This window comes from Centroberyx affinis, unplaced genomic scaffold (genome assembly GCF_046629955.1).
Source record: "Centroberyx affinis isolate AG114_WGS23_722 - 3 ecotype Tasmania unplaced genomic scaffold, CSIRO-AGI_Caff_v1 ptg004433l_1, whole genome shotgun sequence".
Lineage (NCBI taxonomy): Eukaryota > Metazoa > Chordata > Actinopteri > Beryciformes > Berycidae > Centroberyx > Centroberyx affinis.
Genome location: NW_027282107.1, coordinates 1478 through 142642, shown reverse-complemented (window position 1 = coordinate 142642; position 141165 = coordinate 1478). Strand labels below are relative to the sequence as shown.

The window sequence follows — 141165 nt, the reverse complement described above, 5'->3', positions numbered from 1 at the left end:
GGAGCGTGTTTTCAGACAGCACACTAACTTTTTAACTGAGAGAGATGAGTGGCGACTCGGTAGATTTTGTTTTTTTTATTGGACCTCTGCCACCAACTTCTTCAGAGAGGAGCTGCAGATGGATAGCTTGTTGATTAGTGTAGCTTTTGCAATATTTTGATGCGCTAGGCTTAGAGAAATGTATTCAAATTATAATTATTTATGACAACAGGAGGCAAGTGGTTGGTCTGGGTCTGTCCTCCACCTGTTGCAGCAATATCCCTCTTGTTGATTAATTCTTTTTTTTTTTTTTTTTGGCTTCAGCCATTGATCTGCATATAAAAGAGTTTATTTTTATTTCAGTCAGGTCAACACACATATTGGTATTGATACGTTTATAAATGGTTATGACATAGCAATAATTGGTTTGGTTTTGGTGGAATAGATCTGCTTTTATGGCTTGCTGCTGTATGCATTAGACCTCAGTCAGGGAGAACAAACCCCCCCCCCCATATAGAACATAGAAGCAGATCTAAGCAGCAGGAGGTGGGGAGGAGGTGGGTGAACAAAAGCAGCGAGACTCATGACAGCAGACGACAGCGGCAGAGTGGCAGTCTGCAGGCGAGCGAGACAGAGAGTGAGTAAGTGTCATTTAAAAAGGTTCGACATTAGGGTGTGTGGATGTTGATTGGTTCACTTGTAAAGGCGCGCTGCTGAGTTAGTCCAATCGGCTTGTCTTTCCTGCCTGAGCTTGTGTTGCTCATTAATCTGCCGCTGAGTGTTCCAGAAAGTACTTTGTGGTGTGCCACCGTTACCAAAAATTCAATTTCTACATCAGACAAATTCTTCCTCCTGCTTTCTTTGTCTGAGCCATGTTCAGCATAGAGGAGACATCAATGACATTTCCTGCAGCATTTAAAGGAAAGGTTGTTACCATATATGATCAATTGGGGGCGTGTATTTATGTTAATGAGCTGTGCACTAGCATCATGGTGGTGTAGAAAGTGTGGTATTTATCAAGGCAGATTACTTACAGGTGTGCATGTTTGAGAAAACATTTTTGTACGTATGAACATTCTAAATTTTAGAACCTTTTCTATGCAGTGCTGATAAATGAGGGCCCAGAGCTCGCCTCCTTGAACAGGAGGAGGTGGAGAAAAAACAGACTGATGGAGGGTGAGGAATGAGGATGCCTTTGATTATTGATCTAGAAAATTGGGCCAGGACTGGTCATGAGACATTGAGCATTCACATCCATTTCCAATTCGGCTATGCGGGTGGGCTGGGTAAGTTTGATTTTGTTTTGTGAGCCTCCCACTTCAGACAGTAGAAGATGGCAGATGATGCAGAGTGCAAATACTGAAACCGTCATCATTTGACATTGAGAGAAAATGTGAACATTGGTGCTGCCACTACTTTGAGATATGGCTGTTAGAGAAAAAAAAAAGCATTTGAAATAATGTTGATTTATGATGTGTGTTTCAGAGGAATTTCCTGTTAGAATAAAAGTATAGTAGGCGTTTCAAAAACTAGTGCTACCAGGAATCATTAATTGATGACTCCCAATGATAAGGGTTTCCATGTAGTCTACTTGTGAAAATGTACACAGATTTTCAACCTCATTAAATGCTGATATGACACTAACACATACACACACTCGTGCACACATGCATGACCACACATACACACACAAACTATGTCACCTTCTGTCCCATTAGCAGCTAATTAAGATGTGAGTGATCTCCTTGGGGGAAGTGTTCTACTTAACTGCCTTTCCACCAGCTCCTAGTCCCACATTAATCTCACTCCCCAAGGGAACATGGATATCGATTTGCTTTTCCCGTGGCATCAATCTCACTTGGAGGTGATGAACACGATTAAAGTGAGATGAGCATCACATCCAGGAAAAGATGTGTTAATGTTTGTGTGTGTGTGTGTGTGTGTGTGTGTGTAATTGTGGTGATGATTACCTCTAATACATGTTTTCACTCCAAATATGTAATCTATGACAGAGAAGCTTCCTCATGGGACTTTGACTCTTGATTTTATTAGAAATTATTTATTATGCAACCTTGTGTGTTTGATTAATGATTCAAATTTCTCAACAATTAAGTGTTCAATCATTTTTCTCAAGCTTCTTACAGTTAAATGATCTGGTTACATGTTCATGTGTTTTCTTGGTGATTTGTCAGAAGCTAATTAATGCAGGTGTTGCTAATGACTTGATTAGTTGGCCTCTAACGATGTGTCTGATTAGTTAAGAGAGTCAGTGCCTTTTTGCACAATGCCAGCCAACTGAATTTTTCAAGGTTTTGATTTATTTTAAAGGTCCCATATCATGTAAAAGAGCCTCTCTGATTATAAAGGAGTTGGATGGTCTATCTAAACATGGTGAAAGTATCAAAACGCCAGGTAGCCAACTAAATCCACACAATCCAAAAGCGAGCCTTTAAACGAGCCGTTTGGACTTCCGTAACTTTGTGGCGTCACAAAGGTTCGCTCATTATCATTTTTGAAGAAATAATAGACTAACAAAGTGTTTTTTTCAAAGTGGTTGAGCGGTTGTCATTGTTTATTACTGGAGAGTTTTCCCTACCTGTAGCTGCCGGGCCGCCGGTGTCTCACGTTTCACTCTTGAAACGGTTAGCCAATCAGAACAGAGGATCGTTAATATTAATGAGCCTTAAAGGTACAGCAACAGAAACAGTAAGGCTCAGAGAGATGCTGGAAAATGAACTTGTAAAAATGGATTGAGAGTGTTTTTGGTACATGACACCACACACACAGCTTTGAATGGACCTCAAGACATAAAATGCAACACTGGAAAGTGTAGAATATAGGACCTTTAAGGTCTTCTTCTAAGGTCTTCTTTCTTTTAATAATTTTATATGATGCATTATCTAGAGTCTGCCTGCCTGTTTATCCTTGGGCTAGTTAGTTCAATAGTGTGTGTGTGCACATGTATCTGCATTTCAAAATATGTGCAAATACTAGTTTATAGTCTAGAGAGTCATGGATGAGTTAGACATTTTCTGTTAAAGAAAGACAGGAAATATGTTGTATTTGATGACTTTCAGGCCAGGGAAAGGACTTTTCTAGACCTGCTTCTCTCCTTGAAATTCTTCCAATTCCAACCTGGGTTTTGCCAACAGCACAGCACTTAGCCAGCTCTTCTTAGAGTCTCTAATGATATTCTGATGCATGACGACCAGTTGAATGTTCCATTCTAGTGCTGTTCGATCTTAGCGCTGCTTTTGACACCATCGACCACACCATCTTGGTTAATAGGCTCCGACAATGGGTTGGGGTGTCTGGATCTGCACTTGACTGGTTCTCATCCTATCTGTCAAATAGGAAGTTCACTGTATATCTTGGAAATTGTACATCCTCACCTGCTCCAGTGACATGCGATGTGCCCCAGGAGTCAATCCTTGGACCCATTCTGTTCTCTCTATGCTTCCCCTGGGCCACATAATCAGTTTGGCTGTATCTTTTATCACTGCTATGCTGATGACACCCAGCTTTATGTGTCTTTGAAGCCCAATGGCACGGGTAATCTAGTCACTCTACACAAATGTCTGCCTGCAATAAAAGACACAATTTTCTTCAACTAAACTCTGGCAAAACTGAGGTCCTGGCTTTTGGTCCACATCCCTTGTCAGACAAAATTAGACAGTGCCTTGGTCCATCATGTTGCCTTCAATACTTTAACACCTTGTATAGTTGTCTCAGCCAAAATTCTATCGACTGGTTTTATTTAGTACATAATTCGGCTGCAAGACTTCTGCCAAACACTCATCGATCCCTGATTTCTCCCATTTTGGCCTCCTTACATTGGCTTCCAGTTAAATTTAGGATCAGTTTCAAAGTTCTTCTCATCACCTACAAGGCTTTACACGGTCTGGCTCCATTATACATTTCTGAACTCTTGACTCCTCACTAGCTAGACCACTTAGGTCTTCAGCCAACAACCTGCTGGCTGTTCCACAGACCAATCTGAAATCCAGAGTTGATTGTGCTTTTTCTGTTGTGTCTCCAAAGATGTCTGCCCCTTCAAGTCAGTTCAGCTAATTCCAATGATTGTTTTAAATGTCACCTAAAAACAAATTTTTATTCTTTGGCTTTTTTTTTAGCCTGACATCTGTCTGTACTGCTCATTCTGTCTGTTTTGTTTGTCTTGTTTTGTTTTACTCTGTCTGCATTGCCCATTTTGTCTTTGGTGTCAGTTTGGTTTGTTCTGTTTCTCTCTGCCAGTATTGCTCATCTTGTCTGTTGTTTTGTTTTATTCTATATGTACTACTCCTTTGTCTCTGTTGTTTTGTTTTTATTCTTTTTTTTTGCTCTTTTGTTTTTGTGAAGCACTTTGAAGCACTTTTAAAAGGTGCTATAAAATAAATAATACTGTATTTACTTACTTTGCATATAATCAAACAGAAGCATTTTGTTAATTTTATTCTTCAAGCTTAAATAAAAAAGCAAGAGATAATTCAAGACCCAGCTCTGTGCCCACTGTATCTCATCAAGGAATAAGGAATGAAAAAAAGACAGTGTGATGATGTGATCAGAGGTTATCTGAGGAGGATTGCGCATTTAGGTTTATCTGTAGAAAGTAACCTTCTCAGTCAAAGCATCATAGGATATGGAGTCAGAGCAGACACAGCAGGGTGCTTTGCCTGATTCATCGTAGCATTACTGTCTCATGCTGGAACTAGATGAATAACAGCTCTGCCTTTCTGGGAGCAGCAGGTTGGCCGGGAGGTAGAGAGGCACAGAGGCTTACCAATAACCAGAGGGTTGCGTGTTTGATCCTGTGCACCCATAAGAAGATTTACTCTGCCTGTGAGCTGGCAATTGGAGAGTTCTGGTGTTGCATCTGTAATACCCATAATCGTTGTCAAAGTCCTTTTGAACAAGACCATGAACGCCACTCCAAGGGTGCTGCACCGAAGGGGCCAAAACCACGGGTGAATTTTGAAGTCAATACGGAAGTGACGGCAGTAGAAATTCCTCTAACGTCCGCTAGAGGCTCCAAAAAGACTCCAAATCCAGCCCAACTCCATGCAAGTCAATGGGACCACAACCCAATTTCTCACTCAAATTATAAAGTCAATCTGTTTTTTCCACAAGAGTTATGGTCTCAGTAGCTAATTTCACTTCTTCTAAAGTGTGTCCTTACGGCGATTTTCAGAATAATAGCGTCATTATCAGGATATAATGGATATAAAAAGGGACAAATCCCAGTTACTCTGTGCAAGTTGGCCAATAAAGTAACCTTCTTCCCCTTCTCTCTTCTATAGAGAAGTTGACAAAGGTCAGTGAGAGTTGACATGAGAAGAGCTCTGTTCTCTCATGTGGTGAACAGTCGTAGTCAAAGTGACTGACAGATAATCAAGACAGCTGAGATGTGACCTGCACAGTCCACATCCTCTCCTCATATTGCTCCTCTTGATACCCCTCTATAATTTACACAATGTAAATTATCTTGCTGAGACTGTATGGTAATGAAGAATATCAATGATAGAGAGAGGATTGCTGCTGTCATTTGACATGTCTGCTTTTGTATCTCAGGGAAACTGAGATGTGTGTATGATTCTGTAATGTGAAGAGAGTTTGTTTTCTTCTGGTGGCACTTTAAGCATGATTACTTACATACAGAACATACAAAAAGACTGTGTACCTATGTGCAAATTGGCTGTGAAAAATGTTCTACACTGGTAGCCCTACATCCACTAATAATGGTGAGAGCCAACCATCCTGCGCTAATTTTGAAAGAGGGGAAAAGAGTGGGAGATATATAAATGGGAAGAAGTAGAGAGTGAAAGGCAGAGGGAGGAAACAAGGACAAGAACATAGTTACTAGAGTAACTGAATGTTAAAGCATAAGGCTGGTGTTTTTTACTGCATTGCTTACCGTCAACAAATCCTATGAAAATAACAAAATCTGATTTGATGTCCTTTGTCCATAGACTTTTGATCATTTGCTTGTGGGTAATGTGGACCACTTGTGATGTAGGAAGCAGTTGGCCATTGGGGGGGACACATTTGACTACTGGGGTCCAGGGGCATGCTCCTCAGGAGGAAATTTTATCCAAAAAACAACTAATTTCTCATTACTCATTTCTAGTAACTTTTAAAAAGGCTATCTGAAAATAAAGAAAGAATGACCCAGGTGCTACGTGACAGATCAGACTTTATGTGTTGGTTACAGCAGGCTTTCAGCCAATCTATGTAGTTTTGCCTGTTTCTCATTAATAATAATACAATAACAATAATAATGTTTCCATCTTTGAATTGCAGTGTTTTATTTTCCTTCCAACTAACTGCACTGATCTTATCTGGTTTCTAGTCATTTATTTTTTGCGGTGCACTGGTCCTTTTTAAGAGCCAAGTGTGTTTTTTCTCAAAGCCCTGCTACAACACTGACAGGCTTTAGCGTGAAAAGATGTTAATTATAAAGTACATACAAAAAGCCAGCATAGTACCTCTTCCATTATGGTAAGATAATGAGGCACACAAAGAAATGTTTCAGACAAGATGCAAGCCATCCAATATAGTGAAGAATTAAGTTTAACTTTAGCTGCAAAACAACTAGGACTAACCTAACTTGCCTTTTTAAAAATCAGCACAGACGAAAATATAGTGCTGTAATAATATCAGAGAAAGATTACATACTTACAAGCATACAGGACACTGAGGCAAATAGACAAAGTATTGTCTTTACATAACTGACGGACAGATGTCTGTGCTTTTTGGAAGCAGTGGCAACAAAGCTATTGACCTTTTGCTGTTGACAGTCATGAAAACAAGCTTTATATAACTTTTTATACATTTATTCCTATCATACCTTTCATTTGCTGCACATCCTCTTTTTTCTTTTCTCTCTCTATCGGCACCTGACCAGTAGTGTTGATTGGACATCTTGCCATTTGAATCAGAATCAGAATCAGAATCAGAATAACGTTTATTGCCAAGTAAGTTTTCACAGTACAAGGAATTTGCTTTGGCATGGAGGTGCATACAATAAACATAAAAATAATAAAATAAAATAAAAATAATAATAATACAATTAAAAATATAATAAAAAATATAATAAGAAATAAGAAATAAAAATATGTACAAATATATATGTGCAATAGTGAATGAAATGTACAGTTTGTACAGGTATGTGCAAAAATTTTACCAAGAATGTGCAAAGGTATGGGGGGGGGGGGATAAGGGACTGTGTCAGTGGGGGTCCCGGGCCTTGTTGATGAGGCCAGCTGCAGACGGGAAGAAACTGTTCTTGTGGCGTGAGGTTTTGGTCCTGATGGACCGCAGCCTCCTACCAGAGGGGAGTGTTTCAAATAGTTTGTGTCCAGGGTGAGAGGGGTCGGCCACAATCTTTCTTGCTCGCCTCAGGGTCCTGGAGGCGTACAGGTCCTGGAGGGAAGGCAGATTGCAGCCAATCACCTTCTCAGCAGAGCGAATGATACGCTGCAGTCTGCCCTTGTCCTTGGCAGTGGCAGCAGCGTACCAGATGGTGATGGAGGAGGTGAGGATGGACTCAATGATGGAGGTGTAGAAGTGCACCATCATCGTCTTCGGCAGGTTGAACTTCCTCAGCTGCCGCAGAAAGTACATCCTCTGCTGCGCTTTTTTGGTGAGGGAGCTGATGTTCAGCTCCCACTTGAGGTCCTGGGTGATGATGGAGCCCAGGAAGCGGAAGGACTCCACAGTGTCGACTGGGGAGTCTCTCAGGGTGATGGGGGTGAGTGGGGCTGGGTTCTTCCTGTAGTCCACAACCATCTCCACTGTCTTCACAGCGTTGAGCTCCAGGTTGTTCAGTCCGCACCAGGACACCAGGCGGTCGATCTCCTGCCTGTAGGCTGACTCATCCCCACCGGAGATGAGCCCAATGAGGGTGGTGTCGTCCGCGAACTTCAGGAGCTTGACAGACTGGTGACTAGAGGTGCAGCTGTTGGTGTACAGGGAGAAGAGTAGAGGGGAAAGAACGCAGCCTTGGGGGGAACCGGTGCTGATGGTCCGGGAGTCAGAGACATGTTTTCCCAGCTTCACGTGCTGCTTTCTGTCCGACAGAAAGTCTGTGATCCACCTGCAGGTGGAGTCAGGCACACTCAGCTGGGAGAGCTTGTCCTGTAGCAGAGCCGGGATGATCGTGTTAAAGGCAGAGCTGAAGTCCACAAACAGGATCCTGGCGTAGGTTCCTGAGGAGTCCAGGTGCTGGAGGATGAAGTGGAGGGCCATGTTTATTGCGTCGTCTACAGACCTGTTGGCTCTGTAGGCGAACTGCAGGGGGTCCAGGATGGGGTCAGTGAAGTTTTTGAGGTGTGACAGCACAAGGCGTTCAAAAGACTTCATCACCACAGAGGTCAGGGCGACGGGTCTGTAGTCATTAAGTCCTGTGGTCCTTGGCTTTTTGGGGACAGGGATGATGGTGGAGGTCTTGAAGCAGGCTGGAACGTGGCATGTCTCCAGTGAGGTGTTGAAAATGTCTGTGAACACCGGAGACAGCTGATCAGCACAGTGCTTCAGGGTGGATGGAGAGACAGAGTCTGGCCCGGCTGCTTTGCGGGGGTTCTGTCTCTTGAAAAGCCTGTTAACGTCCCTGTCCAGGATGGAGAAAGTCGTCACTGTGGTAGGGGGGGAGGGGGGCTCTGAGGTGGGCAGCTGTGGAGAGGTGTCAGGACTGTCCCATTGTCTTTCAAAGCGGCAGTAGAACTCATTCAGGTTGTTGGCCAGGCGCAAGTCGTTAGCAGAGTGGGGGGCTCTAGGTTTGTAGTTGGTGATCTGTCTGAGCCCTTTCCAGACAGAAGCAGAGTCGTTGGCTGAGAACTGGTGTTGGAGTTTCTCAGAGTACAGTCGTTTAGCTTCTCTCACCGCCTTGCTAAACCTGAATTTCCATGAATTTCTTCATTATGATTGACACTTTAACGGCCCTGTGCTCGCTGACTGCTCTGCTCCATCAGATCAAGTGAAGAGGCTCACTCTGCTCATAATATAAATGTATTTATTTTTTCTACACAGTTAATATCATTCCATTGTCGTTTTGCCCACAGAGGCCTGCATCAGAATGTAAGCCATTACATTCTTTACAATCTGCCTTTGCGGGCCAAAACGTCAGTGGAATGCTTTTAATATTGCAGAACAGAACACATAATTACAAGGTATTTAATTAGGGCCAGAGTGACACCCTGGCCCTAAATTCTTCACATGATCTATGCATCTTTGTTTTTGGCTGCAGTTTGGAGCGCTGCCTTGGCTGCTGTCTGCTCCTCACCGATATGAAGCCCTATCAAGACTATTTCTTGTGGCCCACTTTTTTCATACAGAGATACTCTCTTCATTCAACTTAATTCCACATTGCACGAAGTCAAGGGCTTTTCAAAATAAAAGTCCAGCGGTTGATTTTTCAATGCGGAGGCAAAATAACACAATGTCGTGGTTTATTTTTTGAGGGGGACATTTTAATCATCTTTCAATATTGGAGGGGACATGTCCCCCTGTGTGATGTGTGTGAAGTTGCTCTTTTGTGTGAATTTTCTGAATGTCTTTGATGAGATGAGATGAGATGAGATGAGTGTCTCTCTGTGTTGTGCTCTGTTTTTCAGGCAGATTTCACATCTCTCAGATCTGGGTTGACATACCTGGCCACCATACTGGGCCCTGATTTGGCATTTGGAAATCTCTTGATGACCTTCACAGTGTGCCTGTGTAGTGAACATAAAAAAAAGTGGCCATGTGACAACATACAGTACATTTCAATTGTTAGATTTATATCATTATATTTTCATATGAGGGTCATTCTTTCATTTGTGTTTGAAAACAGTGTCTAAGCACTTTCAGTACAGAAGTCTGAAAAACATAATTGCCAGAAAATTGATGGATGTATTTAATTACCTCTTTTTAGATTACACAATAGAAAAAACTGGCAAATTTTTATTTTTAAATATATTTAATAGAGCTTTTAATGTCAGCTGACCATGAAAAAGTGCATGTCCGAAGCCAGATTTTTGCAGTGTAATACCAATTTAACAATATAAACGTACATTTTTGAGAGATTATTTTCAGTCAAAATAAAAGAGAAATACTGAAAATAGTTTACTTATTATCTATCTACTTCATGAATTTATAAATGATAAAAATGTATTATGAAAAAGTGTCCAAAGATTTTATGTCTGTGGTGTGACTCAATAGAAAACGTCCGTTTAAAAATAATCAGGAAGAGCTTTTGAACAACGTCCTGTTTGAAGAAGTAGACATATGTTTTGTGTTTCTGATATTGTAATGTTAAGTTTATTTTGAAAAATGAAATTGTAAAATCTCTGGAGTTGAAAAAAAATAATGAAAATCAGAATAAACATTCAGTTAAAGCAACGGAATTTGTGTCAGTCTTGAGTCACTATTGTCACTATCACTATTGTCACTATTGTCCATCAGCCACTGCGTGAAATGTGGGTGGTCGTTAAACCTCCACGAAAAGACAGCCTGATTTATTTCATATGAGTGTACTTATCACATTCCTGTCAAATATTAATAGGCCTTCCACGCCCCCCACCCATCACTCACATCAAAATTTGTGGTGGACTGGATTCACAATTTGCTGTGTGACTGGGTTAGTGTCCAATAAGTCCAAGCCATCACAAATGAGATACAAAGGTGTCCTTTACTGACCTCCACTTTATTCTTTATTAGGTTCCTCATTACCTTACACCTCAGCAACTGCTAGTCTTCCTCGAGCCAGCAAAAACACAAAGGGAGCTTTGAGATAGCTGATCCATAAACCTGTACATATGAATCACAGAGCAGGGGAAGTTTTATCCTATACTGGAATGTCTGCATAGAGTGGGACATAACATTTTGCCGTCTTTTAACTAAGCTCAGTCATCGGTCTAGGACAGCGGTTCTCAACGTGTGGACCGGGGTCCACCAGGGGTCCTTGAGGGGGTTCCAGGGGGTCCCCGGCAAATTGATGAATCGTTAAACTTCAGCATTATTTAATTTACAAGAAGTGAACACAATTAGAGAATGTGGAAGAATGACTGTTTTGATCAGAGTTTCTCTGTTATCTCTCTACCTACAATACAGACAGTCATGGAATTCTGGACAAAATCATATCTGACAATAAAAATATTCTCAGACAAAATCTCATCAAATGGGGGTCCGTGGCCTTACTAAATTATGGGTCCTTGATATGAAAAAGGAGGTCACCCATGGCTGAATAAGTTTGGGTTGAGTACAGGATGTACAAGAGAGGAGAGTAGAAAGAGTGAGTCATTCTGACAGGTGTAGGCAGGGACCTCCACACTCTGGCCATGGTGGTATTTGTTTCTCAGGGTGTCTGGCACACAACACCATCGCAATCCTAGTGTAGGTTCAGGAAGGATATTCATCTTTGGATGTCATTGGTTTTTGTGTTTTTTACCCATCTATTGGGTAAAGGCTGTATTTTTGCATACATATCTTGCCTAGTGCAGCTTTAAGAGAACATAATAATGCTCCTTTCTCTCTGCATTTTTCACTGTGATGACTGCTTGAGTAAGTTAAGGGTTGCTCAGGATTAACATTCAATTTCTTTAGTAATAACGTCAATGGAAGAGCAGCACATGACCCTAACACGTTTTAATCAGGTTTTAATTATATAATGAGAGTCATATAGCAATCCCATAGGAGCAGCAGCATCTATACAGCCCCCAGCTCCTTCAAGGCCCTGCCCACATCACAGTCCCCATGTAAAGAAGGCATTGTCAGCTTGACTTAATTGGAAACTAAAAATGCATCCTCTGAAGCCTCCCTATCAAACACACACTGAGGGCAAGGCAAATTCTAATCACTACCGACATAATGATTATGATTGATCACCTTCACCCAGGATCATGCATTTTTACTGATTAGAATGGTGCCTTGGAGGATGGCAATGCACCTCTTAATAAGGCATGAACGGTCACTTTATCGTTTACCATTAACCAGATAAGATACTGACTAAGCATTCTTGGCAGACTATGAAAAAGTCTGTGATTGCGTTTTCTGCTGTCAGAGGTCACAGAATCAATCAAAATTCATTATTTTAGCAATTAATTGAGCATTAACTTCACTCTAAAGGAGATGACTGGGCCAAAGTCATGCCAGAAAACACCATACAAATACCATTTATTGTGATCATACCTCATACTTTGATAGAAACAGTAAAAAAAAAACTGGCAGAAGGGAGCAGCAGCTGCAGGAGATAACTACTTGTATTGCAATTTGAAAATTGATTCCTCAAAAATTGACATGCAGCAGCAGCCCGTGTCAGCACTTTTTAAGAGCCGAGAGAAGAATTTTGGCTTGAATTAGATATGCGGATTTTGAGCATAATTCAATTCCACTTACTGTCTGCCTGTGACAAGAATAATAAATTGTAGTATGCCTTAATATACTGTATATATCGTCTCATTACACTCATATCTGACATCATTTGATGGGATGTGATGGAATGCAATATGATGTGTTGCATGCATGGAATAATCTGATCTGGATAGTGCAGCATCATATGATGTGATATAATATGACTTTTCATATGATGTAATACCATGTTGTTTTTTAAAGCTTTGCCTTATCTGAGCATTGTCCACTGTCCGCTGGCTTGTTTGAGACAGTGTGAGGTTTGGTGTTTTAAGCATCGTAATGGAATCTTTCAATTTTAAAGGTCCCATACTTTACACTTTCCAGTGTTTTATTTTATGTCTTGAGGTCCATTCAAAGCTGTGTGTGTGGTGTCATGTACCAAAAACAATCTCAATCCATTTTTACACGTTCATTTTCCAGCATCTCTCTGAGCCTTACCAAGAACAGGCTGTTTCTGTTGCTGTGTCTTTAAGGCTCATTAATATTAACGATCCTCTGTTCTGATTGGCTAACCGTTTCAAGAGTGAAACGTGAGACACTGCAGCCCAGCAGCTACAGGTAGGGAAAACTGTCCGGTAATAAACAATGACAACCGCTCAACCGCTTTGAAAAAAACACTTTGTTAGTCTATTATTTCTTACAAAAATGATAATGAGCGAACCTTTGTGACGCCACAAAGTTACAGAAGTCCAAACGGCTCGTTTAGAGGCTCGCTTTTCTAATATGGACTGTGTGGATTTAGTTGGCGACCGTGCGTTTTGATACTTTCACCATGTTTAGATAGACCATCCAACTCCTTTATAATCAAAGAGGCAAGGGGAATACTGTTTTACATGATCCCATAGGTCCCATACTTTTACACTGGGTATTAAAGCATATTGTTAAATCAGACAAGAGGAAGGCATTTCCGCACTGCCCTCTACATCATCTATGCATAGATGGGCAGCAGAAGGGAGTGCATATAGAGTTCTGCGTTCTGCTCTGTCATCAAATTATGTGAATACTTCACAATTCCCAAAGTTTATGAATTCTGCTTGTCAGTACAGTTTTCTCTCTCTGTTTACAGACTGCACAGTAGACCCCCCCATATCAGCACCTGCCCACCAAATCCCCACACCCCCACCTCTCAGACATTAAATCAAACTGCACGTACTGTACAAAAGCAATTAAGTTCTCATTGCAACCTTGCCAAATTAATAAACCTTGCCAGCATATATAAAGACTGAACTACAGCATAATGAAAATTAATCTGGAGTGAAGTAAATTCTGACTGATGGCAGCAACCTTACAAGTTTCTGTGAGCATTATAGAGCCCGTATATCAAAACAGCTTGGATTGAATATGATCCATAAACACAAGGACATGATCTGAGTGTCAAACTGCCAAGATAATACCCCTTTAGGTTTAGACCATAAAGCCAATAGTGGGTTCAAAGAACAGGTTCTTTGCATTCACTGGACATGGAACATGAAAAGCAAAAGTGTAGACCCACTGGGAGGAGTTGTTGTAATTCTTCTGTTACTTATGGACACAGGAATATTTACATATTCTGCTGTCTAAGAATTGTTATTTTGACTCTTACACTCCTTATTACTAGCGTACTGTAATTGGTGATTCATGAATTTGAACATGTTCTACATTTGCACTCACTGTAAGGCACTCTGGGTATGGATGGAAACTAAATGCTGTAAATGTAATGAAAGGCAACACCAGACTATTAGCGTATTTGCAGATATGACACTGATAAGACAATCTAGTTATGACAATGGGTAGACATTATAGAAACAGTAAAACCATACCAACACCTTGTATATTTAATTTGGACTTGATTCCAAAAGACAAGTCAGGATGAGATCAACTTGCCTTTAGTAATTAATCAAATCTAATGTATCCTTTTCACAGGGTCTATCCTCAAACTGCAATGCAACACTATCACTAGATGTATCTTCTGTTGTTCAGTGCTGCAAAAGATGCTTCCATATCAGATGTTACCTATTAGTATTTAGCAAAAGAATTGAATTTCTTGGTTGTGAATGTGTGAAACTGGGTCTCTTATTCCATATCAAACTAAGGATGATGATGAATTAATCACTGGAAACGGGTATTAACAGTGATTATGACCCATTTTTCAAGCATCATTAAGACATTAAAACATTGAAAATTTTGATCCAGTTTACCTTTATTGAGCTCTGCTCCCACTGAGTTGGCCACTTGTGACTACTACTCTTATTGTGAAACAGCACAATAAGCTATCTTTTTAAAATGTGTCGACATTTCACCTGAATAGTTGTTGTCTTGGCTAAAAATCATGACCATCTTTTCCATTGCATTCCCTTGATCATGAATTGTCAGTTGAGGCTTTCTCAGAAGGTTTGATAACTAAGGAGTCGATATCTTTATATGATAAGCAAGATGCAACTGGGATGTACAAAAAGCCAGAGCATAGTGACGAATGTACTCTGGCCCTTCTCCATCTCCAGTGCCGTTCAGAGGCTGAAAGACAGAAAATCTCCCTTTTGAGTTGCGAGGGATGCGGCAAACAAAGGGAATACGAAATTTCTTCCATTGGCGGCCGCTTTTTTTTTTTTTTTTTTTTTACCTTGAAATGGGAATGAACAAACGTCCTTCTTGATTTTTACAAGGAGGCAGATGAGACATCGGCATCTATCTTTGATTGCATTAGCGGAGCCCTGGAAAAGCTTGGACCGGACATTAATGATGTAAGTGCAGCTCATGATGCATCTGTCAATTATAGTAAAAAATGCTCTGTCTTTCAAAAACTGAAGGATATCCAACCTCTCATGCTGCGACCAAACTGCCACTGTCACGTTTTACACATTGCTGCCAGCGTGAAAACTGAAAACAGTCAATGAATTCTCATGCGGTGCCGAGTGGGTGGAGCAGCTGAAGCATTGCTTTGAATTTGTCAATCGGGACGATCACAAAGTCCTGGCTGTCTCCATGGCTGAGCCTCTTCACAGCGGTCGAGAGGCTCCCGCTCAATTGGCCGGCAATCAAGGCGGACTTCCTGGGAGCCGGTGAGTCAGAGCGCGACAAAGCGATCTGGAAATTCGTGGGAGATGGAGATCAGGAGAACAAGCTCAGCGCGAGGCTCATCTCGCCTGAGTGTTGGATTTACTTTGTTCTGTCTGTCATGGCTCTAATCCAAAAGGGAATTCTCCTTCTTGAGAGAGACAGTATCCAATATCTCATCTTTCACACATATGCATAATATAACCAAAGAGGATCATAATGCACCTTTCTATTTGTAGAACACATGCATGTACATCTGCACAACCTTCATATACATGCTGTAAAACATATATATATACATAAAATATATACACACATATATGCACACTTTCCCCTCTTCCTTTCCCTTCCCTTTACACTCCTCTTCTACTTCCCCGCCAAAGATCTAAGTCAACATAACTGGGTTTTACTTTCTCAATTACATTATTTAAGCTTTCAATCATGAAACATACCTGATAAATTGTATATGCCCGGTCTCCAGATATCCGTTTATGGCTCTCCCTCAGATTTTATGAAGGGAGTCTTACCATCGTGGATAGAATTGCTAAAATGAAAAATTCAATCAGCAGGCCATGATGACATCAGTTATTCTCTGATGAATATCTGCAGGTGTCAAGCTGTTGAAATCCTCTAAAAATGTATGAAAACTAGTCACTCACTCACCTTAAAGCTGCAAAAGTACACAGATCCTTAAACATACATATCTTTATCTCTGTCCTTCCATATTCTGGAAAAGCAGCACAATTCGGAGCAATTTGATTAATCATTCCATTCTATATGATCATCAGTATTGATTTAGAAGCAACTATCTCACAGATACGGCTGTCCTGCAACTGCCTTATGAAATTCATTCTCACAAGAGTTTTTCATCGAGAAAACATGCAGCTTCACAATGGCTTGACTGAACAATTTGTAACTGCATGCAGTGATTTTGGGCCCTCTCTAATTCAGCCAACAGTAATTATAGCTGCAGCATCCTTTTCATTGCTTCCTATTCTTCTTCCTGTTCCAACTTGATCTACAACTGAAGTAAATGCTACTTTTGAAAAAAAAAAAAAATGTCCAGATAGTTCAAACTAAATTAAATACACTTGTAAAAACTCTCTTTCATCAGCCAAATTCTCCTAGAGTCAACAGTTAAGACTGATGAAACTTGTAGCTGCACCCACCTAGTTTGCATGAAAAGGGCATTTGCTCATCAAGATGAATGTTTTACAGAAGAGGTTTGTTAGGTTAGTCGGCTAAATAATGTCTCAACCAAACATGCTATGCATCCTAAACATAAATGGGACCTGATAAAATGTGTGAGGAGAAATACCTTCATCACTCCCCATTGGTTATTGGCTGGAAACTCATCTTTTCAAGATGTTTCTCATGTTACCTTTTCTCACTGAATCATATCTCCTCTCCTCAACTCACTCTACTTGCTCTCAAAAATCCCACCTTCACCTGAGCTTTGATTTCTATTTCTTGTCATAATACTTACATGATTATTGTCTGTTCACAGGAATATTGTCAGGGCACTATGGCTCTCACCTTTGCGATCCTTACTATTTGTTGCTTATTGTTGGTGATCTAGGTATTGAAGCTTATTCTACTGTTGCATTCATTGTAACTCAAAATATAAGAGCATTATCTGAATGTCCAAGATGCAAATATTAATGTAAATGTAAACAGCATCAGCCCAAGAACTGAGCCCACACTACACAAAATGAATAATAAAGCAGAAGGAACATAATCACCAATGGACTCTGACAACTTTCTGTTCATCAGTTTAGATGAGAACCAGTCTGGAAAACTTGCTGCAATCTGCATTCATCGTCAGATCATTAAAAAACGATAGTTACAGATAGTTATAGTGTTTACAAAAACCAGACTGGAATTTTTTAAAATATGGTATTTCTCTTTGAACACATCTAGGCATTACTTTGATACCACATCCTACAATTAGGGATAATTTAGAAAAAGGTTTATTAGTTATTAAGGACTGATGGATCAAGGGAGATTTTTCTCCGGAGAGGCTAAACACTCATAGTCAGAAATGCAACCAGTGGAGAGAATGCTATTCACAATATAGAACAAGCTAGTGGCTATAGCCTCCATATCCTCTTTGAGGAACTTCATTACATAACATCTCATTATATGATACAGTATCCAAAAGGTCATGCAGTGAAATTGATGGTGTCTCAAGAAGTCCAATGGGTCTCATGTATCACTGATGCATATGTATACTGTATATATGTCTTTCCATGCAAAGTTTAGTAGTGATAAAATACACTATACTATATACTATATTTATACCATGGTCTGGTTGAATACTCGATTCTGATTGGCTGCAGGGTGTCCATTAATTCCTGTTATACCATGGTCTGGTTGAATACTTGATTCTGATTGGCTGCAGGGTGTCCATTAAGTAAGGGATCCAAGCGGAGCGGATCCTAGCTGAGCCAAAGGGTTCTATGAGCTGAGTGGACTAGAAATATCTCCTGTTGCCAAGTCGTATCTAAGGGTCGTCCTATTTACTGGAGTAGTGAACAACGTTTCCATTGCATAAGAACCTTATGGGATGGTAATGATTGTTCCAGGTATTAGTCAAACTCTCAGGTGTTACCAGGGAAACTGAGTTATGGCTTGTGAAAAACTGGCTTGTGAAAAAAGGAATTAATGGACTCCGCGGAAGCAACCTGGCCTCCCCGTCTTACATTAATTCCTGATAATGGACAATGGATCTTGAAAAGAATGCCTTATCCCATGTAGGATATGGGATAAGGCAGGGCTGAATATAGGCAGACTGATCCACATAATATGCCAATGCACCTGTCTTCACCACTGTTGGCTTATTCACAGCTGGCTAATTTAGAGGTCATTACTATCTTCAAATACTGATACTATTCAGTGTTAAACACTGTTTCAACAAGCCATGGATTGACCTACATCTTACAATGATATCTATATCGATATCTATTTTAATATTTAAAATGAGAAATTAACCAGCTGGCGAGAGAGAAAAAATTATGTGCTGCCTTATAAGCACTAACTGTTATATAAGATACTGTACATGTATTTTATACAGGTGGTCCAATGCTCCCGCATGCAGTGTTGCTACTTCATTTAGATAACATAACTCAAACCCTCTGTTGAGAACTGGAAGAAATTCAACAACTAAAGCTAAATTACTTTTCAACAATGAATTAAATCCTATAACATTTGCACCATATATTTATGTGTAATGACATGCAATTATTGCTTTGGCACTGTTGGAATACTTGGAGGGAAATTGCATTTAGGGGTCATGCTGTTTTTGGGGACCTTGATAGTGATGGTGTGCTTACTGTAGATGTGTGTTTGCTGATGTGTGTTATTCATTATGCCAATTAATCCATCCAAATAATATCTTGTTTTTGGCATGAATATTATTCAAAATGATCAACGTTTTAGTCAGTGAAATCTTTGGTTGATTAAGTTTGCTGCTATGTTATTTCTATTTTCTTGGCAGAACTGAATGATGCGAATGAAAAGTTGAATGCTAAAAAGGCCATGGAACATTTCAACAACCATTTATGACTAATGGCAGGAGTTAGCCTTCTCTATTATTGTCTACAGAAACAAGCCAGGCTGGCCTCCATCATTAATCCAAATTATGCTGAAATATCTTTGCTAGACTAAGAAAACACCTCTAACCTGACTGAAAAGATGAAATAGACTATAATTCTCTTACATCCTTCATACTCCCAGTGGTATTCCAGTCATAATGTGACCACAAGCCATTACTGATTGCTGTGATGTTTGTTCATGATCAACAACGGAGGCAGATTAAGAGTTATGTCGATATAGCTAGTATAAATCTAAAAAACATAACTCATAATTAGTCTAATACCAAATTAACAATTAACTTGTTTTCTGTATGACATTACAGGTACTCAACATTAAAGGGGAAGCTTACATGGAAAAACCACTGGAGTGAAATTAACACAGGTCTCTGCCATTCTCACACTGAGTACACTTTGACTTTATAATGACTAATAACAGTTTGATCAGGCATATCACTCTCTGTTTTCATAATTGGAGATGCTGCAGTATAGCCTGACAGAACTCGAAACTAATTTCATCAAGTCAACATGAGCTTAACTGCATACTAAATATCTTTGGCGGTGAGCATGGGTGGATAATCTTTTGTAGATGGTGGTGCCAGAAAGTATTACTGACTGCAATCCCCTGTAATGGTATCAATACTGTCCATTTCCCATCCATACTACAATGACTCAAGTGACAGTGGCATTAACTACTGTTATTTGGAAAAAGAATACATTTGCTACATTTCAGTAGTTAGAATAGCCTAGGCATTTTGGCATTTGTTACTTTTTGTTAAGTGATACAATGGTCATTACACCTTTAATATGCCAAGTGTTACGTCAGCGTAGTGATACCTGTGTGGATTAATTTGCACTTGAACAGTAAAGCAACCTAAACTGTGGTTCAACTCATCATTTTATTGCTATTAGTGTAAGAGAAGAAACACAACAACGATCCCTGTGATGATCTTAGAAAATATAGGTATGGGGATTAACTATCTTAATTAGTATAGTGGGCAAAAACTAGTGGAAATGGAACATGATGTTGCAGATTATCTTTAATATTTGTTTCAAACTAATACAATTGCTATGCCTTGATAAATAAGGCATAGTAAAAAAAAAAAAAAAAAAAAGAAAACAACACACAGCACCAGACACTTGGGGCTAGAAACAGTATTCATCTCTTGATGTTAAGCTTGATTTTTCTTAAATATCCTCCAAGTAGTCCATTATATAAAATTGAACATAGTCTAGGCTACTCTAGAAATGGTCAAGCTGCTGACACCCCCTTAAGGTGTAAACCTAGAATTGCCCCTGGTTAAAACCCAAGCTGTTGCCTTCTGAACCCAATTAATTAATGAATTAATTAATCTAATAGTAGTGTAACAGTATAGCTATATAGGTAATATAGATAACATAGTTACTGTATATAGATAGTATAGTTCTATTTTTTTATTCTTTTTTTTTATTTTTTTTTTTTTTATTTCAATTTTTACATGCTACTCGGGTGTTTTTAAATTACACTGCCTGTATTTTGTAATTAATTTTGATTATGTTAAAAAATCAGTAAGAAAACTTGGACAGGAAAAAGGAACAAAACCGGAAACACGTGTGCGCCTACGTCATTTTCAGAGAAAACAACAAAAACAAATCGCCGTCTTGCAACATCTGCTTTGTTGTTTTTCACCCTGTCAAGCCTGTTTACTTTTTAGAAAACCTCGAAATCTTGTTCAGCCTTCGTGTTCATGGTAAAACTGGACATATTCCGTTATTTCAAAGCAAAGACAGGACGCCTGTTGTATTTATACCGCTTTCATCTGGTGCTAGTGTTAGCCCACACTGACGCTAATGTTAACTGAAGTTAGCTAACCGTACGACGGAATTGCCCAAATGTTATCTGATACGTCTACAAGGAAATTAAGTTTTTGCATTTTCCATAGGTACTCCTTATGATCCCGTTGAAGCTGTAGTTTGCCGACAACAGCACGGTGGTTTCGTAGCCATGGCTCAGCAGAGAGGAGTCAACAGTCTGCAGTTCAACCAGGACCAGAGTAAGATGATAACGTGTTAAGCTAACTAAAGCCGTCATGTAAACAGATATGATGTCTTTTGAAACGGTGCTTAGACATAGTTAAATTTCGTAATCGTCGTCATTCCTCTTTTCCTTTCTTCTATCACTTTTCGTCAATCACTAGGTTGCTTCTGTTGTGCTATGGAGACTGGGGTCAGGATCTACAATGTGGAACCTCTGATGGAGAAGGGACACCTGGGTGAGTGGACTTAAAGCCTTGCTGTCAGACTTTCACATGTATGTATATGCTAGCTAAATGTTAAACTCTGCTTGGTGTGTGTGTGTTTCCAGACCATGAGCAGGTGGGCAGTGTGGCCCAGTGCTCCATGCTGCATCGATCCAACCTGTTGGCTGTAGTTGGAGGAGGAGTCAATCCCAAGTTCTCAGAAATATCTGGTGAGTGAGTTAAAACATTTATAATCATCTTCCCGTTCTCCACTTTATGACATATTACATTTCCAGGGTTCTACTGTGTGAGTAAAATGCATGTATGGACTTAAAATAGGCCTATTTATAACACAGTCGTGTCAAATAGTACTATAACGCTATGTGTGAATGCAGCCTTAAGACCGACCAGTCACATGCCAATGAAGAAACGCAACTATTTTGATGAGGCGTGATGTAAAAGTTACTTTGAGTGATGACTGCACATGCCGCCTGAGTTGTCTTTTGAACTTGTCATATAGTAGTAAGCACTCTCGCTCTTAGTAAGCTAGTTTGCCACATGTCGTATACTGCATCGCGGCGACAACGAAGGACAGCTTAGACATAAATCCAACTTAAGATAGCAACATCCTTTGTGGTGTGATGATTGGGCAGAGAGCAGACAGACTCCATTACAAGTGAACTGGCTGCTAGTGTTTGAGTGGCATGATACCTCTCGTACAGACATCTTGAGATTGTGTGAGATTGTTTACGTCAATCTGTTGACTGATGGGAAGACAAACTACAGTTTGGTCTGACAGTAGAGACCGCAGCATTCCCATGAGTGTCTTTAGGCTAATAGTTGATGTAATTAGCTTCATTGTTGCAGTGCAGTATCATAACATATCAAGGAGTAGAGATGCAGGCTGAATTACAAGAACTGCTGGGACAAGGCCCTATGAGTTGAATAACTATCAGAATTTATTCCTAGTGCTTTATGATCTTCTTGACAACATATTTCAGGACTTGAGATAACATTGATAACCAACAACCAAAGGGAAATTGTTTTGTTCACTGTGTATAAAATATTATAAGTTCTCTGATTTGCAGTTTGGAACACCTCTCTGTAGGAGGGGTGTAGGTTTCAAATCTAGTTGTGCTCCTAGATTTTGCTTTTTCCAGATTAGGTGCACCGGTAAAAAGCTTACTGTAGAACCCTGATGTCTCTAATTTCAGTGCTGGTCTGGGATGATGCTCGAGAGGCACGGGATCCCAAGGACAAGCTGGTGCTGGAGTTTACCTTTACCAAGCCTGTTCTAGCTGTCCGTATGAGGCATGACAAGTAAGTGGTGCCACATGCTCCCCTTGCCATATGTATCGGTGCATCCACGTGAAATTATAATTCTTGTTAACGTTTTTGTTTCTTTCAGGATCATCATTGTTTTAAAAAACAGGATCTACGTGTACAGTTTTCCAGAGAACCCTGTCAAACTTTTTGAGTTTGATACCAGAGACAACCCCAAAGGTAGTATATTCACATCTCTTCTTGTGTATTTTTCCACCATGGACTACTGTTCAACTTTTTTGAATAGTGTATATTTAACTCTTCCTTCCAGGACTGTGTGATTTGTGTCCTAGTCTGGAGAAACAGCTGCTTGTCTTTCCCGGCCATAAATGTGGCAGTCTGCAGCTGGTTGTAAGTTACGCAGAAACACATTGTATCAAATCGGAAGTGGTAGTAATGCTTCAAACGACAGGTAATGTTCAAATATATTCTGTCACTTTGTTGTATTCTCAAGGACTTGTCCAACACCAAGCCTGGCACATCATCTGCCCCGTTCACTATCAACGCCCACCAGAGTGAGATAGCCTGCGTGGCGCTGAACCAACCAGGCAGTGTGGCAGCATCGGCCTCCCGCAAAGGAACACTTATCCGCCTGTTTGACACAACAACTAGAGACAAGCTGGTGGAGCTACGCAGGGGAACTGACCCGGCTACTCTATACTGGTGTGTGTGTGTGTGTGTGTATGTCAAAACTCAAAGAAAGGCAAAATTCAAGTATTGAACATTAGTTTAAGCTCTGACAGTCCTGTCTGCTTTGTTTATTCTTTCCAGCATCAACTTCAGCCACGACTCCTCGTTCCTGTGCGCCTCCAGTGACAAGGGCACAGTACACATCTTCGCACTGAAAGACACCAAACTCAACCGACGCTCTGCGTAAGACTAGCCTCTCTTGAAATCCTTTTTTTTTTTCCATGAGCCGTTCTTAAGGATTCTGTTAATGAATCTGCCTTTTTTATCCCTAAAACAACCTTTTCCCTTCCTCCCACAGATTGGCTCGTGTTGGGAAGGTGGGCCCTGTGATCGGTCAGTACGTGGACAGCCAGTGGTCATTGGCCAGCTTCACTGTGCCAGCTGAGTGTGCCTGTATTTGTGCATTCGGGAAGAACACATCCAAGAATGTCAACTCTGTCATTGGTGAGGGGAAGTAGTTAGTCTAAAAGTACATAATATTAGATTTTTCTTAAAATTAGCCATATTCAAGCTTTGGTATTTATCATATGATATTGCACTGTCATCAGTCCCAAGTAGGTGAGGTGGTTGACTGGTGGGCTTGTCATCTGTGTGATATATTCATTAGTGATGTATGTTTTGTGTGACTAAGCTAACCCATTTTATAGTGCTGGCTCGATCAGAGTACTAAAAATACAGTGTTTGCTATCTCAAGTTCCTTTTGACTCAGAGGTTTGTGTAGAATCTTTTTCTCTTTTCCCTTCTGTAGCCATCTGTGTGGATGGGACGTTCCATAAGTACGTGTTCACCCCTGATGGAAACTGCAACCGGGAAGCCTTTGACGTTTACTTGGATATATGCGATGATGATGACTTCTGAGACCAGGTCAAGAAAGAAGAGGCGGGCAAAGTTTATAAAAAAAAAACAATGGAAGGGCAAAGAGGTAAAAATGAGGAAACATGACAAGGACAATTCTGATAAATGAAAATGGCTGAGTTAATGATTATTGTTCCAGTCTGGAGACAGACTAGGAAGGTGGCTATTCAAAGAGAATCAGAAATGTGTATAGGAACACACAGAAGTTTATGCTGGGGCCTGTTTTGTAAAGTGTTTTGTGTTTGTAATCAATTGTATCTATGTAGAAAAGTGGATATAAATACAATTTTCTATTAGCCTACAACTTTTTGTCATCTTGATTCTGAGTGGTAGATGTGTAAATCCCCTTATTAGATGACACAACACATAATGCTACTTTGGGTTAGGGTTAGGGATAGGCTAAATCATTTACTGTAAGTAGAAGAGTTTAATACAGTCAGTTCTGAGTTAATTATACCTTCAGTCAATGCTTCAGGAAAAAAATATCAAGTTCAATTTTGCTGCTATGCTTTTACACCTGAAGGTATCCTTGGGCCCTATAAAACCTTGAACTGAAAGAACAATATAACCGAAGTCGAAAAGATCATCATTTTGACTCATTCTGTAAAATATGTGTGTAATAATGCCACAAATGATCAAAGTCGTGTGCACAGTTTTTTTTTATTCACTACCGTTTCACTGTGAGAGTCATATTATATGAAGCACAGGGAAACTTCTCTTCCGTCAGCTCACTGGGATTCTTTGGGCTGCAGACCGAGGAGAAAACTGCATGTTAATAGTCTCTCAAGGACACAAAGTTACCATCTAGAAAGTGTTTCCATTAAGCCTTCCATCAACAGCATACAGTTTTCCAGTCTCTTAAATGAACTACTGTCTTCAGTGAAAAGCATACGTGATGTGTGTCACCTGGCCCCTTACCTTTCCGGGGACGCGGCTCTTTGCTCTCATCTTGTTGACTTGAGATTCAGCGTTGTCAGCCCGCTCCTCAGCCTCCTCCAAGTCGTGCTGAACCTTCCTACACTTAGTCAAGTAGATATTGGCTTGTTCGTCCTGCAGGACAGAGTGACAGAGCGTCATGATTATTATGGAGAATATAATCAGAATTAAACAAAATGATATACCAATACAACCCATATACGCACCGCTTCCTCAGCCTGCCTCTTGTACGCCTTCACCTTAAGCTGCAGCTTGTCTACAAGATCTTGAAGTCTAGCCATGTTCTTTTTATCCTCCTCATTCTGGGGTAAAGAACATATATTAACAGAGTGGAAATAGCAGTTACGAAAAAATCATCTTCGAAGCAATTATTTTGCAATCAGAACCATTTAAGGACATATACGTTATTAAGTACAAAAGAAAATGCACTGAGAAGCAATTTTCTCAATCACTGAGATAGTGATCAACTTGCTATAGAAAACAGTGAATGCCAATAAGCCTTTTCCTATTTGTTTTGCTGTACGTCAGTTGTTGCCCTTACCTGGTAGGAGAGCTCTTTGATTCTGCGTTCGTACTTGCGGACCCCTTTAATTGCATCTCCCCCTTTCTTCTGCTCTGCTTCTAGCTCCCCTTCCAGCTCATGCACCTGCACAGGAGAGATACAAGTTGAGGCACAAACGCATAACTATCAATGAAAAAGTGAAAGAAAATGAAAGGATTCTTAAAAATATAAGATCTGATCATCCAAGGTAAAATAAAGTGATCAGAGTGACCGGCTGCACAATATACATTGCTCCATGGATATTTTATTTTACCCTAGCTTCCAGTTTCTGGAGCTGTTTCTTGCCACCCTTCATGGCCAGGCTCTCTGCTTCATCCAAACGATGTTGCAGGTCCTTGACTGTGACTTCTAGGTTCCTCTTCATCCTCTCCAGGTGAGCATTAGTGTCCTGTTCCTTCTTCAGCTCCTCAGCCATCATGGCTGCCTGCAACAGTACCAGACAAGTATGTGAGATGTACAGTACATCTCACCAAGTCAAACTGGTGAACTACATATGCATATAATCTGATTGTAACTCATTTACGTGATCTGCTTACATCAGTGATGGCCTTCTTGGCCTTCTCCTCAGCATTTCTGGCCTCCTGGACATAGTCATCCATTTCGCCTTGTATCACCACCAGGTCAGACTCCAACTTTTTCTTGTTATTCAGAAGGCTTGTGTTCTGGACAAGGAAAAGCAATGATATTCGTGTCCTGTGTGTGTGTGTGTGTGTGTGTTTGTTTTTCATGCAGGCCTGCATTTACACTTACTTGGGAATGTAGCAGTCCCACTCTCTCACTGGCATCCCCTAGTTCCTGTTCAGCCACTTTGCGGCCTCTCTCCGTTTGCTCTAGCCCTGCCCTCAGCTCCTCAATCTCAGCCGTCATCAAACCATTCCTCCGCTCCACTATGCCAGCCTGCTCCTTCGTGTCCTCTGATGCACAGATAGCATCATCAAGGTGCAGCTGGGCATCCTAAAAGTTTGGAGGGAAGCATATAAGAAATCCTGGATCGGTTTAATGTATTCACTATGGAGAAGAGTTATTAACCCTCTCTTTTTCCGTTACCTTGAGCTGTCCCTGGACATTCCTCAGCTGCTTCTGGGCCTCAGCAGCTTGCCGGTTGGCATGGTTCAGCTGAACCTCCATCTCATTCAGGTCTCCCTCCATCTTCTTCTTGATTCTCAGGGCATCATTCCTGCTCCTGACTTCAGCATCCAGAGTGCTCTGCATGGATTCAATGATTCTCTGACTGTTCCTCTTGATCTGCACCATCTCCTCCTCCTTCTCTGCCAGCTTCCTGTCAACCTCACTTTTAACCTGGTTCAGCTCCAGCTGGGCACGCAGAATCTTGGATTCTTCATGTTCCAGTGTTCCCTAGATAGAAACCATCAGACATCATTGTACACTTAAAGCAGCACTTACAAGGTAGAATAAAACAAATACAGTTGAGGAGCTAGTTAAATATAGTGCAATTATGTACCTCAGCCTCCTCCAGAGCAGTCTGGATCTCTACTTTTTCTGCCTCTATAGATTTCTTCGCTTTCTCCAGCTCATGGAGGCTCTTGCCACTCTCTCCGATTTGCTCAGTCAGATCAGAGATCTCCTCTGCATTTCAAGAAAATTGTGGAACACAATTAAAAATAAAGCAATGAAGACTAATGTAAATTCTTGGCTGTCATTGAACTCACGTTGCAGGTTCTTGCTCTCTTTCTTTATGGTCTCCAGCTGATCCAGGGCCTCTTCAAAACAGTTCTTCATTTTGAAGAGCTCAGTACTGAGAGATCGAGTTTCCTTCTGCGCTCCTTCCAGCTCAGCCTGACTCTCCTCATACTTCTGCTTCCACTCAGCAAGGATCTAGTTGAATCAATGTGATTTTTGTCAGTGTCTTCAGAGCTGCTTTGAAAAGTCTGAATAAAATCTAGTTATTATTCTGAATAGTTTTAGAGTCATATTCTGATGAGGCTTACTTTATCAAAGTTCCTTTGCTTTTTATCCAGGTTGGCAGCCATGGCATTAGCTCTCTCCAAATCAATCATCAGGTCTTCCACCTACAGTAACATTTACATTCATAGTCACATACCACAATTTACACTCACATTTGCATTTTTTTTTTATCAAACATATTAATATAAATGTGTCTTCCTGTCTATCTATATTCACATTATATTGAACCACAGATAATTGATTATAGGAATAATCTCTAAGAAGAGTAAGGGATATAAGAGACTATGACCTCTCCCTGCAGTCTCTGCTTTGTCTTCTCTAGAGATGCACACTTAGCATTCACTGCCTCAATCTGTTCCTCAGCCTCCTGCAGTCGCTGGGCCAATTTCTTCCTGCAGGACAGAGAAAATGGGTTTTAGCACTTTCTTTTGAGTGAACATGTAAAAAGCCTATGATATCTACAGTAATTACTTGGCATCTTCAAGTTCCTCAGTGCGCTGGATAGCATCAGTCTCATATTTGGTCCTCCACTGGGCCACCTCATTGTTGGCCTTGGACATTCCCCGCTGCAGCTCAGCCTTGGCCTCCTGCTCCTCTTCAAACTGTTCCCTCAGCAGGTCACAGTCATGGCGGGAAGACTGGACACTATGGGCCAGAGCATTCTTAGCCTGATAGAAGAAATAAGACATCAGTGTGTGAAGAATCAAGACAGACAAGGAAACAAAGTATTTACGCTGAAGACACTGATAAATTACCTTGACCTCCTCCTCAATATGCTTCCTCAGTTCATCAACCTGTTGAGTGAAGGCCTGCTTGCCTCTGGTCAGTTGAGACACCAAAGATTCCTTCTCTTCAAGCTGACGACTATACTCACCTAAATGGTATAGATACTCAGTTAAAGCATGAATACTACACTGTCTTGGAGAATTTTAATGTTTCTTTATTTTGTTCCTCTCTATGCCTAATATTGTAGCACTTTTCCAAGGGAGTATGAACATTTTGGTTTGGTCATTGTTTTTTAATTACCATTCTCAGTCATGAGCCTGGCTCTTTGAGCGGTCATGTCATTGATCTGCCGAAGGTTCTCATCATTCGTAGCCTTCAGCTCATTCAACTGGTCCTCCAAAGTGCGGCACATCTTCTCCAGGTTGCTCTGCAAGGAGACATAGTATCAAATACTTCCCTCTTAATCCCAGTGAATTGAGATATGTCATGATTTATTAGCCACGCAGAAATCTATCCCACACCTTGGCCTTGGCCACAGCCTCCATGTTGCTAGAGAGGTCATCAATCTCCATCTTGTACTCGCTTTTCTCCTTCTCAAGCTTTTGCTTGACACGCTGGAGGTTGTCAATCTGCTCACCAAGTTCTGCCACACTGTCAGAGTGCTTCTTTCTCAGGGCTACTGCTGTAGCTTCATGGTGTAAGGTTGATTCCTCCAGATCGCGACGCAGCTTCTGGAACTCAGCCTCACGTTTCTTGTTCATCTCAATCTGAACAGCTGTTGCTCCACCAGCCTCCTCCAGCCTTTCGCTGATCTCGTCAAGTTCCCTGGTAAGATCAGCTCTCTGCTTCTCAACCTTGGCGCGAGCAACGCGTTCAGCCTCAATCTCCTCCTCCAGCTCTTCAGTGTGGGCCTGTAGCAAGGCAAAATATCTCAATTAATGTATGATATCAATATATCTTTATCACTAATAATTGTAAGTAAACAGTAGATAAAGTGGGCCTTGTGAAGAAAAAGTGTTGCCACTGTCAGGAGATTAATATTTTACATAGTCTATTTATGTATTTAATAATTGTATTATACTTCATGTAGAGTGTGCAAATACATTATGGAAATTGTACAGAGACTGCATTGTACCTGGAGTTCCTTGATCTTTTTCTGCAGTTGAACTCCCATAGACTGCTCATCATCTATCTTACTGAACAGCTCGCTGGTCTCAAAGTCTTTCCTGATCAATATCATATGGATAAACAGCAGGCATTAGTTCAACAGATTGAAAGTGAATGTAAGAAATATCAAAAATATAACAGCATTTCCTCTTTCCTACTTCTTGAGTTTGTCGTCAGACTGCTGTTTGTCATTCTCCAGATCCATTATGGACTCCTGGGCCAGTTTCAGATCACCTTCCAGCTTTCTCTTGGCTCTCTCAGTATCCATGCGGACCTTCTTCTCTTGCTCCAGAGAGCCTTCCAGCTAAGAAATAAAAAACCCATATTTAGATAATATTAATTTACAATAGATATATTTACAATAACTACAATATGTAACATTATGCAATGCAGTTTTTTTCAACCCATGAATATACATCAATTTCAGCCTCATGTAATAAACTTAAAATGGAACATCCCATTCATTAGGATGGAGGTAGGAATGTTTCTATTTAGTTCTATTTTCTATTTTGGCTTTACTCACATCATCTACTTGCTGCTCCAGCTTGGTCTTGGCCTTGGTCAGAGAATTGCATTTGTCCTCTTCTGCTTGCAGGTCATCAAGAGTCTGCTGACGCGCCTCTTGGAGGGCTTTCTTTTCCTTAGACAGCTTAGAGATGCTCTCATCCTGAGTTGCCATCTCTTCAGTCAGATTTTTAACCTGAATTCAAGGATAAAAAGGAATTACAATAAATGACAAACATCAGGAGAGTGATAGGAAAGAAGGGGGAGAGAGTAAAAGATGGAGGGAGACAAAAAACATGTGAGAGGGGGTTGATATGCTACAGTTGTAATGGTACGATATGTAACTTTACACCTTATTTTCTGTGGCATGTTTCTCCTTCTCCACTTTAGCCAGGGAGAGCTCCAAGTCATCAATGTCCCTCTTCAGCTCAGAGCATTCATCCTCCAGTTTTCTCTTCTTAGCAGTCAGCTCACCATTGACTTCTTCCTCATCCTCCAGTCTCTCAGTTGCCTCTTTGAGTTTGGCCTCGAGCTGAATTTTGCTCTTAATCAATCCTTCACACCTCTCCTCGGCATCAGTCAGATTTTCTGATTCCTTGGAGAAAAAGAGAAAAAATTGGTGACTGAAATCTCAAGAAAAATAATTACTCAATATTTTTTTGTGTAAATGTGGGGTTGGGTGGGTGGGGAATGAATTAGTGAGTACTCACAGATGCAATTTGGAGCTGGAGTTCATTATTTTCCTGCAGCACTGTCACCAACTTCTCCTCCAGTTCCTTCTTACGCGCTTCTGCCTTGGCCAAGTTTGCTTTGAATTTTTCAAAGTCTTCTTTCATGTTAGACAGCTCCTTCTCAGTCTCAGCACTCTTTAGCATGGGCTTGATCTTGTAGTACACCTTCATCCATGGCCAGTGTTTCACATTCATAAACGACCGGATGTTATACTGGATGGTTATGATAGATTCTCTAAACGGAAGAGAGGAGCAGGGTGAGGATTGCACCTTTTTTTTTTAACAAGATGAAACCAAATACTATTTACAGACAACACATATAATCACCTCTATCAAGATTTAAAAAAGCTGAGACACTATCCTTTACCTCCTTTCCATCATCGTCTCTAACTCCTTCCTCTTGAGGTATCCACGACTCAGAGCCTGAATCATGGACACCAGGGAAGCCAGTCTCTCATCTCTCATCTCCTCTAGCACACCCAGAAGACCAGCCTTAAAGAACACCTGAGAAACCACAACAGTTTGTCAACAACAAAATACAGGAACAATAGAGACAGTAGAGATATCCATCACTGACTCACCTTAGTATGCCCAAATTTGTACTGCTCGTGATCGACATCAATTGACCCAAGTAGCTTCTCAGAAGCCTTCTTGTTGTCAATGAACTGGCCCTCCGGGATGACACTAGCATTCAGTACTTTGTACCTAAATTAAGAGAATGTCAACATAGAGTGAGGTTTTGTTATGATATTTAGGAACTGAACTGTTTAAAGGTCTGGAAATGGTTACAAGTTCAATGGCTGCTTGAAATATTATAATTACATTGACACTGTCCCAATTTTTTATATTGCTCCATGAACAGTCAAAACTTTCTACTGCTTAGCTTACATGGCACATTATGAGCAATTCCAAACTAACACTTATTTATTAAGTTTTGGTTTAAGATAACAACCTTGTTTGTCATTCTCCAGGTCCAGATTGAGCCTTTCATGCATTTACTGTAAAAGGCTTGGATAATAAATTGCAAGAGCGGGAGTTTATTTATTATCCAAGACTTCAGCATTTCTCCAACACACCTGTGCAAGGATCTGGATTCTTTTCTTGTTTTCTAGTTTTTGAAATGCATTTTGTGCATGTGTGTCCATTAGTGAGTGTGTACCTTTGCTTGAAGTCAGCATAAAGAATTCTGCCGGGGAAGCCCTTTGTACAGATCCTGATACCCTCCAGCACGCCATTACACCTCAGCTGGTGGATAACCAGGTGGTTGTCCATCAGACCTGGAGATGAATCAATCAATAAAACAAGCAATTACAAATTGAAAAATAGTTATATACAACCTATAGTTCTTTGGTAGTCTCTATAACCTGGAGTCTTGGACTCGTTGGGGATCAAACAGCGCACAAAGTGAGGGTGGGTACTCCTCAGGTTGGTCATCAGCTTGCCCAGGTTCTCCTATAAGGAGAGGGGGAAGTGAGCAAATAAAAAGGTAGAGAGCCTTTCACAGTTCATATTCAAACTTGCAGGAAGAGTGTCAGTAAACTTACTCTGAACTGAGAGGACACAGTCTGCATGGAACCTCCCTTCTTCTTGCCACCCTTCTTGCTTCCACCAGACTCTGCTCCCAGAAAACAATATAATCTCATTGGATCTCTTGCATTAATAGAAAGGTGGCATTATGTGGATGGATGCTTTTAGTATTTTGACAAGATTTAAGATAGCTTTATTTAATTTGGCAAGGGCTTCCTCAGAGCAGTTTAATATTGAAAATTCCGCTGAGATGGCATAGTTGCTGTTAATTAGTTCATTTGTAATGTAATATAGAGACACCATTAGTCTTTGATTTTACCTTCAGCAGGACCAGCAGCATAGAGATGAGACAACAGTTTACATGAAGACTTCTGGTAGAGCTGCACCACAGATTCATTCAGGGGATCCTTGTTCTTGTCCAACCAGCCTGTGATGGTGTAGTCCACAATGCCAGCATAGTGCACAAGAGAGAAGTGGGCCTCAGCCTTGCCTTTGACAGGCTTGGGTTTCTGGAAGGCATTACTTTTGCCCATATGCTGGTCATAAAGCTTGTTCTTGAAGGTAGTGTCTGAGGCCTTGGGAAACATACACTCTTCTTCAAGGATGGAGAAGATGCCCATTGGCTGACCAAAAACACAAACAGAAACATTCTAGATGTAAGTATGTGAAAGATATGTCCAATAGTACATGTATGTCCAAGTGTTTTAATAGTGGCACTCTTCTTTGTACTGTGATTTAGCAAACACTTTGTGTTCTGGAAACATTGACCCTCCTACTGACTTAACGAATTAATGTTATCCAACATCTGCTACTCGTAAATTGCTAAGATTCTGTCTATTTTACATGTTACTTTGCTCAACCAATGCTCTCAGCCCATCTCAATTGCATACCTTCTCAATAAGCTCAATACAGGAAGCCAAATCCATGCCAAAGTCAATGAACTCCCAGATAATACCCTCCTTCTTGTATTCTTCTTGCTCCAGGACAAACATGTGGTGGTTGAAAAACTGTTGCAGTTTCTCGTTTGTAAAGTTGATGCACAGCTGCTCCATGCTGTTGTACTGTAACAAACGTAAGAAAATTATCACATCTTACAGTATATAGTTTTGATACCATAACCTTTAACAAAGAGAACAGAAACACTCACATTAAAGATCTCAAACCCGGCAATATCAAGCACACCAATGAAGAAGTTTCTTGGCTGCTTAGTGTCCAACATCTGGTTGATACGGATGACCATCCACGAGAACATCCTCTCATAAATGGACTTGGCAAGGGCATTCACTGAGTTGGTCACCTACACAATCATAAAAAAAAACATGATTGCATTGACCACATTTTAAGCATGGATAGGTCTGACCCCTAGCTTCATTGTGGGCCTTTTAGTTCCCTATGAGCTAGAGGCCTTCTGCCTGTCCCTCAGTGTAGACTCAAGACTAAAGGTTAACACACTTTACATCAGGGCCCACAGATGTGGAATGAGCTGCCTGAGGAACTTAGGCTCACAAATTCAGAATCATCTTTTCAATCATTTCTTAAAACACATTTTTGTAGACTTGTTATGTCATTTTAGCCTACTTTTTAAATATTTTAGCTCAATGGGTAGAACATGCCACTAACACTACCAGGATTAGGGGTTGAATTCCCACTGTCTGCCCATGCTACAACTGTATGCACTTATGGTACTGTAAGGTGCTTTGGATAGTGTCCAATAATAGTCTTGTGTTGTTTCGGATTTTAATTCATTTTACATATTTTTAGCCACTTTTTCTTTGAATACTTACCAATTTTATGACCTTGTAATGTATTTAACTATTCTTGTTTATGTCGAGCACCTTGTAAACTTAGGTTAAGTACTATATAAATAAAGTTTATTATTATTATTGTTATTATTAGTAGTAGTAGTAGTAATACTAGTAATATTTCTTATTATTAGTAGTAATGTTATACAAGTGAACAGAGAGATGCTTGTTTGGTGACTGTTGCTGTAAAGTCTCACCTGAGGAACTGTCTGTCCCTTAGTGACAAACTCATTTCCAACCTTCACTCGAGGGTAGCACACACTCTTCAGCATCTCAGCCGAGTTCAGGCCAAGAAGATAAGCAATTTTGTCAGCCACTAGAAAGAAAAAGAATATATAGTTCGTAAAACCATAACCTAAGTTTAGCATGTTTTAGGACCACTTGACCACAAGTTTACTTACCTTCTGTGCCATCAGGCTCTGCCTGCTCCTCACGTTGCTTCTGTTTGAACTTCATGTTGCCATGGTGTATCACAGCTCCTGTTAGCTTATAGATGCTGAGCTTCTCTTCTGAATTAAAGCCCAGGATGTCAATGGCAGTCTGAAAAGGATGTATAGATACTCCACGGTTAATGTGTGAAAATCAGCTATATTTTTTTTTTTATCTGAAAATGGTTGAAAATGTTACATATAACTTGCTGAATGAAGGGAAAATGTTAAATTAAGTAATTAATTTCTCTCGTTTTGAGAAGCATTTAGCTCTCGGAGTGGCTCACATCAGTGGCGACCAGCTCCTCCTTGTCATCGATGCTGGCCACAGTGATCTGACCCTGGCTTATCATGGGGAAATCATAGGGGTTGGTTGTGATGAGAGTCATTTCTGTGGAGGAGAGGAAGAAAAATGCCAATTATATCCAGTTCTCAGCTCAACTTTACAGTGTGTTTCTGAACTGCTGGGAACATGAAATCACAATATACAGTACATCTACACAGTAAACGGTCTAGTAGAGATTATAGAAAAGAGATTTCCATTGAAAAAGGCTATAGGTCCAAGCTTAATCCATGTCAGTGAAATAGACTCAAAATCCAACTGCTGAATTTCATATCATCTCCAGAGTGATGAGTTATAACTGTACCAATCAGCTCAGGCATGTGGTTGGTCATCATCTGGTAGAAGATGTGGTAGCCTCTCTCATCCGGAAGTTGAAAAGTCACTCTGGACTTTTCCAGTAGATCTGAAGGAGGAGACGGACACAGGAAGAGAGGATTCAGGCCCCTATTATAGGAATTCAAATTTTCCTCTATTTATACACATACATGGTTAAAAATGTTTAATGAAAACATTGTTTGAGTGGTTAAATTTAAGTTACTGCATTTTCAATAAGAAGATTCAGACCAGCTCCAGTCAACACGTTACAACTGGACTCGGTCCTGATTGGCTTCCCTCAAAAGAATTACTGAAATCGTTACAATGAGGCCAGTTTGCAGCGTTTGAGCTGGAAAGCCTTCACTCAGCAGGTTCACATCATTGGAATTAGAGGAGCTGCTGTTGTCGGCCAATCAGGGTCCAGTGTCGTGACTGTTCTGCCTGTTAAGGCCGAGTACTCAAATTCATTCCATTTAAAAGAATAGTTCACCCCAAAATGAAAATTCACTTATCTACTCATTCTCATGTCAGTCTAAGCGCTGATGAAGTTTTTATGTCCACATAACACACAGCGAGTTAGCTAGTGCAGCTCAATGTCAGCCTGAAGAGGCCCGGAACCAGTTCTTTAGAGTTCCAAAAAGGGAAAAAAACGGACTCCAAACAGCTTCAGTTTCATTTGATTTGGAGAAGGTTGGAAGTTTTGGCTGACATGAGGGTGAGTAGATAAATGACAAAATTTTAATTTTTGGGTGAATTATTCCTTTAACTAATTCAATACAATTTTTATTTGCAAAACATCATGAAGAATATAGTAGATCTGAAAACCAAATCATGAAAAATGCTAAACCTATAAATCATGACTGCTGGTCTATGGCTGTCAGTCTATCTTCAGCAGAAGAGTTGGTTCAAACATACTTACAAGTCTCAATATCAGCACTGGCCAGTTTGCCGCTGGTGCCAAAGTGAATCCTAATGAATTTACCCTGAGGCAGAAAAAATAGGAAGTTATGAATGTAGAGTACCATGAAGTAAAAAAAAAAAAAATCTGATTGTCCTTTATTCTACTCACAAAGCGAGAGGAGTTATCATTCCTCACTGTCTTTGCATTGCCATAAGACTCAAGCAAAGGGTTAGCAGCAATGATCTGATCCTCCAGAGACCCCTGAGGAAGATATATTTTATTAACACTAATTTACTCTTTTTGTGTTCAAAATCAATAGCATCCCATCGACAATAGTAATAATAAGAAATGAGTAAGTTTAGGAGAAATGGCATCTTATAATATATCAAATATCTGGCTGCAACGCACCTGTATTTTGCCAGGAGTTGACTCTTTCTTCTTCTCACCTCCAGATACTGCAACTGTTGCAAAGTACTGGATTACACGCTTGGTGTTGACAGTCTTTCCTGCACCAGACTCTCCACTAGAGCAACAAAAATAAGAGATGTAGTCTTTTTTTTTCAAACTATCTCACAAATAAACACAATATACCAGACTTTGAATATGAATATGAGGTACTATACAACTTACGTAATCAAGACAGACTGGTTCTCCCTATCTGCAAGCAAAAATACATATTTCTCATCTCTTGTTCATGCCAATGAATTTGTCATCCATCCATCCATCCATCCATCCATCCATCTCGTACCAGTCAGCATGTTCTGATAGGCATTATCAGACACAGAGTAGATGTGGGGAGGAGCCTCCATGCGCTTCTTCCCTCGATAGGCTGAAACCACCTCCTGGTCGTATACGGGAAGCCACTTGTAAGGGTTCACCGTGGCACAGAACAGGCCAGAGTAGGTCTGAATTCAAAGGTTAGAAGATCAGAGTTAAATAAAGGAATTGCCACTGCACTTTTGTACTCGGATGTTAAATGATTCTACAATTTCATGTAATGTTTTTTCATTATTCTCACATAGATCATCCATGCAGCATAACGCTCTTTGAGGTTATAAAGCACAGAAGCTTCATTGAGGTGGGTCATCATGGCCATGTCCTCAATCTTGTCAAACTTGGGGGGGTTCATGTTGGAGACATCATCCTCTGAGACAGTTCTGGTCTGGAATATAGTAAAGTTCAGTTCATATTCACATCCGCCGATGAGCAATAGAATACCCAGAATAAAAATAAACCATCCATACTCTGTGAAATATTCTGATCACAGAGTTTTGAGTTTTCTTAATTAGCACTGACATACCTCCTCACTATCAAGAAGTTTGACAGTAACTTTCCCCCCGTCCTTCTTCACGATGGTGCCCTTGACATACAGCTCCTTGGGATCGACCACAAAGCAAGCCGTCTTGGCATCAAACGGCCTGCACTGAGCATCAATCCTCTCCTTCTCAGGCTTGCGGAGGTACATGGCCGCCTTGCCATATACAGCCATCTCCGCGTCCGTACTCATGGTTGCGCCTCACTGTGAAATATAGAAAACGCATACAGTATATTTCATGTATTGTCTTGGAATTGCCTTCAATTCCTTGATAAAACAGAATATTCTTTGAATGTGTTTTGTCCTTTTGATAGTTCCAAGTTCCATCATGCTAAGGACATTAGGTAAATTCTGTCAAATGGATTAGGCAAAAAAATCTGAAAGGGAAGCTCACCTTGTGTTCCTCTACCAGCTGACTGTGACACTGTAAAACATGGATCTTATATACAAATACAAAAAAAAAAATTATCTATCCATCTACAATGCACATCTATGCCACCATACCCCAGTGTTTATACCAAGTGAATTACCATTCATAGAGCTGAAAGAATAACTACAATCAAACATGTGAAGCTAATACATGCAGAACTTTCTGCTCTTGTCAATCAGTTAAAAGGCAAATTGTCCTAAAACATCAATCCTCATTTGAAGCATTGCTGGAGCTTGTGTTTAATAGGAAGAAGAAAGAGTCTTACCAAAGGAGATGATCTTCTCAGTCCCTGGGATGTGCAGGTCTGCTCTTATATCTGCGTGAGAGTGCACAGCCCAGCAGAAGTTAAATAAGGGGTCAAGAAAGATTGGAAGTGGAGAGAAGTGCCGGTTCAACACCCCCCCCTCCCCGCCCCTCACACACACACACACCGAACACTAAGCTGCTTTTCCGCACCGCTGATCATCTCTGAATCGAATTTCACTGACTTGGCAGTAAAGAAAATGTCATTAATGAAGACAATATTTGGTAAAGACCATTTTGGAATGGTCAAGTAATTATTGCACTGATATTTTCCATTTGAATTTCATTTGACTCAAAATGACTGTGAATGGTTTTCTTTCAGAATATATTAGAGCCTTCTCTAATTTCGTTGTCAAATTTAGTTATTTCAAGGCCAGAGTAAATGATTCATTTTGATTATGTGGCTGATTCATGCAGTCATTGATTGTATCTTATGGCATCAATTAACTGTACATTCTCTCCTCTGCATCCCCCTTACCGTGAAGCTCATGTTTTTACATAGGACAACAAACCATTAGATATTTTGATTACTATAATGAAATTTACAGTAATCACTTAAGATAAGTGAACACTGTAATATACAACATTCAACACTCAAAATGTACAGTATATATTTCAGAGTGTACATAGAGTGTACATTCAATACATTACACTGTTTTACAGTGACAGTAAACCAAATAAACCAAAAATTTAGAAGTGAAAGTAAAACATATTATTTTCGAGCAGAATTTTATTTGGTGGCAAAGTGATACTTTGGGAAATTCAGTATGAGTCTTTATGTCTCAATGTCATTTAAAAAAATCTCAATTTTGTCATTTATTCCTTGTGTCAACATGTCATGTCAACAGCATCATTATTGCCTGCATCTCCGCTCATGTTGTTGACATTAGTAATGGGAGCTGGTACCAAGTAGACGGTGGCTTTTCCTCCAGCACTGATTTATGGTCAGTTGTGGGTTTAGGTCCCAAAGTTCACATTTGACGGAGGGTAAGCTGATCCTAAGTCTGTAGTTAATGACAAGATACTCTCTCTCGGCAAATCATGTCATCGATTGACCTAGATCCGTTTTAGCAGTGGAGCCGCGGAAGAATCTTGATCCAGGCCATCGGGTGATGTAGTATGACACAGCTGCTGTGCCGAGTGTTATGAGCCTCTGGTGTCATGTAGACACGTGTTAGGCTTACCAATCCTTTCCTGACCTTGTCTTAAAATATGTCCTAGTTTACCCAATTTAACTGCTCCGTGATTAAGGCTGAAGGAAATGAACACACACATACACACACACACACATCCGCCATATGTAAACCACAGCCGGGAGCAGTTGTTGCATGGCCACTCACATTTTCAGAACTCATTACCAGCTGTGGACAAATCTGTTTTTTCATGCATACGATAATTATGTGCAAACAAATGTAACACCAACATCAAGTTTGATCCGTTATTATCCGTTTCATTAGCTTGGAGTGATGTTCAAGCTGAGATGCAAGTACAAAGCCAAAATCTGTCCCGCCTCGCTAATTACGCAGCTAAGTCAGCTGTACAAAAGGACATGTGTGAATGTGACGGGTAAGACAGTAATATCAAGCAGTCAGCACCAGAAATGCTAGGAGGTGCACATGAGTAGGCTGTGAGATTGGATGAGATTCTCATGTACTATTTGAAAGTTGATGAGAAGTTAGTGACGATAAGCAACTCATCAAGAGAGAGGTCATACACTCTCTGCACCCATCTTACACTTCTAAACTGTGGGATGGGAAAAGGAGCAGGTAACAATAATTAGAACTCTCTTGATTTCACATTAATTTGTTGTCTTTTACCCATTTATTCCAGTTCAGGGTCACAGGGGGGCTGGAGTCTATCCCAGCATGCATTGGGCAGAAGGCATGAAGCCACCTTAGACCTTTGCCAGTCCGTCACAGGGCTAACACAGATACAAAGACAATCACATTCATACCTACAGGCAATTTAGTCTCCAATCCACCTGAATGAATGTAAAGAATCTAACACAAGGCATGAGTCATAAGGACTGTACCAAATCATATAGGTTAATAATGGATGAAATAATGAATGGTAAAAAAAAAATTGTGCATTTAAATTTGATCAAGTAAGTGTGAATGAGGTAGCCTCTGGAACAGACAACCTTGATGATAAACTGCTTAAGATAGCAGCCAGTCAAGTTCCAGCCTCAATATGTCACATACTTAACAGATGCTTAGCTGCTGGGGTGTGTCCTGGAAGATGGAAGGAGGCAAAAATGATACCCATAATGACACCAAAGCAATTTTCAATGGTCCAAACAGCAGACCTACAAGTATACTCCCAGTGCTTGGTAAATTAATTAAAAAGAATTGTGTTCATGCAAATTCCAAAATATTTTGAGGATAATAGTCTCCTAACTATGTTTCAGCATGCATATAAAAAAGGTCATTCCCACGCGCACTGCTGTGACACAAATGATACAATGATGGTACAAAGAAATGGATAACTGAAAGTTAGTGGGGCTGTGCTGCTAGATTTTAGTGCAGCATTTGATGTAATTGTAATGTAAATGTAACTGAAGGTAGACGTTGATTAATGCCGTGTGCAATGAAATGTAACAACAGTGACTTTCTTTATTTCTCTATGGAGACCAATAAATTGAATCTTGAATCTTGAGCTATAATGGGCAAAGGAATAGCTGTGATAAGAAGGTAATATTGTTTTTTTTATATTGTTTTGGGGTTTTTTTTTTACTGTTTTTTATGTTTTTTCTTGTGGTGACTTTGTTTTTTTAAACATCTGTAATTTTTGTGTTTGTGTGTTTGTCACAAAACTTGTTACCACCTGCAATTTTTTGGTCTGAGGAGTCAAGGCTGTCTTTCCTTGCTCAAAGTGACACGTGAAATTTAGACAGTATTAGATATGATAGTTTCTCTGCGACTATATGTCTTTGCAAATTGATGTAGCAGCCGTAATGCAGTTTTGAAAGCCTTGGTGAGTCTGCTGGCCCACCTTACTGTGTCTGAGATTCTCCTGGGGATTGAACCACACATCTTGGTGTCCGGTGTCTGAGCCTGTTTAACTCACTTGATTCAAATGGAGTTTTAAAGTTCACCTGTTCTTATAGTGCACGCGAGAGCACTTTGGAGTGATATGAAGGACATAGCATGAACAAGTGTTTGCAGTGTTGAAAACCATCACATAAAAAGATGACACATTTGAAGGTGCAATGAAAATGGTTCCAAGTTATGCAAAGAACCTTAATGCCAATTGTAAGAAAACACATGAGGAAGTAAGCAAACATTCACAATTTTGCATAGAGGTCATATCTGCCTTTACTCAACAGGCATTCCACTACAACCCAGTAAAACACAGGGACTTCCATTAACTCTAACAGTAGCAGCCACACATCTGTAAGTGCATTGTTTTGTTTTCAAACAAGTGACTTATACTCTTTGACATTTAAAGATTATCCCACTTAGACAAAAGGCAAGTGCCTGGGCTGCAATTATCCCTGTTCAGAGATAATATTATTCATAAGAGAGAAGCTTGAACCAAACCCTGGGATATGCCAATAGAAATCTTAGTGCAGGCAGATGTGTTACCATCTAATATGACTAATTGGGATTGGACAGCTATGAGCGAAACCAGTTAAAGGCAGTTTAGCAGAGGCCAACACGATTTTCTAAATGAGTGAGGGGTGTGTCAAGATCAACTGTATCAAAATCTGCAGTACAGACAAGGATAATAATTAATTCAGAGCTTTCTAAGAGTTGCTCTGAGCTCTGAAGCCAGACTAGAGAATATATTTGAAAATTAAGAAAGCGAGTAAGCAACTGGGCTGCGGCTGTTTCCAATCATTTTGAAAGGAATGCAAAATTGTAGTAACAAGACCCAAAAAAATGTTTTTCAGAGTTGAAGTTGGGTGTCTTGTATTAGTGGTTTGGTTAAGTCACAATTAAACTATATTTTGAGAGCATCTTGCTGCCTTAAATCCGGTAATAATTAGTAATAAATAGTAATAAAATGGTTTACTATTAAAGTAAAAAGTAATAAATAGCTATTTCAGGTTACACAATACCAAGTGGCAGTATTACCATGGTTGGAGATACTCTTCATAGACTGCTATTGAAAGTTTTGACCATGCAGGATGAATGTTTCCTAACTATCCATCTAACGTTAGCCAACGCAGAGTGCTGCTAGCTAAAGACCTGCTAGCTAAAGCCCACCTGCTGCTAGCCAAAGAGCTGACTGCAATGCAACTGGAGTCTGGACGCTGCTGTTAGTGTCAAGTCGTAATATTTACACTGTCAAAAGTGATGTTATTGTCTAATTTCATTACAAAAGTTAAAATCATTGAAAGTCAAATGACCTGGTCCGGGGATGCCATTTTTACTAGGGTAGGAAGTGTTTACTGGACAGCTGAAGGCACACAAGCGGCACTGGCTGCTACACCTTCTTTGATAATATAATTGATAATACAATAGTTTTGTGGTTGTTTGGTTGCAGTCTGAACATCAATTCAAATACTTTCCGCTGCCAGAGAAGGAGACAAAGCGAGGAAATCAGGGAAATCCCTAATTTAAGCTTAAATGTGATGTATTTCCTGTTGAAACAGGATGTTGGGGCGGGACATAACACAGGGAGGGATCATTCAAAAGTGTAAACCAATGGCATATCTGTTAGGGGAGGGAAAGGCAGTTTTATTCGATGGTTTTATTGGTTGGAATTTTTAGTTACACCTCCTGATAGACAAAGTCACCATTAAAGATTTTCTGTTTTCCAGGAAGTAAAAGTAATGAGATTTTGATATAAACATACAATTGCAAATACAAATACATTTTTGTGGCATAAATTGTCAAACAGGTATTACGGTATGATACTTAGCTAAAAAGTGTGACTTATAAATAAATCTGGAACAATGTCAGTAGAAAGAGAGCTTAGTTAGGGAATACCCTGCATACATCAGTCATTCATCAGAAGTCACTCTTTCAGTCATTTTATGGTGATGGGATCTCATGGGCGCAGGGAGGATTTAAATCTCCTGACCAGCTTGGAGAACTCCCGCAATGTGTCAGACTTTCAGCTGAACAGGTCGGGATGAAGCAGTTGAAGTGATGAGTGCTAAAGGGAAGTGACAGATATTGATTTAGTGAGATTAGCAATCATATTGAAAATCTTGTTTTCCTCAATTAAGTCTACACTAATCAGTGGACTTTTAGCCTCGCAGCATGTCACTTGTGCTCAAGTGGCTTGTTTTGCTTTTTAATTATAACCCTCAAAAACAACGTCAAGGGAGGAAAGGAGTATCCCAGTAGCCCACCTTTCTTTGATTTGCATGGAACAAGGTGTCATGCAAATTAGGATGGGGATGCCTCATTTAAAGGGATGTATTGTAAGATTTAAGCCAGTTATAAGCGAACACTAGGGAATCTACAGTAGCTTGTGATTCGTAATGATTCCGTTAATGAGACAGCCTTAGATGAAAGGGATTTCATTGGGTGTGGTGGGGGTTAATAACACCAGATTTTAGGAATTTATGAGACAGACACTCTCACAATTGGATAACTATGACAGAGAAATGAGCATGAGTTTACTGGTTTGGTGCTAAATAAGATCTGCTGTCCAACAGGCCAACTTGGTTGTCACAAGCTCTCATCTATGTTTTGCATTGCAGATCAGCTCTCTTTCATCTTGGGTGGAGGCCATTTCTTTTTAAGGCGGGCGCGTTCGGACGTTTCTATTTCGGAGAGTCACTGAGTGCTTATTTGTCACCTTTTGCCTTCAGCGGAATCATTTTTTAAAAATGAAAATAGCCACTCCATCTGATTTATTCTCATTTGAGTCACTCCATAGCAGTTCAGGAGGTCCTTTCTGCCTAGAGCGATATTCAGCTGCTCTATAATGTAAAGTCTTTAATTACCACACTCATGCACAGACATATGCATACGTCTGCACACAATTTGTCTGGACAATTTGTTTCTATGTCACTTGTGTTGAGCGTGTGTTTCTACTACTCCTACTTTGTTGTGGGATGACAGCTGAGTTTCCCTCTGGGGTTAATAAAGTATATCTCGTCTCATCTATTCGCATCTCGTCTCATCTTATATGGACACGCTTTGTGGCCACTTCCCATTCTGTGTAGTGCATAAAAACAGCAGGATCCACTCCTGCAATAAAAAAAAAATTACAAGATAAAACAGTATCTACCTCTTTCTTCTCACATTTACAGTGGAAAAGTATTAAAAGACTAAAACAATAGAACAGATTAAATATTTGAAAAGGCAATTAAAAAGAAGCTCTTCCTTCAGTCTTATGGGCAATAAGCGAGGGGTTTCAGCTCCATTTCTCTTACAAGCTCTGTCAGCATTACCAAGTATAATGTTGCTATGTTGAGGAATGAGACCTTGGGACTAAATGGGTATAAATTTGGGTATAAATAGGTATAAATGGGTATAAAATGGGTATAAATTTGGGGTATACGCACAAAAGGGATGCATCTTTCCCTTTCCTTACAATGTTTGGTATTTATGAAAAGCAAAGTAAATGTGAGCACATTCTCTTCACCATGCTTACACGTACTTTGAAGGGGATTTGGGTGTAGCAAGGTGAAGCCGAAAGGCATAAGGAGGCTAATGATAAAAAATGTAGGCTGTACAGTGCATCTTTCCTTTCCACTGTGGGCCTAATTTAGAGAGGTCAGTACAACGTGTTCACAAACAGTTTTAGGATGGTGCTCGGTTGACTTTTGCTAGATAAATAAAGGCTGAAAAATAGAATGTATTTGAGATGTTATTAAACAAAGTGCCGCCCCTTGGTTTTGACATCTCATAACTCGAATCCTCTGTAAAGAACTGTAGGAAATGTAACAATTATGAATAAGCTACTTTCCAACAATAAATTGCTGTCATTATGGTGCATTATGTTTGCATATAATTATGGATCGTGACTCTTTTGGCACTGCTGGACGACAATAGCTTTGGCGGGGAAGTGTATGAAGAGGTCGTAGTTTTTGCAGGTCGTGGATGGGGATCACAGTACATGTGCCAAAGGTGTGCACAAAGTGGTGGGTGGGGGGGGTGGGGGTAAAGTGATAAAAAAAGATAAAGTCATTCTCAAAATGCCTCTTCACTTTCCACAGCCTGGTGCAGTTTCACCTGGACCTGCAGACCACACAGAGAGTCGTGCATTGACTCCTATTGATAGAATAGTGCAACAGGAAGGTGGAAATTTCAGGCCAATGATAGATATTGTGTATAAAATGAGTGACATAATCAAGAAAGATGAATTTCTTTCTCATCTTGTATTGAAACTTAGTTTTTCTTAGTTTCTGGAAAAAGAAAAATGGAAATGCAAAGTATCTTGCTAAACAAATAAACTAGTTAGATAGGTTCAAAGTTGTTTTCATATTGCATTTCATTTTATTCCTGTATTTTTTAGATTGGATTACACATTAAAATCAGTGAGAGGTCAGAAATGCAAGTATATTGCATTTTCTCGATATGAGCGTATATACATGGCACTGCACAAAACTCACCAGAAATGAGTTTTTCATAGCAGACTTTTTGCAGAGCATCATGGCCCCAGAGCCTCCTAGCATTTCGGTGGAAGTGCCCTTTTAAAGATTATTATTTTCATGGCATTTCTGCCTTATTAGACAGTTCGCAATGAAAAGCCACAGGGAAGATGGGGTTGGGGTGGTTCCAGGCTGGATTCAAACTCAGAACACTGCAGTTACATGGCACCGTAGCCAACTGTTGCCCTTTCGCAGAAATCCCCTCCTGCCCCTCTTGGAGTCTGTGCGCGCCACTGCCATGTGCAGTTGAAAACTTCATCACATTCTTACCATGTGACAAGTGTTATCTCATTAGTAATGCCATTGAATGCCTCCAAATATAACCTCTTTTTTTGGAATACATATCTCATCCACAGTAATCATGTGCAGTTGAAAACTTCATCACATTCTTACCATGTGACAAGTGTTATCTCATTAGTAATGCCATTGAATGCCTCCAAATATAACCTCTTTTTTGGAACACATATCTCATCCACAGTAATCAATTTTACAGTCCACAAGGCTTTGGTATAAATCCCTCAGAATGAAAGAGCAAGGTCTTCTGTCTAGACTCACCCTTTTGGACCGACATTTACCAATCACACAGGGAGAAATCCATCCTAGAAGAGGCAGAAGGACCAATTTCACAGACAGTGGCCTCAATAGACCAGAATGCAATGCAGCCACAAGACATGTTGCAGAGGGAGTCCCACTTTTTTTCAACTAACTCTCTCTCTCTTGTCCTTACTGCTGCCGTTCTTATGTCGTTATTGCTATTTCTACTGCTCTCTCCACCTACGCATACAGTATAACCCACATCTGAATGCAACAAGTTCTCGGGTATTGTCTGGAGTATTGTCGGAAGGCGTTCTGGGAAATGTAGGAAATGGGGCGAAATGGGACGCTCTTCTCTGCTGCCCCAGTCTGTGATTTAGATTGATTGAAGATGGGTGTATTTTACATTAAAGTCCTCTAGTTTCCTCTGAATCCACTTAATTTGCTTTTCCTTCCAAGGTATGTAGGTACAATTTGGAGGTGATCACTGTCTATGCTAAGGCTGGGAAACAATGGCCGCTATTGAGGTCCTGGTTTTGACTAGATTGTCCTGGTTTGTCTGTAGGTCAGGTTGGAAGAGTTGACCTGACATTGAATGTCTGGTTAGAACTTGCTTTGACTACATTTTCTGTCTTACACCAACACCACTTCATTTAATAAACATTGTGAAGACATGATGCAGCAGGCTTTTTCCGAGCTAAGTTTCTCAGTGTGGGTGGGTAGTTGTTTTTCTCTCGCAAGCTTAAAGTGTTTAATAGCCTGAGGAGACGGTCTCGGATCAGTATCATTTCACAGTCGGATTGAATTATGTTTTCTGATATGCTACCGTGATGAGATCCTTTTTCGCGGATATATATATGAAATATGTTCAATCCGCTCGCAACCCTGGAGAGGACAAGGTAAGTGGAAGAGTTGCTTGTTGTCGTCTGTTTTTCTGTCTAAGATGGAGCTACGGTAGTGATGAAGCACGTGTCGAGCTCAAGGCCCGCGGGGTGAAGCCAGCCCACCACAAATTCTGGTTCTGGCTTGTGTATGAATCTGGTAATTCATTCTGGCCCCGTCTAATTGTAGCCGCAGTTAGTGGAAAAACAACTCGCTGGCTCAAAACAGCTAAAAAATAGAAGGGGGAAACGGTTTCTGCAGAGGTGCAAAACTGAGTACTTCTTTTATGGATCCCAAACAACAAGATAACCCTTTGTGTCTCATCTGTCATGAGGAAAAGTGCTGCATTGTGTTTGTGTGAGGAAATCACCAGTTTCATGGCGAGCAAGGGGAAAGGCGTAACTGCACTATGAGAACGAAAGGTGGTTCTGCGATTGGACATCATGACAGAGGACACGACATGACATAATGAAATCCTTACAGACAACAATATATTTGCAGGAGAGCCAGACAGAACACAATACATTTTGCTCACCTTCTGCTCATCAAAGCTACTTTGTGCTGATGAGGACACAGGCACAAACTGAAAACACTCAAAGCAGCAGAATTTAGCTAGAGATATGCTAATCTTTATTTATTTTTTTCCTGAATCCATCTGCACTTGTTGTGGACAGCATGCCTGAATATGAACAGATAGAACTGTATGAATTACAATGCAACAGCACGATGAGGGCCAGGTTTACTCTCTTCATCCCAATCAGAATGTCACATAGAAACATGATCAAGAAATTATTTCACTTTAAGATCCACATTTTGTTCTTGGCTAAATGCCACATATGCACCCATGGATCTCCCAGTAGAATGAACAGGAGTAATATGACTTGCCATATTAATTCTATGTAATTGATGAAGGAAGAGGATCTGCTTTCCCTTGCTAAATAAATTGTTCTTTAAATATCAGAATTTAGCAAATTGCAACTACACTGCAACATAATGCTTTTGTTTTTCGAAGGAGGTGAACATTTTTTATTCTATCCAGGAAAAAAAGCCATTTGATACTCTATTGTAGTTGGAGAGCTGCCAAGTTTCATTATAGCACTGACAGTCCTGTAGCTCATGTTAAAATGTAATTTCCTTTTCATTGTGACGTCTTGGCATTATTATCCTGTCAGTTAGACCTACTAGCAGAGAAAGGTGCTTGCCTATACTGAGGTAACTTAATCACAGGAGTGTCACACTTCTTTATGACAAGGACCGCTAAATAGATATTTGGCTGAGCACCCTCATATATAACCAAATAGAGCTGTAAAAAGGAAGTTGTGACTTTTAGTAAAGTGGAATATACAATTTCTTGATAGCAACCAGCTATCAAGAAAGAGAACTTCTACCTATATGCTGCTCTGAAACAAGATTGACCTGGAAATCAGAAAGGCGGGTGGAACATGTGATCACCCAGAGCCATCTGCTGGACTGTCACTGTATCAACATGTCAGCTGTGCTTTGGCTTAAAACAGAAGACCATGAGGTGACTGGACCACTTTAAGAATCCTTTAAAATCAATTACTTGCAGCCTGATTGTTTTCAGATAGCAAGTGGGCAACATTAAAAGGCAGGGTGAATGCTATCCCTAGCCATTAGCCAAGAATTTCATGTGAAATTCTGTCTTTTGTTTTAATATTTACTGTAGATATTATCTGGCCTTTTCTCTGTGCTATAATCTGTACAAGTATGAAAATATTTCCCTTTGCAGAATCAGGCTCCCGTAATGTTTCTCCCATATTAACTCTTTTGGCAATAAAAACAATCTTGTTTTGAGTCTTTGACCTGGAACATCATGTTACCAAACTATATAATAACCTAAAGATTGTTTTCCTCATTCTAGAGATGCAGTGATCATTCAGTGTTTCATTAGGTAATGTTAACAGAACTGAACACTGAAAATGGAGCACATGTGGGATAAGGCATGACTTCAGCTATATACTTGAGAAGTAGGTAACTTTAAGGCCAGTCCACTTACATTGTAGCCGACACTGTAAAAAGTAGATTTTAGCATTTGTCATGCATCAAATCTCTGGCTTTTTGAATTATAGGCCCTGATTTCTTGTCAGCAATCTATGAGTTTTCATCACACTAGGTATTAGGTAGCTGAAAACAACTTAATTTATTTTCATATAATTAACTTTAAAACTACTTTATTTGGAACTGCAGTCCCATTCAATCCAACCAGATATTATTCCGAGGCTGTTTTGTTGCTGATTGTCTGATTTTCTCATTGCAAACTCACCTATTGATATTACTCTGCCATTATCTTAACAATACCAAATAGCACTGTTGTATACACTCGTTTTCACCATCTTGCAAAATAAATAAATGTTTTCTTCATTGAAGTTATGAATGGGTGATCATTTCCCTGGAACATTACAATACTAAGACTGCAAATCATTTTGACCAAACATTTCTGCTTCAAGGTAAATAATAATCCTTCAAAAGTAAAAAGGTTTATTCTTCAATAAAAAACAAAACAAATCGCTGTACAACATGGACACATCAATTATAAGATAAGCTATTTGTCTTAGTTCACCATCCATAAGAGCACCAGTGAAAACCCAAATATATTCTAGCTATCTTTGTGATCTGCCCTTTAGTTCCACTTACACAACCAACCAATCAGATTTCCACATTTAAAACAAACAATAAAACACTCGAGCCTGTACCAAAACCTGTAGACAATCACAATATTGTCTGGGTGTTTACCCCCGTATTTCTTCCAGATGTTACACCTGAGCCCTATATAAGAGGGATCAAGAGAGTCATAACAGAAATGCAATTAAGGGCAAGAGTCCAGGATCTTGATATATCACTGGGGAACAGGAGGACCGAACATCTCCATGGTCTCCACAACCAGGGACAGGTGGTCCAGAAACGACCCCACCGACACGCGGAGAATCCGAGCCTCGTCTGCGCTCCACCTCCTGGAAGACAAAGAGAGAAGAGAGGGGAACGGGAGGTGACGCACATGAACACTTTTGACTCTCAGACAAAGGCTGAAGAAAGTGCGGAGGAGGAACCGTCTCGCTCACACAGACAACGTGCTGCCAGAGACTGTGAGCTGCTTGCTGATGCCGCCTTTCCGCGGCTCTCGGTCCGGCGACAGAGACTGGAGAGCGATGGAGGCCTCCTGAGAAGAGGGGAAGGGAACATCCAGAGAGCTGCAGCATGGTCAAGGAAGCCAGCTATTCCAAGGTATACACATTGACAGAGGTGTGACCAAGTCAACTTTGCTCAGGTCCCAGGTCAGTCTCAAGTCAAGTCCCAAGTCTAAATGTAGATTACCAAGTCAAGTCCGTGTCATTAATGTCAAGTCTCAAGTCTAAATGTAGAACACCAAGTCAAGTCAGAAGAAATCAAGTCCAGTATCAATTTAATATCTTCAAGAAAACTAAATATCTAGGTTGAGGACTTTTCAATGCAATATGGTTTTAATAGGAGAAAAACTTGGTGAGAGCATCATGAGTTTGATTTCTAGAATCAGTTTCAACTTCAATAAATTCAATCATTCCATACAAATTCAGAAAACAGAATTTAAATTCAGTCGTCTGCTGGAACAAATCTCATCACTTTCAATCTGAGTCATTTACACAAACACAAGATCTCAAGTCAAGACTTTAGAAACCTTTTCAAGTCATCAAAGTACAAGTCAGAGTCAAGTCCCAAGTCACCAGAACCCAAGCCAAGTCAAGTCTCAAGTCTTCTCTTCATGCATCAAGTCAAGTCTCAAGCAATTAGAGTCTGACTCGAGTCCAAGTCATGTGACTCGAGTCCCCGCCTCTGCACATTGAAATGAGATTTATCTTTCCATCACCAAAACACACATAATAGCCTATTTACAGTGCTTAAAACGGACAGTAAACACATTGTTTCCTTCCCATCCATAAGTATCCTGACAATTTTTGACAAGTATGTTTCTATCCAAGCTGCCTGCTGCCTGTTAGATCTGCATGTGCTTCCTAGCTGGATCCATGTGTGAAAGTTCAGTTCCATTCTTATAGTTGCTATATGTGAACTGGAGATGCACTGCATTTACACTTTGTTGTTAATGAGTTGGAATGCATCTCTGACCACCTCCGCAGGTGGTTTGGGTGATAGGATCTTCTGTGTTTTGGTAAAATAAAAAATTCAGTCAGCCATATGGTGGAGTGAGAATAAATTAGTACAGATATGCAAAAATGGATTACATAAGACAATGAAAACCATGTAAATGCACTGGAAAAGGCGATGTCTGTTGTGTTAGACTAACTTTCCAAGTATTAACTACTAGCAAAAATATAGAGCTACAGATTTCTAGTAATGCAGATCATTGTTACCATGTGTTATGCTACAGTTTTATTCTTGCAAGAAGAGTCATATATGAACAATAATCTCTCCACAAAGGTACATCACCCATGCATCTGTAAAGGTAAGTGCTGTTAGAACCAGAAGCCAACATTTAAGTTAAGAGTCAGGATATCCTACACCAATGGTTCTCAACGTGGGGTCCGGGGACCACCAGGGGTCCTTGAGGGGGTTCCCAGCAAATTGATGAATTGTTAAACTTCAGCATTATTTCATTTACAAGACGTTAGCACAGTTAGAGTATGTAGAAGAATGACTGTTTTGATCATAGTTTCACTGTTATCTCTCTACCTACAATACAGATAGTCATGGGATTCCGGACAAAATCATATAAATATTCTCAGATTTGGATTTGAGAGACAAAATTTAATCAAATGGGGGTCTGGGGCCCTAATGTGGACTAAATTAGGGTCCTTGGTGTGAAAGAGGTTGAGAATCACTGTCCTACACAAAGAGTCTGAAGCAATAATGATGATTTGGATAGGCTATATTTTCTACTTTAACAATAGTTATATATTAAAGCTAGTACTTCTTCCCCTCACCTGATAATGGGTATGTAATACACTTTACTTTTCAGAAGCGCTGACAAATGACTTGGTGTCCCCAGGTTATATCCTGTGCCAAAATACCCCGCAGTTGCCATCCAATCCCTCGCCTCTCCATGCAGCCTTCACCCACTTAATTCATTTAAATATGCTGAAGATCAACGGTTCACTTAAAACTCACGTCACTTGTTTAATATCCAATAACACAAATGTAATACCGCCAAATTATCGCTCACGAGCTGGAAGAAGCCAGGCAAACACGCAACGGTTAGCAGACTCTAACGTCAGCGAATATGCATAAGAAATGTAAACAGCACTTTGTACAGAAACAAATAGAAATAAACGGTTTTAAATTCATCCTGAGCGGACGTAAAAGGATACAATTCCAGTTTACCCGACTCATGGTTGTTTGCACTGCTGGGCGCCGCCATTACAGCTGTCATTTAAGTACATTAAGTTGCTTTTTTTTTTTAGGAAAGCGCTTTCGCCAAAAGTCAGACCAAGCTGCTGCTGTGTCTTCTTCATCTTGTTGGGTTTTGGCAGAATAGACGCAACGACGGCGCACTGCTGCCCTCTACAGTTCAAACGTTGTGTGAGTGTGTGTGGCATCAGATCTTTCATTTGTCCAACGATTTATACGACAGCGACACCTGCTGGCTAAAGAAGCTGCAAAGTATGACATAACTGACAAAACTGCCTTTGTAACGGAGTGGACTCGTCTGATCTGACTCCTCCCTTGCGAGAAACAACTACAGAAATCATGTAACACATTTTAGAAGGATATTCAAATATCACATGCAAAACTTAAAGTCTCAGCAATATTTTAGGAATATTATAGTGATAAGGTCACTATCAACTCACTGAAGTGAATGATAGGCACACTATACATCTATGGGAATACCATCTGAATGTTACAGCAATACCATAGGAGATTTAAAAAAAAATAAAAAATAAAAAATAAAATAGCAGGTCACTATAAACTCACTAGACTATTGATAACAAATACACTGTAAGTCCCTATAGGACTATTAGTGGGATATCACGAGAATATTATAGTGATGCCTAGGAGATTTAAATTTAAATGCAATAAAGTAGGTTAGGGTCACTGAAGTCACTATTGGGTAGACTACTACAGACACTATAGGTCCATAATGGAATATATTAGAAATATTAATGATTTCTGGCCATTGAAGCACATCTCCACATCACACCCTGCAGTAGTCTAGTCTGTATGTAAAATGTATTCTTTTGTAGTACGGGCTGTCAGACTCAGCTGTGCGCATCCGCTGACTGCGCGTCTCTCCATCCTCCTTTCCGAGCGTCTGTCCTGACGCTTTGGCGCTGGCTGATATGTGGTTTACCGTTTCACAAGATGGTTTGTTTCATCGCGAATACAGAAAATGCACCTTCGTTTCTGAGATCGGCATAATATAGCCTATAATTTTGTTTGTTTCTTACCGCCGAGGTCAGAGAAAATCAGGCGCTAGATCGCTCTATAGTCGGCAACACCAGAGACTAGGATTTCTCTTCCTCAACCGGACCGGGGGATTATTACTTATACTCCAATATTGGCGTTTTGAAAATTGGTACGTTTGACTGAAAAAGTGAGTCTCTCTCTCTCTCTCTCTCTCTCTCTCTCTCTCTCTCTCTCTCTCTCTCTCTCTCAAACTTTGTGTAGCCCACAGGACACGTTTTCTACTGCTGTAACAAGTTCTGTACCCCCCCCCCCCCCCCCCCCCCCCCCCCGTCCCCTCCACCACCCCATGTCATATTTCATATTTTCTCTCCGCACAGCATAAGTGGATGTGCGCCGTGCATGCGCGTGTGCATGGCCGCGTCCAGGAGCATGGGCACCCTGAGGGACCTCCAGCTGGCCCTGCAGTTGAAGATCGAGGAGCTCCGGCAGCGGGATTCCCTCATCGACGAGCTGGAGCTGGAGCTGGACACTAAGGATGACCTCATCAGGCAGCTCCAGGTGGAGCTGGACCGGCATCGCAGCGCCGCGCAGCGCCCGGCCGGCTCCGAGGACACGGCGGATGCAGGTGTGTGCCGATTGCAAAGCGACATGCCTGCCGCTCACACACCTGGAGGAGAGCGCATGCTATCTGACACAGGAGCTAAAACCTTACAACACATGAGAAAAAACAGATTATCTTACTCTACCAACCAGTAATCCCTTAAAATAGCCTTACATTTACATTCATTCAATTCATTCCCTTAATTCATGCAATATCCTCCTTTTTTTATCCAGTTAAGGGAGTTATTAATGGAGGAGACTCCTTTTCTACTGTATAATTTAATGTAAAATTCAGGGAGACAGGAAGTTTCCATTAATAACTCATTAATAACCATGTAAACCATGCATAAAAGGCATGGAAAATCCCTTAATTTCTAGTGTCTCCATGAATCAACCCATAAATCCCTCAAAAACCCATGCTACTAACCTTACTTTATTTAAACTGTTATTTGTAATGGATACTTAATGTTGATGTAATAGGAAATTAAAGATATTTCAGGGAGAAAATTAAGGGGTTTGGTTTTGTGATTCATTAAATGATGCTCCAAAAGCAACCGAGATAGTGAAAAGGTGTTTTTATAAGCAGTGAAGTAAATTAAATGGTAGGTAAATTCAGAGTCGTGATCATCATATGGCAAAAATTCACCAATATAAACAAAACACATTTATATTTTCATAATAGAATTGATTTAAAAGACCCTATAACTCTTATAACGTTAAGTTTGACACTACGAAAACAAACTCCTTAATTTTATCCCTGAAATGTCCTTCATTTCTCATTACATAAACATTAATTATCTACTAAAAATAACAGCTTTAAAAAGGTATGGTTAGTATAGTGGGTTTTTAAAGGATTTATTCATTCATAATTAAGGGATTTTTCATGCCTTCTGTGCAGGTTTACAGGGTTCTTAATGAGTTATTAATGTAAAAGTTCCAGTCTCCCTGAATTTGACATTAAATTAGAAAGTAGGGAATCAAACATTAAGGAGGTTTTGATGGGGTCTCCTCCATAAATAACTCCCTTAGCTCATTTTAAGGGGATTTTGCATGAATTAAGCAGTGATTTCATGTAAATGTAAGGGTACTTTAAGGGATTACTGGTTCAAAAAAGTATCTCAGATTCATGACAGCCTAAAAATGTGGGTGAACACTATTCTGCAAATCAAACTGAAGTGGGGTTACTTGCCACCACATCAGTGCTCATGAGACTGTGTTGACTTGACTGGCACAGGGTGATGTGTATGGATTTGTATGTGGGTCATAAGGTGCAGCGGGGCAGTCTGCAGCAGTACCTGATGAGCCTCAGCGCACCAAGAGACAGGCCATCTCAGCAGAGCCCACAGCACTGGACCCCTCCCAGCTCACAGACGTCACGCTCAACAGCTATAGCAAGACCAAGGAGTGAGTATAGACAACCACACACACACACACACACACACACACACACCACTACGAAACCAAACCCCTTAATTTGATCCCTGAAATGTCCTTCATTTCTCCATTAACCATTAGAAATAACATAGCTTTAAAAAACTAAGGTCAGTATCATGGGTTTTTAAGGGATTTTTTCATGGATTGATTGACAGAGACACTAGAAATTAAGGGATTTTTCATGCCTTACGTGGAAATTAATGGAAAAGTCCCTGTCTCTCTGAATTTTTCATTAATTTAGAAAGTAAGGAGTCAAGATTAAAGGGGTGTTTAAGGAGGTTCTGATGGGTCTCCTTCATTAATAACTCCCATAATTAATTCTAAGGGAATTTCGCATGAATTAAGGGGTGAATTCATGTAAATTAATGAAAATGTAAGGTTATGTTAAGGGATTACTGGTTCGTACAGCACACACACACACATATATTCACATACGCGCGCACACACACACACACACACACATGCACTGATCCTATTGTGTGTAGGTCTAGAGAGCTGATCCAGAGGGCTCTGCTGGAGAATGACTTCATGAAGCATCTGGAACATGGGCAGGTAATGACCACTTCATTCAAGTCTTATTAAAATCTTGACCCCCCTAAAGCTGTTTGTGAGTGCCAGTCTGTTTGCCAACGTGTGTTTGTGTGTCAGATCCTGACCATCATGGACTGCATGCGGCCCACCAGTCTGACCCAGGGCTGCTGTGTCATCCAGGAGGGAGACGACGGCTCCACGGTCTACATTCTGGAGGGTAAGACAGTCACAGAGGGTGAGGCCCTGGTCACACTGCTGAAGGCCAAGGTCTGGGCACGCTGTTGGTCAATCAGGGTCAAGTTCAAATATATATTAGGGCTGTGAATCGATTAAAAACAATCAACTAATTAATCGCACAATTTTCTGTGATTAATCACAATTAATCGTTCTTCTTTTCGTAAGACTGAAGCTTGTAATCATAGTTATTTAAACGTAGAATGACCAAATTTATCATTTAATCGCCAAATTAACTAAGAATCAACACAAACACAATCCTTTTTAATTGAAAACTACAGACCAGTCATTTCCATCAAAACCATCAAAATTCAATTTGAAAGCCAGATTCCTTTATATGCACTAACTGAAATAATAAGTGCCAGCTGAAACTTTCCACCTAAAACTCCATCTTTGTCCGTCTCCATCATTAGCCAGGATGACTTGGCTGGTCAGCCACTACAGGAAGTAAACAAAAAAAGTAGAGATCCTGTACAGACCCACGGCGCCCTCTAGAGGCCCATTAACAAACTGTGGATGGCAGACAGACTACTTGCCTGACTTGACATGCTGCTTCATGCTGCTGTGAGAAAACAAGCACAGATCCTGTACAGGTTACTTAAATACCACAAGGTAATAACGTTTCCTACCGTTAAAGTTTGTAGGGCAGCAGAAGACGAGTTCTCAGGTTACTGTTACTAACACAGGAGAGTTTGGAGCAAATTGTGGAATGTCACATTCGTTTTTCACAGTGGGAGACTGTTGGATTGAGTTCAATGCTGCTGGTCTGCTGTCTGTGCATCTCCAAATAACGAACATGACGTGATGTGACATCAGGTGCATTAGAGATCCATTTAGATCAATTTCTATACATTAACCAACTTTTGATTTTGCCTCTGTATGGGAAACTCTGCCCTCGGCTGCACCATGGAAAAAAACAATACTCCATCAATTGCGTTTTTTAATGCGTTGAACACTTCAAATTAACTAATTAATTAATTTTCACAGCCCTAAAATATATATTTCATTTCATTCGTTTTCAGGTATTTTGTTGGGTCAGCAGGCAAAACCACCTATACCATTGAGTCTTTCATGCCCTCCTACCACAATGCAGAAATGTGATTCACAATCTTTGAAAAAAAAAAAAAGAAGCTATTATTGAAGACATATATCATACCAATAGTTTAGGTGATATCATGGTGAGCTCACTGTCTGGGCAGCTGTATAAACCCAGGTGATAAAACTCTAAAGGAGGCCCTACAGTGTCACCTCACCACACACACACACACACATATGAACAAATGCACAGAAACTCTTTCCTCCATCACTATCATGGAGCTCCACTCCAGTTCAGTCATATGTTCCTGACACCTCCGCTGCTCTCTTCTCACAATCAACTTGTTCTTCACTCGTTTCTCGTTTCCCTCAAGGACAGGCAGTCTGTTCACTTTGACTGGCGCTGCTGCTGTGTTGTCTGCTCCCTCATGACTGTTCAAATAAGAGCTGTTGATCCTCCTGTTATGAATAGACATTGTTCAGAATCATATTTTTTCAGGCTGTAAATAGATGCACAATCATCTCTTTTGAAGAATTAATCTCTCTTGAAGGTATTTGGTTAGGATGGATTTCATTTGTTTGTGTTCCCTTCTCTTTGTGTGCGAATGTGTGTGTGTGTGTGTGTGTGTGTGTGTGTGTGTATGGGCACAGAGGGTATGGTTGAGGTAACGAAAGAAGGAAAGAAACTGTGCACCATAAGTCAAGGGACAGTGTTCGGAGAGTTGGCGATCCTGTACAACTGCACTCGCACGGCAACGGTGACAGGTAAACACACACACACTCACACATATATACACACACACACACACACACACACACACAGGACTTAAGGATCTTTCCTTATCTGCAGATTTATTCAAGGATATTCCCTGAGCGGGGAGATAAGTGGGTTTTGTGCAACTTACTGGAGTTTATGATGAACCTTAAAGAGAGCTTAAGGTATAAAACTAAACTAAGAGGTTTTGTGCTTTTTCACCTTTTCCCTCTGCTCCCCCACTGATTCGGTTAAAGTGCATCTTGGCACTTTGCAATTCTAATCCCTTTATTTTCCTGTGTGACAGCAGTGTTTAGGATGATGGATTGGGGTGAAATATGGTGTCTAATTGATTTCTGTGTGTGTGTGTGTGTGTGTGTGTGTGTCTAAGCATATGCACTTTGATGTACTGGGAGGAAGCCTAGAGCCAGACCATAAAAAAATATGTGTGCTATGTTGTTAGTACATCAGACAAAGTGATTAGAATCCTCACACACATCTTATTTTCTAAAGATTTGTTTATCGCTCTCATTTTTTTTTTTTTTGGCTGTGTGGGGTTGAGAGATTCTGGCAGAACTGCAGAATTCATTTATCTTTAAGGCCACAGGCTCTGAGGTCGCCTTTTCTCCTCTCTGCCTCTTTCAATCAGTGGCCTTCTGTGGTTCAATATCATTCAAGTGTGGGTGAGAGAGAGAGAGAGAGAGAGAGAGAGAGAGAGAGAGAGAGAGAGATAAGGCATGAAGCACTGAAGCAATCGGTCGACCTTTCAAATTGCATGTCTGGGCAATTACAATTAGCGAGTTCGGAGTTCAGAAGTGTGTGTGTGTGTGTGTTTGTTTGTTAAGAAAGAGAAGCAATATAGGCAAGGCTGTTAAATGAATGGAGTTTGAATCAGAGGATGGAGTGAAAAGAAATCAATTTCCTCACGATACTTCTCCATCAGGCTCCTTGTTGTTGGTAGTGAGAGGAGTGGCAGGAGGACAGGGTCAGGAGCATTGTGAAAACATTTTTAGTTAGTACATAAAAAGGTAAAAAAAAAAAAATGAAAGTATTGCGATCCATGAAGTTATTTAAAACAGACTATGCAGGAGGCCACAACTAGCTTTCTGAATGGACACACCAGTAAACTTCAGAACTTGGAAATGATTGAAGAAAATGCTTAAAAAAGGGTTTAAAATATACCTCCTTTGTGTTGAGTCAACATTAATTTGGTGATTTAGTGATTAATTTGGTCATTCTATGTTTAAATATCCAAAAAAGATCAATTAATCACTAATTATTACAGCAAATTGTGCGATTAATTAGTTGTTGTTTTTTTTATTGATTCATAGAGGTAGCTTGTTCAATTTACTGGAAAACCTATAGAAACCAGTCAATGTTTATGTAACAGGTTGCAAAAAGAGTTTTCTGATGGCATTTCAATGGAGGAATATAGCAATTATTTCAGGAACTTTCACACATCGACCATTTACATGAGACAAAGGGCCACAGCCGCGTGTGTGTGTGTGTGTGTGTGTGCGTGTGTGTTGAGAACACGTAGTTATAGCCCTACAAATCATTCAAAAGCATATTGGACATTGTAATAAACACTGTCTCCGTCTGTATTCCTTTGTCCCTCCTCAGCCCTGACTGACATCAAGCTCTGGGCGATTGACAGACAGGGTTTCCAGACCATAATGATGCGGACCGGTCTGATCAAACATTCCCAGTACATGGAGTTCCTCCGCAGGTACACCAACAAACTCATACACGTGCCCATCACTGTACTTTTGTAGGTTCTTGCCATAGTTTAGTGACATTTACACACTATATGACTCTCATGTCTCTTACTCTTACCTCCGCTTCCAGTGTGCCGTCTTTTCAGTCGCTACCTGAGGACATTCTCAGTAAACTGGCTGATGTGTTGGTGGAGGTGACGATTTTCAAACACACACACACACACACACATACACACACACACTGCTTCTTTCACATGCATCCGCACACACACAATCATCACACATACAACCAGTGCATACACTGTAATCAACAGTATGCTTGCATCCATGTCTATCACTGCCAACTGCACTTCCATCTGACAAAAAATAGTAGGGGAGAGCGGGGTAAGGTGAGCCATCCCCTTACGCTCATAAAATGCTTGCAATGCTTTTTTGCAACAAAAAGTGTTTTTTTTACATTCATTGTTTAATGTCTGTTGTCTCAATCCCGATTTAGCTACATTCAAACATATATGCAATAAATGTTGATCTGTTACCTATGGAAGAGGATTAGGGCCACATGTGGAATATTTTATTTGCGTTCTGAGTTTCAAGTCAGAATTCTGAGAATAAAGTCAGAATTCTACGGAAGCGTAATGCATTCACTTAAGAAAAAAAAATTGCCCTGTTTTTCTGAATTAACAAGATAATTATCTCAGAATTCTGAGAAAAGTTTTCATGGAAAATAAAATAATTTGTCTCTGTTTTTCTGAATTAATGAGATATCTCAAAATCCCAAGAGAAGCTCTCATTCCTACTTGAGAACTTGATTTCATGGAAGCAAACATGTCCCGCCTGTTTAGTTTAATCCAGTTTTATTTTGCTTTCGGTTTGAAACATTGGGAGATACTCGTGTCTTTAAGTAATATAGATGGTATTGCGACGGTAGGCTACTCCATGCAGGTGAGAGCTTCTCGCAGGATTTTGAGGTATCTCGTTAATTCAGAAAAACAGAGCAGATTTTTTTTTTCTCAAGTGAATGCATCACGCTTCCGTAGAATTCTGAGTTTAAAGTCAGAATTTGTTTTTGTTCTGTCTCATTTTTCCTTGCTAAGATAACAGTTTGAGTAAAAACTGGCTCATCTTACCCCGCTCCCCCCTCTGCACTCAGACCCATCATTTGTCTTATTCAGTAATCTGAGGTATTTTACACTATTCACACCCATTTTCTCTCCTCTTCCTCAGACTCATTACAGTGAAGGTGATTACATTATCCGTCAGGGGGCCACCGGAGACACATTCTTCATCATCAGTGAAGGACAGGTAAGGAGGAGGGCAGGAGGATGACAGGAGAATGATGAAACGATATTAGGAGATATTGCAGATGAGCGTAATGGCAGATGTGAAGGGAAGAGGAAATACTGTAGGTGATTACAGAGCCGGAAGGTCATATAGTTTCCTTGGTAGCCTTCATCTGTAACGTATAGATTTCACCATAGGCTTAAGTCTACATGGTACATGTCATTACCAAGCAATACAGATGGTGAAATGACTTGTAATTCCTTAATTTAAAAAAAAAATAGAAATTATTAGTAATTGGTAATTGCTTGTATTGATCAAATGTGTTGAACCAGCTTCAAAACACACTTCACACAGAAAAAGATTTCCTCATAACTGGATCTTAATGAAAGGCTTTTGTGCTTCCACTTATCCAATCATTTGAAAATGTAATTATATCCAATGTTGAAGGAGGGAGGAAGCCATTTTTTTTTTTGTAGCTCCCAGTCATGAAAGTCGTGACCTATGACGTCCACAGCAAAGTTATTATAGTTTTGCATTTTTCATTAGTTTTTATTTTTATTTCGTTTTGACTTTTTGTTTTCAATTTCAGTTTAGTTTTAATTAGTTTTTAAAGCGGGTTTGCTAGTTTAGTTTAGTTTTTATTTTTTGAAAATGCTTAGTTTTAGTTTAGTTTTTTTTAGTGTTAGTTTTAGTCTTTTTTGTAATATGGGGTATTTGTCAGGGGTGAGATTAAAAAATTCAAAATACTAGGCTTATGTATGAAATAAATTGACAAAGACGAAAACTAGAGACATTTTCTCTATAATTTTAGTTTATTTTAGTGAGTTTTGTAAACACACAATACAGTTTCAGTTAGTTATTGTTTTATGTAAAGCCTCGTTTTTATTTTTATTTCAGTTAACAAAAAAAAATTTTCACACCTAGTTTTCGTTATTTCGTTAGTTTTCGTTAACGATAATAACCTTGGTCCACAGGTGAAGGTTGCCCAGCAGAAATCAGCCAATGAGGAGCCGGTGTTCCTGACCACTCTCTCCAAAGGGGACTGGTTTGGAGAGCAGGCTCTGAAAGGGTGAAACACACACACACACACACACACACACACACACACACACACACAAATCATATACATCATTCAAGATCAAATCTATCTTTGACTGCTCAGATTGCTGTCACCTCGCCCCAAAAGTTAGACATGAAAAAATTCCTTTCAAGAAATGCTCCACCGATAATGAGTGGCATACAAAGTTTGCTGACTTAGAAAATGTACGCCCAAATGAACGGATTTCACCAATGAACTGATTTCACAGAAGTGCTAACAGGGCACTGGTGGGAGGCGGTGGAATTTCCCTCGGATAGAAAAAAAAATGAGATGAAGTTGATGAAAAGTTCAGAAGTGGAGATAAAGTGCATCCCCAGAGGAGATTCAATTTAACGATCTACACTATTGGATATCAAATGGGCCATACAACATAGGCCAATTCTGTGTTAGGGTGGATATTGTCTTTAAAGCAATCATCCGCTATACAAACTAACTGGATCATTTTCTCTCTCCCTCTCCCTTCAAGTGAGGACGTTCGCACAGCCAGCGTTACGGCTTTGGGAGATGTCACATGTCTGGTCACTGATAGAGAGTAAGTGATTCTCTTTGTTCATCTGAGCAATCTGTGTCATCTGGTGGTGGAGCCTGTGGGTCCACAACACAGACAGCACTCTGACTAGCGCGGTTTCACTCTGCAGTTACCCTTTCAGTGCGGTTTGGTGTCCTCGGTTCATCTCTTTCATGTGTTTGTGTCCCAGGTCCTTCAAACAGCTGATTGGAGGGCTGGATGAAGTCAACAACAAGCAGTATGACAGTGATGAGCTCAAGGCAAAGTATGTACATCCATACATATAGATAAAGTAGATGTGCTCATATGTGACAGATATAACTGATGTTCCCTCTAAGTCAGTGGACTCTGCAGGTTTTCATCCCAACCGAACACTACAGCAGCTTCAACCAGAGAAGAGGAACTAGCACTGTAGCGTTTGGTTGGTCGGAATGAAAACCTGCAGACTCCTCCATGGCTCTCTCCCCTTTCTTTCTCCTCTTTTTTCTCCTCTGTAGACTGGAGGCAGAGGCCGTCTTCTTCTCCAGCGTGTCGCTTAGTGATTTCAATGTCGTCTGCACTCTGGGGGTGGGAGGATTCAGTCGTGTAGAACTGGTGAGCGTATATACAAGGAAGAAGATGTGCCGTAGCAAATCGATCACACGCGGACACATGCTACGCATAATGTGCATGTCTGGGTGTGTGTTCAGGTGCAGCTGAAGAGTGACCCCAGTCAGTCGTTCGCCATGAAAGTGTTGAGGAAACGCCACATCTTGGACACCAGCCAGCAGGGTCACATCTTGTCCGAGCGCCGCATCATGATGGAGGCTCATAGTCCTTTCACCGTCAGGTCAGACTTGAGTTTTCCTTCCCTATAGGTCAGAGGAGAGGTATTATACTCAGACCTAATTATGCTCAGGGACTGTAATTGAAGCTGCACTGTAGGCAACTTCACACGCTGGCGGCCCTAAATGGCAGCAAGAGGCAACTGTTTGAACGCTCTGAACTCCAGAAATCCTGTAAGGTGATGTCAGTGAACTGCACACAGCACGCTCATGTGCACCAACCTGGGTTAAAAATGTACACATTACACATTTTGAACAAGATAAATATAACATTGTTAACTTATTGATTCTATATGGTAAATTTCACATCCATAAATGCAAAATAACAAAAGTTGCCCCCAATTTCACTAGATTTTTATGTGAATTTAATGAATATATTAAGACTCTCAAACTTATAAACACTAAAAAAAAGTAATGAAACTGTCAAACTGTACGGTGAACTCTTTATTTTTTTTTTTATCATAATTTTATATTAATGAAGTTTATTTATCCCAACTCTTTTTTTTGGGGGGGTAAATTATTTTTATTATTACTTTTATTTATTTATTTAAATTCATATTCTTGTTTCTTTGTATACTACTATGCTGAGCACATGTCCGCACTGTTTGTATATTTGAATGTTTTTTCAATAAAGATTGAAAAAAAAAAAAAAAATGTTCACCAACCCAGCCAGTCTGTGACACTTTATACCAAAGGAAGGAAGGAAAGAAGGAAACCAAAGAGACAAGATAGGAAAAGATCTAACGTTGGTGAGTCAGGAGTGCTGCTCACTGCTGTTTTAGGAGACAGTTTGGATTTCACAAGTTTCAATTTCTCACTTCCTCTGGGCAGAGAAGTGTCCATATCCCACACCAGAATTTCATTGGCGCATATAGGGTGAATTGATGGGTCTCTCCTCTATTGATGGGTGTACTTTTACTGCAAAACCTTGCCTGGTGCAGCTTTAACACCTCTAAATCACCTCTTTATCTTCTCTGCAGGCTGTATCGGACTTTCAGAGACTCCAAATATCTTTACATGCTGCTGGAGGCCTGCCTGGGAGGAGAACTATGGACGGTGCTGAGAGACAGGTGTGTGTGTGTGTGTCTGCGAGTCTGTGAAATCATCAGCAACGGCCTTCGAAAATTTGCCTCTCTTCCAGGGGTTCCTTTGACGACAGCACCACTCGGTTCTACACGGGCTGCGTCATCGAGGCTCTGGCCTTCCTTCACTTCAGAGGAATCATCTATAGAGACCTCAAACCGGAGAACATCATACTCGACCGGCGGGGATACGCCAAGCTGGTATGAACACTGTACTGTACTGAACAATGTGCTCCAGTGGTAAATAAAAAGCATGAATTCCAGTCAATGATCACCACAAGGCAACCAACCAAGAACTCTTTTGTTTCATCATCTATCAAAAAAGAGACACATTTTTAGTCGAATGATATGTCTCAAGCAAGATTACGTAATTTTTCACTAGGTCAGAAAAAGTTTCTTTAGTGTTTACTGAAAGTCAATATTTGGTATGCCTTAATCACTCTGTCTGGCATCAATTCTACATGTTTTTGCAGAGTTTGAGAATCCACAATATTCCAGCACTCTTTTAGATGTTCAGTGGGGGTTCAGTTGAGGTCTGGTGACTTGTGGAGGGAAACACATGCTGGTGACACATGGCTGGTGAAGCATCTATTCACGGTCGGAGACTCGCTGGGACGGGGATTTCCAGCCGTGCTTTCCATCTGTGGCATGTGTGTGTGTGTGTGTGTGTGTGTGTCTCTCCTCACCCAGGTGGACTTCGGCTTCGCTAAGAAGGTGGGCCTGGGTAAGAAGACGTGGACGTTCTGCGGGACCCCGGAGTACGTGGCCCCCGAGATCATCCTGAACAAGGGCCACGACAGCTCAGCCGACTGCTGGTCTCTGGGAATACTGATCTATGAGCTGCTCAGTGGCAGGTACTGCAGCGAACATGGTCATTCGGTATCGTGACAGAGTGTTTCTCGCATCGTAGGACCCAGAATGTTTTGTGGAACTGGGTCTGAAGGCGAGTCTAAATTCACTCGGTTTGGGTCCTGGGCTGAAAAAAACACAATAACCATTTTCTTTGGCTTTCACCTTCCCGCTCCAGTCCTCCATTCTCAGGCCCTGATCCCATGAAGACCTACAACATCATCCTGAGAGGCATCGACATGGTTGAGTTCCCCAAGAAGATCAACAAGAGTGCTGCTAACCTCATCAAACGTCTCTGCAGGTTGTCCATGTTCCTTAGTTGGGTGCATAAAGTAAAAATAGAGGACTTGGTCTCTCTCCTAAACAATCTTTGCAAACCGTTCACTCTGCTGTGTGTTCTGCATGAATGACTTTGTGCGTGCATGTGTGTGTGTGTGTGTGTGTGTGTTGTTCAGGGACAATCCTTCAGAGAGGCTCGGGAACCAGAAAAATGGCGTGAAGAACATCCAGAAACACAAGTGAGACAGTAAAGATGTTTCATGATCACTAAGCTGAATGTTTTGTTTTTTTTTCCTTTCACTCTCACTGTGAATGCTTTCAGTGGGAGATGAGGATGTAGTCATGGTAACGTGTCCTTGTCCTTCAGGTGGTATGAGGGTTTCAATTGGGATGGCCTCCGCCAGGGAACCATAGACTCTCCATTCACGCCCACGGTGGGTATCCTACATCATCCTTGCACACACACACACACACATACATACTCCACTTCACACAATCCCTTTACCAAACAGGTTGCAGAATATAAAGAACGCAAAAGAGCGAACCTCCTGTGTTGTTTTGTCAGGTGGAAGGGCCGTTGGACAACAGCAACTTCGACTACTTCCCTGAGGACACGGACGTCCCTCCTGATGAAGAGTCCGGTTGGGACCTTGAGTTTTAACAGTCCATGCTGACGGGACAGCGACAGGAGTGCAGGATGGTCTGGATGAAAAGGAACTGAAGCCATTTTAGAAAGAGCTACAGCTATATAGTCTGAGTCATGTGTCAGCTAATATCAAGTCATGCTCATTTGATATTATAACCCTATGATAACATTGTGGGAACTCAGAATGAAGCACGCACAAATTATATGTGAACTATCTATGATAAGCTATATGGACCAGAGGTGGGGACTCGAGTCACATGACTTGGACTCGAGTCAGTTTTAATTGCTTGACTAGACTTGACTTGATGCATGAAGAGAAGACTTGAGACTTGACCTGACTTGGGTTCTGGTGACTTGGGACTTGTACTTTGACGACTTGAAAAGGTTTCTAAAGTCTTGACTTGAGATCTTGTGTTTGTGTAAATGACTCAGATTGAAAGTGATGAGATTTGTTCCAGCAGACGACTGAATTTAAATTCTGTTTTCTGAATTTGTATGGAATGATTGAATTTATTGAAGCTGAAACTGATTCTAGAAATCAAACTCATGATGCTCTTACCAAGTTTTTATCCTATTAAAACCATATTGCACTGAAAAGTCCTAGATATTTCGTTTTCTTTAAGATATTAAATTGTTGTTGGACTCTTGATTTGTTCTGACTTGACTTGCTGTTCTACATTTAGACTTGAGACTTGACATTAATGACATGGACTTGACTTGGACTAGACTTGATAATCTACATTTAGAGTTGAGACTTGCACCTCAAGACTTGAGACTGACTTGGGATTCGAGCAAAGTTGACTTGGTCACACTATGGACACTCAGGAGATGATGGATTTAAGGAAGTGTGTATTCTCACTGCTCCCTTTCATTCATGGAAATAATAAAAAGTGTGATCTTGCTTCCTGCTATCTCAGCTGGAGTGAGGAGGAAATCATGTTCAGACAACTTTTAATTATAGCTGGAGAAGCAGACTATTGTCATTAGGCCTTGCTGACCTTTCAAATGTCTCTAATATGAATGTGACTGGGCCTTTGTTAGTTAACCTTGAATCCAAGCTGAGCGGTTTTCATTCAGCCTTTTTCAAATGTTGTTTGTATAGATTTTTATTTCGCTTTTACAGTTTTTTTGTGTTGTTCCAGACCTTGATGTTCCAATTGCCAGTGTTTGTTGGTACTAGCCTATGTAATTGAGCCAATAGTAGCACTCTTTTTTTGCATTTCAGCCACATTGTAGTGCATTGAGTATTGAGCTACATCACATTTTAGTGTCATTTGGTTTACATTTTTGACACAAAAAATAAGATATAATCAGAGTTTTAGAGATTGACCTTTCAATTTTTGCACCACTGATTCCTTATTTGCCTTTGATTCCCTATCGAACCTTCTCTGTTCATTTTACTCTCTGTATTGCCTGCGTCAATATAGAGGTGGTTGCAATTATTTTCATAATAGTTCTACTTTGACAGACAAAATCCTTTTTTTCAGCACAGAGTATTACTCTGCTAAAACACATTTTCAGCATAGTTCCCCACACCGACTGTCACATTGTCATCATCGTCATCATCATCATCAACATATTTGTTTCTCATTCTTCAGACTGAATTGTGTCTATGACAATTGGAATAACAATTCCAGGAGTGTGTACGTTCAGGCTTTGTATTCAATCAGGGAATTTAATTCATTACAGATTGCAATACGAAACGTCTGAGTAGAAATAAATGGATATGCTGCTGTGAAAAGCTTCTCGTTTTCAAGGATTTCTTTTCAATTCACGGACAAAGGAAACGTTTGAAAAGGGTTACAGCAGTTGGAGAGTGAGAGTTAATGAAAACTAAAGCGTCAGAGCTGGGAGATGCTTATCACTGCCCGTTAACCTCAAGGCTAATGAAGTCAGCAGAGTGCTGCGAGGTTCACTGGGTTTCTGTGGTAAATCAGGCCATGATGGAAACCCAGCCACCTCCAGGAATGGCTCTCTCACAAATTGCAGATAGAGACACCTAGATAAGACACACCAATTTTTCCACATCGCCAACACTACATTCCTAACACGGCTTGTTATGGTGCAGCCGTTGACCATAGGTGAAGAGTCATGAGTCATGTATCCTCCGTCATCTGGATAAATCAGGGTTAAATAATGGGAAATAAAACTTGTATAACTTTAATCTGCAAGCTATAGGAAAATGCTGATGTCAACAATATCCAAAGAACCAAGAGAAAAAAGCCTGCAGTTGGTGGTTTGAATACACTGCATGTCTGAAGCTGCCAATGGATGATATTTTGTGCCAGTAAGTGTTCAGTGTTTCCCCCAACATCATATTCTTCAGAGCCTCTGAAACAGCATTTAGACCATGGGACAAATTATACTTTTAATAATGACAAAACATATTCATGCATACTTGTGTGGAATCTGATCAAAATGTCACATTGGAATCAATTCCCATAGGCCAGTGGTTCTCAACCTTTTTCATATCAAGGACCCCTAATCTAGTCCACATTAGGGCCCCAGACCCCCATCTGATGAGATTTTGTATTGTAGGTAGAGAGATAACAGAGAAACTATGATCAAACTAGTCATTCTGTGTTCACTTCTTGTAAGTGAAATAATGCTGAAGTTTAACAATTCATCAATTTGCTGGGGACCCCCTGGAACCCTCAAGGACCCCTGGTGGTCCCCGGAACCCACGTTGAGAACCACTGCCATAGACAACCAGTGTAGCATCGATCAATTCTACAAATAAATATAAATCAAACTGCAGCATATCCATCATATCAGAGGTGGACCATATCAAATTTTGGTAACACTTTAGATTAGGGAACACATATTAACTATTAACTATGGGTTTTCCCTCAATAGTTTGATAATTTCCCTGATACTAGCACCTAAGCCCCATACTGAACAAAGCATACTAAAAGCCACAACAACAACTTCCTTACTGACTGCTATAAAGCACTAACTATTGAGGGAAAACCCATAGTTAATGGGGTATACATGTAGAATACAATAGTGCAGAATAAGGTGCTCATAAGTGGCTCCTAATGACTGATAATGAACCAATACACTACTAATATGCATGTTAATAACCAAGTTATTAATAGTTATTATGTGTTCCCTATACCAGTGATTCTCAATCTTTTTCACATCAAGGACCCTTAATTTAGTCCACATTAGAGCCACAGACCCCCATTTGATGAGTTTTTGTCTCTCAGACCCAAACCTGAGAATATTTTTATTGCTAGATATGATTTTGTCCAGAATCCCATGACTGTCTGTATTGTAGGTAGAGAGATAACAGAGAAACTATGATCAAAACAGTCATTCTTCTACATTCTCTAATTGTGTTCACTTCTTGTAAATGAAATAATGCTGAAGCTTAACAATTCATCAATTTGCTGGGGACCCCCTGGAACCCCCGCAAGGACCCCTGGTGGTCCCCGGACCCCACGTTGAGAACCCAATGCCCTATAAAGTGTTACCAAATGTTAAATAAAATGCCAGTATTGGCCCCATATCGGTCCAACTCTAGCTGTTAGGGTCCATTGTTCTGAGCGCCGGTGCCTTCAGGGTGTTTACCTGGCAATGGGAAAGACGGGGATTCAGCTGAGACAGCCGGAGGGATTGGGGGGGATAGAAGGATCAGACTGTAAGGAACCTCTTTATCCAGACATATTTCAGGAAATCACATAAAATGCTATGCTGGAACATGCGACAGAGACCTGAACGGGATTTATTCTGGCATGAAATTCCGCTAAACGTGTGCGCCAGGGCTTTTTTTCTCAAAAGGGCTTTCTACTGCGAGGTTCACGGAGGACGTTGACATATACTTTTTTTTTTTTCTTGCTGCGTTCACAATGACTGATCAGCGTTTCCACTCGGCTGAGCCACTACACAGGACAGCGGGGAACGTGACTGGAATTATAACCTCACATATCCGTTTCCCACTTGCAGCTATTTTTGGAAAGCGTGTTGCAGTTGTAAAATTGTCAAACATTATGGAACAATTATGCAACGAGTCTAAAAAAAAAACAAGACTCACACCGATCTGTTTCCGCTCTGGAAGTTGCTCTAGTTTCATCATGGTGCCATAGGGTATTATAGGTTGACAGAATGAGTAGCATTTTTTTTTTTAAATCATCTCTTAAAACCTACTTTCATAAACTTTCCTTACGTTATTTTTGTGATATTTTTATCCAGCAGTTGTTTTTTTTTTAACTTTATTTTAGTGAGAGTGTGTTTGCTTTTAGCCTATTTGACTGTTAAAGCACTTTGTAGCCTAAAGTGTATTTTTTAAAAAGTGTGGCACATTATTAGGCCTATTATTATTAATATTATTACTAGCTACTATACTATTATTATCCCTTAGAAAAAAGTAACATGTGAAAAGCCGCATTTTCTTATGTAAACATCTGAAATTTCCCATTGACATTTTCACCAGTGAATTGTCCTATTGCATTTGAAATACGTTTTCACACGTGAAACAAATATTGACAAATGTGAAAAAAAAATGCAAAAAAAAAAGAGACGTGGGTTTTCACATGTGACTCTTTTTGTAAGGAATTATATAGTTCATTTAATTAATATTTTATTATCGCGTTAAAAATCCCCCTGAATAACTGCGCGCGCACGGAAAGCAGTCGAGTCTCCTGGAATGTGGAAATATTCAATTAGGCCGTGGCTTAATTACAGCCTATGAATAAACCATTAATAGCCCCCCTCCTCGGAGATGGCGAGCTCTGATTGGCCGGTCCCGCGCGGACTCAATATAAATACGGGGCTGAGGGACCGTAGCGGGACAGGCAGCACATCAGCAGCGGGGAGAGAAAAAACCTGGTAAAAAAAAAAGAAAAAAAACAACAACAACAACAACATAAAACAAAACAAAAAAAAACTCTTTCCACATCATCAGAGAAAATGCTGGCACGATCCGGTTTGGTCCTCCTCCTCGTCCTCGGCACCGCCGGCTGCTTTGAGCTGCTCCCCGAGGAGCCTGCACCCCGCCGGGCGCGCTTCTCCGCGAACAGCCCATGTGAGTAACGTGGTATTTTTAAACGGGGGGGACGTGTTTTATTGCCTCGTGTTTGGCCACTAACTTGTTTGTTTCTCGGGATTTCTCCCCCTGCTGAAGTGGTTTTACTGGATGGAAACTCATAGCGCAGGAATGTTTCTGCCCTTTTCTCTTCCCAGCCAAACTGAAGATGCCTTAGAGGGCTTTTCTACTGCTGAACTCTTTTACTGTAAATCCTCTTAAACATAGAATATCTATCTATCTATCTATGAATATCGATGCATATGGATCTATTTATGTATCTAAATATGTGTGTGTCTAACTTTGTTTTTTCAGCTGATGTGGCCAAGTGTCTGAATGGTGCTGTAGCTGTGGGCTGTGGAGTGTTTGCCTGCCTGGAGAACTCGACCTGTGACACCGATGGGATGCACGACATCTGCCAGCTCTTCCTCCATACAGCTGCTACCTTCAACACTCAGGTCTGTCTCTCCATCTATCTCTCTATCTATCTATCTATCTATCTGTCTATCTGTCTCTAACCCATGTATGTTTTGTGTTGTACAGGGTAAGACATTTGTCAAGGAAAGTCTGCGCTGCATTGCCCAGGGAGTCACCTCTAAAGTGTTCCAGACCATCCGCCGCTGTAATGTCTTCCAGAGGATGATCGCTGAGGTACACACACACACACACACACGCACACAGAGACACAATAACCGTCCTCTCCGGTCCGTGGCTGATGTGTTTGTGTTGCACAGGTCCAGGAGGAGTGTTACAACAGTCTGGATATCTGCACTGTGGCTCGCACCAACCCCGATGCCATCGGAGAGGTGGTGCAGGTGCCTGCTCACTTCCCCAACAGGTGAGGAGTAAACATGTGTTGCTTTTAATACATTTGTTATGTTCACGTTAATACACAGAATAAACAGGGGTAAATAAGTCATTGAGATGAAAACAGAACATTTTCCGGGACTTGGGGAACCCCCCTGGCCTAGGCCTTGTCCATAGGCTGGTTAAGGAGAGAGCCAAACACTTGGATAGAGTTCAGTCTGCGCTGGCTGTCTGCTGCGATCACATCATTTTCATCCAACCTTTATTTCACCCCCTTTTATTTTATCAGTGGTGCAAAGATTCACAAGCAACAAAGGGGGGGAAAAAGAAAGGAAGAGAGAAAATAAATACATAAGTAAATAAATAAACAAAGAGGCAATTCAAAAAATGAGAGTCACATAGATTCACATAGAACAGATGGGAGATATCAAGATTATGCACTCAGTCAAAATGTTTTTCATGACCGTAAAGCCATTTTGACCTAAAGGCTTCTGCTTAAATGCTTGAAATGTGTTTCTCAGACAAATATAAATAGTGAAGTTGATCCTATGTATGAATTTCTTTCCAAAGCCTTTTGCCTTTCCATCAAGGCAAAGGGCAGCTGCTTTAAAGAATCTAAAATATAAGATAGTTTGGATTTGTTTAACCCTTTTTTTGGTCACTGCATCATTCCATTTGTGTTATTTCAGAGTTTTGATGCCTTTACTGTTATTCTAAAATGTGGGAAATAGTAAAAATAAAGAAAAGTGCATGTGTCCAAACTTTTGCCTGGTAGTGCAGTCTTCAGTGTGAACTAAAGGTTTCTCTCGGCCCCCCCTTGCAGGTACTACAGCACCCTGCTCCAGTCCCTGCTGGCCTGCGACGAGCAGACGGTGGCGGCGGTGCGGGCCGGCCTCATCTCCCGCCTGGGCCCGGACATGGAGACCTTCTTCCTGCTCCTCCAGAACAAGCCCTGCGCGGCGGGGGCCAACGCCGCCGCCCAGAGCAACCCGGCCAGCTGGAGGAACATGCCCGTCTTCAACATCCAGCCCAGCCTCCGGGGCCGGGACCCCACCCACCTCTTCGCCAGGAAGAGGTCCGTGGACGACCGGGAGAGAGAGTACAAGGGGGAGAAGTAGATAACATTAACGCTCGAGAGCATATTCCCTCACACACACGTACACACACACACACACACATGCATGTATGCCTTGGATGCCTTAAACACACCACTGTTTCCACATACACTTACATCTATGCACACTGACACAAGCTTTATCCTCAGATTCTTTTTATCATAAAGATTACCTATTGCAGCCAATTGTTTTAGAAGGTGATTTGGGGTAATAATTGCTGTTTTATATATTATACTTATTTGGGATGATACACCTTATCCGTCCAACGGTTTATGTTACGAGTTCCTATGTTGAGAACCTATGTTACAGATCAATTTAAAAGAGGCCTATTACGGTGATTATTATTGATATTTATTTTCTTATGCAATGTTAATTTATGAAGTCTAGCGCACGATGATGAAGAGTTGGGAGTTCAGAGAGTGCTGCCATGCTGGTCGTGGAGCGCTCCGGGTCTCCTGAATGGGGCTGGTGTTCAGATCACGTGTTGCTTAATGGGATGGCACGATTGGGTGAGGTTGTATACAGTGTTGAACGAGAGAGTTTACCGTGGCATTGTGGGAAGAGCGCGTAAGGATGACGGTGGCCGAGGCAGAAGTCTGGCACTCTGCTGCGGAAGTTGTTCCGTGTTAGAAATAAAATGATGTTATACGGATGGTTTTGGCTGATGTGATTTTTGTTTGTGATTTCTCACTGCACCCAAATTTACTCACTAGTCACTATTAAAGATAATGAGAAAACGCTCGAGGAAGAGAGTTTACTTTGACATAGATTCACCAATAAAATCGACCAAATTAATACGATTCTCAACTTTTTTTCATATCGAGGACCCCAAATTCAGTACACATTAGGGCCAGAAAACCCAATTTGATGAGATTTTGTCTCTCAGACCCAAATCTAATATCTATTTTTATTGTCAGATATGATTTTGTCCAGAATCCCATCACTATCTGTATTGAAGGTAGAGAGATAACAGTGAAACTATGATCAAAACAGTCATTCTTCTACATTCTCTAACTGTGTTCACTTCTTACAAATGAAATAACGCTGAAGTTTAACAATTCATCAGTTTGCTGGGGACCCCCTGGAACCCCCCTCAAGGACCCCTGGTGGTCCCCGGACCCCACCGTTGAGAACCGCCGGTATAGACGAATAACTCCGTCACTGCATTGGCTCATGATATACTTCATTTATGCGGTTCATAGAACGAGCCACTAGGGGGCGTGCTTGTACATGGAAATCCCTCAGTGTTCTGCGCTTTCTCAAAGACTTCATTTGCCTCTCCGGTCTTTCCTCTCTAGTTCAACTAGTTCATAGTTTTAAGAGCACTGCACAAATCATAAGAAAAACATCTGCACTAAGGACATTTCCAATTTGACTACTTTCTCCTGAACTTCTCCTCTTGAATAGGAGAAGTTGAGGACAGTACAACAGCAGTTTCCCATCCACTGAGAGACTGTGCTATGAGCTGGACTCTCTTTCATACCCAATCAGATCGCACGATGGCGTTGCTGCCGATGACCATGGCATGTCATGAGCGGCTTAGTTTGCAGTGTGCTGTAAGATTCCCAGAGAAAAAAATCTGTACCAAATGTCCAAAGAATGACCAAAGAAGAAAGAAAATGCTATTTTGGGAGGTTAAACAAAGATGTAATACAGTGAACATTTTAACACACAGTACAAGAGAGCAAACACCACTAGAGAGAAAGGCAAGGGCGACACACACACACACACCCAGCACTAATAGATATTGACACAGATGACGAGAGACGCCCCCTAAAATAGACCCATTGCGCTTTTATGAGATGTAAATATCTGTAATAGCCCCTGGTGTTTGCTCAGGCTTTTTGGCTTGGTAGGGGAGGTGTCGTTAGGGACACCGTGGCGGATCCTAGTACCTCCGATGTCTCCGTCGGCCATCTGTCCCGGGCGGGGGGGGGGGGGGGGGACGGCTGGCCCATAATGGCTCCTCACCTCAGTATAATGGCCCATTAACTCCCATAGGGCCAGGGAGAGAGAATGAGCCTCCCCCTATGACGACGAGCCACACCGACACACTGTAGAGGGTTGTTTACTTCCAGCGGCCCAGCAGGGAGACTTGATAGCTCTCCCACTGAAACCAGGTATATGCGAGTGTGTGTTAAGGTGTCACAATGGGGCAGATGGCTCCGTTAACAGCCCCTCATTTCCAGGAATTAAGAGCCGTTAAATAGCAGGCCCTAAGAAAACACACACCGCTCAGCATTGTTGACCGAACGTACCCGGATTGGATTTGCGTCAGAAATCGTCAGGGAGAGAGCTGTTGGAAACATCATTCTGAATGAAAGTAAAAAAAAAAAAAAAAAAAGGCCCTTCTCTGGAAATAATTCAGATTTTCAGGGAAGCCGGCGATCTCAGAGGAGCGATTGGACGGGATGAGAGGAAAAGAGAGGGGGAGAAGAGTGGAAGCCAGAGGCCATTGAAGTGCAACGATTCCCCTGATTCAGTCTTGTATGCGCTTCAAACAAAAAGCATTGCAAAGCGGTGAAGTATTTGTACTGTCAGCCAGAGGCTAAAACCGGGAATAAAATGTCACAGACAGAAACAGATGATGCACGGACACAGGAGTCCGCTGTCATATGTAACAAAACATTTCCTCTGTTACCTCTCCATTGGAAAGGAAATGTTGCTTCAGGCTCTGTGGATCACAAGCCAAGAGGCTGTCAACTGGGGGGGGGGGGGGAGTGTGTGTGTGTGTGTGTGTGTCAGGAAGCCGCTCTCTTGTGTGGGGTCCAGATCTCTGTGATAGATGGAGCCAAGGCACCGGCCAAGCTTCTCTTCCCACCATCAATCTCCCTCTGTCCAACACACACATATTGAAAGGCTGCTCTGCGGAGTGGATGTTTCCTGTTGGATGCAGCGGGACTTGTCCTTTACCTCCTCCTCCAAGGCCCCTCTACACACACACACACACACACACACACACACACACACACACACACACACACACACTTCCACTGTCCCTCAGTCTGAATGTCTTATTTTTCAAACCTCATGTTTTCAGCACAAAACATCTGGACCCAAGGTAAAAATTAAAACTGATTTTTAATACTGTTAATCTGTACTCATACACATTCAACTAAAAGCATCCTCTGTAATTGTAGGCTGTATTCAACTGGTGGTTAAGTGCAATGCTGTTGTACTGGAACACTGGAAAACACTGGCATTATCTTTGGCAACATTACAAAAAAACATAATTTACAATATTCAGAATCAGAACATTATTAATGGAAATTACCAGAGCACAAACGCAATGGGCAGTACAATATAGTCACCAAACTATATGTTCTATCATTCAATAAGCTCAGTCTTTACACCCTTTATAATAGAGATGGTCTGGGTAGAAGTGTGCAAGCTGCTCCCTGAGGCCTTGCTGGGAGACGGACAGTCCGGCCCGGGACAGCTGGTCTTCACATCACTGCTGCCCGGCCTTTAAGACCGCTGTAAGGCTACGGCTTCGGTTTCTCCACTCGTCCGTCCGTCCTCTGCTCGGCCTCGTCTGGGACCGCCGCCGCCGCCCCGCGCAGCAGAGGAAACTGGGGAAAAGGTGGTCCAGGAAAGGGAGGTCCCGGGAAACCCTTACGTGGAGCTGCAGGAATGGGCCGAGGCAGAGGAGCTGTAGGTGTCCGAGCCCAGCGGGGAGTACTGGACCAGAGGGACGGACAGGTCTAGGTACTCCTGGAGAGAGAGAGAGAATCGGGAGGTTTAGCGTCGATGTTCGCGCATATTTTACTGAAATGCTGATGAATGTTCCTCAAAAACAACACATTACCTGGTTCGCCATGAGGGAAAGAGTGCGGTCTAAATCTTCTACCAGCTGTTGGAACGTGGGTCGGCGAGATGGGACAGCGTGCCAGCAGTCTCTCATCATCAGGTACCTGGCAAAACACAGCACAGTGTTATAGATGGAGAGGGGTTATGTAAACAGATAAGGCCCTGTGTGTGTGTGTGTGTGTGTGTGTGTGCGTGTCAAGGGTCAGTTGAAATTCCCATGTCGATATTTTGTTGATTTAAAATACTTGACCTTTGGTTATTTAAAGTGCCAGATGCCAGTAACGCTTTACTTTCCGGGTCCGCAATTTCCTAATAATTTCCTAGAAAGGAACTGCTAATTTCTTAGGAAGTTCCCTGGAAAGAACCATGAAATTATGTACTAATTATAGGGAAATTACAGAAAGAAAGTACCTCCAATTTCTTCTGTTGTTTCCAAGAGAAAACCATGAAATTATGTAGTAGTTATATAGAAAATCAGAAAGTAGAGGAAGGAATTCAACAAATAACTATATTATATAATTATGAATGAATAATGACTTGGTTTACCAAATTGACCTCTGCCTATTATTTTTCTAATAAATAGTTTATAGTTTTGCAGTTCTTTCCAGGATTTTCTTTTAGAAATTGCCACCAGACTGCTTACATTTTCTATATAACTGCTACATAATTTCATGGTTCTTTCCAGGAGACTTCCTAAGAAATTAACAGTTGCTTTCTTAGGAAATTGTGGACCTGGAAAATTAACTGTTCAATTTTTTATTCTTGACTGCAAGAACTTGTATATAATCTAAAATGTTAAAACGACTGCTCCGTATTCATTTAAAAGCTACATTTCAATGACAGAAAGATGTACACTATCACCCAACCCTAGTGTGTGTGTGTGTGTGTGTGTCTGTGTGTGTGTGTGTGTGTGTGTCTGTGTGTGTGTGTACTCACAGCTCTTGAGTGCATGCGGAGGGTCTTTCCATGCGGTGTCCCTCCTTTAGCAGCTTGAAGAGCTCCTCCACAGGAACGCCGGGGTAAGGAGAGCCCCCTAGGGTGAAGATTTCCCACAACAGCACCCCGAACGACCACCTGCGACACACACGAACAAGTATTAGAAAAACACGTAACTTTCTAACAAAGACACACATGCATCTAAATGACAAAAAAATGTTAATTATGAGCTTGGCGAGTAAGACTCACACATCACTTTGGTGTGTGTAGATGCGGTCAAATAAAGCCTCCGGTGCCATCCACTTCACTGGCAAACGACCCTGGAAGAACATTCAACTGTCAACCACCATCCCAAACATCTCATCACTTCACCCCGAAACTGATATACTGTATCTATCTATCCTGCTTACATTAGTGGTCTTCTTGTAGTAGTCGATGTGGTGGATGTCTCTGGCCAGGCCAAAATCGGCTATCTTCATTACATTGTCTTCTGTGACCAGCACGTTCCTGGCTGCCAGGTCTCTGTGAATACACTGCAACACAGACAGGAGGGGGTTCATAGCAGCCATATATGAGTAATTAGCAGAGTGATTAGAAATTAGTTAGAGATCGTAAAGGAATACACTGTGCTTTTGGGAGATTGGCCTGTTGGTGAACCCATTAAGTGATAAGAACATAGACACCAAAGTCATCCACGTGTCCCCGGTAGATCATTAGCTTTGGTGCTCCATGCTAACACGTTAGCATAAACTATGTTGAGAGATAGTAGGTCACTAGCATTATCTAAAGTAAGAAGACTGACCTTTTAGTAATAACATGTTTGTTTTTTTATTATATGGCCTGTAGATTCATACATTTTAAAATTGAAATATCATTAATTCAATATGGCTGATGTAACCAGGTTTATTTTTAGATCTATTTATATTTTTCAGCTGTAGTCTCCCATCACCCTCCACCTTCACCTCCCATGGAAACACAGACAATATTCCCTGCTACTTCAAAACAGCAGGATTTTTAGATCATATTTTGTATACATTTTATCTCCACCACAAAACTTGTCCACATATCATTTAAAATTGTGTATCATTTACTTTTTAGTATTCAAATTTGTTTCACTTTTGAAGTAATGCTAATAACCTACTATCACTCAACATAGTTTATGCTAAAGTGTTAGCATGAAGCACCAGAGCCAACACTCTATCAGGGACACATGGATGATTTTGGTGTCTGTGTTCTTATCACTTAACAGCTAAGTTGACCAACGGGACAGTCTCCCAAAAGCTTTGTGTATTCCTTTAAACGCCTACATGTAAAAGCCCACTGACCTTCTTTGAAGCCAGATAGGCCATTCCTCTAGCCACCTGGTACGCAGCAGAAACCAGCTCCCTGATCTCCAGATTACCCAAGGAAGCCTGCCTCGGGCCGCTCCAGTACTCCAGACCGACCGGCCGACGAGCGCGGAGGTACTCCCTCAGATTGCCCTGTGAGGCATATTCCACGACCACATACAGAGGGCCTGGGACAGAGAGGGAAACACACTTAGCTTCAGCGTAGGACACAAATCGCCGCTCCTACGCGTAACACACGATCCACACACTTACCGTCTTGTGTGCAGGCTCCCAGCAGGTTGATGATGTTCTTGTGTTTGCCGATCATCTTCATCATTTCCATTTCAGAAATCAGGTCGGACAGGTCCTTCTCTGTGGCATCCGCTGCACAATGGGAATATTTGACATTAGGTTCATGTTCAAACAATAAAATGATTTCTCTCTTAGCTACAGATTCATACAAACACCTATCTACAGGTGTATTTATAGTAGGTGAGAGACTAGTGTTACGTCATTGAGATTATTATGGTATGTGCCTCTCACCTTTGAGCATCTTGACAGCCACCTTGCTGAGGCGTGTGGGCTTATTTTTGTCAATCCCTACAGCCTCAGCCAGCACCACCTGACCAAAACAGCCCTCTCCAAGAGGCTTCCCCAAGGTCAGCCTGAGGAAAACATACCGGAACACGTTAGGCAGTATTCACTATGTTTTGATTTCAAAGCATTACACACGTGAGATTGCCGATACAGAACTTTTCCTTGACCGCAGTGGTACCAGTATACTGTAGATCAGTGGTTTACAGCCGTGGTCCATGCAGAGTCTGCAGGTTTTCATTCCAATCAAACACCGCAGCAGCTGACCATGGACCATGACTGAAACCCACTGTTATAAATGGTTATGGGCTGTAGTACCTGTCACGCGACAGCTCCCAGAGAGGATCATGGGGAAGCTCATACTCTGACACCCCTGCCAGGATGGTGGTGGCTGCGCTGGAGAGACGGGACTGACGCATCAAACACATCCCCGACTGGAGGGAGGATGAGGACTCAACGGACACCTACACAGGCAGAGAAGAAGAGCATGTTTGTACGTTGTGTGGGTCTTTGCAGCATCAATGCTAAGTCAGTGGGAGGGGGAGACAGGGACAGAGACAGATAGAGACATGTTACCTGTCTCCTGAGGGGGATACTCTTGGCTAGTTTTTGGACAGCCAACTGGCTGTTGAAGTCACTCTTCTTTGGGGCGCAGCAGAGCCGGCAGATGATTGCTATGGCAATGAGGATGACGACGATGAAAAAGCCAAAGCAATAGATGAAGATCTCCAAGTAGGTCTGAGAAGGCATCGGGGACGGGGGCAGATCTGAGAGGGGTGCGAGATACTTTTTAGTCGTATAAAGCATTATATTAACGTTTTTTGTTAATTTTTTGACTTTTTCTGCATATCTTAGCATACCTTGAACTACAGTGAGCCACGCGGAATGGTGGGAGACTCCAATAGAGTTTCCTGCCAGGCAGGTGTACACTCCTGCATCATCCACAGTTACGTTCTTCAGGGTCAAAACCTCCATTTCCTTGTCTGTTGTGTTCAAACCTGCAGTCTGAGACAAAGACAAATGTAAGAGTGGAGGTGTTCATTAAACTCAGCAAGGACATGCCTTGAGTATAGATAACTAGGTACCAATCGTATCACATCTACACTACTGAGCACCACAAAATGTTCACACTTTTGCGACCAACTTTAGGAATACAACTTAAACTAAATAAATAATTGGAAAAATCCCATGTTCCCTTGTTATATTCATTGGATTCAGCTTTTCTTGTGATTGGCAAAGCAACAATGTGAGGTACATAATACATGCAAGGCCCTTGGCGACATGCCAGACACAACAAGCCACACTGCCTAAGTGTGTCTTCCATCACGATTCCACAACACACCATAGATGTGGTTTTACTTTAAAAAAACACACTCTGTCAAAGTGAAATGCAACCAATGCCATGCAATATCAAAAGAGGCTGACTCGACCACAGCCAGTGATGGTTGTAACAAATACTTCTCACTTTGCGCTAGCTTACTCCATACAAAGTTATGAAGTACTAACATTTTTAGTCTACACCAGGACATTAACATAGTTTTGCATAGCCATAGCTTTCTCAATATTTTTTAGTGCGGTCTAACCTAGAGCTAACCTAGCTACCTTGTCAATGTGACAGCTTCCTGACATCCACCCTAGCAGAAGCTTGGTGTTGAAAGGCACAGCGGGACCTTTCCAGCTGTGTTTGACTTCCACGTTCTATATGATTCCCCAAGCATTTGTTTGATTCATTAGATCAGGAGTGGACAACCATTCAATGATAAGCATATAACTATATGCTAATGCAAGCATGGATTAAGTCCATAATTTCCTAACCATAATAAATAATACATTCTGCCTAATGGCTAATTAGGGTAAATCTATCTAATCTAATCTATAATAATATTATAATGGTCAGAGTCTAATCGTAGTCCAAAGGAGTATACAGTCTCGCTTGAATTAAATCTAATTAAATTTGCTTGGAGGACATGGGCATAGGATTTGACAGCCTGAAGTAAAAAGACATTACCCAAAAAAAAACAAGAACAAATTTGACATCCAGTATTGAGAAACCTAGTCCATTCTGAAGTGCTGTATCAAACATTTGGTTGATAAGATTAGGCCCATTCTCACAAATTAGTGGCATTGGTTGCAGTGATCCAAAACTTGAAGGAATTGAATTGTTGGTAAAATAAACAATGTGACATTACCCATCTATTTTGGTCAGAAATCTTCATTCACATGATGCATATTACCATTACGATATACACAAATTAATTTTGTAATGACATAGTAATTGCTATGAAAATCAGAAAGATTTAGAAAGATATTCGATTTAAGAAAAAATGAAGGCTGAAAAGCTTTCATGCACACAGGTACTACGTTTTTAAAAACAATACTGTTTGGTACAAATACAAGCTATTAACACAGGTGTTTCCAAATAATACATGTACATACCTTCAGAACACGGACATAAGGAAGACCGTCTGGTCCCACTCTGGTGCCATTGACAGTGATATGTTTGAGCCACTGGATGTGCGGTTGCGGGTCACTGAATACTCGGCACACAAACTCCACATTACTACCAACAACAGCAGTTCGATTGGCTGGGAGACCTGCCTGGAGGATTGGTCTGTGTGGGGAACGCTCTAGAATAAAAATAAAATAAAATAAAATAAAATAACAAAGTTTAAAAGAGCTAAGTTGCAACATGTATATGAATATAATGTACACAGACCCTTTTAAAATGCACTGATAAGCACACTTACCGACTACATCCAGCAGGTAGGTGTGTTTGAGACTGCCATATTCGTTCTCCACCACACAAGTGTAGTTACCTTCATCAGATGGAACCACCGACTCCATTATTAGAGTCCACATGTGGTCTCTGATCTGAAAAGTTGAGCGAGTGGGAGAGAGAGAGAGAGAGAGAGAGAAACTGGTTGTTAAAATTGCAAAGTTGCGTGTTCCAGTGTTCCACAAGGTTCAATGCTAGGACCACTAAAGTTTCCTTTTTTATCTCCTCTTAAGGATCATGGTATGCTGCAAAATTATACATGGCTGTTATTAAAGACACAGGAAATGTGAAAGTCTTTTCTGTTATATGAACTCTGTTGTTTTCTCTTGATTATTTTCTCAAACAGAAACGCACCTTGAATCCTCCGATCCGTTGGTCTTTCCTGAACTCTCGCCCATTCTTGTACCAGCGCAGGGAGGGGATGGGGTTCCCGGTTGCTTGGCATCGGAACTTAACCGTCTTACTAGCGGGAACGGCATGGAGCTGCTTTTCCATTTTCTCTGGCATTACCCACTGAGGGGCCAAGGCTGAGGAGGGGAAAGGAGAAATCCAAAGAGACAGACAAAGAGAAATATATAATTACAATCATTTGTGTTTACGGTCGTTCAAGTTTTCATTACAAAAGCATTGTAAACTCAAGCAGAGGAACAGAGAGAAAGTCAGAGAGAAAGTAGAAAGTAGAGGTCATACATAAATTTGGAGCTTACGTTGGAGCTTTTCGTTGCTGGTTGACAATTCATTTGAGAGTTTGTTTTCCTCTGAGGATGACTCATCATCATCTTCATCTTCAGACGATTTAACCGTATCTGCTGAAAAAAAGAGAAGTTAGATGTTCAAAAGTGGTCAAGAACAACTGTGTTTTCGTGTGCTTTTTTTTGTGTGTGTGTGCAAACAGGAAAGGCACAACACAAGGCTTCTCACTGGGAGTCCGGGATGCTCCTTCCGAGAGACAATGAAAACAGCTTACAGATTAACCTCTGACCTCTCACCCCAGCTCATTGAGAGAGGTCACTGTGAATGAGGCTTTCAGCTCTCCTATACTCAACAACCCAGCAGACAGAAGTTGTTGCCACAGCAGCACAGTGCTACACCCGACCACTTCCGAAACTTCAGAGACCTCCTCCCTATCTGCCCTGGCCATTAACAGCCTGCTTAACACTCCCAACAACACAGCAATCCCTCCAGCTATATCCTGCTAACTTTAAGCTATTTTGGAACAAAGACAGGGTGAGGGTGGGTAGAAGAGAGGCGCAATGCAAAAACAACCCAATAGAAACATGTAAGAAAAACTGTAAAACCCTGTATTGTGGTATGAAGAATATAGATTATGGTAAATATGCAACCACTGGTAAACACATCAAACAGTTTATAGGTAGTGTAACTGGTTAGACTGGGTTAGGTTTTTGGGATGCATTTTTTTTTATTGGGGTTTTTGGTACAAAACATACATCATCTCTATAGATTTCCTCCAAAACATACTAAAATATATATATATAGGCATATCCATGCAAATACACACACACATACACGCATATACATACATATACATATGTACATATATACATATAAATATATACACATATACATACGCATACACATACATGGTTACACCTATACACATAAATAAAATATTTGAATGATGTATGAAAATCACCAAAAAACAAGAACTAAAGGAATATTTTATGTTTAACTATAGAGGGGCTGGGGGGATTATACCCAGTCCCAAAAAACTGGAGAGTGGAGGGAGGGAAGTGGTTTGAATTCAAAGAGCTAAACCTTCATTTGGAAGAATAGAACTGAGCGAGGTGGGAAATTGAAAGCAGGCTTTGTTTATGGAAAAAAAGACTGCAGCAGAGAAGTTAAATTTGATGTGTTCTTGACGGAGAGAAAAACAAGAATTTATGGGCTCAAAAACAACAGTATCACATACACTTGCGCTCAGCTGGAATCCAGATGGTTGGAGCGAAAAAGCAAACACACACACACACACACACACACACACTCGGGGGTATATACATGCACATGCACACACCCAAACACACACACACACACACACACTCACACTCAAAGGAGGAAATAGGAAAGTGAAGGCTTTCTGTAAAAGAGCTGCTTGTGTTTCTGCTGAGTTGATTACCCACAACGAGTCTGACCGGCCTTAACACCCGGCTCCAGGACTGTGTCTGTCTGTTTCTGTGCCCTGAGTGTCTGGACAGGATATACAGACCATAACCAGCACACTGAGCGCCAAGCCTTGGTTTCACCATGAAAAATCCCTTTAACCAGTTTCAGATGCTTCAAAGCCAAAAACAGCCAAACCTTAAAAAAGTCAGTTTCCCATTACAGAAATTTGCTCATTGGAAAGTTTTATAACCTTTTATATAACATAGCGTCCTACAACTTAAAACAAGTTGCTCACTAGTCCAGTGCTGTGCCTCAAAGCAAAGTGGTTTCATGGGCCTAAAATGCCATGACCACAGCCGAACCCAGACATGAAAGGGCCTCGCAAACAAAAGAAAGGAGGAAAACCCATACACGTATCCACACCACTCACAACAAGCCTAGTATGACTTTGAACTCTGTCAGTCCACAGAGGCAGAATGATATACAGGACAGGCAAAAGGCACACACACACACACACACATGAAATCCTCCTTCAAAACAATTGCCACGAGAGTGACATGTTTCTGCAGAATACCTCACCTGTGTCCGTGTCCTCTGTGGCTGGTCTGGACTGGGTCGGAGGTAACTGGACCAGTAGAACCAGCAGGAACCAGAGCAGCAGCAGCAAGCAGCGGGATGAAAACATTGTGACTGTAGAGAAAGACCACTGTAACTTCCACACTGGGAACACACTGCAACAGAAAGAGAGGGAGAGGGGGGGGGGTGAAATTGGAGGAGGTACTAAGGACAGCACAATAAGACTCAAAATAAGAGAAGCAGCTTGTGACACATTCTAAGGTGTCTCTTTTAACAAGTAGGAAATGGGAATGACCCCTACCAGCCCCCCCACCCCCCATCAGACCAGCTCAATCCTGCCCTTCTCACCCCCCCCCCCCCCCCCCCCCCCCCCCCCCCCCCAGCCTCGCTCCACACACCATGCTACCCTACATTGTTTTCTCACCCTCCCAGACTGCTCACACTTCTGCAGCTGTTTCTTCCGGAGGGAAAGAGACGGTGATACGGGCCCATAAGCTTTTGGCACTCAGAGTCTTGCCCCCCCCCCCCCCCCCCCATTAGCTCATCTGCGACGACTAAATATCTGTCAAGTGTCAAACATAGCATCGCTGCGGTGAAGCAAAATTGGTTTCACACAAAGGCGGATAGAGATAGACCCACTCCCACCAAACCATAGCATAGAACACCATTTGCTCCGTGTTTATCGGCATGCCGGTGTGAAAAGGCTTTCCGCTGCAAACACATTATTTTGTTGCGGTGGCGATGGAGGCAAAGAGTTTCAGATTTCAGCTAGAGAAGGGCAGCAAAGGACAGTAAATGCTTTAAGACACTCTGTAACGTCATCCTCTTATGGGCCTCATAAACAAGATGAACACTAGTTGGCTGGCATCGCCGAGCCCTCGGCTTGTACTTCTTGGCGCTCTGAGAGCCGGGACATTACAGAGGACAAGTGCTGCAGACCCTCCAGCTACTAACAGCCAGCCACACTGGAGCCATCTCACTACGCACACTGTCCTTCAGCTATATGCTGGATATGCAAGCGTGAGTGTGTGTGTGTGTGTGTCTGTGCACGTGCATGCGACCGTAAGTATGATGTGCATAACAGTAGAGCGTGCCAGGTTTATGAAGACATAATTAATACATTACACACACACACACGCACTGACGCCAGCAGTAACTCAGCTCTGCACTAACGTTTTAGAGTCTCTTAAATTAATGAGTCTGTGTGTGGATTTATGGGTTTTATGGCTCCGAGTCTCAGGATGCTACAGCTGACATCCCCTCACAGAGACTTCTCTTATTCTGGTATCCCCAAACTTAAGACTGTATGTTTCTCTTGTTCTTGCTCGACACACTAGCTCAAACACTATGCAACTCTTTCAGACATAACTTAGGGAAATATGGTGGTTTTCCCAGAAACTAGAGGTACTGAGGCCTCCCTCCCTCCCTCCCTCCCTCCCACACACACAAACACAAACACACCCAGCAAACATTTTGAATAGATGTTGATGCAACGTCCTGCACCAATGTGTAAATATAGTGCCAAAATGGAAGGTGTAGTTGTACATAGCTATGCCTTGTTTTGTGAAATCGGGTCCTCTTTCTGATATAAACAGTTTCCAAAGACATTTTAATATGATTTTTTTACCATGCCATGCAATGTAATCTAAGGGGTTGGACTTGGCCACCTCCTGACCTCACTATCCGTCAAATGCTTGCTGGGTATACACACACACACGCACACACACACTCACCCAAGGGAGCTGAGTATAAAGAATGGAGTGTCTCGTTAGTTCGAACAAAATGATTTCCCTTTTTCCCCAAACTCATCCCTCCCATCCTCTCTAATGCACTCTATCCATTCCTCTGGCTCTTCATAACCCATCTCTCTCTCTCTCTCTCTCTCTCTCTCAACCCCCTCACCCTCTCTGCTTAACATCCCATCCTGAACCCCTCACCTACACACCAGATTCTGCAGCAGGCTGGCAGCTCTGCTAGTATAGCTGTCATAGTGACAGAACCAGCACAGGCCCACGCTACCATAACATCCATCCATCTGAGCTGGAAAAAAGGTGAGTGCCAAAGAGGGAGAGAGAGACCATGCTAATACTCTGGAGGCACCATATAACTCCTGGAGGGTGGATCAAACTTAGGAGACATGGAGGATAAGCCTTTAGAAGAAGAGGAGAGTCGAGGGGGGTGAGTGGGGGTAGAGAAAAGAAAGGGCTCTGCTTTTTCAAATTGAAATGGACTTTAACTGGCCAGAGTCTGACTGAGCATCTCAAATGAGAACGTATTGGTATAAGTGAAAGTGATCTCTAAATGAGAATAAATAAAGATGTAGTAGTAGGGATGGGACGATATATCAAAATGCAATATATCGCAATACAAATATGTGACAATATGTATCGTGGGGCAGAAATATGAATCGCAATATTAGCTTAATTTTATTCTGCTGTAGTAATCACAAATGAGACGGCTTGCCCATCATAATTTCACAAGCTCTCCATCCAAATTATATTATTGTCACTTTGTAATGACATTTCTAAATTGTTGTTTACATTCTAGCAAGCCAATGGCATTGCTCGAAAGATATGTGGCTCAGAAATAAACATAATTCTGCACAGTCAGGCTTTGTTGTCATTGAAATTATTACATCATATCGTGGTTGTATCGAATCATGAACCCCATATCCGTATCGAATCGTATCATAAGCATATCATCCCATCCCTAATTTACAGTAGGTTTAGATTATGGCTTTTTGTTTGGAGCCATTTGGGACAAATACACTGTAAGACTCTGAGCCAGAGTTAGATATGGGAAGGCTCTGGGGAAATAAAGTGAGTAAGACCGACATGCACGCTCAACATATTTCAACCCCACACCATGACACCACTAATAGGGATGATTTAAAGGTTGGGCCTTGCGAGACGGATTACTATCGAATCACTGTGACAGTAACCCTGCCCTGTAAAAGTCTCATTATCCACACTGCTGCTGGGAAATGACAGGGCAGGAGAGTGGGCACGGTATGCTGGAGCCACTAGTCAAACATGAGGGCTATGGCCTATTCTGAGAGTCAAGGTGCAGCTGTTTTGCAGTATATGGGAATAACTGTCGAATTAACATATTTAGCTCGGAAAGAAAGCAAAAATCAGAGATCACAAAGTTGACTGTATGAGTAAATGCTCGGTCACTGGCTGGTGGATGAGCTGTAGGATAATTCATAGTCTACTAACTATGGGTTCAAATGATTCACATGAAGAAGAAGAGGGGTTTACACCAAGTCATTCAGAGGCTGTTTTAGATTAGAGAGCAGAGATTTGCGCGTGATCTCCAGGAATCGTAACCGTTAATTTAAACCACTATCCCTAATTGTATCATTTTCAGTCTCCCTAAACAATACGTGTAAAAAAAAAAAAAAAAACCCACCAGAGGATAGAACGGCAAAACAGCCTACAATAGTGTCCCGTGCAACGAACTGCAAGAAAGTCCACGGTGCAAGAGAAAAGCCCTGAAAGGGAACGAAGTTTACATACAACACATTATCATTTTGCAGGAGAGAAACTTTACTGCAACCTTACCTGTTTCACTTCTTTCAGTTATGCAAAGACGTGAAGTCGAAGCGGACAAATGAAACCTTTAACCCACTACTTGTAAACAGCTCAAGTCGTGTGTCGCGCGCTGTCCCGGGGAAATAAAAGCCAGTGGACGCAAATGTGGAACGAGTCTCCTCAGACCAGCTTCCAAAGCGGACAGGTTATGTCTTCATGTTGTTATATCACACATACACACGCGTTTCGGCGGCTCGAAGACATCTTTGCTAGCAGAAAAAAATCTCGGCGGTGTACTCCAAAACGAGCGTCTCTGCCCCCCTCGAGAGAAAACGTGGGAAAAGTGCAGTTCATTGACGGTATTGTCTCAATATAGTCGTACAGAGGAACGCCTACAGTGGGAGTTTCCCTCCTATTAAGTAGTAACCCCCCCCCACGTAAAGCCTCCTAGTCCCCCCACTCGATTAATGCCCCCAATGCCGTTAATTCATTGACTCCATTTTCCGAGTGGCGCAATCCGGCCGATATGCACGGACCTCCCCCAGGAAATCTTTAGCGCGCGCGTGCGTGCGTGCGCGTGTGTGTGTGTGTGTGTGTGTGTATGTGTGTTAGACGGGCTGAAAGAAAAAGTTGTCCTCTCCCTCCTTGCAGGAGCAGGAAAGGGATTTCCTCTCCTTTTAAATTCCTGCAGTGATAATGCTCTAGCCTCTTACTTTCATTTGTTTTCATTGGATCAGTCAGGTCGTGGACTGAGGATTAGGCAATTAACTCCATAGGTTACACCGCATTGGCATTTTTAAACCGTTAAGCCGTGTGTGAGTGTGTGAAGTAGGCTGGTTTGCATGTGTGTGTTGTGGATGTTTAACAGTACTGCATGTGTATTAAAGTGTTATAACGTTTAGTGTTAGAGAGAGAGAGAGAGAGAGAGAGAGCGAGAGAGAGAGTGTGTGTGTGTGTGTGTGGGGGGGGGGGGGTGCATACAGAGTTCCTGAATTTCTCTGTATCGCTTTCCTGTGATCATAATCAGCTGTTTACTTAGACAAGACCAGCCCTGGTTACATCACCACCCAACACACACACACACACACACACTCTCTCTCTCTCTCTCTCTCTCTCTCTATCTCTCTCTCACACACACACACACACACGCACGCATGCAGACTGAATGTCCCACAGATGGATTCCATTGTGAATTCATGGGGATATGTGTGTTTGAGAGTGTCAGGGGCAGAACAATGCGTTTGAGTGTCTCTCTCTGGGTGTCTGTGAGTGCACAGCAGAGCAGAGCGCACAGAGAGCGCATTGTGACCCGCTCTGCCGCACAGACACCTCTGCATAGCTGATTTTTCACTGAATCTCTCTCATTTTATCCTCCGGATTAGTCCCTTCGTTGTTTATATATTCATTTTATTCAGCTGACACACTTAATTTGCAATCAATGCAACAATAGAATATGTTTAAATTCCTAGATTTCTACCAACATTACAAGAAACCAATACTGAGGACTGCCAAACGCACAGCAATGACAATAGATGAAGAATACGACTAGTTAAAAAGAGTGAGGTAACACATCCACTCACATTTCACTTATCTATTGAGGCACAAACTATGAAACATTAACACATTTTGGCAAGAAAGCCTTGGAAATGCAACATCAAGTGAGGTAAAACCACAGCTAGATCAGTGTAGAGCCAATCACAATCCAGTATAACAATACAACAGTCATTCAGAGCACAGAGGCAGTTTATTCAGGGCCATAGCCTGTTAATCAGAGAAAAGAATAAAGAACGGAATCATAAAAAAAGTAAATGTAAACTCTTTTAGTCCATTCAATGAAAATATCCAAAGCATCTCTCTCTCTCTGTGATGGCTTTCTGAGAGCATCACTCCCCCTACTGGGTGGCATGATTCTCCCAATGCCAACAAATCTTAGAAAGGATGGAGATCCATGATTTACTACATACTGCATAATATGTGGACATAGCACAGTCCATATTTCCAGTATGAATAGCTGTTTTGTGCTTGGAGATGCACACTTCAAGGGCTTGTGTGGTTTAGACCAGTGATTCTCAACCCTTTTCATATCAAGGACCCTAATTTAGTCCACATTAGGACCACGGACCCCCATTTGATGAGATTTTGTCTCTCAGATCCAAATCTGAAAATATTTTTATTGTCAGATATGATTTTGTCCAGAATACCATGACTATCTGTATTGTAGGTAGAGAGATAACAGAGAAACTATGATCAAAACAGTCATTCTTCTACATTCTCTAATTCTCGTGTTAACTTGTAAATAAAATCTTGCTTCCAGTGTGAGCATGAGTAAATCACTTTATCGTGTTGTTGCAATAATGCAGGGATTTGTTTGAAAAATCAAAATGCTTTCTCAGCTTCAGAGAGCTTCTTCTCAGCATCAGCGATACAATGATACCCTCGTTGGGCCTCACATCCCTTCAAATCCATGCAAACGTACGTCTGTGTGTGTGTGTGTGTGTGTGTGTGTGTGTGTGTATGTGTGTGTGTGTGTGTGTGTGTATGTGTGTGTGTGTGTGTGTGTGTATTTCTGAGTCTTAGAGTGCTGGAAGGATGTTTCGCTTCCTGAGCAGTGAATTAATCTTCTACAAACAGAAACCTAGAGACAGGGGAAAAAAAGCAAAAGCTACCTAACAGGTTAGAAATAGCTTCTGCTTCCACTCAGGATATTTACACTTTACATTTATAGATCTACAGTAAATATAAAGCAATTTAAAATCTGGACCTAATGAACAACCACTGTAATGTCCTCTCAGTGCCCATCAATTAACAACCTGTATGTTCATTTAAGAAATAATTTATTTTTATAAAATTGCGGTAACTGGTAACTTCTTATTGTTCTCATCTTTCTTAATTGCAATTAAGATTTGCTGGAAGTCCAATATGGTTTGCCACCACTACTACTACTACTACCATTACTAGTACTTCTACTGCTACTTCTAATTTTACTTCCACCTTTACTTCTATTACTACTACATGCTACTACTACTACTGCTACTACCACTGCTACTACCACTGCTACTTCAGTTGGAATAGTCCATTTAGTTGAACTTGTTGATGTTTATTACGATGACAAACTTATAGAGGGCCTACAACTGATCAACAAAATGCATGTTGTTGCACATTATTATTGTTTTTAATTTACTTTTTGGAGTCCTAAATTCAACATCTGTGACAAGGGCACAAGGATCAACAACACCTTCCCGGTTTCCATGCCCATGCTAATTGTTTATGCGGTTAGTTATCTGTACATTTGTGACATTGCCCTTGGAAAAGGAACAGAAAAGAGAGGTGGGAGTAGTCACAGCGAGGGGCTCTTGACCTCAAACTGGAGACATAACGCTGTTTTGATGACATGATGATGGGAGGCCAGGGACAATAAACAAAAGACAAGGGCAAACATACTTAGGACAAAGTGTTAAACAAAATTATGCCAAGTTTGAATTGGCATTGACACGTGAAGCCTGTGTAGAGACGGACAACAATGGTGATAATCATGATAGAAGTAGCATGGCGGAAAAATACAAAGTAATGCTGACTATCTGAAAATGACCCCTGGCCCATCCAGGTGCCATGAAGGCCACCAACATGATGGATAAGATATACTGAGCTTTGGCAAGCTGTTTTATAATTTTTTCATATTTATATCATATTTTTTAGTCACTAGTCACTATTCTGCTAGATACAGTATAAAACTCAAACTATTAAAGCTTTCATTTTTAAATATTATACAGGTGGATCAGTGTGCCATAATGAATATTTAGAAAGTTGAATGTTTTCAGTGGCTGAGTTACAAATACAATGGAAGACTATGAGAGATTTGGTTATTATCTGGAGCTCTGGAATATTTCTTTCAGGTCTTGTTGCAGGAGGTCTTCTTCTCCACATTGAGATGGATGGCCTGCCGCAGGAGCCTCATCTGGACTTTCTGCATCTGGAGATTGACTTGTTGAATTGTTTCCTCCGCAGCAGCCTGGGTCTGCAGGCGGAGAGCATTCTTCTCCTTTGACTTATCGACTTTGAATTTAATTGAATTCCTTTGTCATTGTGCATACAACGGGATTTCGTTTAGCAGCAATCCAGTACCAATGAGGCAGCTTAGCAAAGACGAATATAGAACAAAAAGTGGCATATAAAAGTAGAATAAATAGATACATAATATGCTAGTGAAAAGAAGAGTTTATTGTAAAAGGTGTATTTAGGTTTTTAGAAGGTATTTAAAAGGTGCGTCCAGAAAACTAGAACAGTAATAAAACAGTCTAAAATTATTATTGCACGGTTGAGAGTCCTTGACATGTAAGATGCAGCAGTAATAAATAATGGCCTTCTGCAGGAGCTTCATCTGCAAGGCATTTTGTCTGTAAATATACACCAGGATAAGGCAAAATATACTTTCGTTTCCAGGCTGGACAAGTCGTGTAGCTCCCACAATAACTTACTCTGGCGAGTGTCTCTTTTATAAAGCATAATGAGGATGATTACAGTGTGATGGATGAGCTGTGAGCCATGGCATGGACTGTTACTTGCTGTTGTGCTCAGTGTAGCATGGCTTTCCAACATGTATTAGTAGAGGTTTATCACATTCCCTTATTTACAGGGTGCATTAGGCCTTTTAGTCTCAAGGCTGTTTATTTTTCCCTCTGTCTGGAGTGAATGTGACTGCATGTGTGTGTGTGTGTGTGTGTGTGTGTGTGTTAGCATGCATATGCTCATTTCCTACTTGAAGGGTCTGTGTTTGTTTATCGTTTCTGTCCTCTTACTCTGGCTTTATGTTAGCTATGTTTGATGTGAATAAAGGCTTATTTACAGGAAAGTTATTAGTTATATCCTGCAAGAGCAATCTTGGGTCCTCAGGGCGCAGAGTACTGCTGGCTTTTCTCTCCTGTTAGGTAGTTAATTGCATTCACCTGGTATCCCAGGTGTAGACCAGTCCCTGATTAGCTGGCTAGAATGAAAACCAGCAGGACTCTGGGTCCAGAGGACCACAATTGCTCTTGAGGGATATAACTTTCCTGTAAATAAAATAAATTAGTGCTGTTCTACAGTTCAGTTCAGCCATGTTTATCCATTTTTTTTATCTGTAGATATTTTGTGATTTACCAGGATTGAGACTATGTACATTTATTGATGAATGTGAGTGTATCTGTGTGTGTGGGGACTGGGTGTAGAAGGAGAATGCAATGCAGGCAGGCACTCTGGCGCCCCGAAACACATAACACCTAACATTCAGTACGCATGTGTGTGTGTGTGTGTGTGTGTGTGCGTGCATTTGAGAACAAAGAATGAGGGAGGGAGGGTCAAGAGCCGCACATCTGGAGCTGGTTGCTGCTGACACCACATTGAGGCTGTTAGTAGAATCGGAGATGCAAGGCAGAGGAGGGAAGAAGCCCAGTAATGGCATGGGCTGGAGGCTCTAAACAGTGTATTCACATCAATGAACACTCCACATCACTGCAGTCAGTGAATTAGAGCTAACACGCAATGTTATATACTGTAATACTATTTCATACAATCAGTGATGTATGGTAGGTAAACTATGATCTCCAGCTGGTGATCATCATAAGGCAAACATCTACCAATATAACAAAACTCAACTCATTATATTTTCATAAAAGCATTGATTTATGCTTTCCCCTTTAAAAAGTCTATACTCTTATATATCTTGAATCATCAGTTTGTACTACTCACTTTAAAACATACATATTTATATCAGCCTAAAAAAAACTGAATACATTGCTATATTCCTGTCCCAGCTCTCCACTACTATTTCCCAATAGCTTTTGCACAAGGACAAACTTAGCTGTTTGCTCAATCATGGACCAAAACACCAGTTCCTGGGTTGATGGATACATGTATTACTGCACACAGCCTGACTGTAATGACTGCTTGTGAATTGGCTCTAGTGACAATAAACAGAGCTGATTGCCTTCAGCAGTATACAGCATACCATCGACGTTCACGTGTCCGCCATTCATATAAGCATAGATCCACTGACACTCACCTTCCACCACCCACATGCACACACATGCACTTTCATGCCATATGACCAGATGGGTGGAGTTTGCCACTTAGGACAGTGCACTGCCAGAAAGTTGAGACACAGGAAAGTATAAAGTTATTTTAATAAATGTATCTTTGATCTGTGGATTACTTGCAAATACTATCTGACCCAGGTCTCACACACACACACTGTATATTTGCATGAATGGGCTGTAGCAAGCTCACTTCAGTCAGTCCAGTGGAACCACAGCAGAGGAAGAGTTATATTCAGTTCTATGGACATTCCCTATAAGCGCATTCGCCAGATGGCTCTGTGAGCCGGTGAGCCAAAGCCACAGCAGCCCCAGCCCCAGCCCAGCGCTAACTACTGACCCTGTTAAACCACACACCCAGACCAGTCTGGACCCACCCAAACCTGGAGCCGGAGCCAAACCCCAGACTCTGGACGGACCAGAACGACCAGGCCAATAAAAAGGCGCATTCCTCGTTACCAAACCCGGCCTCAAGACCTTTTTTCCTTAGCTTAGGTCCCACGGCGCTCTGCGGCAAACACAGGTGCTATTCTCATCACGCTCCTCCTGCAACCTTGTTCAATCCCTCGTTCCATTTATCTCTCTCTCTCTCTCTCTCTTACTCTTGGACATACTGTGATGTGTTGCCCCCCCCCCCCCTCCTAGTTTCAGCTCAGCATTGCTTTTCCCAGGCCCAGCTCAGGCCGGTCCAGCGCATCCCAAATAGCTTTATGCAAATCAGACCCAAACCTAAACCATAGTCCGACCAGATATGGGTTCACCCGATGGCCACACACTCTCTCCTCCTCCTCTCTCTCTCTCTCGCTCTCTCTTTCTTGTTCTTTTCTCGTGTAATTTTCGGCGAGATTTGCAGCCCCGCTGAGCCTGACGCTAATGACAGAGTCCCGGTTCAGGGTTGGGCAATAAGATAATGCATGGTAATGCTGTGAGCGTGTGTGTGTGTGTGTGTGATAACTGTATGTATTTATAGAATTGCCTGGAATGGAGTGGAAAACATCGCATTCCCTCTGTGTGTGGTCCTAGCACATACACCTGCGATTCAGTTGTGTGTGTGTGTGTGTGTGTTCTTTCTGGGGAGCTGAATCGCGGGTGAGCTCATCCCGCTTGGGGTCAAAGAGGTCGCGGCCACAAGCAGATTGTTGTGGCGCTGGTCGGAGGCTTTGGCGGTGGCGGGGCGGGGCAGCTATCCCCCTCCTGAATACTCCACCTAAACGCCTCCGTCCCAAAATGCTTCTTACCCCCGCTGACACTTCTGAACACTTCTCCTGCCTCACGTTCAGGTCTGCTGGGGAAGCAGGAATTCGGCTATTTTCCTCTGCACAGCTGTTAGGAGTATTCCTCTCCCCAGTGGTGACCGGTGCTCACTCATGATACAGCTGTTTATGATTTGTTTTCAGTCTTTATTTAACTTGGGAAGTCCGTTTGACATCAGTTATCTCTTTTCCATGGGGGACACAGGCAGGACAGGAGTTTACATGGACATATTTATGCAGGCAGGACAAGAATTACCATATTTCATAGTAGGAGCTAATATGCAATTATAAGACATCTCTTAACAATAACAACAGTGTTCATTAGTGACAATCAAAACAATCTTCCATATAGTGCCAATAACTGCTTTAAACTCACTAATACTAATTATTTAGGATTCAGGTTTCTTATAGTCTCATATATATTTAATACAGGTGGGGAAGAGATCATGCAGGTTTCCTACAGTAAGCAGAAACAAGTAAAGTCTCTCTCACACACACACACACACACACACACACACACACGCAGGCCTGTCCCTCCGTGAAAGAAAGAAAGAGAGAGTTTGAGACAGACACACCGCAAGCTACGGAATGTGGAGTTTACATGGGCAGCTTTATTTGGCCAGAAGAGAATGTTCCTCATTCAGCGCAGAAGCCACATCCCTCACACACACACACACACACACACACACACACACACACACACACACACAGCACAGCACACACACACCCACATAAAGAATAAAGATGTGAAAACACCCACACAGAGAGCTCAGGCGAAGCGAATGTGCATAATAAAAGTGTCGTTCCAGTTGTTATTCACACATCATCTTCCTCCTGCAGTTCCACTATTCTTTTCATCTCTCACAGTTTGCTTAGAATTTCCTCGTCTTGTGATCCAAGGCCGAGAGTCCGCAGGTTTTTATTCCGACCGAACACGACAGCAGCTCATTCCACTGATTATCACTTTCAACCAGGAAAGGGGAATTGATCGGTGAAAGGAGCTGCAGGAGTGTTTGGTTGGAATGAAAACCCTCAGTGAGACTCTTGGGACTCCATGGACCACGGTTGCTGACCTTGTGATTTATAATGTGCTGCACCAATATAGAGTGGTTGACTGGATTTATTATCATGTCACAACAGATCTATTCACCCTCTGTTTGGACACACCTGATTGAATGTTTTTCATTCTCTTAAAGCTATTTTGATCTAAAGGCTTCTGCTTAAATGCTTGAAATGTGTTTCTTAGACAAATATAAATAGTGAAGTTGAGTCCTATGTATGAATTTCTTTCCAAAGCCTTTGCCTTTCCATCAAGGCAAAGGGCGGCTACTTTAAAGAATCTAAAATATAAGATAGTTTTGATTTGTTTAACACTTTTTTTGGTCACTGCATAATTCCATTTGTGTTATTTCATAGTTTTGATGTCTTTACCGTTATTCTAAAATGTGGAAAATAGCAAAAATAAAGGAAAATGAAAGTGTGAGAAAGTATAATTTGTGTTAGTATTGGTGGTTGTTTGCCTTATGATGATATATTTACTTTCCTGTTTATTTAGCACTACATCACTGGATGTGATGCATGCTACAGAGTTGGAATTTGGGTCAAGTGTCAGTAAAATGTCAGGATAATCCACTGCTGTGTGTTTACCAAATGTTAATCGTCATGTTATGACTCTCATATAATCTGCGGAGCTCCTGTCTGAGGGTCTCGTGTGAAGGAATGTAAGCAGTTATGTCTTGCAGAATCCCATAATATCCACTGTGTAACCAGGCCTAGTTATAGTTGACCTAGTCCTCAATCGAACGGTTGAGCGGTTCTCAGCGTGGGGTCCGGGGACCACCAGGGGTCCTTGAGGGGGGCTCCAGGGGGTCCCAAGCAAATTGATGAATTGTTAAACTTCAGCATTATTTCATTTACAAGAAGTGAACACCATTAGAGAATGTAGAAGAATGACTGTTTCTCTGTTATCTCTCTACCTACAATACAGACAGTCATGGAATTCTGGACAAAATCATATCTGACAATAAAAATATTCTCAGATTTGGGTCCAAGACTGTGGCCCTAATGTGGACTAAATTAGGGTCCTTGATATGAAAAAGGTTGAGAATCACTGATCTAGTCTATTGACAAATAGTACAATTTCTATTTTTATATATATTTATTATTATTATTTATTTGATAATTAAAATATTTAATGTATTCTTAGTTCTCTATTAGATGATGAGTCAGGTATGTGCTGCTCTTGCTGACTTTTGTGTGTAGCAAAACTTGTCTCTATGCTTCAGTGTTTCAGAGGATATTATTTCATAAGCCCAGTTTTTGACTGTGACCTTCACTAGGCTGCACAGTGGTAGAAAACTCCTTGATTGCCAAGTTTGATTATCTCATATATTCTGACTGGTGCATTGCTTTTTCCTTGCCTTTTGTAAATTAACATAAATTATGTAAGGCTGACAGGGACTCTTAGATCTAAAAGCTATTTGCTCAGTTTGCAACATGCTCACCTAGGAGCATGCATTCTGTATTCATTGTGCTGATTTTTTTTTTTTTCCTTAACCACTTTCATTTCAATTCAATTAGTGACTGTAAGAGGAGAGAAATAGGTTCCTGATCACTAGGATACAGGCTCAGCATTGAAGAGAAAGGCAGGTGAGGATGGTTGGCTTCAATAATTTCCCTAGAGCAAATAAAAACTTTGCAATACATGTAATAGGGGGAATGTGAGGAAACAAATGGTTCATTATGCCCTGTATTCAGTTATATAGCGACTTTGAAATACAAAAAAAAAAAAGTGTTATTAGGATGATAATTTCTGCATGGAAGACAGATGTTCCTAGTGTAGTAGTGGAGTTGTGAACCCAGTCTGAAGGAAGGTTTTTTTTTTCTGTTTTTTTTTTTTTTTTTTTCAGTCTGAAGGAAGGCTGGCTTGGTCGCCATGTGACAGTGATGTCAGTGGAAGAGATGTTGACAGTGACTCAACCTTTTTCCTTCAGCTGGTACTATTCAGATGAACTCATATCTGAGTGGGCTGCTGTCTCGACAACACTAGAGATGCAGATGAATGATGAGGAGGGAGGAAGGGGATACTGGATGAGAGAAAGGATTGGGGGATGGTTTCAGGATAACAGAACAGAGAGATGGGGAATCTACTACTGCTATCAAATGAAAACCTCCAATACATTCTAGGAGAAAAAAAGGGAGTGTGCCACTACTGAAACTAAATGTGTTTTAGGATGTCATAGTCTCAGACAGGAAAACCAGTGCCAATGAAAACAAATGCATGACCACCACTCTTTAAGAATGTAACTTATTGGTTGATAATCGATTGCCTGACTTACTAATTTGATGGCATTTGAATTTGTTGACTTTGCTTGGGCAAGAAGCACTTTTCTATTTCATGCCAGTGAAGCACCTTTGCATTTGACAGGGAATCAGAGAGAGACCAGATGGAAAGAGAAGTGGAAGGAGTGCAAGAATAACACTGGAATGGAAAAGTGTAAGGGGGGGGGGGGCAAACTTACAGAGACACAGTGGGTGTACGCACTAAGAGGTTACATTTTGACAGCTTAGGCTATGTGGAATAAGCCTTGTGTTGTTTGTGTTTAGGACAATTTGAGCTTATGTATTCTATAGAGTTGGACAGATACAGACCACACTGTATACAGGCCCATCACTCATAATTATACTTCGCTAAAATAAATAAATAAATAAGTCGCCCACCTCCAGCTCAGGACATGACCGTATTTCCCATGTAGGAGGAGAACAACACAACATTTTGTTCCACTTCATTCTGTAATTGAGCTTTTAGGAAATGAAAACACAACCAATAAAATGAAGCCATATGCAAGGACCCCGCATGAGTGATCTTCTCCAGGATACCTTCGCAGGTTTCCATGAGCGCTGCCAGAACCGCCTGATGCTTTAAAAACATGTGCAAGGATTTAGTGTCAGCTCCCAGATAGGGATGTGATTTAAAGGTTTTGGGAAGCCTCTCTCTCCTCCCACTTGTCTCGCTGCCCATCCGGTCTGACTGTTCAGACCGAGAACCGGTTTCGCCCTAATACAGCCGATCTAAGATGAGACGGTGATTAAGTGAATTTCCACATATCCATAATCGCTAATATTAGGTCACGGGTGGAGTGGTAGGCTGTTTTGGAGTTTGGAGGTCTCGATTGCCATGGTGACGCTCTGGTAACGCACACATGCAGACACTGTGGCAGTGACATCAGAGATCTCATGGTGACAAATCAATGTGTTTATCTGGCGAGAAGCGGGCCCTCCTGGCTTTTCCAGGGTCAAGGCTGAAGACCAAAGGCGATGGAGCCCTTTGCTGTTCCGGGCCCTTGGGCTTTGAGGAGCTTAGACTGACAAAATCAGTCTTCATGTAACAAAAACCAAAAAAAAAAAAAAAAAGATATATAGGCAGTTTTCCCTGCTTTATTCTTAGGTAATCCCTGGTGTCAGAAAGATAGATAGATAGAAAGCTTTCCTCGTCTTTCCTTTCCTTTGTCCTTGAGAGATTGCATTTGACAGATGCTTTAGGGGGGAGCGGATACAGATGCAGAGGGCAAACTCTGTATTTGTGTTTTCTCAACTGCGGCTAACAAACATGAGTATTGCCCACTATGATTGGACCGGTGGCCCACTGGTGTTGTCTCCGAACCGCTAACCACCAATCAAGCCCTTCCACCCACAGCCTCATTTCCCCATGTAAACACCACCGCCACAATCAGCTCCAGCGGTTAGATAAATGTCTTCAATACAAGACGAGCACAACAGACATGGCAAATCTGGATCTGGTGCTCGGAACAGAGCGCTCTTCTCAATGACACTTAGTTCTATCTCTCCGTTTAACCATATAATCCCCAGAAATCGGCGACAGAACTGTTCCATCCTCTGTCCATCTGAATTCAGACAAAACTGAGTTCCTTGTTATTGGCCCTGAACACATATCTAGACTCATTCAGTTGTATCTTAATCTTGGGTCATCCAAACAGTTTAGGAGCCACCTTTGATTCATGGTTAACATAGTAAAAAGCCGCCTCCAAGATAATTTTATCAATTTAGGAACACTGAAAAGATTAGACTTGGGTATATATCCACTTCTACATCATCTCACATTGACTTGTTCCCCTGTTCCCCTCTGTCTCCTGCACAAATTTTTGCTCACAGTTTACAGGCAAAAGACTAAACACGCTGCATGGGATTACATTACCCCGATTTTAGTTTCTTGGTTGACTGTTAGTTTTATTTTTTTTATTCTAATGATTACTTTTAAGGCTCTGCTACATTTGGCTCGTAGCAGCGTTTCCTATGAGCTAAAGCAGGGACATCCTCACCATTCAGAAGTCTCGGCTTAAGACCAAACATGCCCAGGTCTTTGGCATCCAGACTTAAACATTCCCTGCCTGAGGAGACTGGGTCACTGTTACCTTTATAACTGTTCTCAAAAAGAATCAGAAGCAGTACTAGTAATAGTAGTGGTAGTAGCAGTAGTAGTAGTAGCAGTAATAGGAGTATTAGTAGCAGCTGTAGTACAGATGTGAGATGTTTGTTCCCAACACTGCAGCCCATCCATCACCATACTAAGTTTGTACTACTAACACCACATCATTCACTATGGCAGCAACTCACCACTTGTTGTCCCAACAAATAACATATTGTAAGTGGAACTCAGCAGTGCATTTTCCCTTTGTCAAACTCAACAAAAAATATAAAACTGACTCACACACTGCAGTGGTTTGTAGTATTGTTTGCTGATCTGCAGTAATGGCAGTGTAATTGTATTCCACCATGGCTGACAATATAAATTATAATTAAAATTTGAAGTGTTAACGTTTTGATGTTGGGACTACTACTGTGATCACCTTTTCTAATTACTTGTTCTCCTGTCTGATTAAACATGTTCACGATGGGGAGGCAATAAAGCTCATGAGTGACTTTTAGTTGTGAATTAGTTACAAGTGAACTGGTCACAGACTGATACACCACTGTCCTCTGCTGGAGCAACCAGGTATACCATCCAGCAGGCCTGGGGTGGAAAATATGGGTTTTGTAATCTAACAGTCAGTGGTTTTATTTTATTTATTTTTTATTTCAGTTTATTGCCCTGATGAAAACCTTATGGTCAAAACACGTTGGCTCTAAGCCATGTTAATAAAGACTGTTTCATTTTCAAGCTTTTAGTCTCTTCCCTCCTTTACTTGACTTAGAGAGCCTTGGACTTTGTGTACACAGCTCAAGAGTTTACTGGAATTTACTTCCAATAAATTCCTGGAGATTTCAATCTTGATACCTGTTTCTTATTTTGGCTCTTTGATTTGACTCTTTGACTTTCTTGCAGTTGGATAATTTGTGAACCTGGATTTGAAATATGCCAAACATCAATATATAAAACATACTTCACTATCCATGTGTAGACTCGTGCATAAATTACTTTAAGTGAAGCATTGAGAGCTTCAGGACAGGTTTTATATTAGCCAAACAAAGGAATATAGCTGAAATAGGAAATCATAATCGAACTCTATGTGCTAAACTCTATGCACTAATCAAGACAGGAAACTCCACTTCATTGATTTGGAACCCGACATTTCGTTGTGACATGTACTGGTAAACTTTGTAGCATGTAGAAGAACAAGAAAGAGAAAAAGTTTACAAAAAAACTTTCATTATACATCATGGCCATATAATAACTACTACAACAGCAGGAAAGACTCAATTAGACATCAAGTTCAGCACCTTAGTGGTGGTTTTGAAGACCGGTTTACATTCATATAACATACTCCTCAATACCAGTAACATGTCACATGCATCTACTCTTGTGGCCAACTGAATAAAAATAATACACACATAAAAATGCATACATATGCATATGCATACACCACCTTGCAAAAGGAATTTGAGATATATATACTTCCCTGGAGAATGTGTTTACCTTAGTTTAAACTATACACCATGTGTACACAGACATCACAATTCATGATGCAAGTTGGGATTAAAAAAAAAAAAAATAGAATGTGACATCAGACACAGACATAGAATGTGTCTGTCTTGCGCATATATTTATTTCAGTTCTTGTTATAATTGTGTACTCTCTTTTAATAGTCTGTTCTTACATTGCATGGCACTAGAAGTGTGGGGTAGCAATTTTGTTTGCTTTTAGTTTTCTTTGTCATCATATAACAAATAGGGCAAATATGGTGTGTTTCAACAAACATTTATCATTTGCACAGAATTCCACAATGACTGAATGAATTTATGTTTTATAAATGCAAAAAACTTTTTTTTTTATTTAAATAGTTATACTGTCAATTTTTCAATATACCTGGACTCAAATAGTAGTCCACATAGTAGTATTGGCAATCGTCATGTTTAAAAAAAATAAAAAAAATAAAAAAAATAAAAAACTCAAAATTTTCCAATAAATTCCTGGTCCAAAAAAAATTGTTTACATTCTGTTTTAACGTTAAAAGTAAAAGTTGCTTAAAACAGGATAGTGTGCAGCAATTTATGTTGAATATTTAACCATTCATTTTTACCCGTTGTATACAGAATTCAACTGATGTGCAGAAAAGATAAAAGCTTGTCTTGAACAGTGGTCTTCCCCCAAAAATGCCTGGTTAATGTTGTTGAAGCAAACAAATGTGCAGGCTATTACAATGCATGTTTTCATCTTTATAGATACACAACTTAAGTTTACTATCCAATTCTTATACATCTTGGTTTGTTTGGTTCAGAGCAAAATAGACATTTGACATTCATTGCTCATTGTCTAAATAACTGCACTGCAGGCTTGTGGAGAACTGGGAGTGTAAGGAGTGTTTCAGGGTGGTGTGTGTGTGTGTGTGTGTGTGTATATGGAGGGAAGTGGTTTACCGCACACTCTGGGACATGTGCAGAGGAGTCAGCATCTCCTCAAAGATGGCTCCCTTCACATTGGAGCCCCTCAGGTTAGCCTCCTGAAGGTCGCATCCCGATAAGTCACAGTTCTGCCAAAGAAATGAAAAGTATCGTCTCAGAGATGATTGTAAACAACATATTTATGTGTGTGTGTGTGTGTGTGTGTGTGTGTGTATTCACCTCCAAGTCTGTCCCGGCCAGTGTAGCTCCCCTCAGATTGCAGTTCTTCAGTTTGGCGTTCTTCAGTGTGGCGACCCTCAGGTTGATACCCGTCATCTGACTTCCCTCCATGTCCACACCCTTCAAGTTGGCTCCTGAGAAGGTAAACACACACACACACAAATTCATGTCAAATTCCAATATAAACTTCATCTGTTTATAGTTGGGTCATACGAAAAGAAAATGTACAATTGTGTTCTTCACCCTCCAGATTGGCCTTGATTCCAGCAGGGTCCTCAAAATTACATCCCCTCAGAGATGCCCCCTCAGCATTAGTACACAGCATCTTCACCCCCTGCAGATTGGCCCCCTGGGACACACACACACACACACACTTTGATAATGGACACGTGACAGATATGGAAACACAAGATGCAAGTTAAGAACACTTCCACTTAACGCTGGAGACACACTGGAAGACCTGACTCATGAATCCAACGTGAATCAATATGTATTCATTTATATGTACTGGGAAAAAAACAATCAAAAAAATCACAAAAAGAGACTTTGGGTAAAGCTGTGTCAAAGTGACTTTTCAGTAGAGCTGGAGGAAAGCAGGCTTCATCAGAAACAAGGCAACAGTAAACATGAATGATACAGTCTCCGTCTGAGCCAATCAGCAACCAGTATGTCTCCTGGTGCTGAACCACAGTGGTCAGCGATATCGTGCAACACATGGACAAACAAGTAAACAAACATTGTAGCACCCCCTTTAGGCCAATCAGTGCACTTTTGAAAACGCCTGTACAGAGAAATGACATAATTCCCTGAAATGTCACCAAAATCCAATCAATGGCGTCTCGTTAATTGGCCCGATAATCCTCCTGCGTGTCCCCAGCCTCCCTTGATTCAAAACACGACTCACATCAAGACAAGCCAAGGACAGGTCTGCTCTCTCCAGGTTGGCACCGCTGAGATTGGCGTGGGTAAGGTTGGCCGCTCTCAGGCTGGCCATCTTAAAGTTGATGTAGCGTAGATCCAGACGAGACAGATCTGCACCATTAAAGTTCAGGCCCTGTAAGACCGTAAAGAAGCATGACATTTAGATTTCTTCATGTTTTTGGTGTTTTGCGTGTGTTTATGTCTGTGTACCTGGCAACGCAGTTCTGACTTTGTAGTTGTGGCCAACAGGAATCTAATGAACTCCTTCCGGGTCAGAGGAGAGTGGTCGTCAGGGGGCTGAGACGACTGAAAAGAGATGTGGAGGTGAAAACATTGGCATTGCGTAAACACCTAATTTTGCAACACGTGCCCCACACACACACCTTTATGAGGGTCTCCAACTGATCAGCCAACTCTTCAATACCAAAGAAACGAGCCTCTTCCAGCACACCTAGAGAGGAGGAAAGACTAGATTAGAAGGCACATGCATTCTTATAGGACTTGCATGTGGGTTTACACATTTCAGTGGGTGTGTGTTCAGTATACCCAGTGGGTTGATGCCTTCGTTGATGATGAGCTGTCCGTGCCTCAGATAGTTTAGAATGGGCTCAAAGTAGTCGGGGCTGCGGTCTATCAGATACGCCCCCTGTGAATCCTGCTTGTTCCCCCAGACATCTAGATTACACACACAAAGATGAAATAAAATGGCATCAAAGAGAGAATGAGTGTTAAAAACATTTCAAATAATGGGTGTGATGAGTGACATCACCTTTGTCTCTAAACATGTGGGCCAGCATGCTCTCTGGCTCCTTACTGACCAGCGTGCTCCTGGGAAGAAACACACACACACACACACACACACCATTTACATTGAAACCAAAGCACTTGGTTTAATTCATGGCTTGATAACCATATTTACCTTGTGGTGGTGAAACAGCGTCCCCCGACGTTCAGCGTCAACCAATCAGTGTGGATCTGACACTTTTCAGGGCCTGTGAGGTCTTCCTGAGGGTCTACAGGCAAACACACAGACTATGTTTAACTATGCAGCAGCTGGCTGGCACATAATGAAGGAAACTGACTAAAACAATGAAGCTGGAAGATTGTGGACCGTGATTGGACATTGGGTTTATTTAGAATATGAAGTCTAATTTCATCTGATCTGAGAAGAGCTAAAAAAAAAAAAAGTTCCTTACCTTCAAAGGAATCTCCCTCTGATATGTACAGTACGTCATCGTCCCTGCAGGCCAGTGATATATACATTGTCCATGCATAAAACATACTTGCAAATACAGCATAATAAACTGAACTAAAACAAAGAAGAAAATGATGTAGGCTATGCGATACTATAATTTGGTTTTGGTCTCACCTGATTAATGCTATGTCGTCTATGAGGCCGCCATTCCCATTGTAAACACTAGAGGCTCTTATTCCCAGTTTGGAACTGGCCACAGACAGTAAGTCATCCAGAGAGCCATAGACGGCCACCACCTGTATGATAAGAAAGACCAGTCCACCGCTCACAGCATTACATCACCATATGCTTAACAAGCTAGCTAGCATTTAGCTACTAGCCAAACTAGCCATTGTGAGGCGGCTAAAACCAAATGAGTGGAGGTTTATGGTGAAAGACTGAATAAGCTAGGTATGCACACATCTTATTTCGCTGTTTTTTTCTTTCACAGCATACCTTTCCATTTGAGGACGTTCCGCTGACAAAGAGTGTGACTCTTCTCATGGCAAGATTATGATAAACTGAATGGCGGTTTGACTTTTTCCCGATTAAACAACATGCTTTGGCAACAAGCTACTCCCTTTCCTTTTCCTGAATCCCGACTCCACTCCAAAATGTCCCAAGCGGAACGTCACCGTGCAATTAGCCAATCAGCGATTTAGATTGAAAGACAATAGCCAATCGGCGAGCAGGATAGGCGGGACATCACGGTCGGCCTGTTATTAAATAGAAAGAAAGGAAAAAATCCTTCGAAGAGAATATAGACATAAGAGCCTCTGAATTTAACAAGAGGCTCTCATACCTTGTGCTGTCTCTTTACACTGAGGTGAATTGTATTGTTGAAGTATGTCAGTCCGTACTGTTAAAAAGTTCCACCACCAAGACACTTTCCTGCACATTTACTGCACTTTGCAAATGAGGTCTTTCTTATTTTGACTGATTAATCTCTAAAGTTGCAATTGTGAGGAGTAATAAGAGATGGGACACGTGTTCCACAAAGAGCTTTATTCAACAAATCATTCATTCACCAATACATAAAATAAAATAAGAGCTCTGCACAACATACACACTCTCACTTGATTGGATGGAAATTGTGCAATTAAAGTCAGAGCATTTCCAAGTGGCAAAAAGCAGAGAGGACTCAATTTTCAAACAAATACCTTAGCAGTGTGCCACATGAAGAAATGCTACGAGTGAAAAAAGTCACTCTGTGCAATAAAACCGCTGTCAAAAATGTCAAAAAATTGCTTTGACTGGTTTAAGTCTCGTGTTAGTTTGGGGAGCTGGGGTAGCATTTCATAAACTACTGGCTATATCCCTGCCCAAACAGGCTTAACCAGCATCCTGTACTCACTGCTGTAAGCATTCATTTCTGTGATCAATCAGCAGATCAGGTCTAAATTCTATGGAAGACAAATAACATGTAGGCAGCATTTTGTTATGACGAATAGTAGAACAACTGATATGCTGTCATCATCCCAGAACAGGATGCAGAGTTTGTTTGTTTTTTCCAAGGCAGTGTTTTTCCTGCATAAACATCTTTTCAAAGAGACTTTCCCAAGTTCTATTTATGGTTGCTGTACAATACTCCGCCCTGTGCTCAGTACCGCTGTTGTACCCACTCTCGCAGACTTATTTGCCAAATATTGTTCTTACTCCAAGAGGAAATAATAGTTATCAACTAGCTGGTAGGCAAGCCACGTCTGTTAGCTAGAAACCTGTACAGAGCGTGTGTGTGTGTGTGTGTGTGTGTGTGTGTGGGGGTAACAGACCCAGTTCTGGTGAGCCAACAGCTTCTAGGCTGAGGCCTTAATCATTAGCCTGTAATTTGTATGCAGTGTTCCAACACCAACGCCTCATTCACAATTGACTTTTGTGTTACAAACAACACAACCACCTTGGGGGCGACTTTGCATTGAAAATAACATAACGTAGAATGTGAGAGATTCAACTGTGAACGAGGCGTAAATATGAACAACCAAATATTTAAGATACAGTGTATGTATTTAAGATATACAGACCTACTTCAATGCTGCTTCACTCTCCAAATTTCATATTGCTTAATTATTGTAAAACAATCAAAATAGAGGAAAACCTCAATCAAACCACTTAAAATTCACTTGCTAGCATAATCATACTGTTAATCAGCAAAAACTGTCAAATCAATGGCATTCAGTCAAAATTAAGATATTGTTTAATGCATTTAATTGAATGTTTATTTTTTGTATATTTTGCCAACTGCCTGTCAACTATATTCCTATAGTAGTCTAAGTATGATCAAGCCACTTCAGCATTGAAAGCTATTTGGGGTCATTCGGTGGCCCCAAATAACAAGGGTCCAAGCTCACGGTATAGAGGGTTGATGGATAAAGTTCGCTGGCCCGCACAAGTGGCACCAAAGCCCTTTTCTGAGCCAGGAAAAACCCTGCAAGGTCACTTAGACCATAACCAAGTGTTAAAATGTATGGCAGCAGCAGTTCAGAGGAAAACAGTTAGGGACCATTGAGAGAAAACTCTATGCATCAAATTGGCTTTTTACTTGAAAGAAAACAGACCAGGAATTTAAAGCCTGGCCAAGTAATTATTACTGAGTGGGCAAAAGTTAGGGCACCAGAGAGAGTCAGCACCAGCATAAGACCTGATCTGGTATTGTGGTCCTACTCTGAGCGGATAGTTTACTATGTAGAGCTCACTCTGTTATGGGAAACTGCATTAGATGAGACGTATGAAAAGAAGAAGCTAAGTAAGTTAACAGTGAGTGACTTGAGCCAGCTGATTGGTCAGTCACTTCTTTCTCAGTTATATTTGCCTGTCTGCTCTGCAACTGGCCCATTCTCCTCTCTGCTGGGCTTTTTCTGACCAATCAGACTGGACCAAAGCTCAGGGTTAGTCAGAGACCTGGCAACCCAGAGAGCTGTGTGGCTACTTACAATTACAAAGTAAACGTAAAAGGCTGTTTCTTTCACTGTGGAAGAAACAGTTTCCTTGGGTTGAAAATGATGAACCAATCCCATACTGTTTAACAGTGATTTCCAACTAGGGCAGATGAAGCTAGCTCATTTTCATCACTGACATACCCACTCTTACCCACAACTTTCTCCTCATTCAAGTTATTGTCTACATAAGCAATCACCGTAGATTAATAGCTCAATGTTAAATTATACTGCCTATGTGTTCTGTATCCTGTGTTTATGGGGGGAAAAAAAAAAAATCTTTTGCACCCTCACCTCTGGTTCCCCTCATGCCCCACTCTTTTCCCTGCCTGGCCTCTCTCCAAGTTTGGGTAATTATTCATTCCCACTGTCTTCTGTGTCCTCTTCTCCTCCCTCAATTTGTCCATCTCTTTCTCTTTCCCTGTCTCTTTCCGGATAGTTGAGGATGTGCCGGTTAGCCTGAATGAAGTACTGCTGCTGTTTGAAATACACCTTCAAAATGCCCTTCATCACCACAAATGCGATGCCACCCTGTCGAGAAAGAGGAGAGGAGAGTGGGGTCAGTTGCACAAATCTGAATAGCAGACCTGTCCTGCACACAGGAGTAAGTAATATTACACAGCATAAGCAATATAAAACAATGTTGTAAACAGCCAAATAATGTGTTAATCCGACTAATTTATTTTTATTCCAAATGAACTGACCATAGAGAATCACTTTAATTTAACTCGTTTTCTAACTTCCTAACTGTAATCATAGTCAGAAATGCACAAAGCATATTCACCAGTATAGTGCGCTGTAGACTAGATGACACCCGCCGAAACAGCAGTCTTCCCACCAGACTAGCAATGGAGGGGAAGATGAGGGCTCCGCAGAGAGTCCGGGACACAGAGAGGTGATCCCCCGCCCCGGGGCCCTCAGCGGGCAAACGAGGCTGAGAGCGAACTGTACCTGGGGTGCAACAGGTAGCTGGGTTAGACTCATGTATCATGTTTGACAATATAATGACCTTTTCACATAATGTTTTACACCTCTGATATGATGGATACAAGGCATTTTGTTTGATTACATAGTTATTATTAATCAATACTACACTTGTTCTCGATGGGAATTCCTTAAGCTGAATTGATTCTGATATTAAAATGATATTAAAATTTTACTGTACTCCTCATTAGTATGGACAATGAAGATGATGATTATTATGTATTATTATATTATTATTATTATTAGGTCTTTTCCAACCTGCCAAGAATAATTTTTTTGACATGAAAAGGGTCAAATCCAAAGATACTGAATATCATCAAAAAATATCAGCTATCAGCACTTTGAATTTAAAAATAGCAGGAACAATTTTTAAAAACTCATATCAGTTGAACCTTAATAGAAAGGTTATTCAGGTTAAACTATTCCATTGTTTTCGCCCAGCGATGTAGGGGACAATGTTTAGTGTGTGTGTGTGTGTGTGTGTGTGTGTGTGTGTGTGTGTGTGTGTGTGTGTGTGTGTGTGAGTGTATACCTAGCCCCGGTAGCTGTCGTTTGTAGGAGTGTCTCTGCCACAGCCTCACTATATAGTCCTCCCAGCGGATCATCTTGCCCAGGACCAACACCACAGGGATGGTGGGCAGACCCATCAACAGGAACAGAGGATCGGCTCGCTCCATCACATACAGCCCCTTCTTATGACCCACAACCTGGATATGATATGAAAATACAAAAATGTTACGGGCCTAGAGATTGTGACACGCTCCATTGTGTGCGGTGTGTTGTTAGCCCTCTGTACCTGCATGACAGTCACCGCTCCGTATGTGACGGCTGACCAGTACACAGTCCCAACCACTACCCCGACTGCAGCAAATGGACTGGCCCGGGACAGCGCCCTGTCTACCTGCTGAAGGAAATATACCACCGGACCTGAGGAAGGACAATAAGTAGAAAGTGACTAAACACTTAGTCTTCTGTACCGCACTTTGAAGAAACTACTTCAAAGTGCAATAATAAGAGAGAAGATAGACAAATTTAGTAAATCACTTCTTTGTTTCTTATGAGACAAATGCAATAGCTTCAGTGGTTTTAGTCCGCATCTTGTGGGTTTCACTTACCCATCTTGGGAAATACAATATGGTATTCAGTGCCACATTGTGGACAGCTGACTGCTCCTCCACTGTTTCCCTTTTGCTTCTCGTCGAGCCACCGCTGTAGACAGGACTGGTGGATCCATTTAGTACAGCCTTTACACCTGCAGGGGCTCACCCACTCGGCGACACGGTCCTCTCTCTCAGTGGCAAAGCACACCCAACAGTGTCTGGGCAACACACACACACACACACAAACTTATACTTCCTTGTCTTTACAACACACCCTGTGATTACTAAGCATGTCATTCAGGTTGTATAGAAGCATGAAATGTGGTGCAATCAGTGCACTGCCAGCTCAGAGGGCAAACGGTCTTACTTCTCAGGCAGCTCCTCTGCACATGCCATGGTACTGAACGGGCTCTGCTCCCTGGGTTGTTATCATGGGCCAAACGGGCTGCAGCCAAGACCTATAAACACTCACAGACTGATTCATGCCCACAAACATGAACAACCCCCCAACACACACACACACACACACACACACACACACACACACATACCCGCTATTGAAACTGAAACCAAGCCTTCTTTCCCAATAACTTCCAACTAAACAGCAAGATAACATCGTTACCCACCCTCAACTGTTTAATATTTCCCAATTAATAATCTCAGTTTGTCTGACAGCCGTACAAGCTCATATCAAACTTAACTTGTCACCTGACAGATAGTTTTTAACCTCTCATGCTAAAAGCTAACGGAGGCTAGCTAACAAGTATTTTGAGATTCAAGAAAAGGTAACAACTACGCTAACCAACGACACGGCTGACCTCGTCGACTCTCAGTTGAGTAAACGGCTCTGTTGTAATATACCAAAATGTGACCTACCTGAATTATATTATTAACCGTTTAAAAATAGCAAATTCTTCAGCAGTCGACCCTTACGTGTTGTGTTATGTTGGCCAGCTCTCGTTTTTCTGGCAAGACCCGCCTACGCTACAATTAGAAGGGGTGTGATTGGTCAGCGGTGAAGTGCTCTACTGCTGCATTCACAGTCCTATGGGAAAGATGGGACACAAGAGGTTCCCGCTTCAAAATACTGTTTAGGAACTCGGGGGTCCCGTCCCAGTCCTTTCCCTACCCGTTACCGCTTCACCGTGAAGTGTCACTCCAAATGAACAAATCAAAAGAAACCAGGGTCCTTTGCCAAACCTTGAGTTCGCAAGTATTTAACAGAGGAAGCTGTTATGAACACTATTCACCAGTAGGCCTACTGTTTAACCTGTGAATGCTGACGTTAACACTATTTTCAAGTACGAAGTTCAACTTTACTGTCATTTGCATATAACATGAATGTCTTTTTTTTGTTTTGTTTTTAAGCTGGGAGCAATTCTGCATGTTGGCAGCCCCAGTTAGCGGCATTCTCTATTTATGTACAGAAAAAAACGAAATTACAGCAACTGATAATGAATTCGATACAATCTTTTCTTTAAAAAAAAATGTGGCTTATTGTTTCAGCAAGGATTCATAAAAATATTTAATTTCAATTAAGAACATTTTGATATTGGGTGTGTTCTACATTTACACACTAATGATTCCAATAATTCCGAAAATCCTTGAAGCCAGCATTAGGCTCTTCACCGCAATGTGTGTATGTAATTAGTGATTTCAATTCAAAATTCCCAAAAGGTATCTGCAAATGGTGTGGGAAAACTCTGGCAAATTCCGGTCAGGATCTGGCAACAGGATGTACCAGAAGGGTTGCCATGGCAACTCTGCTGATTAAAATAAATCCCTCATCTGCTTTCTGTGATGGGAGGCAGTGGTGGAAGTACTCTGATCCTTTACTTCAGTAAAAGTACCAATTCAGCAATGTAAAAATACTCCATTACAAGTAAAATTCCTGCATGAAAAATCCTACTTAAGTAAAAGTACATAAGTATTAGCAGCAAAATGTAGTTAAAGTATTAAAGTAAAAGTAGTGGTTTGGTCCCTCTGACTGATATTTTATTATATATGACATCATTAGATTATTAATACTGAAGCATCAGTGTGTAAGCAGCATGTTACTGTCGTAGCTGCTGGAGGTGGAGCTAGTTTGAACTACTTTATATACAGTTAGCTAGTTTAGTCCAGTGGTTCCCAACCTAGGGGTCAGGCCCCTCCAAAGGGTCACCAGATAAATCTGAGGGGTCGTGAGATGATTAATGGGAGAGGAAAGAAGAAAAAACAAAGTTCTGATACACAAATCTGTTTTCAGTTTTTGGACTTTTTCTCTAATGTTTGATTTTTGCTGAAATATTGGATCATTTGAACATTTATTAAAATGAAACCATGTGAGGTTTAGAGGGAAAAATCACTATTTGGTGGAGCTGTTAACAACTCATAGACATCTGAAATGTGACCCCGACTACACACTGCTTTTTGTAAGACGTCAAAAGTCAAAAAGGTTGGAAACCACTGGTTTCATCTTTAACAATGTGTTGTATTTTAAAAGCTTGTTATATTATCCATTGTGTCAAATCTCCATCTGAAAAGTAACTAAAGCTGTCAAATAAATGTAGTGGAGCAGAAAGTACAATATTTCCCTCTGAAATGTAGTGGAGTGGAAGTATAAAGTAGCATCAGTATGGAAATACTCAAGTAAAGTACAAGTATGTCAAAATTGTACTTAAGTACAGTACTTGAGTAAATGTACTTAGTTACTTTCCACCACTGACTATACCCCCGTGGCATAACCACTGTCACCCCTCTAAACAGCACAAAGGAAAGTTACATGAGATTTTTTATATTGGCAAATGATCAGATCATTTTGTTTGTAGACATCAACATTTGGAGGCAAAAAGGCCTGAACAATTGTGATGATGTATATTCTTGTGTTTCATATCAAACAGACTGGTTCCTATGGAGTGCCTCCTCTTTTTGCATTCTTTATATGGAATGGAAATAAAGTAACGTTGGTTCAGTACGTCTGTAAATCAGGAAGCCCTCCCTGATGAGGATGTGAGACAGCTGAATAGAGAAAGGCTGTCAGTGGACTCAGCCTCTACTCATTTGAAGCAGTGGTATAAAAAAGGATGGTAAACTATCTGCTGTTACAATTACTTCCATAATCTCTATGGAGTGCTGTCAGGGCTAAGGAGAACTGTCAGTTGCTGGCTCACCAAGGTTTTACCAAGAAGCACTTCAAGCCTTCACTTGTGCCACCTGCCCTCTGGCTCTAATACCTCCTCCCACTGCAGCATCGGCAACAGCAGCAGCTTTAGCCAGCTGGGAGGTTACTGACATCATCATTTGTGTAATTTAATTATCTAGCTCTAATCCAGGTCTCTCTCAATGTACCTCTCTGTGTAATTTCCAAGAACAGCTGGAGAAGACCACATGAACAGCTCATATTCAGTATGCTATTTTTTTTTTTTTGCTGCTGCAACAACACAGATTCCCCAGCCGATCATTAAAGTTTCATCTCATCTAGTCTTAATTTTTAAAACCCCTATGACAGCTTATGTGTGTGTGTGTGTGTAATTATTCTTCAATAGCCTCTTTTAGGTAATATTCAAAACATAACATTAGTTTATCTTTATCACAGCTCTGTTGTCTGAATTCCTTTGCTCACACTGCTGACACTGAAGTGCTAAAAAAAACAGTTGTAAAATACAAGAAATAACATGTTGGTGTGCACAGGATCTGACAGTAAGCACATGGGTTCCTATTCCGGACACTGTGATTGGTTGTTTTCTTCTGTCAGTGACCGCGACTGGTCGGTTTCCCTGCCAGTCACGTAGATTGGCAGTCCCCCCCGTCAGACACTAAGGTCGGTTGATTCTCCTGTGGGCTAACGTGATTGGTTGGTTCTCCTGCCTGTCAAAGCGACGCCGCGGTGATGAGGTTGTTGTGGTACAGGCTGTCCAGCCCACAGCGCTAAGGAGCGGCGACGAGACGGCTGAGGAGTGACAGGGCGATATCTTTTACATGATTAAAACGCTAAACGGGGGCGAATACGCATACCGATTGATAGAAACCTATCTTAAGTAGCAAGTCCGTCATGGAGTCCTATGACATTTTAGCTAACCAGCCTGTTGTGATTGATAATGTAAGTATGATGATGTCATTCATCCACACCCTAACCGAGGCCGCTGGCTAGTAACGTTGGCTAACTGTTAGCTTAGGTATTGTGTTATGGCTAACAATGTCTGTGGAGGATATCGGCCAACCTCACTAAAAACGGCAACAACGGCCAAAAATGTTTTACAGTATGTATCAAAAGCACCGTTAGCATTGCACTAATGCTAACCTTGCGTTTCTTAAATTGTCCAGCCGCAAGCAATAGCTAAAGCTTTCCATTGACCGGCGGGTAGCTAGGAGGTTTGTCAGACCACTAACGTTAGCCGTTAGCCAGCTGCTGTAAGCTAGTTCTTGCCATTTAGAAGGCTTTCGTCTGCTCACAATGCTAACTAGCTAACATTGCGTGCTGGGAAGGTTGCAAGGATGGAAGCGTTAACCTGAGCCATTGTCTCTGCAGGATACAGACTCATTGTTTCCCCCCAGTAGCATGTAGTTTTGCATTTGGCACCTGTACGTTGCGCCACACGGGTGGCGTTACAATCAAATGAATGAAATCAGCACACCATTTATGTTTTTTTGGCTGCTGATGCCGGCTCCTTTTATTTTATGTCAGCCATAATGCTAGCAACATTAAAGACAATGTAATTTTTGAGAGAGAGCAGACATAGGGCCCAGTGACTCTGCTAGGAGACAAGGGAGTGAGTATTAATGTTAAGAAGTAGGGCTGGTGACTGCTGGTGGCCTCGGGCTGTGTCTTGTGACCTCCCTCTCTCTCCTTCCCTCCCTCACACTCTCACTCCTTGTTATACACACTACTCAGAGTGTGAGGCATTACTAACAGCCGTTACCCAAAGCCACTATCCATTCCCCACTGTCTTATCCTTCTCTCCTCAGGGTTCGGGGGTCATCAAGGCTGGTTTTGCAGGTGACCAGATCCCCAAATACTGCTTCCCCAACTAGTAAGTGTTCCTTGACCTTTCCCCACGTTTCCCACAGGACAAAGATAACAGGGATCATTTGTTTGACACGTTGTGTTTTGCCTAAATATGCATATTTGCTTGTGTTTGACGGTCTGTATTTGCGTCTGTGATACAGTGTGGGCCGTCCCAAGCATGTGCGCGTGATGGCAGGAGCCCTGGAGGGAGACCTATTCATTGGACCCAAAGCAGAGGTACCACACACTGCTCTCTTTCTTATTCACATCTATAGTCATATGAAGGGATTTTTATCTAACTAACATCAGGATCAAACAGTGAGAGTGCATCCAGATACTGCTTTGAATGTATGTTTCTAACAGAGCCCAGAGACACTTTTTTTTTTTTTCCAAAAACAATATTGCTAACACAACTCAGAACTTCAAAGCTCACCTCCGATAATCTAGGATGCAGTAGAGTTGTTTTAAGCTGTGCCAGTGAAATCACCAGAAAGATGCCTAAAATGATAAACTCCTTTGTTTGTACCCTTCAGAAATATTCTGAAGTTCTTATATGAACACAAAGCAAGATTCTCTGTTACCAGTCTCATTGTGGAGGACTAAGACATTTGGAAGGTGTCTTTGAGGCTACCACATGTGAAACAATAAATCAGAAGATATGAAAAAGCTGAAAGTGCATTTTTAGCATAGCATTATCTTAAAAGTTTTATCTTTTTGACCCATTTCCTTATCTTTTTTGTATGCGTGAAATGTGCTCGAAGTCTTTTCAGCATCTTTTTAAGGCTAGTTAAGCTCAGGGTGTATAGTCTCCCTAATGTATATTTATATACACATGGATTCACAATGAAGGGTTAGGGTTAGATATGGGAGAGATGTGATTCCACTATATCATGAAACACTTAAATCTCAAAATCCATGTAGCTGAAGTGTCTCGTAAAAGAACAAAAAAACAAGAGACACAAATAGAAGCATAACAAAACCAAGAGACAAACGCAAACTCCAAGAAACAGTGTGTGTGTGTGCATGAGTGTGATTCCCTCATTATGGCATGAAGCTGAAAGTACATAAGTTCTTTAGTGCTACAAATCCATTTAGTAATTTCTTCTTTATGCATCACAACAGAATGGTTGCGGAACTTTTTAAAGCTGATACTCTAGAGTATTGTACAGATACACTGATTCACCAAAGACGTTTTACACTTGATTCTATACTGTACTGTTCAGTTTGCAAGGCCAGCATAGAAACCGGTGCACATCAGCTGTGGACAATATATAACACACTCACTAGTTAGTGTTCATAGTTAAACTATCAGTCTGGTCAGTCAAGTAATGCCAACTCAGAAAATGAAATGTGCATAATACCTAGCATTGCGCAGAATATAAATATAACATTCATGAGATAAATAACATTTCCAGTACTTTTATCAGTCTGCTCAGTCTGTGTTTATGGGCGAGCTGGGTGTCATGCAAGTTCCTTGGATAAGACAGAAGATATGCAGGGAGAGCTATTTATGTATTTTCAGATTTGGGCTACACGAGTGCTTAAAGGACAATCCCAGCCTTTTTTTACCTGGATCCTACTTTACCGTCATTTTCCATCATACTGATTGATTCTGTGCAAAATCTTGTCTGCTTTACTATAGAAGCTACTTGCTGTATGTCTTGCCTACCTTGGCGTGCATCTCTCCGATACAGTCCAACAGGGCCAGTTGGACACTCTAAAAACCAGCCCCAAAAGCCCCCAAAGCATGTCTTTTCAACACATTGATTGTGTTGTAATGTAATACAACATGTTGGTAAATATATGTAAAATTATCTAAAGTCTTACATTTTCTCATACAGTTTTGGTGCTACCTTGGCTGCTGCTTTAGCACTTCCTTGTTTACTCTTTACCGGCTGCAGCCGCCTGTGTCAGTGCACTGCAGCTTCAGCTCCAAATGTCAAGACTCACGCCTCTTTTTACACTCGCTCTTCACTCAGTTGGGTAGAACAACATTTTTTGCATGCCTCTGCTGTGTAAAGTAGTGCAAAAAAAGTTCATGGATGAACTGGGTGTTTATTTATTTATTTATTTGTTTATTTAGTGAATAATCTTTTAGTTCATATTCTGGATGAAATCTGCTATGGAAATCTGCTGTTTGTTGGTTGTTTTGGGGTTCTTCTGTAGGAGTTTTTGATAAATGATGTTGGCATTTTGGCCTGCCTGCCTTTTCATTTTAATAGAATGGCAAGTGGAAGTTGTTTTTATATGTTGCTAGCTTTAAGTGTAGGACTAGGCTGCTGCCTTATATCAACTTAACATAAGAGAAACATTGCTGACATTGACATTAGCCAAATACAATGCAGATATGCAGTTCAGCAACCTACAACCTACTTACATTGATGTATTTATATGTACATCTAACCCAAAATGAATGATGTCTGTGTTGAACTATGAAGGGTCAGCAACACCTAATGTATGCAGATTGATAGGCTAGGGTGTGTGGCATTTGGAAATTCAATGAGAGAGGTCCTGTAATTTCAATCATTATGACATGACTGAACTGGATCATGCATAGCATGACGGTTTGTTTTAAACTAGGTTATATTATTAAACAAAAAAGCCTAATGCTTTTCCTCAAAATACTGCTATGTTCGCTCCGCTTCCACTTCTAGATATCACACATTGAAAGTGTTTGAAGTGCAAACTTGACTCTAGTTGGAACATGATGACATATAATTACTTAACAGTAATTGTATGTCAGTTATTTAACAGTCAGTATAATTACTGTTACTGACAGCTGAAGAAAATATTCAAAGTAGGATCATAGTTTGATGGGGTGTTTTTTAAGAGGGGAACTTTGGGTCACTGCCTACAGCAGTTGGCAGTGCAGTTCTTGAAGCATGTGATCAAATGTTCATTTTCTACACTCTTTCCAAAGAGACTGGCATCATTATTAGGCCTTATTTACATATACATTAGTACTGCAGTAATGCAAGTTTGATTATTGCATTTTAGCTGCAAAGAACAAATTGGTTTTTGGTTTCTGGTTTACTTGCCATTGTCCATTTAAGCTGTTGGCAGTGTTCATTTCCAACGTATTAATTTCTCTTCTCTCTCACCCCCTGTCTATATAACAGGAGCACAGGGGCTTGTTGTCAGTGCGGTATCCTATGGAGCATGGGATAGTGAAGGACTGGAATGACATGGAGAGGATCTGGCAGTATGTCTATTCTAAGGAGCAGCTGCAGACTTTCTCTGAGGAGGTGAGATCCTCTCTTTTCTCCCCTCCCATTCCTTTATGCCACACAGTCATAAGGTCTGGTGTTTTGCAGATATGATATTCAAGTATCATGTTCTGTATCTTTTCTCTCTTTGTAGCATCCTGTACTGCTGACCGAGGCTCCTCTCAACCCCAGCAAGAACAGGGAGAAGGCTGCAGAGGTGTTCTTTGAGACCTTTAACGTCCCCGCTCTCTTCATCTCCATGCAAGCTGTCCTTAGCCTGTAAGTGCTCCATGCTCTGTCTGAGCGCTAGATACTTTTATGGAAAAATGGCTATTAATGGGTATGACCTACAGTTTCTAGTATTCACTCGGTATCCACTTTATTAGGTACACCTCCCGGTTGATGCATATTCCTACAGACATTGAATCATGCGTACATGAAACATAAAATGTAAAGTATATTGTTTGACTAAATGTTTGAATGGGCAAGATGGGATTTAAGCCACTTTGAATGGGGTATGATGCAGTTGTAGGAGAGTCCACCCGCCCCCACCCCACCCCGCCCCGCCCTTTCAAAACAATGTTATCAAGTCAGACATTACTGCTAGGAATAATCAGACTCAAAATACATTTAAGATAAGGTCGACTGTACTGAGTCACCCTCTGATGCGCTTGGTTGCTTCACTGGCTGCAGACTCGAGTGAGACGATCCTGAGGAGAGATGAGGAAAGGTGCAGGTGCGCCTGTGAGGCAACACAGCCTGCGCTAGTGTTGACAGTGAGTTGTGTAGCCTATAGTTAACGGTGCCATAGTTGCATTCCGACCTCCTGCCTCACAGCCTTGACTGCATAATAGCCTAGCCTACTTGGAGAAACCATTTTCGGCAAAAAAACAAAATGTTTTTAAAATGTTTTCAGTCACTCAGAACATGTTGATGTTGAGAGAGGTCAGGGGAGAATGGCAAGATTGACTGAGCTCAGTACAGCAGGGCGTCTCAGAACACACAACTCACCGAACCTCGAATTGGATGGGCAGCAGCAGCAGAAAACCATGCCAGGATCCACTCCTGCCAGCTAAGAACAATCAGATGAAGCTGCAGGAGACACATGATCACCAAAATTGGGCAACTGGAGAGTGGGAAACTGTTGCCTGAATCCTGATTTTTGTTGTGACATGCTGATGGCCGAATCAGAATCTGGTGTAAACAACATGGATCCACAGCCTTCACCTCTTTAGATAAATACTTCCAGCCGAGTAATGCTCCATCGTCTCAGGATCGTTTCAGGAATATGACAATTGCTGAATCCAAATGTCCGGACTCTGGACTGGTGGACCGAGCCTTCTTGGACCAAGATCCCTGTGGAACATTTCCAGCACCTTGTTGAATCCATGCCATGAAGAACTGAGACTAGGTGTACCTAATGAAATGGATACTGACTGTATAGTTGCGTACAGGCATGTGATGTGACCGTCCTCTCTCCTCCTGCAGGTATGCCACAGGCCGCACCACCGGTGTGGTGTTGGACGCCGGCGACGGCGTAACCCACGTCGTGCCCATCTACGAGGGCTTCGCCATCCCCCACTCCATTATGCGCGTGGACATCGCTGGCCGAGACGTTTCCCGATACCTCCGCCTGCTGCTACGCAAGGAAGGCTACAACTTCAACACCTCCGCAGAGTTTGAGGTTGTCCGCACCGTCAAAGAGGTATGAAACGGGTGACAGTGAGGGGGGGTGGGGGGTGGGTTTGCATTGATTTGTGAGGGTAAAATTTTGAAATGGGTACCTAAATGTCTAACCAAATGGGTTTATGTGTCCAACTCTGCAGAGGGCCTGTTACCTATCTCTCAATCCCCAAAAGGATGAGACTTTAGAAACAGAGAAGGCTCAGTATGTACTCCCTGATGGAAGCACATTAAATGTGAGTATGACAAACACTCTTCTGTTTGATACTGTCATTCCTTTTTAACAAACCGAGACACAACCCACCCTCCTAACTCCAAACCCTGAATCTTTACCCTCCGGCCAGATCGGTCCCGCCAGGTTCCGTGCTCCAGAGCTGCTGTTCAGGCCCGACTTGATAGGGGATGAGAGTTCGGGCATCCACGAGGTCCTGGCCTACGCCATCCAGAAGTCCGACATGGACCTCCGACGCACCCTCTATTCCACCATAGTACTGTGTGGGGGATCCACGCTGATCAAAGGTTGGTGTGAAGTGCCGCTAAAAACATTTTCTTACAAATTATATGAATCGCCTCCTAAAAGGGATGCACCCGGATCTGCACGCAATAATATTCCCGTGATATTACTGGGTCATGTGTGTGTGAAGGGGGTTTTACGGTTGCTGACCTCAACAATGCTTTAACGGTTTTGCTTCTCACAGGTTTCGGGGAAAGACTACTAACTGAAGTCAAGAAGCTTGCACCCAAAGACGTGAAGATCAAGGTAGGCCTAGCTCGTTTTGTTGTTGATGTTAATTTGGCTGGACTGAAAGATTCTCCCTATTATTATATCTTATCTCCTGGTCTATATCATGAATGTCAGTGATATTCAACTTCTTATTATGAATGCTCTGTAAAGATATGTGTCTCTGACCTGTGGTTGTTTCCTGTCCAGATCTCTGCTCCTCAAGAGAGGCTCTATTCCACGTGGATCGGGTAAGAATTCCTCTGCTGTTTTTTTTTTTTATATTGCGATACGTGACATTTGATAACAACGGTATTAACTCGGCGGATCCCTCTGCCCTCCCCCTCCCCTCCCTTGTCTGACTGTAGCGGCTCTATCCTGGCATCGCTGGACACCTTTAAAAAGATGTGGGTGTCCAAGAGGGAATACGAGGAAGATCGAGCACGCGCCATCCACAGGAAGACCTTCTAATCGGGGGCAGGTGCACCGCAATCGCCCCCCCCCCCCCAGAACTGCCCTCAAATCTCCCCCCCGTCATACTGTTGGAGACTCCCATATTACCTAGCTACCTGCACCAGTCATCTCCTGGTACCTCTGCATTATCCCTTATTAAAACCACCCGCTTCTGATCTACTGTCGGCCTACTCCTTTATCCCACCACCCAGATAAGTACACACGTTTGGGTGTGGCAGTTTTCCCAACCTCCTTTTTCGTTTGGCTGTCTGTTGCCTCCCCCCCCCCTCTTCTCCCCTGGTGTAGGGCGAGGCGACGGCCCGCCGCCACCCTCTAACCTCCCCAACATTCACATGCAGAGGGCTGCCGGGGCATCTCAGAGCGTCAGCACCGTGGACTCTCTGCTACTTCTCTTACTACAGGCCACGCTATACTATAATCTAGTCCACTTTGAAGTATTCATATTGCTCTCTTGCCTACGCAGCCCCGTGCGGCGTAGAATATCATCAACTGTCAATGAAAGTGAATGTTTTTTGCTACTGTAGAAAGTTCCATTCCAAACCGAAGAGATTGATTTTTCTTCTTTAAAGCTGTCGTCGCAGTTTTAAAGTAGCCATGTGATGTCCATTTTATAGTCACTTTCTTTTCTTTCTTTTTCTTTTTTTTTTCTTTTCTCAGTTGTTGGATTAGCTTGTATGGATCAAAGGTTTTAAGTGCTATAGCAATATATAGTGCTAGTTTTGGTGGGTTAGCTAAAAGTTAAAGATAACCACTGTATTGTGTGTGGCCTAAACTGCACAACTACAATCTTAGCGCAAAGTTATGCAGTGAACGAAATCGTCAAAATTGATTTAACTGATTTCACCTCCTATTATCATGTTTATCATTACCAAGGAAATGTTTTAACGTGTACTCGACATCCCATCTTTATGTTGATGTGGCAAATGTACAGTATGTTCATTTTGTTCGCTGTGGTTTTCTCTCAGTTGACGGGATTAAAATGAAGTATAGGAAATGCCTTGATGTTGGCACAGGATCTCCCCTTGAAATCCACCGCGGGGGAGGTTCCACGTTTACAATCGTTGAGATGCACACTTAAATATTTGCAGTTGTCGAGTGCAGCCTTCAATTCGTATGATAAAACGGTTGTCCACTTTGCCCCGATTGTCTATTATCAGCTGTTTGCTTTACTCAGTTGCATGTCAGTTAGTTGTGTACAGGTTAAGATACCCACAGTCAGCCACAAAGACATGGTGAATTATTATTATTATTTGTTTTTTTTTAATTATTTTATCCCCTGGGCTGGTGTTTGTGCTCTGGTTAGCAGCAGTGACCGGGTGTAGAGGCCAGGCTCTGGAGTCTGGATGGCGAAACACGGAGATGGCCACGGAAATCCAAGACGGCCGACCATTAGTGTTTCGTACCGTTCTCTCTCCCCCCCCCCCTCCTCTATGTACTAGTAAAAAAGTCTGGGTCTTTATGATTTCCCTGCATCTCGATGGCAGTGAAGGGGTCGCGTCCAAACCTGTGTCCGCCTTACTCCTGTGCGTCTGCGCCGGAGCGTCCACATCTGCTTTTGGGTGTTTTTAAAAAACAAAAAAAGGTTGTAAACTTCATCAGCCTTGTGTACAGTGGAATGCTTTTCAGAAACAACCACCACGAAGAAAAAAAAAAAAAGATAGGATAACAAACTAAAAATGTACAAAACTGTTTATTCAAGTGTTTGCTTTTACTTTTCGTAAAATTCAATATAATAAATAAGTTAATGGCTGCTGCTTGGGTGTCTCGTCCTTCGTTTCATATCTCTTGTTAGACTTTTATGACTGAGAGACTCATTCCACTCAGCTTTTGTTCTGTTTGCTTAACCTTTGGTTGTGTGACTGGTGTTCAAGCAGGCCATCTATCTCTAATACCCACTGTCAGACTGAGCAGTGATGATCCTGAAGGGATGGGGAGGGGAATTGTGACAGATTGGAGCATATTGTATCCTGTATTCTGTTAAGTGTCACTGCAGGGTGGGATCGGGAGCAGGGGTTTTTCTGTTCATGTTGCCCCAGTGTGAGCATGTAGCAGTCATGCAGTATGTTTGCCCACCACCAGATGGCAGTCTTAACTGCGTAAAGGCAGATAATGTGACGCAAGAACATACATTGGTCTCACACTCCTGTTTTACACTCTAAATCCAAGGGGTTTTACTGAAACCGTAAGAGACGGCCACATAACAACAGAACTGTCTTACTTTGGGGAATTTGTAACTTAAACTGAGTGTTGGCTGGGGGGGGGGGCAGCAGCTCAGACAAAGTGAAATTACACCAGATGAATGTTTGTATGTTATGATCGAACAAAAAGACAACACCAATAAAAAATTGTTGTATTCCTCATGCAACCTAACTCCCCTACTTTTTCTTAAACCTTAAGATCCCTATCATTGACTAAATGATTGCAGTATCTACAAACACATATGTGTGTGTGTATTCAAAACATGTACTTAAACGCTACACCATTTAGTTTTGGAGAGAAACTCCTCTAATAATCACTTTGAAATGTTCTGCAATGACTTCAAAGCTTATTGCATATCAAAAAAAGAACATTTTGAAGCAAAGAGGAGCAACAGGTACAATTCTTGGCAAGATCATGCTTATTGATGTTAGGATCATAAACTTTATTGACATTTTACTACACGGTACATCGTTCATCACTTCTGTATAGATCTTGTAATTTGTGCTGGACAACTCTAAAAAAAAAACAAATTTCCTCATTGAGTACTACATGCAAACCTTTGTGTTTGACAGCATGTGAGCTTGTTAAGAGTCAGAATGTAGAATTCAAAGATGTCGATGGCCAAAGAAAACACAGGAACAGTCTAATAGATGGAAGTTAATGGGACCACAGACAGGCTGATATCTCAGCTGTAATTACAACAGAACAGGACAGGACAACAAATAGCCAATAGGTCAATGAACTGGCAAGATGTAAGATTACACAGGATGCCCACTGATATCATCAAGTCTTTAGGCTCCTGAAGAACTGCAGCCTAGACCGGTGATTCTCAACTTTTTTCATATCAAGGACCCCTAATTTAGTCCACATTAGGGCCATGGACCCCCATTTGATGAGACTTTTTCTCTCTGACCTAAATCTGAGAATATTTTTATTGTTAGATATGACTTTGTCCAGAATTCCACGACTATGTGTATTGTAGGTAGAGAGATAACAGAGAAAATATGATCAAAACAGTCATTCTTCTACATTCTCTAATTGTGTTCACTTCTTGTAAATGAAATAACGGTGAAGTTTAACAATTCATTTGCTGGGGACCTGCTGGAACCCCTCCAAGGACCCCTTGGTGGTCCCCGAACCCCATGTTGAGAACCACTGGCCTAGACAATGAGGTGTAACGGCACACCCCACCCCCAATTTACCTAACTTCATATACGCATATACTTTCAGTTGATGTATTTAAATGGATTATGTGACAATGGCAAAAAAAACCTGTTCATGAATGTGCAGATATGCTTTGAAAGATCTCTTTTTCTCCTTGGAAATACAAATGACATGTAATTTTAGAGCTGTGCCGTTCTTGGTACCAGTAATTTGTAACAGATGTAGAATCAGAATTGAGCTGCATGGCTGCCTCAATGTACAGCAGCTTCCACAGACTGTCACCCCCGAGAAGGAACACAGCATAACACTAAAATCAGTCATCGAAACCCAAAATAACCCCGAAACCTGGTTGGTTTTTTGGAAAGGAGATACAGAGTGTTCCTGGCGGTGAAGAAAGGAAACGTAGAGTTCGGGGGGGGAAAGAAGATCCGCAGCGAGCGAACAGTCGAAAAGTTCCCTTCCTTATAAAATATTAAGTTGGCACATCTTGTTTTTTTTTTGTTTTTTTTCTTTAAGCAAAATAACCGCATGAATTATGGAGGAGTTATCAGATAAATATCAGAGAGCACCACAGAAGAAATGATGGCTCGGGGGCGACGGAACTACAGAGGAGGAAGAGGGATGGAGTGAAGATCTGAGGAAAAAAAAGGAAGCGAGCAGGTGGGAGAGAGAGAGAGAGAGAGAGAGGCGCAGCGGAGAGGAAATTGAACGGAATCCCTCCAATTGTGTCATTCTCCGCTCCCCCGTCCTTGGAAAATTGAGAAGTTATTTAGCAGTCTGTGCTGATCACATGCGCAGAGCCGTGGAGAGGCACAATGACACGTATCAGAGACAAGAGATCAACCATGCTCTCTAATCTTTTCCCTTGAGTGTGGCCTTGAAATTCGCAGGAATTATGGAAAAGAGAGGGTGGGGAAATCAGTGAGCTGTACTACACTGATTCTCAACCTTTTTCACATCAAGGACCCATCATTTAGTCCACATTAGAGCCACAGTAGGACCCCCATTTGATGAGATTGTGTCTCTCGGACCCAAATCTGAGAATATTTGTATTGTCAGACATGATTTTGATCCAGAATTCCATGACTATCTGTATTGTAGGTAGAGAGATAACAGAGAAACTATCAAAATAGTCATTCTTCTACATTCTCTAATTGTGTTCACTTCTTGTAAATGAAATAATGCTGAAGTTTAACAATGCATCAATTTGCTGGGGACCCCCTGGAACCCCCTCAAGGACCCCTGGTGGTCCCCGGACCCCACGTTGAGAACCGCTGCTGTACTAAAAATGACTTTAAAGTTTATCCAAAGTCCAGGAAATACACCTAGACAAGTGATGATGTGCTCAAGTATTGTATTATTATAAAGTAAATTGTTGTATATACAAACACTGACCATAAATTTGACCTATGACCCCTAGAATGCAGTTACTGCACTTTGCCTTTGTACCACCTGATGCAACTGTATGGCTTATGCAAAGGCAAAGTGCAGTAACTACCAATATCTATGTATTAGTAACATTTTTGTTGTTGTTTATCTGTTTCTTGGAAATGGTTTCAAACCTATTTCAGCAGTATTCAATGGTTTCACTTATTCATTTTTATATAAAACAATATTTATAAGTGTACAGCTGAAATAATCCAGGTATTGCTTCGCCGATACGAAACAGCTAGTTCATTAACAAGATATGGGATGGATGTGGGGGAAGAGTGGGGCAGGTGCATGGTAATATAAAATAATTAATAATATCATATATTTCCATTTTATTCAGAATATAAAAGAAAATATAACATAATGGTCACATACATTCAGAAATGCCGTCTATCTGTAAAATGAATCAATGAAGCAATCAGGTTTTCAATCAGAATATAATATAACTGCAGAATAAAAATAAATGTACTATATTTACTGTATGGGGTGGACTAAAAGACGACAATATACAGTATATAGTATATATACTACCTCACAATAAACAAAAAAAGCCACAAAACTAATAAAAGACTACAATGTGAACTATACATGAAAGTATGAACTAACTGTATACCTTGTTTTTCATACTTTTTTATGACTTAGTTATAACTGCCTCAAAGTCCATGAGCTGGATCCTGGCTGATTGGATGCAACATGGCAGCACAGTGGAAGGACAGTGAAAGCTCCAGTGGACCTCCAGTGTTCAGGATGAAATTAAACAGCAAACGCTTTGCAAATGCTACAAGCTCATTTCTCAGGTCAGGTGTTAACAGTCTGTGACAACCGCACTGCAGAACAGACTGGTGTTTTTACCCGGTCCAACCAACCAATCAGAAATCAGGACAATTTGAAATTGTTGATGCCCCTACAGCAGCGGTTCTCAACGTGGGGTCCGGGGACCACCAGGGGTCCTTGGGGGTTCCAGAATGACTGTTTTGATCATAGTTTCTCTGTTATCTCTCTACCTACAATATAGATAGTCATGGAATTCTGGACAAAATCATATCTAACAATAAAAATATTCTCAGATTTGGGTCCAAGAGACAAAATCTCATCAAATAGGGTTTCTGTGGCTCTAATGTGGACTATATTAGGGGTCCTTGATATGAAAAACGCACAGAACACAACCAACCATTGGGTAGGCAGGACAGGACCAGAGGATCAGGTGTGTGTGTGTGTGTGTGTGTGTGTGTGTGTGGAGAGCGTGTGCCGCATCACCTGTGAATCAGTAAAGAAACCCACACACCAAGAGAGCCGCATTTAAACTCTTGTATTCAAACACATTACAGAGCATCAGATTAACAAAGTCATTGTATCTACAGGGAAAACTTGGGACACGGGCTACATTTGTCTTCGGCAGTTCAAGCTACATTGTAGAACATAAAAACGAAGCTTAAGGTATAAACACAGCAGAATCCTCTAAGGCGAGCCATACTATTTTTTTTCTGCAGCTTGGTAGCCGGGCCACTGGCTCCGGAACATGAATACTCTTTGTTAATGAGCTCCAGATTGTACTGATACTGATGAAAAGCCCCTTAACATGACAAAAAAAAAAGAATTGAACATTCAATTGAATATGATTCATGTGAACCTCGGTACACATCATAAAGATATTAAAATGAGAAAAGATGAAAGTCATACAGCAGATTTACAGAGAGCCTGTAAGAGCCTTGTAATAGCACTGAGCGCAGAGTTAACAGTGTCGGGTCATTAGATGAGGCGCCGTGCCGCTGTAAATCCCGGGCAGTGTGTGTGTGTGTGTGTGTGTGTGTGTGTGTGTGTGTGAAGAGTGTGAGAACAAACAATCAAGAGGGTGATTACTCGCTCACTCGGTCACCCACACTCTCGGTCACACATGCATGCACACACACATACTTAACGGCACAAATGCGCATAATGGAATGTGTGCACACGCTCGCACACACACACACTAATGTATGCCTGATGCAAGCGCAAACAGATCTCACATCAGTGTTTAAGCTTATGAGTATTCTCGGCAATATGGGCATAATGTCAAAACGATGCATTTTAGCTTCTCACAAGTACATTAGATAGATTTTAAAGCGTTGTGTGGCCAGGTGTTCAAAGGGCTGCTGTCACACAATTAGTCCACCGCATTACATGTCAGTGATGAAATGCTTGTGTGTGTGTGTGTTTGTGTGTCTGTGTGTGTGACTCCCATCAGTTTCGCAGAGAGCAACTCCGTGTAACATCACAGGTAACCAAGGAAACGCAAATAGGGGGGGGGCGCACTTCCCGTCTGCAATTCTGCCACAAGGGAAGAGACGGAAACAGAGTGAAAAGAAAAAAAAAAAAAAATCTATACATCCTCCATACAGGCAGCGTCGCTTTGTATTCAACCACAGCCCCCGTCTAATTATACTGTTCCGCAAACAAAAATCCCCGAATCTTGACTATCAGGCGCCAGGGCTGTGCATTCCCCACCGCTCATCTCTTATGTTTATCTTCTATTCTTTTTATAAATCAAAAACTAACGCTAATGTATGCAAAGTGAGTCACCCATGCAATCCCCTCCGCAGCTCAGGGTCGGTGCGGTTTGCCAGGCGAGCCGAGCCGAATCCCCCCCCCCCCCCCCCCCCCCCCACAACCCCCCCCCCAGCTGTGCGGCTCTGCGCAGTGTCAAATATCTGATGTTGTCGCGTGAGCCGCTTCGACGCAGCGCGAGGCCCCTCCAGCGGCCCCTCCAGCGCCCCCCCGGTGTGAGGGACTTAAAACAGCTGGCGGGCTAAAATCGTATCTAATCTCTGTGTCGAGCCTTAGGGATTTTCGGCAGCGTCTCCGACACTCGAAGCGGCGGCTCGCGCTAAGACGCGGGTCTCACACCGCCTTCGTGTTCTCCGGTAGCACCTTTGATGACGGAGCCGCACAGCGTGGCCGAAGCAAAAAATGAGCTAGCGGTGCAGCGCAGCATCCCTTAAGAACAGGATCCGGCCGGTACAGTAAGCCTCTATACAGTAATTGAGGTTTTGGAGGGATCAGGATCGGGGAGGACGGGCCGGGTCACTGCTGGACGGGGGAACACATATTTAGACACAGGGGGGGGCTCAGAGGCTCCGAGCCAAAGTGTTTTGTCCTTCCAGCTTTTCTATACAAAAGTGCAAAGGATTGAACGCCTGGCAGCTACATCCGTTGGGGTGTTTTCTGGTCTGGTTTTTGTGTTTGATGATCATTATTTGATAAACCCCGGATGTTATCCTTTATCTTTCTCGGAACTTGGCACTATCCCTTCTGGCTCTTCTCTCATCATGCTGCTATTACATTAACAAAACCTCAACCAAAGAGACATTATTAAATATAACGATGAATCGGCTTCGAGTTTAGCATGAACACATAAACAACCTCATCTGCTGAAATGTGTGAAATAGCTTTCTCAATCGGTCGTCTGTGGTGAGAGCCACTGTACAAAACTCTTAATAACTGTCTTTTAATTTGTGTTCACTGTGCCATACAGGCAGTAGTCGGTGTGACGGGGTTCATCATGATGACAGGTAATTCGATATGTGTGGGACGGCAGAGCAGGAAGCCATTTTCCAGCCAGAGGCCGGATTCAATCAGCAGCACAGCCTGAGACCAGTTCACAAGACAGAGAGCTGATTGCGATCGTCTCTCTCCTGCATGCATGGCCATCAGAGAGGATGTTACACACACACACACACACACACATGCTTGCCCTAACACATGCATATTCATTATGCACAGTGACATAAGCGTGCTCCTACACACACACGTACACACACGCATACATACACATACACGCATAGAGCTAATTAGCTGATGGTAATTTTTATATGCGAGGGAAATGAACCACACCACTAATACCGAAAAAAAGTTTGCAATACCAAGCAACACAAGCAAATGGCGAATCAAGCTTACATCATAAACTGTGTGCGCTACTCATTTACAAAACTAGCGAACCTTTATTTATTAACAGCGTGAAAAAGAATCATTTCGACCTCACAATCATACGTCAAATATATATACGTTTTTTTTCTTTCCATGTTGTCGCTTTTACATATTGTCCCCTAAAGCTTCGATGTTGAGCTCCAACAGGTTCCACTGACACTTGACGATGCCACACCAGAGACAGTGTTTACAGGGCTTCCAGGCTGAAGAGTGTGCCGGCCCCTTCCACAAGTTAACTTTCAAGCTCTACGGAGGTGACGTCTGAGGTTTTAAAGGTGTGTCTTTTACGTAATCTCGAGGGAATGCTCTACTTCTTCGGTATGTCTTTGACCGCGCTACCTGGCCCCTGTATACGGGTCGGTTATATTACCTTGCCCCCAGCCCCTCCTGCCCAGGGACAACCTTATGTCCAGCCCCCTGCCGTTCCATCTGCCGCTAAAGCCCTCGGGAGACCTCCGTCGTGGGTCTCAGACAGCTGCGGTGAATGCAGCTCGCCGATAAGCTACGGACTGTCAAGCCCTTTGCTCGGGGGAAAGCCAAGCCAGATCGGTCCCCGGGAACTCCTGCTGGAGAGCGGCCACATACTGGGGGGAAACGGCGGTAGTGGAAGGTGAACTGGTAGTCCCGGCTAACGAGTGAGAACTTCGCTAGTGCTGATGTGTAAGATGATGGACCCATAGCGACGGTGTTTCCAGAGCAACACCTATATCTGTAGGCTTTCCAAGTCTTCCTAAGTCCACATCTCTACTCCCGTCTCTAGTAGCTCTTCTGTCGTTCTCTCTGTGTCCGTTAGCGGTGTTAATGTACAGGATTTTGCTCTTCACGCTGCGGACTAGGAGCTAGATCATCCTACAGTAGAAACCTCTGCATCCCCTCCTGTCCCTGTCCAGCCCGAGTGGAATGAGCTGCTCCTACTCTGGCTGCAAATTTATGGAAATGAAGTTAAGTCGAAGTCCTGTTGGACTTATTTCGCTCTGCTCTAATAGATAGTTCAGACAGTTTCTTTTACAGCTAACAGCTAAACACTCTCTTCCAGCTGTCAGCCGCTGGCAAAGCCAATCGCCTCTCTTCTCAAAGTGTTCGGCGCTACCTCGGCCCCCGGTGGACGCCGTGTCTTTTAGCTGCGCACCGCCGCGCCGCTCTCCGGCCGCGGCGAGGGCACGCACACGGAGCCCATCCGGTTGAGCGAGGTGGCCTTCGTCATGCCCTCGCTGCCCACGGTGGACAGGGGGAAGCTCTCGTAGCTCTCCGGAGGCCCGCCGCCGCACTGGCAGCGCTGCAGCGTGGACTTGAGCTCCCGCTGGAAGTTGCTGTTGAGGAAGCCGTACACCACGGGGTTGATGCAGGTGGAGGCCATCGCCGTCAGGTGGCAGGCGGAGAAGACGGCGTCGTGCTGGCAGGCGGGCAGGGCCTGGTGGTGCCAGTCGAACAGCGTGTTGAAGACGTTGAGCGGCAGCCAGCACAGGGCGAAGGCCGCCACGATGGCCGCCAGCATGGTGTTGATCCTCTGGGCTCCCCGGGTCTTCCTGCTGCGCTCCACCATGTCCCTGCAGAAACACACAGCGGCACTCTCACCGTCAGAGTCTGCCAGGAAAATATCACACCAACCCTAAGGCAGCATCTCATGAGACGATTTACAATAGATTTGGACAATATTGCCTTCAGCTTGCATGGTAACAGCGGGCTCAAAATGTCGCCCGTGCATCATGGCTTTTCGAACGCACTGGCACACAGTGGGAGGCAGTGGCAATGTAGAATAATGTGAGAGTATAATTTGAGAAAATGACCTGCGTCGTCTCAGGCGGAGGAAGATCCGGAGGTAGCAGAGGAGCACCAGCAGCAGAGGCAGGCAGTACTGGAAGAGCAGCAGAGAGGTCGTATAGGCGAGGCGGTGCTTCTCTGACGGCCACAGCTCCATACAGATCAAATGGTCCCTAGGATGAGAGAGAGAGAGAGAGAGAGAGAGAGAGAGAGAGAGGAAAAGAGAGTGGGCTGTAAATCGAGAGAAGTGCTTTAATTTCAACCCACGCCAACTAGAACAACGTGACTTGAGATGGCGCCATTGGGTCTTGACTTTGTTAAAGTCCCTACCGGTCTGCCAGTACTTCTAATGTGCTTTGAAAAGTTCCTCACATCTACATAAAACATTGCTTGGTTGGGTTGGAAGAATATATTTTCTGTGTTTTCCTCTCTCTCTCTGGCCAGCCCATGCCTCACCAGTGCTGGGGGCTTGAGGAAAGTTGTGCATACGCTTTTGGGTGATTATTTTTTTGCATATATCAGTGTTTTGTATGTCCATGGAGGAAGGCATTGTGTCAGAAACAGATTTAGATAGATAGATAGATAGATAGATAGATAGATAGATAGATAGATAGATAGATGGATAGATAGATAGATGTTAAGAAGTTCATACTCTGAATGTAGAATACAAGAGGGGTCAGATACTATTTTCTGTGCCTGTCTAATTAAAGCTATCTAATTAAAGATGGCTTGAATTGATGGGTGTTGCCAAAACTCCATAAACATCAGTACTGTTTATGCAATGCAAGCCATTTGTGAGCTAAGCTGTAATGCAGTGATACCATTTGTTATGATGCTCTCCCAATCGGTCTGATAAAATAACAATATAAACTTGTTGGCAATGGCAATGTGAATGGCACATTGTATTTAAAAGTCTAGACCTGTTTCCTTGTGGATAGCCACAGGTCTGCATTCATCCAGAGGGAGACAAAAAGAAAGAAATAGACAGAGAGGCAAGCCAAATAGATAGAGGATTGAAAGCCATGTGCATGAATTGCAGATGCATTCATAAACGCGCACCCCCCCCCCCCCCCCCCCCCCCCCACACACACACACACACCTGTGTCCCAGAGATTATCCCTCACCTGAAGGGGTTGGCAGGCAGGCTGATGTTCTGGAAGGGGACGTTGGTGAGGATGCTGAAGGAGAGGAAGGGCAGGGAGATGAAGCAGGCCACCAGCCAAGTCAAGCCCACGGCCAGGTAGGAGTGGCCGGCGGCGGGGGACCAGCCGGTGGGGTGGAGGATCAGCTGATGGCGCTCCAGAGCGATCAGCACCAAGGAGAAGATGGACACCGTCACTGACATGCACTGAACAAAGGGAGTCACCTGACAGACACAGAGAGAGGGAGAGAAACGTTGGATTTGCCATCTGTTTACACACCCTCTAAGCATTAAACGTTCATATTTGTGTGTGTGTGTGTGTGTGTGCTGACCTTGCACAGGGCTTCTCCCAGCACCCAGTGGTCCATCAGTGTGTATATAGCCGTAACAGGCAGACACACCACACACATGAGGATGTCAGAGCACGACAGGTTGGCGATCAGGATGTTGGTGACGTTGCGCAGCTCCTGTTGCCGAGCGATGATGAACACCAGGCCGGCGTTGCCTAGCAACCCGATCGCTATGACAGTACTGTACGCCACGATCAAGAAGGTGGCTCCGCCCACCGAGGGCGGGCACTTGGTGCTCTCCGCCCAGTCGGAGGCCTCCCAGCCACCGAGGATGCTGCTGTTGTTGGACATGGCCAGGGAGAGTGAGAGGGAAGATGAAGAAAGGGAAGGGGTGATGGTGAGGAAGAGGTGGGTCAGGGGTCAAGGGGGTCAAGACTTCTCTTCCCCCCCAAAGATCAAAGTTTTCCAGGTGGATCAGAGGCGAGTTGGTAGGTTGTTGAGGGAGATGTGGGAGTGTGACGGAGGAGAAGAGTGGTTCAAATATAAAGGTTTTCCTCTATTTCCTCCACATTTGGCCTTCCTGTGGATAAGCTCAGTATCAGCCGCTCCCTGTGAAGGAGACAAACATAACAAGACTGAGAGTTATGAAAGACAGACAGGGAGGTGAAGGACTCTCACTGGAGGAGCAGAGAAACCGAGGTGAAGAAGATAATAAAAACGGAGGGGAGGCTATGTAGGGGAATTCTGAAAAAAAACATAGAAGAGGGATATATAGGGATATATTTCTCTCTCCTTCTCTTTCCCTGTGACTTTCATTTGTGTATATATCTGTCCATGCCCCCAATTTACTTCACTTCTTTTTCCTCCCTGTCTCCATTTGCCTTGTTTTATTTCCTATTTCTGCTCATCTTCCTCTGCAATCAGGGAGACGGAGAGCGAGAGGGAGGAGAGGTATCCAATCACACCACCCTGCACAGCCCCACCCCACGAGCCACACACACACACTCATTAACACACACCACCCCTGGGTTAATGGCCTGATTATACAGCCCCCTTCACCAGGGACAGAATCAACATTAGTGGATCCCATGATGAGATTAAGCAAAAGAGACAAATAGCTTATCAACTGTATGTGTGTGTGTGTGTGTGTGTGTGTGTGTGTGTATCCTGTGTCCGCCTGCCTGTAAAAAACAGCACAAGAGGAGTGTAGGGTTTTCAATAGAATGTCGTTTCAATAAACCGTCCCTAAGAGGCCATTTATTTCAGTGCTATGGAGCATGTGTGGTGAAGAGACAGCAAACAGATCAGGCAGATAAAAAGTGCTCCCAGGCTGAAGGCAGGAAAACCTAAAGCCCCCGGTCTGGCTGCAAAACCAGCACACTAAAAACTAGGCTTGGGCGATATCCAAAATTGTATATCGCGATACGTTCCCGCCAAAAAATATCGCGATATACGATATTTTTTTGGGGAAAATATCGCGATATTCACAAAAACATTGCGATATTCGATAATAGATGGCAAACAGATCAAGCAGATAAAAAGTGGTCCCAGGCTGAAGGCAGGAAAACCTAAAGCCCCTGGTCTGGCTGCAAAACCAGCACACTAAAAACTAGGCTTGGGCGATATCCCAAAGTTTATATCGCGATACTTTCCTGACAAAATATCGCGATATACGATATTTCCGGATAGATATATCATAATGAAACATTACAATATTTCTCAGCGAAAATACTGTATATTGCTGTATGTTGGCGGGGAAATATCGCAATATTCCCGAAACATTGCAATATTTCCCCACGAAAATACCATATATTGCAATATTTTGGCGGGGAAATATCGCGATATTCCCGAAACATTGCGATATTTCTCCAAGGCACATACAGTATTGACAGTTAACACACTAATACACTAATACACTTTGCAAAATGTGACCCATGTACATGGCACATGCATCACTCCACAAACACATACACACACACACACACACACAGCACACTCCCCTGCACACACAAATAGATATGACAAGTGCTAACAAAAGCGATTAACATATGCACACACACACTTTTGTCCCTCTCCCCTTCCACTCTTGGATCTCTTTCCCTCTCTCTCTCTCTCTCTCTCTCTCTCCCCTTCTCTCCCTCACACTCGTCCAGCTCCGCGCTTCCCCCCCCCCCGAGGCAAAGTGACTTTCGACTTGAAGTGGACCGCTTCATTCAGATGCATCTTATTATATTAACAGCCGGCCTCTCCTGCACATCGCTCCATCTCATCCAACTGGCACAAAACGCATCCCCCGGATCACAACATGCGTCAAACTCTCCCATTTGCATATACTGTACATACATGCACATGGATGCAAACCGTTGACAGCCGCCCGTTCACTCCTCCGTCTTCCCTCTCTGTCTCTCCCACTGACAGTCTTTACGGGGCCCTGAGGGACCCGGCTGCCAAAGAATGAGACAGACTCACAGGTGTTATTGCACATCCACACTGACTCACTTGCACCATCCACCCGCTTATTAAAGCACTTATCAAAAGCTCGCTCTTTCTCTCACACACACACACACACACACACACAACAAACGCAGGCATACACACAAGATTTTCTCTATTTTTTTTGTTTACCAGTCTCACAGGTGTTAAAACGCAGCCCGAAAACACAGCCGGTGACATTCATTACCGTGATTCTCGGTCTCGGCCTATGAAGAAGCCTTTGGAGGTAACCTCTTCTGTCATCTCCCGGCTCTGACTCATGCTATGCAGGAGCTATGTGACGACAGAGAAGGCATGGCTATGCTGACCTCTCTCATTCCCTATGGCATTATTAGTGTTCTCCTCCTAATGTCCCTTAAGGCAGTGGTTCTCAACCTCTTTCATATCAAGGATCCCTAATGTAGTCCACATTAGAGCCACAGACCCCCCATTCGATGAGATTTTGTCTCTCAGACCCAAATCTGAGAATATTTTTATTGTTAGATATGATTTTGACCAGAATTCCATGACTATCTGTATTGTAGGTAGAGATAACAGAGAAACTATGATCAAACCAGTCATTTTTCTGCATTCTCTAATTGTGTTAACTTCTTGTGAATGAAATAACGCTGAAGTTTAACAATTCATCAATTTGCTTGGGACCCCCTGGAACCCCCTCAAGGACCCCTGGTGGTCCCCGGACCCCACGTTGAGAACCACTGCCTTAAGAGAATCATCTGTCCTACTACTGATCTCCTTTTCAGAATCCAGCCTGTAACTCATCTCAGTCACTTCCACAAGTCCAACAGTTAGACGCTGTTGCATGTGCAGCATGTCTTCTGAACTCTTCTTTTTTGATAAACTGCTCAAATTAATTTCTGGTAGCATTTGAGGGAAGGATGATGAGTTCAAACCACTAACTTCATACCAGCTTAAAGAAGTACACACTTCATCTAAATGTAAATAAAGACTGGCCCTGCCTCAGAAAACTAAATAATGGGATTGGAAATAGCTTTTCTGATATTTTGTCATTCATTTGAATAACTATGGACATAAGCATTGATAGTAGACATCATTTTTTACAGACATTTTAAAGAGAGCTGAATTTTTGAATGGCTTTCTATTTAGAATACATTGTAAAGGTTTCTGTTTGCATTGGCATCCAAGGGGTTAAGGATGAAATTGGTTAATCAAATTGACAATATTAAAGTGGATTACTCTTTCTCAGTCAGCCTACACAATGCTGATGTACTGATAAACCGCTGTTGACAAACGCACAAGAAACATAATTAATGGAAATGTTCCCCTGAATGGAAAGACCATAAATCACTTTCATTCCGTAGTTGACTTTTCTAACCGCTCCCATGCACCCTCCAGCATCAATCCAACATATTAACTCCAAAAAGTACTCGCACATTCTGTTGTGCTCCAAAGCTGTCAAAATGTGTTCATTTGGAACTCCGTCTGGGTTTTATGCAAAATACTCCAGCATCCACTTTTATCAGAGTTAATTTATTTGACAGCATCAAATTCAAAACAAGGCATAAATGCAGCATGTAAAAGTATTCAGCCTCTTCATTTCAAATTGCCACACTGGCAAAACTTGATTTTTTGACTTCGTCTTTAGATTGTATTTAGGAGTTTTGAGCAATGTTCAACATTTTTTTTCAATCCTGCCATTCTTGTTAACAAGTCTAATATCACATCTACTTAATACATCTTAATGGGATGCAGGGTGTATGGTGGTCTGGCTTTGACATGGTGCAATGGATCTGCACTAAAAGACAAGACGCTGGATTTTGTTGTTTGGCTTATAAATCCTTTGGGCAAGAGTAACATCCATCTGGTTACACCTTTGAGATGGAGGATTAGTCAAAGATTAGATTGGATTATTCAAATTAATAAAAATGTAAATCTCCATACGCATTACTCGAATTGGAAGAGCTTGAATGCAGATGTGAGACTGTAATTTAAAGACATAGGCTGCATTATTAGATCATCTTAAATACAAATGTTCAATATAGTCTTACATTTTGTGTTCATTTTCTTGGAGTTGGGCCAGTAGTTAGGATCCTAGCCAGCAGGGTGCATGAAAAAGAGTCTCTCTCCACCTGCTGCTTCCTCTTCTGGGATTGATAAATGTATCAAGTGTCTCAGAGTTTCAAACCATAATGCCTTCCTGAAAATTCCTTGAATGTTGCAAATTTTGACCTTTTTAATGGAGTTTAGAGAATTTGTCTTTATGTGTTACATGGCATAGTAAGGATTTGTGTTCAAAACATGATATCTACTTGAATAGCAAGAGGTAGGCTATGCATAACAGTAAAGTCAATTTGATCCCTAAGTGGTCAAGTGTATGTAAGCAAAACATAATATCTACTTGGATAGCATGAAATATGCATAACAGTTTAATAATTTTCCTCCATGTAAGTGGTCACATTTGCAGACAAAAAATGTATCAATTTATATATTCTTTTATCGCCATAAGATCTCTGTAAATGTCCTAACAGAACATCATATGTCACTATAAAAAATCACCAGCAATGGGGCATAATACAAGACAAATTGAAAGAAACTATTACATACATACATTATTTATCTCAACCATAAAAAATACATTTACACTGCATAGACATTTATATATCTACATGGCAAAGTAGCACCCAACATCAATGAATCATGGCCAAATCTCCTCTTGCCTCAATTTCTGGTGGATATTTTTTTAATCACATGCTGTGGTCCACTTCAGTACTTGGCACAGTGTCAAATACAAGTTTTCCTTGCAGAGTTCAGTTCCTGTGATTCCACAGAAAAAAATAAATCATAACTCTCCTGATGCTTAATGTGATAATCAAGACTGTTCCACTTTTCGGTGACTTTTTCTGCTCCAATTTCTCTGTTGTCTCCCACAGTAAAATTACACAGCAAAAAGGATACTGAGAGCGCTCTGTATTTTCCCATTATGTGATGAGAAACTGGACTCAAATATATTGTGTAATCAGTTTTTCACATTGAGAGTTCATCCTACAACATAAAGTCACCTTATGTTGCAGGGACTAATCTTAGGACCTAGTCTTGGCTGTGTTACTGTAAGAAAGACAGAATTAAAACAGTTTTGAAAGACAAATATTGTTCAAAATCCCTAACTACAACATGAATAGTAAGCTTGAATTTTACAAACGCTTTACAGCAGAGGTATGGCCAAGTCAACTTTGCTGGAGTCCCAAGTCAGTCTCAAGTCTTGAGGCTCAAGTCTCAAGTCAAGTCCCAAGTCTAAATGTAGATTACTAAGTCAAGTCCAAGTCAAGTCCATGTCATTAATGTCAAGTCTCAAGTCTAAATGTAGAACAGCAAGTCAAGAGTCCAGTATCAATTTAATATCTTAAAGAAAACTAAATATCTAGGACTTTTCAATGCAATATGTTTTTAATAGGATAAAAACTTGGTAAGAGCATCATGAGTTTGAGTTTTGAATAAATTCAATCATTCCATACAAATTCAGAAAATCATTACCGTAAGTTCATCATTCAGTATGTCTAAAATCCAGCCTGGGTCCAGTCTGTAAAAGTGGTATCAGCTCGTTAACCAATGATTTAAGTTGTTAAATTTTTTGCCATTGAGACACTTTTGTAGGGAAACACCATTTGATGCTTTGCAAGTAGTAGATGGTGTCATTGACATGTACATTTATAGCCTAGGTAATGAATAGAGACTAAGACGAGAGCTACAGTATGTGATAATGTTCACGTAAATGTGACCTCAAACTTGCTATAGACACTTATACTCACCTGTTCCTACTACTTCTTCATTGCTGTAGATCTCTAATGTTTCTGTCTCTAAAGACTCTCTCTCTCTTCTTCAGGCTCTTTCCAAAAACCAAAGATTTGCCATCTTGTATGAAACAGCTTCAGTATTTAAACTTCTCACTCAGTTAGGCTGACTCGTTGCCATAACAACAAAGTTCTTGTGTCAAGATTAGCCGGGGGGAAGGTGGTGAACTTTCCTACCTCAAAATAAGACAGTCGTACTATTTAAGTAACAGACAGTCTTAATTGGCCTAGTCCAACCTGAGAATCTAAGACCAGTCTAAGGCTTAGACTAGTCTTAAACTAGCTTTATGCAACCGGCCCCAGGTAGTAGTGCTATTTAATCTATTGTGGCTTAAACTAAAGCATGGTCTTATTAAGGAGTCCTCCGTCTTTGCCTCATTACAGTATGGGAAATGCTGAAAAGACCAGTCGCTGAGGGTGAAACGGTCCTTCAGGTCCACTGTCTTGTTAGGGTTTTTAAG

The 141165-nt window shown here is 41.7% G+C and overlaps 10 protein-coding genes across 18 annotated transcripts; 4 read left to right on the top strand and 6 right to left on the bottom strand.

Annotated features, from left to right (window-relative positions):
* Window positions 1-20605: 20605 nt before the first annotated feature.
* Window positions 20606-24198, top strand: wdr45 (WD repeat domain 45). The gene is made up of 11 exons (XM_071544008.1): window positions 20606-20716; window positions 20909-21019; window positions 21164-21238; window positions 21331-21435; window positions 22420-22525; window positions 22614-22708; window positions 22800-22879; window positions 22983-23191; window positions 23300-23401; window positions 23517-23662; window positions 23967-24198. Exons 2-11 carry the CDS (start codon window positions 20971-20973, stop codon window positions 24074-24076), a joined length of 1077 nt encoding a protein of 358 aa, XP_071400109.1. The 5' UTR covers window positions 20606-20716; window positions 20909-20970; the 3' UTR covers window positions 24077-24198.
* Window positions 24199-24718: 520 nt separating this feature from the next.
* LOC139665054 (myosin heavy chain, fast skeletal muscle-like) lies at window positions 24719-37448 on the bottom strand. Its single transcript, XM_071544007.1, has 40 exons — window positions 37242-37448; window positions 36960-37103; window positions 36690-36846; window positions 36572-36599; window positions 36350-36464; window positions 36110-36202; window positions 35960-36023; window positions 35030-35128; window positions 34670-34773; window positions 34356-34494; window positions 34152-34270; window positions 33300-33449; window positions 33043-33213; window positions 32472-32775; window positions 32170-32243; window positions 31990-32077; window positions 31785-31902; window positions 31207-31330; window positions 30993-31129; window positions 30605-30860; window positions 30247-30489; window positions 29914-30090; window positions 29549-29694; window positions 29359-29449; window positions 28745-29134; window positions 28524-28650; window positions 28253-28371; window positions 27969-28165; window positions 27787-27889; window positions 27521-27601; window positions 27242-27407; window positions 27034-27158; window positions 26619-26927; window positions 26322-26525; window positions 26108-26233; window positions 25825-25995; window positions 25551-25655; window positions 25216-25311; window positions 24992-25123; window positions 24719-24819 (listed from the first exon to the last, which is right to left on the bottom strand). The coding sequence occupies exons 1-40, from the start codon at window positions 37446-37448 to the stop codon at window positions 24802-24804; spliced, it is 5817 nt and encodes a 1938-aa protein (XP_071400108.1). The 3' UTR covers window positions 24719-24801.
* An 11990-nt stretch (window positions 37449-49438) lies between these two features.
* Window positions 49439-52395, bottom strand: LOC139665062 (L antigen family member 3-like). Its single transcript, XM_071544016.1, has 3 exons — window positions 52279-52395; window positions 50041-50169; window positions 49439-49932 (listed from the first exon to the last, which is right to left on the bottom strand). Exons 1-3 carry the CDS (start codon window positions 52338-52340, stop codon window positions 49818-49820), a joined length of 306 nt encoding a protein of 101 aa, XP_071400117.1. The 5' UTR covers window positions 52341-52395; the 3' UTR covers window positions 49439-49817.
* A 1348-nt stretch (window positions 52396-53743) lies between these two features.
* Window positions 53744-66203, top strand: LOC139665048 (cGMP-dependent protein kinase 1-like). 6 transcript variants are annotated; one of them, XM_071543996.1, is made up of 20 exons: window positions 53744-53929; window positions 55197-55318; window positions 55834-55900; window positions 55997-56096; window positions 57800-57913; window positions 59526-59631; window positions 59751-59814; window positions 60845-60922; window positions 61876-61970; window positions 62467-62532; window positions 62699-62773; window positions 63006-63108; window positions 63198-63337; window positions 64313-64402; window positions 64474-64615; window positions 65105-65268; window positions 65442-65564; window positions 65719-65781; window positions 65910-65976; window positions 66108-66203. In XM_071543996.1, exons 1-20 carry the CDS (start codon window positions 53744-53746, stop codon window positions 66201-66203), a joined length of 2061 nt encoding a protein of 686 aa, XP_071400097.1. The 6 variants fall into 6 exon arrangements, with proteins under 6 accessions (XP_071400097.1, XP_071400099.1, XP_071400098.1 ...); XM_071543998.1 differs by having other exon boundaries at window positions 53744-53939; window positions 55207-55318; window positions 63006-63102; XM_071543997.1 differs by having other exon boundaries at window positions 53744-53939; window positions 55204-55318; window positions 63006-63102.
* A 4896-nt stretch (window positions 66204-71099) lies between these two features.
* stc1l (stanniocalcin 1, like) lies at window positions 71100-73139 on the top strand. The gene is made up of 5 exons (XM_071543986.1): window positions 71100-71214; window positions 71530-71672; window positions 71758-71865; window positions 71949-72052; window positions 72845-73139. The coding sequence occupies exons 1-5, from the start codon at window positions 71100-71102 to the stop codon at window positions 73137-73139; spliced, it is 765 nt and encodes a 254-aa protein (XP_071400087.1).
* Window positions 73140-76613: 3474 nt separating this feature from the next.
* On the bottom strand, window positions 76614-89226 carry fgfr1b (fibroblast growth factor receptor 1b). Of its 2 annotated transcripts, none has more exons than XM_071543999.1 (17): window positions 88841-89226; window positions 85281-85432; window positions 83288-83389; window positions 82935-83107; window positions 82552-82675; window positions 82241-82431; window positions 80665-80809; window positions 80381-80571; window positions 80123-80268; window positions 79754-79875; window positions 79484-79594; window positions 79208-79398; window positions 78293-78415; window positions 78132-78202; window positions 77883-78020; window positions 76945-77050; window positions 76614-76850 (listed from the first exon to the last, which is right to left on the bottom strand). In XM_071543999.1, the coding sequence occupies exons 2-17, from the start codon at window positions 85384-85386 to the stop codon at window positions 76752-76754; spliced, it is 2139 nt and encodes a 712-aa protein (XP_071400100.1). In that variant the 5' UTR covers window positions 85387-85432; window positions 88841-89226; the 3' UTR covers window positions 76614-76751. The 2 variants fall into 2 exon arrangements, with proteins under 2 accessions (XP_071400100.1, XP_071400101.1); XM_071544000.1 differs by having other exon boundaries at window positions 83288-83386.
* A 13573-nt stretch (window positions 89227-102799) lies between these two features.
* Window positions 102800-109599, bottom strand: kctd9b (potassium channel tetramerization domain containing 9b). Of its 2 annotated transcripts, none has more exons than XM_071544003.1 (12): window positions 109593-109599; window positions 106501-106622; window positions 106328-106371; window positions 106051-106144; window positions 105901-105959; window positions 105678-105806; window positions 105515-105582; window positions 105342-105437; window positions 105115-105264; window positions 104454-104559; window positions 104211-104344; window positions 102800-104119 (listed from the first exon to the last, which is right to left on the bottom strand). In XM_071544003.1, the coding sequence occupies exons 5-12, from the start codon at window positions 105926-105928 to the stop codon at window positions 104003-104005; spliced, it is 828 nt and encodes a 275-aa protein (XP_071400104.1). In that variant the 5' UTR covers window positions 105929-105959; window positions 106051-106144; window positions 106328-106371; window positions 106501-106622; window positions 109593-109599; the 3' UTR covers window positions 102800-104002. The 2 variants fall into 2 exon arrangements, with proteins under 2 accessions (XP_071400104.1, XP_071400102.1); XM_071544001.1 differs by lacking the exon at window positions 109593-109599 and adding an exon at window positions 106822-106961.
* marchf5l (membrane-associated ring finger (C3HC4) 5, like) lies at window positions 107371-112349 on the bottom strand. Of its 2 annotated transcripts, none has more exons than XM_071544004.1 (7): window positions 112259-112349; window positions 111750-111857; window positions 111398-111600; window positions 111079-111209; window positions 110815-110989; window positions 110083-110249; window positions 107371-109829 (listed from the first exon to the last, which is right to left on the bottom strand). In XM_071544004.1, the coding sequence occupies exons 2-7, from the start codon at window positions 111776-111778 to the stop codon at window positions 109653-109655; spliced, it is 882 nt and encodes a 293-aa protein (XP_071400105.1). In that variant the 5' UTR covers window positions 111779-111857; window positions 112259-112349; the 3' UTR covers window positions 107371-109652. The 2 variants fall into 2 exon arrangements, with proteins under 2 accessions (XP_071400105.1, XP_071400106.1); XM_071544005.1 differs by having other exon boundaries at window positions 111750-111840; window positions 112259-112328.
* A 2950-nt stretch (window positions 112350-115299) lies between these two features.
* actr1b (actin related protein 1B) lies at window positions 115300-124757 on the top strand. The gene is made up of 11 exons (XM_071543992.1): window positions 115300-115463; window positions 116330-116394; window positions 116531-116606; window positions 119489-119614; window positions 119730-119854; window positions 121064-121280; window positions 121402-121494; window positions 121603-121777; window positions 121957-122018; window positions 122190-122230; window positions 122348-124757. Exons 1-11 carry the CDS (start codon window positions 115416-115418, stop codon window positions 122448-122450), a joined length of 1131 nt encoding a protein of 376 aa, XP_071400093.1. The 5' UTR covers window positions 115300-115415; the 3' UTR covers window positions 122451-124757.
* Window positions 124758-132327: 7570 nt separating this feature from the next.
* On the bottom strand, window positions 132328-134753 carry npy8ar (neuropeptide Y receptor Y8a). The gene is made up of 4 exons (XM_071544009.1): window positions 134445-134753; window positions 134096-134337; window positions 132998-133144; window positions 132328-132757 (listed from the first exon to the last, which is right to left on the bottom strand). The coding sequence occupies exons 1-4, from the start codon at window positions 134751-134753 to the stop codon at window positions 132328-132330; spliced, it is 1128 nt and encodes a 375-aa protein (XP_071400110.1).
* Window positions 134754-141165: the final 6412 nt, after the last annotated feature.

Excerpts from the sequence above, each read along its gene's own strand:
- kctd9b (XM_071544001.1), bottom strand. The coding sequence starts at position 106,869 with ATGAGAAGAGTCACACTCTTTGTCAGCGGAACGTCCTCAAATGGAAAG. Across the intron at positions 106,145-106,327 it reads AGAGGGAGATTCCTTTGAAG|ACCCTCAGGAAGACCTCACA; the intron begins GTAAGGAACTTT and ends GTTTGCCTGTAG. Across the intron at positions 105,265-105,341 it reads AGTCAGAACTGCGTTGCCAG|GGCCTGAACTTTAATGGTGC; the intron begins GTACACAGACAT and ends ACGGTCTTACAG.
- stc1l (XM_071543986.1), top strand. The coding sequence starts at position 71,100 with ATGCTGGCACGATCCGGTTTGGTCCTCCTCCTCGTCCTCGGCACCGCC. Across the intron at positions 71,866-71,948 it reads TCCAGAGGATGATCGCTGAG|GTCCAGGAGGAGTGTTACAA; the intron begins GTACACACACAC and ends TGTGTTGCACAG. Across the intron at positions 72,053-72,844 it reads CCTGCTCACTTCCCCAACAG|GTACTACAGCACCCTGCTCC; the intron begins GTGAGGAGTAAA and ends CCCCCCTTGCAG.
- npy8ar (XM_071544009.1), bottom strand. The coding sequence starts at position 134,753 with ATGTCCAACAACAGCAGCATCCTCGGTGGCTGGGAGGCCTCCGACTGG. Across the intron at positions 134,338-134,444 it reads TGGGAGAAGCCCTGTGCAAG|GTGACTCCCTTTGTTCAGTG; the intron begins GTCAGCACACAC and ends TGTGTCTGTCAG. Across the intron at positions 132,758-132,997 it reads CTCCGCCTGAGACGACGCAG|GGACATGGTGGAGCGCAGCA; the intron begins GTCATTTTCTCA and ends GTGTTTCTGCAG.
- marchf5l (XM_071544004.1), bottom strand. The coding sequence starts at position 111,778 with ATGGCATGTGCAGAGGAGCTGCCTGAGAA. Across the intron at positions 111,601-111,749 it reads GCAGAGGAGCTGCCTGAGAA|ACACTGTTGGGTGTGCTTTG; the intron begins GTAAGACCGTTT and ends TGTGTTGCCCAG. Across the intron at positions 111,210-111,397 it reads TATTGTATTTCCCAAGATGG|GTCCGGTGGTATATTTCCTT; the intron begins GTAAGTGAAACC and ends GTCCTTCCTCAG.
- actr1b (XM_071543992.1), top strand. The coding sequence starts at position 115,416 with ATGGAGTCCTATGACATTTTAGCTAACCAGCCTGTTGTGATTGATAAT. Across the intron at positions 115,464-116,329 it reads AGCCTGTTGTGATTGATAAT|GGTTCGGGGGTCATCAAGGC; the intron begins GTAAGTATGATG and ends TTCTCTCCTCAG. Across the intron at positions 121,281-121,401 it reads TTGTCCGCACCGTCAAAGAG|AGGGCCTGTTACCTATCTCT; the intron begins GTATGAAACGGG and ends CCAACTCTGCAG.
- fgfr1b (XM_071543999.1), bottom strand. The coding sequence starts at position 85,386 with ATGTTTTCATCCCGCTGCTTGCTGCTGCTGCTCTGGTTCCTGCTGGTT. Across the intron at positions 82,676-82,934 it reads AACGGATCGGAGGATTCAAG|ATCAGAGACCACATGTGGAC; the intron begins GTGCGTTTCTGT and ends TCAACTTTTCAG. Across the intron at positions 79,876-80,122 it reads TGGGAGCTGTCGCGTGACAG|GCTGACCTTGGGGAAGCCTC; the intron begins GTACTACAGCCC and ends TGTTTTCCTCAG.
- wdr45 (XM_071544008.1), top strand. The coding sequence starts at position 20,971 with ATGGCTCAGCAGAGAGGAGTCAACAGTCTGCAGTTCAACCAGGACCAG. Across the intron at positions 21,020-21,163 it reads GCAGTTCAACCAGGACCAGA|GTTGCTTCTGTTGTGCTATG; the intron begins GTAAGATGATAA and ends GTCAATCACTAG. Across the intron at positions 22,880-22,982 it reads GTGGCAGTCTGCAGCTGGTT|GACTTGTCCAACACCAAGCC; the intron begins GTAAGTTACGCA and ends TGTATTCTCAAG.
- LOC139665054 (XM_071544007.1), bottom strand. The coding sequence starts at position 37,448 with ATGAGTACGGACGCGGAGATGGCTGTATATGGCAAGGCGGCCATGTAC. Across the intron at positions 36,465-36,571 it reads AACCAGTCTGTCTTGATTAC|TGGAGAGTCTGGTGCAGGAA; the intron begins GTAAGTTGTATA and ends TTGTTGCTCTAG. Across the intron at positions 34,271-34,355 it reads AGAGCCTGATGGCACAGAAG|TGGCTGACAAAATTGCTTAT; the intron begins GTAAGTAAACTT and ends TTTTCTTTCTAG.
- LOC139665062 (XM_071544016.1), bottom strand. The coding sequence starts at position 52,340 with ATGACAGCTGTAATGGCGGCGCCCAGCAGTGCAAACAACCATGAGTCG. Across the intron at positions 50,170-52,278 it reads GAGTCGGGTAAACTGGAATT|CTCTCTGGATGTTCCCTTCC; the intron begins GTATCCTTTTAC and ends ACCATGCTGCAG. Across the intron at positions 49,933-50,040 it reads TCTGGCAGCACGTTGTCTGT|GAGGTGGAGCGCAGACGAGG; the intron begins GTGAGCGAGACG and ends TTTGTCTTCCAG.
- LOC139665048 (XM_071543993.1), top strand. The coding sequence starts at position 53,744 with ATGGGCACCCTGAGGGACCTCCAGCTGGCCCTGCAGTTGAAGATCGAG. Across the intron at positions 53,940-55,182 it reads CGAGGACACGGCGGATGCAG|GTGCAGCGGGGCAGTCTGCA; the intron begins GTGTGTGCCGAT and ends GTGGGTCATAAG. Across the intron at positions 65,269-65,441 it reads TATGAGCTGCTCAGTGGCAG|TCCTCCATTCTCAGGCCCTG; the intron begins GTACTGCAGCGA and ends TTCCCGCTCCAG.